The 144,179-nt window shown below is 42.7% G+C and overlaps 3 protein-coding genes across 7 annotated transcripts; 1 reads left to right on the top strand and 2 right to left on the bottom strand.

Annotated features, from left to right (window-relative positions):
* Positions 1–32,268: 32,268 nt before the first annotated feature.
* On the bottom strand, positions 32,269–73,505 carry LOC110527448 (gamma-aminobutyric acid receptor subunit gamma-3). The gene is made up of 9 exons (XM_021608723.3): positions 72,618–73,505; positions 71,877–72,028; positions 60,139–60,206; positions 54,543–54,763; positions 52,620–52,702; positions 43,089–43,226; positions 40,076–40,228; positions 36,447–36,655; positions 32,269–34,012 (listed from the first exon to the last, which is right to left on the bottom strand). The coding sequence occupies exons 1-9, from the start codon at positions 72,668–72,670 to the stop codon at positions 33,731–33,733; spliced, it is 1,359 nt and encodes a 452-aa protein (XP_021464398.2). The 5' UTR covers positions 72,671–73,505; the 3' UTR covers positions 32,269–33,730.
* Positions 73,506–76,277: 2,772 nt separating this feature from the next.
* Positions 76,278–109,393, bottom strand: LOC110527447 (gamma-aminobutyric acid receptor subunit alpha-5). Of its 2 annotated transcripts, XM_090240339.1 has the most exons (12): positions 108,000–108,868; positions 107,278–107,362; positions 106,969–107,093; positions 105,417–105,484; positions 101,813–102,033; positions 98,774–98,856; positions 97,912–97,913; positions 89,866–90,070; positions 87,796–87,939; positions 83,131–83,283; positions 79,492–79,703; positions 76,289–79,229 (listed from the first exon to the last, which is right to left on the bottom strand). In XM_090240339.1, the coding sequence occupies exons 1-12, from the start codon at positions 108,016–108,018 to the stop codon at positions 78,924–78,926; spliced, it is 1,623 nt and encodes a 540-aa protein (XP_090096465.1). In that variant the 5' UTR covers positions 108,019–108,868; the 3' UTR covers positions 76,289–78,923. The 2 variants fall into 2 exon arrangements, with proteins under 2 accessions (XP_021464396.2, XP_090096465.1); XM_021608721.3 differs by lacking the exons at positions 89,866–90,070; positions 97,912–97,913 and having other exon boundaries at positions 76,278–79,229; positions 108,000–109,393.
* Positions 83,862–142,042, top strand: LOC110527446 (gamma-aminobutyric acid receptor subunit beta-3). Of its 4 annotated transcripts, XM_021608717.3 has the most exons (11): positions 83,898–84,363; positions 109,697–109,744; positions 110,420–110,511; positions 110,650–110,717; positions 128,310–128,530; positions 130,405–130,487; positions 131,685–131,822; positions 134,388–134,540; positions 137,833–138,080; positions 138,227–138,310; positions 138,763–142,042. In XM_021608717.3, exons 1-11 carry the CDS (start codon positions 84,236–84,238, stop codon positions 139,117–139,119), a joined length of 1,620 nt encoding a protein of 539 aa, XP_021464392.3. In that variant the 5' UTR covers positions 83,898–84,235; the 3' UTR covers positions 139,120–142,042. The 4 variants fall into 4 exon arrangements, with proteins under 4 accessions (XP_090096463.1, XP_021464392.3, XP_021464394.1 ...); XM_090240337.1 differs by lacking the exon at positions 138,227–138,310 and having other exon boundaries at positions 83,862–84,363; XM_021608719.3 differs by lacking the exons at positions 83,898–84,363; positions 109,697–109,744 and adding an exon at positions 110,005–110,334.
* Positions 142,043–144,179: the final 2,137 nt, after the last annotated feature.

The following is a 144,179-nucleotide window of genomic DNA, read 5'->3' as shown; positions in this document are numbered from 1 at the left end:
CCACCAATACCTCCCCTGAAGGCTCCCCACTGTCCTCGTCACCCCAGGGTGACCCGAGGAGGGTAGAACGTGAGCCCACCGAATCAGTTTGTCCCGAACACCAAGCGGCACGTACCTTCGCCCCGCTGGACACTGAGAAGGCGCGGGTTCAGCCCGTAACGCCCGCTCGATGTCCGAGTCCACCTCCCATACCACTGGGGCTACCAGCTTCGATGCGGGAAGGATGGGAGTAGGTTCGGTGGACCCATCCTCCGTGTCATAAAGGCGGGACAGTGCGTCAGCCTTCACGTTCTGGGAGCCCGGTCTATAAGACAAAGTAAATCGGAACCGGGTGAAGAACATGGCCCACCTTGCCTGACGTGGGTTAAGTCTCCTAGCTGCCCGAATATACTCCAGATTCTGGTGGTCGGTCCAGATGAGAAAGGGGTGTTTAGCCCCCTCAAGCCAGTGTCTCCACACCTTCAGAGCTCTAACCACCGCTAGCAACTCCCGGTCCCCCACATCATAGTTACGCTCCGCTGGGCTGAGCTTCCTTGAGAAGAAAGCGCAGGGTCGGAGTTTTGGTGGCGTACCCGAGCGCTGTGATAGCACGGCACCCACCCCAGCCTCGGACGCGTCCACCTCCACTATGAATGCTAGAGAGGGGTCCGGATGCGCCAACACGGGCGCATCAGTAAACAGCGCCTTCAACTTGTTGAATGCTCCGTCCGCCTCTGCTGACCACTGCAAACGCACCGGGCCCCCCTTCAGCAGTGAGGTGATGGGAGCCGCTACCTGGCCAAAACCCCGGATAAACCTCCGGTAGTAGTTGGCAAAACCCAGAAAACGCTGCACCTCCTTTACCGTGGTCGGAGTCGGCCAATTACGCACGGCCCTAATGCGGTCACCCTCCATCACTACCCCCGAGGTGGAAATGCGATATCCCAGAAAAGAGACGGCTCGTTTAGAGAACACGCATTTCTCAGCCTTGACGTATAGGCCATGCTCCAGCAGTCTACCAAGCACCTTGCGCACCAGAGACACATGCGCGGTGTGAGTGGCCGAGTAGATCAGAATGTCATCGATATAAACCACCACTCCCTGCCCGCACAGGTCCCTGAGAATCTCGTCTACAAAGGATTGGAAAACGGCTGGAGCATTCTTTAACCCATACGGCATGACGAGGTACTCATAGTGGCCTGATGTAGTACTAAATGCGGTTTTCCACTCGTCTCCCTTCCGAATACGCACCAAACTATACGCGCTCCTGAGATCCAGTTTTGTGAAGAACTGCGCTCCGTGGAACGATTCCACCGCCGTAGCGATGAGAGGTAGAGGGTAACTATACCCCACTGTGATGGCGTTTAGACCTCTATAATCGATACACGGACGCAAGCCTCCCTCCTTTTTCCTCACAAAAAATAAACTTGAGGAGACGGGTGAAATGGAGGACCGAATGTACCCCTGTCCCAGCGCCTCCGTGACATATGTCTCCATTGCCAACGTCTCCTCCTGGGACAGCGGGTACACGTGACTCTTGGGAAGCGCAGCGTCTACCTGGAGATCTATCGTACAATCCCTTCCCGGTCGATAAGGTGGTAATTTAGTCGCTTTCACTTTACTGAAAGCGATTGCCAAATCGGCATACTCGGGGGGAATGCACACCGTGGAACCCTGGTCTGGACTCTCCACCGACGTGGCACCGATGGAAACTCCCAAACACCTTCCAGAACACTCCTCTGACCACCCCTGGAGAACCCCCTGTTTCCACGAAATTTTAGGATTGTGCCGGGCCAGCCAGGGAGTCCCCAGCACCACTGGAAACGCAGGCGAGTCAATAATAAAGAAACTGATACGCTCCCTATGATTCCCCTGCGTCACCATGTCCAGTGGGACCGTGGTCTCCCTGACCATCCCTGACCCTAATGGCCGGCTATCTAGGGAGTGCACGGGGAAAGGAGAATCTATCGGCACCAGCGGAACCCCTAACTTAAGGGCGAGTCCGCGATCCATAAAGTTCCCAGCTGCGCCTGAATCGACGAGCGCCCTATGCTGGGAAGAGGGAAAAAAGCGAAGGAAAAAAGTTAAGACAAACATGTGGCCAACAGGGGGTTCTGGGTGAGTTTGATGCTGACTCACCTGGGGTGACCGAGAAGCGTTCCGCCTGCCATCTCTACTCCCAGACGGACCCCCCCAGCACCGATCAGACGTGTGTCCTCTCCGACCACAGTTGGTGCAGGGAAGGCCTCCTCCTCCGGTACCCCTCGGCGCAGCCCCTCCCAACTCCATCGGAATGGGAGCGGAGGGGCTGGGTGGTGGAACGCACAGGACCCTCTCTGAACGCCCGCGGGCAGCCAGCAGATTATCCAGTCGAATGGACATGTCAATCAGCTGATCCAGTGACAGAGTGGTGTCCCGACACGCTAACTCCCGGCGGACATCCTCTCGGAGACTACACCTGTAGTGGTCCATGAGAGCCCTGTCGTTCCACCCAGATCCGGCTGCCAAGGTCCGGAACTCCAGCGCGTAATCCTGGGCGCTCCTCCTCTCCTGCCTGAGGTGAAATAGTTGTTCTCCCGCCGCTCGGCCGTCTAGAGGGTGATCAAACACGGCGCGGAAGCGACGGGAAAACTCTGGGTAGTGCTCCCGCGCTGAGTCTGGACCATTCCAGACCGCGTTCGCCCATTCCAGGGCACGACCCGTGAGGCAGGAGATGAGGACACTCACCCTCTCTTCTCCTGAGGGAGTGGGTCTGACGGTGGCCAGGTATAGCTCCAGCTGGAGCAGAAACCCCTGGCAACCCGCCGCCGCTCCATCATAAGCCCTCGGTAGCGTCAGACGGAGGGTGCTGGAGTCGGGAGATGGGGAGTCCGGAACCGTGGGTGCCGAAGGTGGAGAGAGGAGCCCACTCCTCTCCCATCTGTCCATTCTCTCCATCACTTGATCCATCGCGGATCCGATCCGATGAAGGACGGTGGTGTGGTGGAGAACCCGTTCCTCCATCGATGGGAGAGGGTTGGCTGCTGCTCCTGCTGACTCCATCAATTTGATGGGTGCGGGATTCTGTAATGCTCCGGGTGTCGTGGGTGTGGAGTCAAATGCAGGAGACAGAGAGTTCAATGCTGCGCGTCCTTTAATCGCACCAATGCACCACAGGGTGCTCACAAAAACGTTACGTTCCCAAAACACAGGGAATCAAAATGTACAAATGGGACACAACGTGCCTATACCACAGAGCCGAAGGTTTACAATGAAATAATCCCGCACAACAACCAGGCGGGCCGGCTGTCTAATAAAGACAAACTAATTACACATTCACAGGTGCTACCACTCAACATACAAGGAGGGGAAGGAAAAACAATCAGTGGCAGCTAATAGGCCGGTGACGACGACCGCCGAGCGCCACCTGCCCGGGAAAGGGAAACACCCTCGGTCGGACTCGTGACAGATAACCAGGTTGTTTAGACTGTTGACGAAACTGGAGAGATGAAGGAATCATTAAGTGATCATTGATTATGGATATATCTGGGTGGTTGAAACTCTGAATGCTGATTGGCTGACAGCCGTGGTATATCAGACCGTATACCACGGGTATGACAAAACATTTATTTTTACTGCTCTAATTACGTTAGTAAACAGTTTATAATAGCAATACGGCACCACAGGGGGGTTTGTGGTATATGGCCTATATACCATGGCTAAGGGCTGTATCCAGGCACTCCGCGTTGCATCACGCTTAAAAACAGCCCTTAGCCGTGGTATATTGGCCATTTACCACACCCCCTCGGGCCTTATTGGTTAAATATAAACCATGCCTGAGAAGAAACACCCTATAATGAGCCTTGTGTTAAGCTTCTCTCTCTCACGTAACCCTTAGCAGCAAATGGATCATTAGTGAGTGAAAAGCCCATATACATCCTAGTTGCAGGAATAATAGCAGTAATGTATTCACTCAATAACTTCAACCCCTCTCCAACCCCTGGTTGTGCAGGTTTTTGCCCCATCTTTGCTATAATACACCTGATTCAGCTAATCAATGTGCTGAGGAGCAGCCGATCAGTAGAATCAGGTGTGTTATAGTCGGGGTTGGACTAGCTCCAACAGGAGTGTACTGCTCCCTAGAAGGAAGATTAGCTACCTATGCCCTTTAATACGTTTCCACATCCGCATACTGTCCTCTTCTCTCTTCACCTACGTCTGTGTCTTACCTATTCACATTTTAACAGCACTGTGGTGGCAAAGCTTGCAATTCTCACCAGGCGGATTCCTTCACAACAGAAGAATTGAAATGCCTCCATTATACCGAACCGTGTGTATATGCCGGTGTCCTTGTGTCAGTGAAAGAGGATTTGCTCATTTATCTGCCGAACAGGAACGAGCGATAAGGTTTCCTGGAGACGGAAAAACCAGGGTCCTATTCATAAGGCACCAAATGAGAAGAAGAAAAATAAAAGAAACAGGGAAGGACTATCTGAAGTCGTCCAACAAGAAACACTTATTGTTTCCCATTGCAAAACGTTTTGCTACGGTGTGCATCAATGAACACGACACAGACCTGGTTGTCTGCCAAACACACCAAGCTTTTCGGCAACAGAGCAGTGTCACCCACAAAGCAGGCAATTAACACGAGCTTCTCACCCCTTAATTATTTCTAAGCTTTCTTCCATTTCCCAAAGATAGAAATGTAGAGTTGTGCACCACACACCCACTTGTTATCACAATGGCAAATTTCCAGCCTCTACTTCGAGATATTTAGCTGTAAAGAGTCGTAATTAGGATAATAGCGGGTATAGTAAATATGATCCCTTTGCATCGTTGTCTCTACTTTTTTGTATGTATTTTGTGTAACTCATGAAACCATTTCCCACTTACCCCAACTACCAGGATACGTATGTGGCCCAAGGTGATTTTGTTATGGAATTTCAAACCTTTGTGACTGCATATCAACCATTAAATCAAAGGAGAAGGGAAAGTGGTGACTTCTGATTTGTAACGGCCGTTGTTGGTGGAAGAAGAGGAGGACTAATGCGCAGCGTGGTAAGTGTCCATATTGACAATTTATTATCATGAACACAAGAGAACGAAACGAAACAGTCCTGAACGGTGAATACAAAAAACACTGAACAGAAAATAATCACCCACAACTCAAAGGTGAAACCAGGCTACCTAAGTATGGTTCTCAATCAGGGACAATGATTGACAGCTGCCTCTGATTGAGAACCATACCAGGCCAAACACAGACATCCCAAATTATAGAAAAAAGAACATAGACTGCCCACCCCAACTCACGCCCTGACCATACTAAAACAAAGACAAAACAAAGGAACTAAGGTCAGAACGTGACATGATTAGAGTTCACACTTAACTGTATTTGTTCTACTGCTCCTGATAGCGGAAGTAGTGAACATTTCCTACTGGAAATGTACAAATAAAACATGTTGAAAATCTATTTATTGTGGCGCAGCGGTCTAAGGCACTGCATCTCAGTGCAAGAGGCGTCATTACAGTCCCTGGTTCGTTTCCAGGCTGTATCACATCCAGCCGTGTTTGGGGTAGGCCGTCATTGTAAATAAGAATTTGGTCTTAACTGACTTGACAAGTTCAATTTAAAAAAATGTAATATATATTTTTTTACTCCTCTAGAGTCTCTTGACGCACCCTTGCATTGATCGAAGTAACATAATTAAAAAAATCCCTTTTCAAAATCCGTCAATTTAAACTAGAGATATCTGTCTAGATATAGGACATGCACTTCAAAACCTTATTTCTTATGATCTATTTTTCACCATTTATTAATTCAATATTTTCTCTCTTTTATTTAAAAATATCTAATGAAACAATATGAACCCTAATGGAACATTTTAACCTTGTGTGAAATGTTAGTAGGAAAACATAAAAAACCCTCTTAGCTATTCCAGCCTCCCATTAAAGCTCAGCACAATGCATTTACACACACACACACACACATACACACACACACATACACACACACACACACACACACACACACACACACACACACACACACACACACACGCAGAGAGAGAGAGAGACACACACAGACGGACATTAGGAACTGGTTTAGTGTGTGTTAACTACAACAGTAGTAATCTGATACAATTCCGCAGTCTGCACACAGACAGACAGACAGTCTCATGCGCCGTATACAGAGAGAGCTCCGTGGATTAGAGTGGGGTTACAGTAACAGGCTTGTATGCGTGTGTCTTTACCGGAGATTTCCCTGCATGTGCCTCCAGTGGAAAAGAACTATGGGATCTTGGAGAGAGAGTCCTGCACATGAAGTTTCCTTGTTGGGACAGAACTGCAGAAATGTTACTACTAAGGCAGAGGGAGCAGCCCGCCCTTGGAGCACTAAACCTTTCAAAAGGCTCATCACTTATTCAGACCGCTGAGCGTGTAGTTCATGAGGGACTACTGTCAAGTTTGGCGTGGTGAATCATTTGTTCTTGCCGTGTCGTGTATGCAATACAGTAGTACCTCACCCGAAATGTCTCTTTCTCTACACTGACATATTAACCTTCTATTTTGCTTCAAATCTTAATAGTAAACTCCCTGACGACGGTAATTTGGCGTTGAGGTCAGGGATGGGGGTCAATTCTTTATAAACAAGGAAGTGATTTTCAATTAGGAACGTTAACATTTTTGGGATTGTAATTTCAGTTTACTTCCTGAATTTACCAAACTGAAGTGGAATTGGCCCCAACCCTGAATAGGGTGGTCTGTGTGTTCTACACTGAGTGTTCAAAATATTAAGAACACCTTCTCTTTACATGGCATAGACTGACCAGGTGAATCCATCTAAAAGCTATGATCCCTTATTGATGTCACTTGTGAAATCCACTTCAATCAGTGTAAATCAAATCAAATCAAAATGTATTGGTCACATACATATATGTAGCAGATGTTATAATTGGTGTAGCAAAATGTGTGTGTAGATGAAGGGGTTGGAGACAGGTTAAATGATTTTCAAGTCTTGAGGCAATTGAGACATGGATGACATGTCTCAAAAGAGAAAAGATTGAAGTGCCTTTGAACGGGGTATGGTAGTAGGTGCCAAGCTCACCGGTTTGAATGTGTCAAGAACTGCAACGCTTCTGAGTTTTTCACTCTCAACAGTTTCCCAAGTGTTTCAAGAATGGTCCACCACGCAAAGGACATCCAGACAACTTGCCACAACTGTGGGAAGCATTGGAGTCGACATGGGCCAGCATCCCTGTGGAACGCTTTCAACACCTTGTATGATGAATTGAGGCTGTTCTAAAGGCAAAAGGGGGTGCAACTCAATATTAGGAAGGTGTTGCTAATGTTTTGTGCACAGTGTATATCTGACAATAGAAACTCCTCAGGTAGCGTACAGTACCTGTGGCAAACCACTTTGAATGCTAATCCAAAAACATACAGTACCCAACTGAGAGTTGAATTTGATTCAATCAGTTTGGATTCAATTTTCCCACATCAAGTATGATGCACATATTCAAACCAATTATAAACTAAGGAGGGAGTATTTTCGTCCTTGATTTGGTATTCATGAAAAAGAACACACCCAGTTCTCAATCAAACACTTCACTGTAGTTGCTCAGTGTCTATCATACGAGTTAATTCAAAGTAAATCGAGTTTAGTGGGCTTTACTTTCCCTGTTTGTTTCTAAGCGGAGTTCTACCAGTCTCTGTAGCCTTCTGTTCTCCATGCCGCCCCCCCATCTCTCCACATCCGCAGGTGGTGTCTGTAATTGTCAGTGCCGCTTGGCGATTGGCTAGTCTTCGCTCCACTTGCCAAGGGTGATTCAATCTTCACCTTCCGAAGCATAGCTGGTGGCATGTTAGACCAAACACTTGGTTTGAAGAAAGTACATTGCATTGCATTGGTTGTGGCTTTGTTTTTTTATGATAAGTAAGTCACTTAGTCAGTGGTGTATCAAAATCTGATTCCGCTAATTAGCACTTTTAAGTCCCTGAGTTTTTTCGTTTTAAAAGACCACTAATGATCTGCTAAATAATCACTTCACACAAGCATGCATGAATTACTACTATAGGTAAACAATACCTCTATGTAAACTATGTAGATGGTTAACTGGTGATTCAAATCTGCAGCACCACACTGCTGATTTTTTTCAAAGCAGTTTAGTCTCAAACATGCACTTTTTGTCCTTAAAAAAATCCCCCCTTTTTTTTTTTTATCTCAGTGGGACAAACTGGTAAAATGATAAAGGGGAAAACAAGGATAATCCTGAAATATTCTGATAGTGTTGTGTTAGATAATAATGTAGAATCACAATGTCACAATGACCTAAACCCTTGTCCTGCTAGCAGACTAGCCACACAGCGGTGGAGACAAGACACCTCTTGGTTCATGTTCTATTCTCTGCCCTACCACCACAGGGCATCTTTGGCTCCTCTCAGCTCCCATGGAAAAACATTACATAGCAGACCCAACATCTCCCAGACTAATGCATTTTTCATTTGTCATTAATATTCATTATTGTCAGCCGTACAGGAACAGGAAGCTCATCATATATCCTTCCCCTTTAATGCCCGGAGCCTGCTACCAACTGGTGTCATAGGTTATAACTGCATGTCTCAGTGTTCCGAATTAAATCTATCAAGGTTTTGGGGATATGTCAGGGATCGTTTTCCTTATGCATTATTCATGTCATAAAAACATTTTTAAGGAGTTGGAGATTAACAGAAATAACGGAAAAGGCATATTATTGACTTTGCCAATTACAAAAATCTGATACCTCTCCAATAAGCAAGCATTACCATCTATTGTTCCTATCTCCCATCTTCCTATGTGCCCACTTCAATTCTTTACCTTATGGACTCGTTGGTGAGAAAAACTCTTATTTTTGAGTGTTCTGTTTTGGTCAATGTTGATTGAATGATGTATACATTTACAGGGAGAGTGTAAACATTTGGAGCAATTTCCTCCCGTGTCATCCTTTCATTTCAATGTCATTTCCCATCGGCTGATTTATGCTGTTTGTAACTGAAACCGTCCCAGAGTCTCTGCTTGACGACTTTCTCACCGCTGCCTCCACCACCCTGCCTTGAATTATTGTGGAATTTATGAACAGGAGGTTATATTTTCATTCCAGATATCACTCTGCAATATAATTTGAGAGTTTTATCTGTAGGAGTGAAGTGGAGAGTATTGTACTGTATATATCAATGATGTCGCTCTTGTTGCTGGTGATTCTCTTATCCACCTCTACGCAGACGACACCATTCTGTATACTTCTGGCCCTTCTTTGGACACTGTGTTAACTAACCTCCAGACAAGCTTCAATGCCATACAACTCTCCTTCAGTGGCCTCCAACTGCTCTTAAATGCAAGTAAAACTAAATGCATGCTCTTCAACCGATCGCTGCCCGCACCTGCCCGCCCGTCCAGCATCACTACTCTGGACGGTTCTGACTTAGAATATGTGGACAACTACAAACACCTAGGTGTCTGGTTAGACTGTAAACTCTTCTTCCAGACTCACATTAAGCATCTCCAATCCAAAATTAAATATAGAATCGGCTTCCTATTTCAAAACAAAGCATCCTTCACTCATGTTGCCAAACATACCCTCGTAAAATGGACTATTCTACCGATCCTTGACTTCGGCGATGTCATTTACAAAATAGCCCCCAACACTTTACTCAGCAAATTGGATGCAGTTTATCACAGTGCCATCTGTTTTGTCACCAAAGCCCCATATACTACCCACCATTACGACCTGTATGCTCTCGTTGGCTGGCCCTCGATTCATATTCGCCGCAAAACCCACTGGCTCCAGGTCATCTATAAGTCTTTGCTAGGTAAAGCCCCGTCTTATCTCAGCTCACTGGTCACCATAGCAGCACCCTCCCATAGCAGCACCCTCCCATAGCACGCACTCCAGCAGGTATATTTCACTGGTCACCCCCAAAGCCAGTTCCTCCTTGGGCTGCCTTTCCTTCCAGTTCTCTGCTGCCAATGACAGGAACAAATTGCAAAAATCATTGAAGCTGGAGACTCATATCTCCCTCACTAACTTTAAGCATCAGCTGTCAGACCAGCTCACAGATCATTGCACCTGTACATAGCCCATCTGTAAATAGCCCATCCAACTACTTCATCCCCATATTGTTTCTGTTTTTTTGCTCCTTTGCACCCTCTTCTTGCACATTCATCATCAGCACATCTATCACTACAGTGTTTAATTGATCAATTGTAATTACTTCGCCACTACGGCCTATTTATTGCCTTATCTCCCTAATCTTACCCCATTTGCACACACTATACTGTATATAGATGTTTTCTATTGTGTTATTGACTGTTTGTTTATTCCATGTGTAACTCTGTGTTGTTATTTGTGTCGCACTGCTTTGCTTTATCTTGGCCAGGTCGCAGTTGTAAAGGAGAACTTGTTCTCAACTGGCCTACCTGGTTGAATAAAGGTGAAATAAAATATTGGGATGTCTTTGAGAATTGAGGGTGTTGAAAATATAGTGACCATAAGAGCATTCTGTGACTTTTCTTTATAATCGATCCATCACTCATAGTTCTGATCTCCCAAGACAACCCTCCAAGGCTGGACCTTCCGATGGTCCTTCAAGCTACAATACAAAACACTGTCTAGGAACTACTCTCATATCCAGTCTACCAAGTTAATTCCATACATATTTTCATAACTGCCAATTCAGTTACTGTTTTTCTCTTAATCTCTTGATTTACTCGTCCCAATCCCAGATGAAGATGCAGCCGTCAGTCAGTGCATAAATTATAATCACCATCAGTAATATAGAGCATCGCTCAGTAAAATGCAATGAATTGCAATTCTGCTGTCGCTTTTCCATGTGTGACTCTTTTTCTGAGATATTTAGTACAGTGTCCATTTTAGGACACCCTCAGCCTCAAGCCGAGTGAGGCAGAGGGTGTCCTAACATGGACACCATAAAGGAGCTCTACTGAGAAGAGAAGCGGCGCTATATGCATTTATCTTCTCTCAAACCAATCAATATGCCACTGTAACCCAAGGCCATGCTATCGGAAAATTGCCAACGCAGATCACAATACCAGGCAGCAGGAAACTCAACAGAAACTCACTTTATCGTATAGGCTGCAAAACAACAAATGACTTCTGTCTGTGCATGGTTTGGTCAACATGCCATCAATACCCTTGGGCTACAGACTGAGGTTTGAGGTATCTGAAATCCATCCCACTTTAGGCCTGGAATCCGTAGCAATCGACCCTTTGTGTAACCGCACCATCTTGCCTTGCTGTCGGCGACAGGTACGAGTTCCCATCTTATTTTAGTCTTATTATAGTGTCACTCTGGAATCTCACCAACCGAACGTTTGCCCAGGTATATCTAAAGGGCATGTCACATTTCTACACTGGAGGGATATTGCGGAATGTGCAAAGTCAGTATTTGTACTATAAAGTGGGGAACAAATAGCCTGGTCCCAGATTTGTTTGTATTGTACTCTTATAACAATTGCTTAACAAAAAATGTTTGGCATGACAATGACCAGGAGTTGGCAATACAGCACACACAGATCTGGGACCAGGCTAGGTAACAGATATGTAGTTATAAGGGCTCAGGGCCAGACCCAGATGCAGACACGGGAGGCAGATGGTTTGAGTGTTTGATATTTATTTGTTCCAAAAGGGGTAGGCAAGAGAATGGTTGTGGACAGGCAAAAGATCAAAACCAGATCAGAGTCCAGAAGGTACAGAGTGGCAGGCAAGCTCGAGGTCAGGGCAGGCAGGCGGGTTCAGAGTCCAGCAAAAGCAGGAGCACAGGAAAAACACGCTGGTTGACTTGAAACAGACAAAACGAACTGGCACAGAGAGACAGGAAACACAGGGATAAATACACTGGGGAAAATAAGCTACACCTGGAGGGGGTGAAGACAATCACAAGGACAGGTGGAACAAATCAGGGCGTGACAGTAGTAAGGGAATACCCCCCTGATTTGGACAAAAACAAATGGCGGAATATTGGCATTGGACAAACCATATACACGATGGCCAATACCACCCAATTTGGCGTTGATTCATGCAAAGTATATTGCAAATGCCATATGGCAATTGCCAATTGTAACACTTCAAAATTCCAATAGGGGGCGTGTGCGTTCCACCGGGGCTTTTCATATTGCAAATGGCACCCAAGTCAACATCCAAAAGCCAAAATTTGAAAAAAGAATAAAAAAAAAACAAACTTAAAACCCCTTAAAAAAGTGCTTTCTGGACCTTTTTTCGAAATTCTTTCGAGTTTTTTGTCAATTACACATGTGTAAGAACTGTATGAGTATACTTTTGTCATCATATATATATATTTTTTAAGTACATGCGCATAAGGCATATGTTTTGTCCATTTGCAATATGATTTCATAGGAAGTCAAAAGTCAAAAGTCAAAAATGTCAAAATTTGGTAAAAAACTTCACACATCCTTAAAAAAGTGCTTTCTGGACCGTTTTTCAAAATTCTTTAGATTTTTGTGTCAATAACACATGTATAAGAACTTTATCAACATACTTTAGTCATACTTTATTATCATATTTTTTTTACTTGTGCATAAGGCATATGTTTTCTCCATTTGCAATATGATGTCATAGGAAGTCAAAAGTCAAAGTCAAAAGTAACGATTTTCCTCCGTGCAACTGATGATCTAAAATGTGCAACAAAATTGTTTTGATTTTTTTTGTTTATGTTTCCTTACTTTTTCAAAGTCACTGTGCATTTGCAATATGTTTTAATGGGCAGGTACCATCACGAATTTGTCATGCTCAAAATTCAAACTTTACTTTGCTCAAACTATACCTTTGTCATCTTGTGATCTAAAATATGCAACTGGTTACCCAAAAAAATTGTTGATGATTTTTTTGTTTATGTTTCCTTACTTTTTCAAAGTCACTGTGCATTTGCAATATGTTTCAATGGGCAGGTACCATCACGAATTTGTCATGCTCAAAATTTTTTAGATGTATTTTTTTTTGTTTCTTACTTTTTCAAAGTCACTGTGCATTTGCAATATGTTTTAATGGGCAGGTACCATCACGAATTTGTCATGCTCAAAATTCAAGCTTTACTTTGCTCAAACTATACCTTTGTCATCTTGTGATCTAAAATATGCAACTGGTTACCCAAAAAAATTGTTGATGTTTTTTTGTTTATGTTTCCTTACTTTTTCAAAGTCACTGTGCATTTGCAATATGTTTCAATGGGCAGGTACCATCACGAATTTGTCATGCTCAAAATTTTTTAGATGTATTTTTTTTTGTTTCTTACTTTTTCAAAGTCACTGTGCATTTGCAATATGTTTTAATGGGCAGGTACCATCACGAATTTGTCATGCTCAAAATTCAAGCTTTACTTTGCTCAAACTATACCTTTGTCATCTTGTGATCTAAAATATGCAACTGGTTACCCAAAAAATTTGTTGATGTTTTTTTGTTTATGTTTCCTTACTTTTTCAAAGTCACTGTGCATTTGCAATATGTTTTAATGGGCAGGTACCATCACGAATTTGTCATGCTCAAAATTCAAGCTTTACTTTGCTCAAACTATACCTTTGTCATCTTGTGATCTAAAATATGCAACTGGTTACCCAAAAAATTTGTTGATGTTTTTTTGTTTATGTTTCCTTACTTTTTCAAAGTCACTGTGCATTTGCAATATGTTTCAATGGGCAGGTACCATCACGAATTTGTCATGCTCAAAATTTTTTAGATGTATTTTTTTTTGTTTCTTACTTTTTCAAAGTCACTGTGCATTTGCAATATGTTTTAATGGGCAGGTACCATCACGAATTTGTCATGCTCAAAATTCAAGCTTTACTTTGCTCAAACTATATCTTTGTCATCTTGTGATCTAAAATATGCAACTGGTTACCCCAAAAAATTTTGGGATGTTTTTTTGTTTATGTTTCCTTACTTTTTCAAAGTCACTGTGCATTTGCAATATGTTTCAATGGGCAGGTACCATCACGAATTTGTCATGCTCAAAATTTTTTAGATGTATTTTTTTTTGTTTCCTTACTTTTTCAAAGTCACTGTGCATTTGCAATATGTTTTAATGGGCAGGTACCATCACGAATTTGTCATGCTCAAAATTCAAGCTTGTGATCTAAAATATGCAACTGGTTACCCAAAATTTTTTTGGATGTTTTTTTGTTTATGTTTCCTTACTTTTTCAAAGTCACTGTGCATTTGCAATATGTTTTAATGGGCAGGTACCATCACGAATTTGTCATGCTATAAAAATCCTGCAGGAATGTGAAATTGACTGGCCCGATGAACTCGGGATGGCTTTGCAGTGATTCTGGGTCATCTCAATCGCTCGTTTGGGTTGATTTCAGAATGTCGCTTTTGGTGATGTTTTTTCACTATAGAATCATATTGCAAATGTACAAGAGTCAAGTGGACAAGAGTCCATCAGTCAATTAGATATCATTCTGACCACCAAACTGATACAAACTGACACCAAACCCACTTTTTCCAACTCGTTTAGTAGCCAACTATTACATACTTCAGAGCTGGCCCAAAATTCACAACGCCTTCGGTTCAAACCATAAAAAAACCATAAAACACGTAGTTACGTTCTAGCTGCGGGTCCATTTCTTATGTTATGTGTTGGCCTAGCTGAGGCGACCCCGAATCCCAAGTTTCGGCTCGATAGGTCATTTGGTGTCCGAGAAAAACCCTAATTGGTGCTGAAAATCCACTATTTTCCATGACTTGCTACGGGGTCCTTGAATGAGCTATCGGACAGAAACGTTGGGGTCTGTCTATATGGGCCGAGACGTTCGCAATGCACCTAGTCTTGCGACTCTGGGACATTTCTAAATGTCGTCATTTTCGTGATGCAAAAATGAATTGAAGTTATTGCAAATGTACGAGGCTGTTTCTCGGTCCGAGAACCTTCTAGAGCCACGTAACTCACCACGCACCATCGACGGGAGGTCTAGAACAGGTTTCTAAAGTTTCGGAACTCTAGGTCCGACGGTTATTTTTTAGCTCCAACAAAGCTAACTATTGCAGCCACTGTCTGTCTCTACGCACCCCAATACGTCCCTCCTTCCAAGTTGTGTTTTAGTGTGATTTTTTTTTCCTTTGAATTTTTTGGGGAAAAATGACTGATTTACAGTTCATGGGGGTTGCCTAATCACACATATGAAGTTTTGGAAAGATCAGACTTTTTTAACCCTTCGAAACAGCCCCTGAGACACCAATTATGGCACTTCTGGTTGGCACAGGAAGTTATAAATCAACACATATCCTCATTGGGGTATGCTGTTACAGAATCCTGAGTTTTAAGTCCTTACGTTAAGAATTGACTGATCTACACAGGGTTGAATGCACTATGTCTATCAAACTGCATGCAGTGTATGGGTAAACACTTTTAGGGGCATTTTAACCACTTCCGGTTGGTCCAGGAAGCTTAGAATCGACACAGGTAGACCTCATAGTGGCCTGATGGACTGGTACCGAAGACAGGTTCATACGGCATTCATAACCCACATAGGCCTCAGGTTGAAATTAGGGGTGCAGGCAATGTATTCCTATGGGGAGAGATGACACTGTAATCTGTGAGATCAAAAAAAGCTGTTTTACTGTTAAGGGTTAATGCCACACGGTCAAGGTTAGGCTTGTTCAGATCGGGAGGACCTTAGGAACATTCATGTGGTGGAATTTTTCTTCTCACTCTAACGGTTCTCTCACTCTCACCCAAAATCAAATGACATTGTGGGGCAGGCTTCATTTTGGGCCTACTATTCTAATGGTCGCTGCGCCTAGACCGAGCGAGCTACGGTCAAGCGGGATATCTCGTTGAACTCGGTACGGCCTAGGGATTATGGTAATGCCATTTCCTGCTCTCTGTGTCTTTAAGCACCGCACTTTATCACTCCATCCTTCCTGTGTGTGTGTGAGGGAGCTTTTCTTTGACATCTGTTGGGATTAATGACTGATTTACAGTTCAGAAGGGTTACCTAGTCACACATATGAAGTTTTGGAGAGATGTGACTTTTTTAACCCTTCGAAACAGAGAGTGTGACCCAATTAAAGGCACTTCCGGTTGGCACAGGAAGCTATAAGTAAACACATGTCTTGATTTACATAGCCACTTACAGAATCCCGAGTTTTAAGTCTTTACCTTAAGAATTGACTGATCTACACAGGGTTGAATGCACTATGTCTATCAAACTGCAGGCAGTGTATGGGTAAACACTTTTAGGGGCATTTTAACCACTTCCGGTTGCTCCAGGAAGCTTAGATTCGACACAGGTAGACCTCATAGTGGCCTGATGGACTGGTACCGAAGACAGGTTCATACGGCATTCATAACCCATATAGGCTTCAGGTTGAATTTTGTGGTGCAGGCTATGTATTCCTATGGGGAGAGATGTCACTGTAATCTGTGAGATCAAAAAACCCTGTTTTACTGTGAATGGTTAATGCCACACGGTCAAGGTTAGGCTTGTTGAGATCGGGAGGACCTTAGGAACATTCATGTGGTGGAATGTTTCTTCTCACCCTAACGGTTCTCTCACTGTCACTCAAAAGCAAATGACATTGTGGGGCAGGCTTCATTTTGGGCCTACTATTCTAATGGTCGCTGCGCCTAGACCGAGCGAGCTACGGTCAAGCGGGATATCTCATTGAACTCGGCACGGCCTAGGGATTATGGTAATGCATTGCATTGCCTGCTCTCTGTGTCTTTAAGCACCGCACTTTGTCACTCCATCCTTGCTGTGTGTGTGTGTGTGTGAGAGCTTTTCTTTGACATCTGTTGGGAGAAATGACTGACTTACAGTTTATGGGGGTTGCCTAATCACACATATGAAGTTTTGAAAAGATCTGACCTTTTTAACCCTTGGAAACAGCCACTATGACACCATTTAAGGCACTTCTGGTTGGCACAGGAAGCTATAAATAAACTCATATCCTGATTGGGGTATGCCTTTACATAATCATGAGTTTTAAGTCTTTACGTTAAGAACTGAGTTATTGTGTAATTTCAGAAAATCATAGAAAATCACAGAAATGTCGCAGAGCTCCGCAGCACACTTTAAAAAGATTCGTATGAACACCCTGCAACTGGATCTGTAACCGTTGAAAAAAAAAACGCCTATTTGTGACCATCACCAATTTGTCATTGTTCCGTTTCTCTTAAATGACGATAGATAAATGGCTGGTTCTTTTTTTATTGACACCGGAGGCTCCTTGGCTTTGACCTGAAGTGGAAAAATAATTTCTCTACTTCCATTTTAAGCCTTTAATCCCAGAAAAATGGCCGTAACTCAAAAACCGTCGAGGCCTAGACGCCATCCCGTTCGGGGCCAACTGCCCGTTACGCCAAACCTACGCTCGCCAAGTTTCGGCTTCGAAATATTTTCAGTTTTTGAGATAAGGCCCCGTCGTGATTCGTGATGTTTTGCCAAATTGCCATATGATTCCGTATGCCATCTGGTGGGAATGTCCGGGACGGCGGAAAAACGGTCCGAAACTTGTTTTTTTTTTTAAACGGAAACCGAACGTCCGACAAAGTTCATTCGATGACTTCCCGGTAGGTCCGGACCTACCGCACGGCCCGACGCCGACCGCGAATTTTACAAACGATTTCGGACGTCTGGTAAGGGACCGTACATTTGCAATATGGACTTTCTCACTGATCATACACGAAATGCCGAAATGTTCCCTTAAGGTATGTAAAATAACTGACCTATAATTTATGCAGTGAAAACCTCCTGTGTATCTCTTTTTACATAGTGTTGGCGCTGTAAACCACAGTATAAATTAGTGTTGTAGTGACTCAGACTCAAGTTAGGATTTTCATGACTCGACTTGGACTCAACCAGTGGTGACTCGGACTTGACCAGTTATCACTTTGTAGTCAGAAAATCTCTCCCTTTTGCATAACTCAACATACTAGTTACAGCAGCAAATGTTGGATAACTGTATTATCTGTTTAGCCTTACAAATGTGCCACACTGTAATGAAATGTAGCAACAACAAAAAATGGTTGGACAACAACTTTCAGCGCTACCAAGGGACATGTGACTTGAGTATAAAGGACAGAGACTTGGACTCTAACACTGGGGACTTGTGACTCGGGACTCGACTCGGACTCGAGGTTTAGTTACTTTATTACATCACTGATATAAATTGCTGCTGAAAATCAATCCAGTCCATTCAACATACTGTAGAACCAGCCAAGCTTGTCTTTTCATATGTGTCGAATGAGATTTTACACAGGTGACACTCGAAGCAGCTTGATTTGAAAAACGTTGATGAACGCATTTTACAGGGCAGTGACAAGCAGACAAGTCGATCCTTTATGTGTATAGCTAAATATCTATTTTCGCTGCTGATTCTCCTTTGAGCCCCGCCACCTGCGGCTGTTGTTTTCACGCAGGCGTCAGAGGCAGATCTCTTGTGGTTTCACAGCTTTGGTAGCATCAGCAGTGCCACTAGAAAAAGGGGAAAAGGAACAAATACATGGCTGATTGGGTTATAAATAGTCTTGACGGGGGTCTCTGCCTCATAATGGGCCTTTGAAGCACAGAGAAAAGCAGAGTAAAAGCAGCATGCATTCAAAGTCACACAGAAATATTTTATTCTACCTACCAGATATGCTGTAACATTCTTTTGAGTAAGAATACAGTTAGGTATTTTGTGATCTTGTCTCATTGCTACAACTCCCCAACGGGCTCGGAAGGCGAAGGTCGAGTCATGCATCCTCCGAAATATGACCCGGGATCAAACCCGGGTCTGTAGTGACGCCTCTAGCAATGCAGTGCCATAGACCTCTGTGCCACTCGGGAGGCCCGAAGTGATCTCACTTTTAAGCGAGATCAAGCATGAGAAGCAACATTCCATGAATGCATTCATTTTATTTTGAGTATGACTGTGTTCTGGGGAAAGGCTAGCACAGTGTATCTATTGACTTACCCATTTTAGATATCTAATTTGCAAACTGAGAGACGTGACCATATTATAAACTTGTGGTTCAAAGACACGTGACATGATGTGACACACATAAGCTGTGTGTGTGTTTAGCTATGATAATAAGCTGTGTGTGTGTTTAGCTATGATACATAAGCTGTGTGTGTGTTTAGCTATGATACATAAAATGTGTGTGTTTAGCTATGATAATAATCTGTGTGTGTTTAGCTATGATACATAAGCTGTGTGTGTTTAGCTTTGATAATAAGCTGTGTGTGTTTAGCTATGATACATAAGCTGTGTGTGTGTTTAGCTATGATACATAAGCTGTGTGTGTGTTTAGCTATGATACATAAGCTGTGTGTGTTTAGCTATGATACATTGTGTGTTTAGCTATGATAAGCTGTGTGTGTTTAGCTATGATACATAAGCTGTGTGTGTTTAGCTATGATACATAAGCTGTGTGCTATGATACATAAGCTGTGTGCTATGATACATAAGCTGTGTGTGTGTGTGTGTGTGTTTAGGTATGATAATAAGCTGTGTGTGTTTAACTATAATACATAAGCTGTGTGTGTTTAGCTATGATACATAAGCTGTGTGTGTGTGTGTTTAGCTATGATACATAAGCTGTTTGTGTTTAGCTATGATAATAAGTTGTGTGTGTTTAGCTATGATACATAAGCTGTGTGTGTGTTTAGCTATGATACATAAGCTGTGTGTGTTTAGCTATGATACATAAGCTGTGTGTGTTTAGCTATGATAATAAGTTGTGTGTTTAGCTATGATACATAAGCTGTGTGTGTTTAGCTATGATACATAAGCTGTGTGTGTTTAGCTATGAACATAAGCTGTGTGTGTGTGTGTGTGTGTGTGTGTGTGTGTGTGTGTGTGTAGATCTGATGAGAAATGTTTGGGAGGGAGGGGCTTTGGATCACTACTTTTGGAACAATACTGGCTGTATCCGAAGCTCAGCCAGTTGTTCACATAACATAATGCAGCACACGACTGAAGAGAGAAGAGACAACCAATTTGCTAGTTACAGCATCAGCGTGCGCTCTGGAAAGTCAGCTGGAGAGTGGAAAGACAGTTTGCCAGTTACAGCAGCGCGTACCCTGAATGATAAAGAAGTGGGTGAGAAGCTTGACCACGAAGACGGGGGTGAGAAGGTGATGAAGCGTACTTCATGAGCTGTAACCAAAAAACAACTGGCATTTGTAAAGTTTAAGGTGAGGGAGAAAGTGTAGTGAAACAAGTATTGTTAGCATTGTTAAGTACAGTATCTTGCTAGCTGGATCGAATTCTCTGTTAGCTAGCCAGATAAATGTTGAGCAACATTAGCCAACTTAACTGATCAACTAATGGAGTTTATGGTGTGAAAATCAATTGGCTAATACAGTCAGACAGCTAACATTATCTAACTAACGTTACAACATCAGATGAGCTGGGCCTGGCTTAAGCTGGATGCCGTTATAAGGGTGAAAGGAACACGACACTTTCCCTCACACTTTTTCAATACAGTGGATAAAAAGGGGTATGCCAGGTGTACTCTGCCTGAAAGAGATCAATTATGCCAACAACGGGTATCATGCTCTGCTGGCACATTGTAGAACCTACGTCCACAGGCAAAAAGTGTACAATGTAATAATGTGCAGTGTAGCCCAAAGATATTGCTTTTGTTGTGTTTAACTTGACAGTAACACTTGTGTGAGTGAGGTGGGGATCATTACAGTTTTTAACTCAGTGAACGTTATTTTGCACACATGTAGCCTTGTGCAGTTGATCGATGTCTACTATAGTGGCCACAATAGTAGAGCAAAAATAGAATGCCTGTTTGTTTCTACTTTAAGATGTTTTTCTTCTCCAAGTGCAATATTTAGATGTGTGTGGTCAGCATTCTATTATAAAGGCTGTCATGGCTAACAGCAATATTAGTGCATTGTTCTTTCTCAAGACTTGAGTGTAATTTGCAGTAAAGTCTATGCAACATATTACATTGGATTGCTTTCTTTACATGTTTAGCTGTGAGTTAGGTTCACATTAACCACATTTTATTTTACACAGAGACTGATCATGTAGATCATGTTTTTGGTTGTTTATTTAGTTAAAACCTGCATTTCCCCCTAGCAGGGATTGTTTTTGCATGTTTCAGTGCCAAAAAAAAAGTATTACATTTTTGGGCTCTCACCAGTTTGCATCCCTGATTTATCTATTTTGTTCTGGTTTTATAGATATCGCCTGTTGTTCTCCCCGTATCCTCTCTAGGAACCAGTATGCACACAACACACACACACTGTCACGATCGTTATAATAATTGGACCAAGGCGCAGCGTGCGTAGAATTCCACATGTTTAATAATTAATAAACTCACCAAACAAAACAGAAGAAAAACAAAAAAGTGACATTCTGGGCTGCTCACAGGCAGCTACACAAAAACAATAACGAGAAACAAACGAACGTACAGCCTTGTAGGGCTCAAAAACGAGGTCCCACAAACAGGTGGGAAAAGGTTACCTAAACATGATCCCCAATCAGAGACAACGATAGATTGGGAACCATACCAGGCCAACATAGAAATACAAAAACTAGACTACACATAGAAATAATAAACTAGAACACCCCCCAGTCACGCCCTGACCTACTCCACCATAGAAAGTAAATGCTTTCTATGGTCAGGACGTGACACACACATATTTGTTTGACTATCAAACAATTGATTCCCATTTCAATTATTTTTTCCCCCTAACCTTAACCCCAAACCCTTAACCCTAAATCCTACCCCTAAGCCTAATATCGCCTTTTTCCTTGTCGGAACTGGCAAAATGTTCCTACTTCTCCTTGTTTTACTATTCTTGTGAAGATTTCGGGTCCCCACAAGGATAGTAATGCCAAACACACACACTTGGAATGCCCAATTCCAGGAAAGGCTTTGAGGAAACAGCTAGTCCATGCGATGATATAGCCTCGGGTCTCATAACAGATTCCAGAAAATGAACAGTGTGATAACAGAAGCAGGGCTAATGGTTCATTCTTCATCAACACTTTCCCCATTATTGGCATATACAATTTAGAGATAATAATCATTATGGGCAGCTAATGTCTTTGGAGATATCAACATACTCCATTTGGCGAGGTTCTCACTAGTTTGGCGTTGGGAGAGGGACATCTGAATGTTTGCACTGATGCATGGTTTATGTATATGGACAGACTGGGGTGATGTGGGCATTGATACCACACAATTTTAGTGTAGTGTCAATTGAAGTGCTACCCACTTTACTGCCTTTATTGTCAGATCCTCACATTTGAGCAAGTTTAATTTCTTTGTCACGTTCTTCTCACATTCTTCAGATTTATTTTCATCGAACCTTAGTGTTGACAGTTTAGTCTCTTCGGTCGGTGAATGTCGATGAATGTAGTAGGTAAGCCTAAGATCAAGATTTGATATGCATTCGGTAACTAGTTGACCCACACTGGATATTGGGGAAATAAACAATGAAGCCTTCCCATCGGAGCATCAATAATGAATACTTTTTCCATGCGTGCATCTCAGTATTATGCCTGGGTCAGCTTTGGTCATTCATTTTAGACCTGTTGTTGAATTTCAGTGAATGGAAGCCCTACTGTAGGTCAAGAACTTGACCTTAAGTCGCATTTGTCAAGAAACAATTGGTCACAATGTTCATCAAGAAGACACATTTTAGAGAAGCCAGAAGGGCCAATGAGAGCCTGTGGAAAGGTTGACCCACACACTAAAGTCAATGACACTTTGACAAACGATGAGCCTCAGCCTGCACGTTTTTGTGACATGTACACAAGTAGACATTAAAGTTGGCCAAACAGGAGAGCAATTTGCAAAAGGCAGCAACTCCGACAAGTGAGGAGGAAAATATTGATATGGCCGTATGGTGCCACATTTGCACGTGTGTCTCTTGAGAGAGGACAAAGGAGAGAGGCTTCCAAGTCTGGGTTTGTTTCAGCTTGTTGTACCTACTGTGCTTCTACTCAACTTCTGCTTGTGTACACAATTTACAAAACGGCCCGACTGGTATGGCATTAATATAGATATGCCTTCGCTAATGAAGAGCTACAGTAGCAGAGTTATGGGGCAGATTCTAGGTGGTTGACAGGTGTGTAGCGTCTATTTTATGCAGCTTAATGTTATGTTGTAGACAGCCTTGGAGTTACACTAGTTGCTTGAATTTACATTTTTTGGTGCTGCAAGACCTCATTTAAATAAAAAAAAATCTCCCCAATTTTGTGGTATCCAATTGGTAGTTACTGTCTTGTCTCATCACTGCAACTCCCGTACGGACTCCGGAGAGGCAAAGGTCAAGAGCCATGCATCCTCCGAAACACGACCCTAACCAAGCTGCACTGCTTGACACAATGCCCGCGTAACCTGGAAGCCAGCCACACCAATGTGTCGGAGGAAACACCATACACCTGGCGACCGTGTCAGCGTGCATGCGCCCGGCCTGCCATAGGAGTTGCTAGAGTGCGATGGGACAAGGACATCCCTGCCGGCCAAACCCTCCCCTAAACCAGACGACGGTGAGCCAATTGTGCGCCGCCCCATGGGTCTCCCGGTCGCAGCTTGGACTCGAACCAGGATCTCTAGTGGCACAGCTAGCAACTGCGATGCAGTGCCTTAGATCACTGCACCACTCGGGAGGCCCAAGACATCTCATTTAAGTGTGGAATTGTGCGGAACTCAGTCCAGTTTTAAACTTACTTTTGAAAGTTGTAAAAGTAGAATGCACAAGGTGCAATTTCCAAATCGGGAAGTGCATCATCAGTTCCTTTTGTCATGTTAGTCATTGCATACCTTAGAGAGCTATTTATAACTTGTCAGAAATGTCCAGATCAACTAGCTGTCGTGACTTTACTATCATTAACTGAAGACTGATAATTTTTATCAAAGATTCTCTGTAATTAGTTAGTATGCGATCAACTGATTGATCACGTAACTAATTAACCAGAAAGTCGGGGCACCAAGGAAAAATATCCAGATTACAAAGTTATCATTTCCTAAAATAACTTTTCAGATATTTTATCTGATCAATTAGTCTTCAAATTAATTAATGATTTACTTTACCTCATGTTAGTCTCATTCCAAACGTCGTAAACAAACAAACAAAGGTAAATGTAATGATAGGAGGATGTGCCCTAGTGGGCCAAACCGGCATGGCAGCTTGTTAGACAAAGGAGAGGTGAGGGTCGACTAAGAAGTCACTACAGAGTTAATAATTATAACAATTGCAATGCTAATCCTTTACACATGAACTCTCACTCAATCGGGAACAATTGCAATCAATATATATATATTTACGCTCAGTGTGTCGTCTTGATCGCTGGTGAAAAGTCTTTCTTTTGTAGAATTGTCAGTCTCTCTCCCTCTCTCTCTCTCTCTGTCTTGGTTAGAGGGGATAGTTCAAAGTGACATTTGTTATAGAATGGATGTTTCGGCGGTTGTCGTTCTTTGCGTTCAATGATACTGAATTCCTAGTTGCAGACTAGTAATTAATATCAAAGACTTGTTCTCATTCTGTCGGTATCGATAGTCTTAAGAGTTTAACCACGTTGTATGGTTAAAAAATTCTGCAATGGTCTACAACCGTTGTTCCCCTCCTAATGGAGAAAAACATGGTCTGGTGATAATTTCTCAAAGTTGGGTTTTATTCGGAATGGCAGGAAAGGGCTATCCCAGGATGTCTGACCCTAACTGGGCTCAGGGGCGGTCCTCTGATTTAGTTAACTCCAATCCCCTTTTTGAGTTTTCCTTCATCAAACAGTCCAAAATCATATTGTAAAATTGTGTAAACAGTATCATACTCACTCATTCATCTTATACAACAATTATATGTAAACCTCATATCTGACATAGCCCATGTCAGCTAACATTTTTTTATTTAAAAAAAATGTTTTTAGCCTGGGGGGAGGGGGGCTCGGGATGTTCTCCAATGCTGGAAGGAGGCCCCCAGAGTAAAAAGGTTTGGGACCCGCTGCTGTAGTCGACAGTACAGGTGAGATCGACTCTATACTACAACATTTTGGATTTGAGCTCAAATGTTTAATATGAGGCAAATGTACAGAATGTCACCTTTTATTTTCATACATATCTGTTGAATGAAAAGCACTTAATGCAGGGGTAGGCATTCCTGGATACTGGAGTGTCACAGGCCCCTTTCTGTTTTTGACTTAACTGACCTGGAAGACCAGGTGTGTTGAATTTAGGCAGTCATTGAACTGATCAATTAGCTCATTTGGTCAGGTGTGGTGCCTAGTTGGAACGGTACTCCAGGAAAACCTGGTTGGCTACCACTGACTTAATGTATCTAGTCGCCCCCATGTGAAGAAGTCATAGGTATTTGGACAAATATACTGATGGTATCATTAAGTATGACTCAGGGCCACTTTTTCCCATCTAACATGGTCATGGATTCTCGTAATCCTTTTGGGAGACCAGTCAGGCATATGCACAGTTTTTTGTGTGCCCTTAATTTACTGCTAATTGTAATTACAAATCAGTTATATAGGCAAAACATGATAGACCAGAGTATTATTTTTTTATTGAGTGTGCCTTCAGCCCTGTTTCTGGTTTTCCAGGATGTAAATGATTTATGTTTTTCTTGCTTTCCATGGATTATGACTCATTACTTGGGAATAATACATGTTTGTGATCCATATGGGTATTTTCTACTGAATGTATTAAAGTCACATTGGACTGGAACAAAATTTGTATGCAATGACGTATAAACAATGATTCATATGTACAGTGCATTTGGAAACTATTCAGACCCTTTTACTTTTTCAAAAATAAATTATGTTACAGTCTTATTCTATACTCTCAAGTTCTGTCAGGTTGGATGGGGAACATCGCTGCACAGCTATTATCAGATCTCTCCAGAGAAGTTTGATCAGGTTCAAGTCTGGGCTCTGGCTGGACCACTCAAGGACGGTCAGAGACTTGTCCCGAAGCCACTCCTGCGTTGTCTTGACTGTGTGCTTAGGGTCATTGTCCTCTTGGAAGGTAGACCTTTGCCCCAGTCTGAGGTCCTGAGCACTCTGGAGCAGGTTTTCATCAAAGATCTCTCTGTACTTTGCTCCATTCATCTTTCCCTCGATCCTGACAAGTGTCCCAGTCCCTGCCGCTGAAAAAACATCCCCACAGCATGATGCTGTTACCACCATACTTCACCGTAGGGATGGTGCCAGGTTTCCTCCAGACGTGACTCTTGGCATTCAGGACAAAGAGTTCAATCTTGATTTCATCAGACAAGAGAATCATGTCTCATGGTCTGAGAGTCTTTAGGTACCAAACTCCAAGTGGGTTGTCATGTGCCTTTTACTGAGCAGTGGCTTCTGTCTGGCCACTCTACCATAAAGGCCTGATTGGTGGAGTGCTGCAGAGATGGTTGTCCTTCTGGAAGGTTCTCCCATCTCCACAGAGGAACACTAGAGCACTGTCAGAGTGGCCATCGGGTTCTTGTTCACCACCCAAACCAAGGCACTTCTCCCACGATTGCTCAGTTTGGGCAGGCGGCCAGCTCCAGGAAGAGACTTGGTGGTTCCAAACTTCTTCCATTTAAGAATGATGGAGGACACTGTGTTCCTTGGGACCTTCAATGCTGCAGACATTTTTTGGTACCCTTCCCCAGATCTGTGCTTCAACACAATCCTGTCTTGGATCTCTATGGACAATTCCTTCAACCTCATGGCTTGGTTTTTGCTCTGACATGCACTGTCAATTTTGGGACCTTATACAGGTGTGTGCCTTTCCAAATCATGTCCAATTGAAATTACCACAGGTGGACTCCAATAAAGTTGTAGAAAATCCTCAAGGATAATCAATGGAAACTGGATGCATCTGAGGTCAATTTCGAGTCTCATAGCAAAGGGTCTGAATACTTATGTAAATAAGGTATTTCTGTTTTTCATTTTTAACGCATTTGTAAAAATGTCTAAAAACCTGTTTTCGCTTTGTCATAGGATATTGTGTGTAGATTGCTGAGTATTTTTTAAAATCCATTTTAGAATAAGGCTGTAACGTAATAAAATGTGGCACTGTATCTGTACAGTTGATGTCGGAAGTTTACATACACATAGATTGGAGTCATTAAAACTAGTTTTTAAACCACTCCACAAATTTCTTGATAACAAATTATAGTTTTGGCCAGTCGGTTAGGACATCTACTTTGTGCATGACACCAGTAATTTTTCCAACAATTGCTTACAGACAGATTATTTCAGTTATAATTCACTGTATCACAATTCCAGTGGGTCAGAAGTTTACATACACTAAGTTGACTGTGCCTTTAAACAGCTTGGAAAATTCCAGAAAATTATGTCATGGCTTTAGAAGCTTCTGATAGGTTAATTGACATAATTTGAGTCAATTGGAGGTGTACCTGTGGATGTATTTCAAGGCCTACCTTCAAACTCAGTGCCTCTTCGCTTTAAATCATAGGAAAATCAAAATAAATCAGCAGAAATAAATTGATTCATCCTTGGGAGCAATTTCCAAACACATGAAGGTACCACGTTCATCTGTACAAACGATAGTACGCGAGTACAAACACCATGGGACCACACAGCCGTCATACCGCTCAGGAAGGGGACGCTTTCTGTCTCCTAGAGATGAACGTACTTTGGTGCAAAAAGTGCAAATCAATCCCAGAACAACAGCAAAGGACCTTGTGAAGATGCTGGAGGAAACAGGTACAAATGTATCTATATCCACAGTAAAACAAGTCCTATATCGACATAACCTGTAAGGTCACTCAGCAAGGAAGAAGCCACTGCTACAAAACCGCCATAAAAAAGCCAGACTACGGTTTGCAACTGCACATGGGGACAAAGATCGTACTTTTTGGAGAAATGTCCTCTGGTCTGATGAAACAAAAATAAAACTGTTTGGCCATAATGACCATCGTTATGTTTGGAGGAAAAAGGGGGAGGTTAGCAGGCTGAAGAACATCATCCCAAACGTGAAGCACGGGGGTGACAGCATCATGTTGTGGGCGTGCTTTGCTGCAGGAGGGACTGGTGCACTTCACAAAATAGATGGCATCATGAGGATGGACAATTAGGTGGAAATATTGAAGCAACATCTCAAGACATCAGTTAGGAAGTTAAAGCTTGGTCGCAAATGGGTCTTCCAAATGGACAATGACCCCAAGCATACTTCCCAAGTTGTGACAAAATGGCTGAAGGAGAACAAAGTCAAGGTATTGGAGTGATCATCACAAAGCCCTATCCTCAATCCTATAGAAAATTTGTGGGCAGAACTGAAAAAGCGTGTGCGAGCAAGGAGGCCTACAAACCTGACTCAGTTACACAAGCTCTGTCAGCAGTAATGGGCCAAAATTCACCCAACTTATTGTGGGAAGCTTGTGGAAGGCTACCTGAAACGTTAAACAATTTAAAAGCAATGCTACCAAATACTATTTGAGTGTATGTAAACCTCTGCCCCACTGGGAATACGATGAAAGAAATAAAAGCTGAAATAAATCTTTCTCTCAACTATTATTCTGACATTTCACATTCTTAAAATACAGTGGTAATACTAATTTACCTAAAACAGGGAATATTTACTAGGATTAAATGTCAGGAATTGTCAAACACTGAGTTTAAATGTATTTGGCTAAGGTAGGTCAGCAGTAGCATCTGTGAGAGCCTGCTGTTCCAGGAGAATCTCCCTATGTGGACGAGGAAATCCCCAGTTAGTCTCCAGATCCAGCTTTAAATGTCTAACACAGGCATTTTTATCTTAATAGCAAACCATTTCTGTGACAATTCAGTACCTTACTGTGATTCTTTTAAAATAAAATGCTCAAAAAGAAACAAAAATATATTCTTATCAAAGGGACTGTCTGTGTGGGGAGGGAAAAACTGATATTAGTTGTTATTGGCAGAGAGGTTTCAAACTATTTTTCTTATTGGTCTAATTTACCGCATAGTGATGTCACTATTGAAGGCCAAAACTCCATCCCAATAAAACAGCCAGAAATGTCAGGCAGTCTTTTCATCCAGCTTTAACACTAAAAGGGAATTATAATATTCACAATTTCCCATTATTATTCCAATCTCATAGTGTGGAAATATATATAGACGCAGGAAAATAACATTTTTGACTGCACTGGACCTTAAACACCCCCACAACCCTCATCATCTCATACCTTTACTTACACACACACACCCCTGGGATTTCCTGTCCAGGTGTCCTAACTCTCTGTCATGAATGCATGACTAAGTTCATTTGTTAAGTACTGTACAGTGGAATACGAAAGTCTTCACCCCCTTGGCATATTTCCTATTTTGTTGCCTTACAACCTGTAATTAAAATGGATTTTGGGGGGTTTATATCATTTGATACACAACATGCCTACCACTTTGAAGATGCAAAATATGTTTTATTGTGAAACAAACAAGAAATAGGACAAATAAACAGAACTTGAGCAGCAATTACAGTGCCTTACAAAAGTATTCATCCCCCTTGGCGTTTTTCCTCTTTTGTTGCATTACAACCTGTAATTTAAATTGATTTTAATTCGTATTTCATGTAATGGACATACACAAAATAGTCTAAATTGGTGAAGTGAAATGGAAAAAGTAACTTGTTTTAAAAAATTAAAAACAATTCTAAATGATAGTGGTGTATGCATATGTATTCACCCCCTTTGCTATGAAGCCCCTAAAATAAGATCTGGTGCAACCAATTACCTTCAGAAGTCACACAATTAGTTAAATAAAGTCCACCTGTGTACAATCTAAGTGTCACATGATCTGTCACATGATCTCAGTATATTTACACCAGTTCTGAAAGGCCCCAGAGTCTGCAACACTACTAAGCAAGGGGCACCACCAAGCAAGAAGACCAAGGAGCTCGCCAAACAGGTCAGGGACAAAGTAGTGGAGAAGTACAGATCAGGGTTGGGTTATAAAAAAATATCCAAAATGTTGAACATCCCACAAAGCACCATTAAATTCATTACTAAATTCACGCCGATGATGCGGGCGGCTATCACTTGCGGCCATCACTTGAACGACTGTATCTTTGTCAAATAAGCACCAATCGGGGTCAAACAAAGACAAAGCTAGATAGTATCCAGAAACCATGTATATGTCATAAAATGTAGCTACTAACCTTGTAAAACAGCATGCCTTTTCATTTTGGTCAAAAATTATAAGGATACTCAGAGTTATGAAGTTATGAAAACTGGTTGTTTTGTAAATGTTGAACTTATATGGCTACTAATACTTGGAAAGCTAAATCAAAGTCCAAGTAAACAGATTTGACGATATTCTTGCAGAAAAATGTAATATGAACGCAAATTTCTCCTTCACGATTTGCCCAAATGTTCCTGGGGACTTCACACTAAAAGTCTTGTAGTTCACTCATACTTAAAGTTATCCATCTGAAACTTTGCACATACACTGCTGCCATCTTGGGGACACTATCGGAATTACAACCAGAGTGATGGCTAGAACTATGACCTATCACTTGCATTTCAAAGATGGTGGTAGAAAAAAACATTTTTTAAATTAGTATTTTCTTCTACCAGATCTATTGTGTTATATTCTCTTACATTCAATTCACATTTCCACAAACTTCAAAGTGTTTCCTTTCAAATGGTATCACAAATATGCATATCCTTGCTTCAGGGCCTGAGCTACAGGCAGTTAGATTTGGGTTTGTCATTTAGGTCATTCCAAGACATTTAAATGTTTCCCCTTAAACCACTCGAGTGTTGCTTTAGCACTATGCTTAGTGTCATTGTCCTGCTGGAAGGTATTGTATTTAGCGTCATCCATCATTTTCCCTGTATTTAGCGCCATCCATCATTCCTTCAATTCTGACTAGTTTCCCAGTCCCTGCACTACCATGCTGATGGTAGTGGTATTCTCGGGGTGATGAAAGTGTAGCGTTTTCCTTGATGGCCAAAAAGCTACATTTTAGTCTCATCTGACCAGAGTACCTACTTCCATATGTTTGGGGTGTCTCCCACATGCCTTTTGGCGAACACCAATGTTTTTTTCTGGCCAATCTTCCGTAAAGCCCAGCTCTGTGGAATGTACGGCTTAAGTGATCCTATGGACAGATACTCCAATCTCCGCTGTGGAGCTTTGCAGCTCCTTCAGGGTTATCTTTGGTCTCTTTGTTGCCTCTCTGATTAATGCCCTCCTTGCCTGGTCTGTGAGTTTTGGTGGGCAGCCCTCTCTTGGCAGGTTTGTTCTGGTGCCATATTCCATTTTTTAATAATGGATTTAATGGTGTTCTGTGAGATGTTCAAAGTTTCAGATATTATTTTATAACCCAACCCTCATCTGTACTTCTCCACAACTTTGTCCCTGACCTGTTTGGAAAGCTCCTTGGTCTTCCTGGTGCCGCTTGCTTGGTGGTACCCCTTGCTTAGTGGTGTTGCAGACTCTGGGGCCTTTCAGAACAGGTGTAGATATATTGAGATCATGATCTACACTGACACTTAGATTGCACACAGCTGGACTTTTTTTGACTAATTATGTGACTTCTGAAGGTAATTGGTCGCACCAGATCTTATTTAGGCACTTCATAGCAAAGGGGGTGAATACATGTGCACGCACCACATTTCTGTTTTTTATTATTTCGAAAAGTTATTTTGTTCCATTTCACTTCACCAATTTGGACTATTTTGTGTATGTCCATTACATGAAATAAAAATCTATTGAAATTACAGGTTGTAATCCAACAAAATAGGAAAAACACTGAGGGGGTTGAATACTTTTGCAAGGCACTGTATGTTAGCATGTTTACACACACACCAGGGGTATCCATATTCCGTGGTGAGCTCCGGGACCGTATTCAAAAAGTATCTCAAAGTAGGTGCTGATCTAGGATCAGGTGTCCCCTGTGCATATGATCTCATATGATCTACACTGCTACTCTGAAATGTTGTGAATACAGGCCCTAAACAATAACATCTGGTTATTTCTATATGGGGACACTAATTGTATAACGATCTACTCTGCAATAGACATGAATCGTGTGTAGAGTTAATTTCCTTCTGTGGGAATAAAAGGGTCTGTTTTGGATTTCCTTAGCCTACTTCCTAATAGGTATGATTATTGTGCATAATGACTTTTCATTGACTTGCCTCCCTACCTCGAAACAACAGGATGCACAGTGTGAGGTTTAAAGTGGGCTATCGCAACCACATCAGAGACAAAACCATTCCTGCATTTTGAAATATATTTCTATCTAAATAACTACAGTGTGTGTGTGTAAGTAAGATCACAGTTTGCTAATGATTCAAATGACCTACATGTGAATGCAAGCACCTACACACACTTGTGCACACACACTCCAGACCTTGAGTAAAGATAATTTTATTAATTTAAGCAATACCACAGACTGGATTCTCTAAAAAGCATAGCTGTACCAAGACAGTGGTTCTCTCAGATCTGCTGTAACAAAAGGGTGCGTTCCATCAGACTTAGAAAATAGTGTTTGATTTATTGTAAATACATTATATCAAACTAAGACACTTATGAAGTGCAATATTTGTGTTGTTATACAGAGTTGAAAACCACTTTGTTGTTGGTCTAAAGTATGATCTACATTCAACTATGGAAATAGCATGAAAACATCTCTCACATACACGTTCTCTTAAAACATAGAATACAGGATACTACCATACTTCTAAGTCACACCACTGCAGAAACAACAGTGTTACTTACAGTAAATAAAACTATTTTTAACTCCAAAAACACACCTTTCACAATTCTTTGTGATGTTATTATCTGTTTTCGTACAACAGCTACTGTATGATATAACATGAGCTATACATGTTCTTACTCAATAAAATAGCAATAGTGTTGCTGGAGAGAAACCATAAAAAAAATGTATTATTACTGTACTGAATACTAGCACAATATATACAGTACTGTATTGACCCAAATGCTACCCTGGCCCTCAGCCTGTGATGTATTGTCGGCCTGCTGTATGGAGATAAATGTATGTCCACATTCTGTAAATTAATTAAACAACATCTCAATATTACTTTAGTTTGAAACCTTACCATTCCTTGTCCTCAGACAATGTATTTAATTATCAAATAGTCTATTGATACTCTCTGGAAAACTCTATGTTACTAAAGAAAACTTTATTAGATACATTATTTTACAAAAGTAGTATTTTCATCTTTCAATTATTATGTTATGGTGTGTTGTAGGTATACTATGCATGTTCTTGTTGTATATCACCCTTGGTAGGAAACATAATTCAAATGTTTATGATATAAATGTATATTAATCTAAACCAAATCAATGTTATCAATGACCTAATATTTAAGATCCTGTTGATGTCCAAAATAAATCATATTGAGGTTCTATATATTTCAAATGGCTTGCAATGACTATGCAACTAACTAAGAAATACAAAGCAACAATAGAATCATTTCATAGTGCAGTCCATCCTAACTATGGATTGTTTTTAATGAACAGTATAGCATGCGTTGAAATGGCGGATGTGGGATAACCTATGTAGGAAAAACTCCAACGCTTCTAGTCCCCTTATTGCACCTCTGTATAGGTGATGGCCCCTTCCTGAAGAAGGCACTATGGATGCTTCATTATCTCTTATCTGGCTAGCATCCTGGTGTTAGGGTCTCACAGCTGTCTATTGGTTGGCTACACTAACCCACCAACCAATCAAGTGTCAACGTGCACAAAGCTGCCACTGAGTGACATCTTATGTCTTGTGACATCTCCTCTTCCCACTTGAGTCTTTTCATACTTGTCCAAACAAATTCTATCAAGTTCAACTGAAACTGCTAAAGGTAGAGATAAGAGACCCAGTAGACGATGTTGAACAGGAGGAACGACGTAGGGAAGAAGACTCTCGAGTAAACGTCCAGCTCCTTAATGTCGACATGGATGCGGCCTTTCCTCCACCCTCCCCCCTTACACTCCTCGTAACAGCAGAAGAAGCTCTGGCAGTCCTTCCCGTCCAGACACTCGTACACGTCCTCATAGTCCTGCCAGTATGAGTAGTTGTTGTTCAACGGTACCACGGTGGTGGGGGACCTGGGCCCCATGTCTAGCATCGAGTAGGTCTGTGGGAGGGGACAGAGGAAGGCCATCTCCTTAGATGTGTAAGCGATAAAGGGAGAGAAAGAGAGGGAGTGTGAGAGAGAAGGTAGGGCAAGAAATGTGGGGAGGGGGCAGAGGAAGGAAGACCTCATACAGGGATGCAGCTTAAGCCCCACCCTCTTCAACATATATATCAACGAATTGGTGAGGGCACTAGAACAGTCTGCAGCACCCGGGCTCACCCTACTAGAATCTTAAGTCAAATGTCTACTGTTTGCTGATGATCTGGTGCTTCTGTCACCAACCAAGGAGAGCTTACAGCAGCACCTAGATCTTCTGCATATTCTGCCAGACCTGGGCCCTGACAGTAAATCTCAGTAAGACCAAAATAATCGTGTTCCAAAAACGGTCCAGTCGCCAGGACCACATATACAAATTCCATCTAGACACTGCTACCCCAGAGCACACAAAAAACTATACATACCTTGGCCTAAACATCAGGTAACTTCCACAAAGCTGTGAACAATCTGAGAGACAAGGCAAGAAGGGCATTCTATGCCATCAAATTCGACATACAAATTAGGATCTGGCTAAAAATACTTGAATCAGTTATAGAATCCATTGTCCTTCATGGTTGTGAACCAATAATTCACAAAATGGGACAAACACCAAATTGAGACTCTGCATGCAGAATTCGGCAAAAAATATCCTTGTAAAGCACCAAATAATGCATGCAGAGCAGAATTAGGCTGATACCCGCTAATTATCAAAATCCAGAAAAGAGCCGTTAAATTCTACAACCACCTAAAAGGAAGCGATTCCCAAACCTTCCATAACAAAGCCATCACCTACAGAGAGATGAACCTGGATAAGAGTCCCCTAAGCAAGCTGGTCCTGGGGCTCTGTTCACAAACCCAAACAGACCAAACAGAGCCCCAGGACAGCAACACAATTAGACCCAACCAAATCATGAGAAAACAAAAAGATAATTATTTCCAATGTGTCAAGTAATTAACAAAAACACAGAGCAAACTAGAACACTCTTTAGCCCGAAACAGAGAGTACACAGTGGCAGAATGCCTGTCCACTGTGACTGACCCAAACTTAAGGAAAGTTTTGATTATGTACAGACTCAGTAAGCATAGCATTACTATTGAGAGAGGCCGCTGTAGGCAGACCTGGCTCTCAAGAGAACACAGACTATGTGCACACTGCCCACAAAATGAGGTGGAAACTGAGCTGCACTTCCTAACCTACTGCCAAATGTATGACCATATTAGAGACACATATTTCCCTCAGATTACACAGATCCACAACAAATTCGAAAAACAAACCCAATTTTGATAAACTGCCATATCTATTGGGTGAAATACCACAGTGTGCCATCACAGCAGCAAGATTTGTGAACTGTTGCCACAAGAAAAGGGCAACCAGTGAACAACAAACACCATTGTAAATACGACCCATATTTATGTTTATTTATTTTCCCTTTTGTACTTCGTTACAAAACTGTATATATACATAATATGACATTAAAAATGTCTATTCTTTTGGAACTTCTGTGAGTGTAATGTTTACTGTTCATTTTTAATAGTTTATTTAACTTTTGTACATTATCTACTTCACTTGCTTTGGCAAAGTTAACATATGTTTCCCATGCCAATAAAGCCCCTTGAATTGAATTTAATTGAGAGAGGCAACAGGGAGGGGGCGGGGGGACAACAAAAGCCAGACAGGAGACAATAAATACATGTGGGCAAACAAGGGAGAAAGACAGATGGAAAGATGAAAAGAGACAGAGAGAAAGAGTTGAAGAGAGAAAGAGAGCTGATGCGTTGTGAGTGGAGCTGTGCTGTCATGCATTAAAGCTCCGCAGCGGGCCGTGTCCTCCCACACCCAGCAGGACGCTGTCATAGCCCAGGCAGGCAATGAGATAGAACCCCTCGGCTTAGTGCTCTACCTAAGCTGGGACTCACTCACTGGCTCGACAGCACTTACACGACATGACATGATGACATGACACGCCATTTACCAAGTACACTCTGTGACCGGTCGCTAGTGCAAGAGGATGGATATATGAAGGATGGGGGATAGACCAGACCTCAACCCTCACCGGGGGGCAACCTCCCAATTTGCCCCCATGCAGGCCAGAGACACTGACTGCAATACTATCACAGCCCGTGCACAGTGTGACTGATGCAAGAGGATGGAGATATGAAGGATGGACTAGACCTCCACCCACTGAGACCATAATCGCTACCATGGCTAGAGCTATTGACTGTGACAACACAAACAACCTCGGTCCATGTCTATAACAGCATTACACTGCATCGAGAAAAGTTACACCATTTCGTCATATGGAGGAAAGGTACACCATTACATCGTATGGAGGAAAGGTACATCATTACATCGTATGGAGGAAAGGTACATCATTACATGGTACGGAGGAAAGCTCACCAGTCTCTGTGTCTTGTTTGTCTTGTTGTAGCGGGGCTTCTGTGCCCTGTAGGCGTAGTAGTTTTGGATGGCGTACTCCATCATGGCCGCAAAAACAAACAAGAAGCACACAGTGACGAAGAGATCCATGGCCGTCACATAGGAGACTCTGGGTAGGGAGGTCCTGGCCACTGTACTAAGGGTGGTCATTGTCAACACAGTGGTGATACCTGAAAGGACAAAGTCAGCATCATAACACAGATTGTTCACCTAGTTTGCTTGGGGATTCGAACCAGCGACCTTTCGGTTACTGGCCCAACACTCTTAACTGCTAGGCTACCTGCCACCCTGTACTAGCTGTTTGATATCGCTCTTGGCAAAACGGCTGCAATATGTTTCTCTGGCAATAGTCTGAATATATTTTGCAAATACGTTTTTAAGATATTTTATCAATTACAGAGGGTTTTAGCTTTAGAAATAAATGGATGTTTACATCAATACATTGTCAGTGCTTAAATATACTGAACAAAAATATGAAGGCAACATGCAACAAGTTCAACGATTTTACTGAGTTACAGTTCATATGAGGGAATCAGTCAATTGAAATAAATTAATTTGGCCCTAATCTATGGATTTCACATGACTCGGCAGGGGTGCAGCCATAGGTGGGCCTGGGAAAACATAGGCCCACCCACAGTGGAGCCAGGCCCAGCCAATCAGAATGAGCTTTTCCCCACAAAAGGGCTTTATTACAGACAGAAATACTCCTCAGCACCACACCTCAGAGGATCCCGTATGTGAAGAAGTCGGACGTGGAGGTCCTGGGCTGGATTGTTACATGTTGGTCTGCGGTTGCGAGGCCGGTTGGACGTACTGCCAAATACTCTAAAACGACGTTGGAGGCAGATTATGGTAGAGAAATGAACATTAAATTATCTGGCAACAGCTCTGGTGTAAATTTCTGGAAAACTTGAGACATATATGCACATTTAAAAGTGGCCTTTTGTTCTCTCCAGCACAATGTGCACCTGTGTAATGATCATGCTGTTGAATCAACTTCTTGATATGCCACACTTGTCAGGTGGATGGATTATCTTGGCAACGGAGAAATGCTCACTAAACATTTGTGCACAACATTTGAGAGAAATAAGATTTTTGTGCTTGTAGAAAATTTCTGGGATATTTTATTTCAGCTCATGAAACATGGGACCATCCCTTTACATGTTGCATTTATATTTTTGTTGAGTATATATAGTGAAAAGTGAGCTAAATGTACCGGCTGAGATTTTGCATGTATAGAGCCTTTGATATAAAGTGATGGGTGTGACACGCACACACACTCATATGCACACACTCTATATACAGTACACACACACACACACACACTCTCTCTCGCTCTTTTATGCACATCACCAGGAACCTCTCATTTGATGACTGAATGTGGTGCTGTTTCCTAGCAGTTACCATGGAGACAAGAAGGCCCATCTATTTTGAGCTGATATTTCATACTCAATCCCCCCTTCCTTCAGACTCTGCTGGCCACGATGATTACCTTCACCTATTTCCCTTACCTTCTATACATACTTTGGCACTTAGTCAGCAGAGTTCCTTCTTAACTTTCAAACAGGCAAGGTGTAAGAGGAACTTTAACTGGTTCCTCCAAATAAAATGGCAAAAATTTAATAAATGACAAAAAGGTATCGTAAAAAATACAGAAAAGAACAGAAAATAATATAGATACAAAGAATGCATGTGGAAAGATGTGAGTACACCTACACTAAATTAGGGACACAAAGACCCATAGATGTCATATGAACAGATACAGCACATAGAAAATAAACAGTTAGAAAGAACATTATACAAAGATAGTCTACAGTGCTGTCGTGACACAGAGAGAGAAAGAAAGAGAGATTGAAAAGAAAGTGACAAAAAAGAGGGAGGGGTCACACTGTATGAGTCACTGAACTGAGCATCCCTATCCCTTACTCCCTGTCAGGTATAGCCTGATAGTCATTACCATCTGTGGTGGCCCTTACTCCCTGTCAGGTATAGCCTGATAGTCATGACCATCTGTGGTGGCCCTTACTCCCTGTCAGGTATAGCCTGATAGTCATTACCATCTGTGGTGGCCCTTACTCCCTGTCAGGTATAGCCTGATAGTCATTACCATCTGTGGTGGCCCTTACTCCCTGTCAGGTATAGCCTGATAGTCATTACCATCTGTGGTGGCCCTTACTCCCTGTCACGTATAGCCTGATAGTCATTACCATCTGTGGTGGCCCTTACTCCCTGTCAGGTATAGCCTGATAGTCATTACCATCTGTGGTGGCCCTTACTCCCTGTCAGGTATAGCCTGATAGTCATTACCATCTGTGGTGGCCCTTGTGAACCTGGCTCTTTGGGAATGTCACCCAGTACACCCCGTCACTGTCCCCAAACCACACTACACCCTCAGGGGGCACCTGCATGTCAGCACCTACCTCCTCCTTAGCCCCCTACCACCACCACCAGCCACTCTGACATATCTCCTGCTCTTTGCAGTCAGAGCCCATTTTCCTTATCACTCCTCTTTCTTTTCAACCCGCTATCGATCAGCGGGGAGGCCCGGAAAATCAACGCTGCGCTTTTGTGCCCCAGAATAGACACTAAATGACTTCTTTTGTCAACGAGAATGGGATATTTATCTTTACTCCTACAGTCAAATCAAATCAAATCAAATTTTATTTGTCACATACACATGGTTAGCAGATGTTAATGCGAGTGTAGCGAAATGCTTGTGCTTCTAGTTCCGACAATGCAGTAATAACAAGTAATCTAACTAACAGTCAGTCAGCATCCTTACCTGTTAGCAAGGGGAAAGACAAACATGTTTCCGGGCTTATCTTTGTACGGTGTCGTAACAGGTGTCAAGACTGCCGAGGGAGACTATTCAATGTGATTGTGGTGGTTCAAGGATGGTTTGGTGATGAAACGGACTCGTTAATACACTTTAAGCTTCGACTTGTTTAACCACCATTGCAAATGTGGTTGTGTTGTCACTTAGTTAAAGGTCATGTATAAGGCTAATACTGTAATTTGGACTAAATGTGATATATTTGACCTTGAAGACAAAAAATGACTTGGTCAAGGTCACCTACAAGAGCTGTCTGGAGGAATTGAATCGTACTTACCGCAAAGTTCAACTCAAACTCCAAATCACCTTCAACTACATAATCCAGACGAATGCACATGCACTAATGGAAAGCATGCATCGGGGGGGAAAAATCATGAATGAATTACAAGCGTAAACAAAAAAGGTGATTGTTAAGCCTTGATGAATTACAAGCACATCGCATATACAAAATAAAATGGTACAAGAATCTGAAAAGCAGAACATAACATTGCGTAATTGGTCTCTGGTCTAAACAATAAAATATCGATTTTTCATGCAATCTGCCATTGTGGTACCCTTCTTTTCAACCAACCAGCTAGACTCAGACGTATTTTTTCCCCTTTCAGAATAACACATGCAGAGGTAGTCATTTCTGAACACATACAGTGCACTACATAAACACTGGTGGAACAGGTTTGATTGAATCCTTGGGGTTCTTCATCTACGTATTATCACATCAGTGTGTATCCTGCCAAATGGTATTCTTCAGATCAGGTACCTAGTGCTGTTCTGGCAGGGGCGGCATCACTATTGATCCAGAAGGAGACCCAGGAGAGCACCACGGTGAGGATACAGGGGATGTAGGTCTGGATGGTGAAATAACCCATTCTCCTGCTCAGGTCAAAGTACACTGTCATGACCACATAATCACCTGGGAGAGGGGGGGCGAGAGGGGCGTAGAGGGGGAGGGAGAAAGTTAAGGAGGAAGAGAGTGGGGGGGGGGAGTGAGGAAGAAAAAAAGCGATTGAGGGAGAATCGGAGCGTCAGGTGGAACAAGAACGAGCCAGCATGGGGAGGGAGAGAGGGGTGGAGGGTGGGAGAAAAAAAGCGATTGAGGGAGAATCAGAGCGTCAGGTGGAACAAGAACGAGCCAGCATGGGGAGGGAGAGAGGGGTGGAGGGTGGGAGAAAGAGAGCGATTGAGGGAGAATCAGAGCGTCAGGTGGAACACGAACAAGCCAGCATGGGGAGGGAGAGAGGGGTGGAGGGTGGGAGAAAGAGAGAGAGAGAGAGAGAGAATCATGAGATATAGCATCAGGGGGAACCACAGAAGATGGCACCATACACAATGCTTCAGGGAGTCTACTTTGGTGGGTTTTGAAGAGGGGATGCTGTAACAATAGAAAGAAAGGAGGCAGATATAACAGCGGTAGAACCAGAAGTCCCTGAGGGCAAGGTGGCATGGGAACTGTCCACTCGCCATTTTCCTCATTACCACGCTACAGCACGATACCTATTCATTTCATGCTGGATGAAAAACAACAAGAAGAAATTTAACGCTTTGTTTTCCCGAGTTTGTCGAGATGTAAATTAATGACATGCTATTTTTAGCTGCAGGAGCAAGCTAGCTAATCATCATGCAGCATGATGCAAGCTGGGAGTCAAGAAAAAGTGAAAACAAGATGAGAAATGTCTAATTTCCTTGAACAGAACTGAGGGAAGATCTGTGGAAGAACTCTGGCTTTCATGAGTTCTCCACTCAGAACGTGGACTTGTGTCACAGTGCACCATACGCAGAATACATCATTTATTGGATCACCTGAGTTTTCAAGACAAGACTTCAAGACTTTCTTTTCAAAATGGATATGAAATCACCGTTCTCCAAAAGGAATAAAGTAGAGCATGAACAATGTCACCTATGAAATTTGAGAATAGGGTCAATATGGGTTAATTACAGCTTGAGGATTCATACACGAGATCAATTTATCAGCCCCTTAAAACGCTGCTACATTAATCTTCGATGCTGTCACGAATGCATTAAAAATGTATTGCAAAGTCATTCCAGCAAGCACCACTCATGAGTATAATTAGATACCTGTTTGTAAAACACGACCTTAGTCGCAAGGAATGATGGTTGGAAATAAATAGATGTAGAATTCAGTATTAAAACCAAACCACATCCTAGGCCTCTGAAAATCATTTAAGTGAATAATTAAATATTTTGAATCTTTAATCCTGATGGTTTGTATAAAAATATGTTTGCCTTTATACCGGATGGGACTACTGATAAGCTTCAAGCAGCCTACAGAGAAACAATATGTTAAATGTCACATTGAATTATGAAAACAGGTAAATGCACTTTCATTGTGCACTATTTTATTACACAGTGAATGATAAAGACAACGTCTACTCCCTGAGCACTACTCTTAAGTTCACTACCACCACAGTACTACTCCTACGTCTACTACCAAAGTACTACACCTAAGTCTACTACCACAGGACTACTCCTACATCTACTACCAAAGTACTACTCCTAAATCTACTACCAAAGTACTACTCCTAAATCTACTACCACAGTACTACTCCTAACACAGAACCCAAACCGGCTGCGCGCGTGCGCTATCGTGCATACATTTATTTTGTACCCCCACACCAAACGCAATCACGACACGCAGGTTAAAAATTCAAAACAAACTCTGAACCAATGACATTCATTTGGGGACAGGTCGAAAAGCATTAAACAAGTATGGCAATTTAGCTAGTTAGCTTGCACTTGCTAGCTAATTTGTCCTATTTAACTAGCTTGCTGTTGCTAGCTAATTTGTCCTGGGATATAAACATTGGGTTGTTATTTTACCTGAAATGCACAAGGTCCTCTACTCCGACAATTGATCCACACATAAAATGGCCAACCGAATCTTTTCTAGTCTTTTCTCCTCCCAGGCTTTTTCATCTTTGAACTTATATGGTGACCGCATCTAAAATTTCATAGTATTACTACGACGACTGGCAAAACAGTTTGTCTTTCAATCACCCACGTAGGCATAACCAATGAGGAGATGGCACATGGGTACCTGCTTCTATAAACCAATGAGAAGATGGGAGAGGCAGGACTTTCAGCGCGATCTGCGTCAGAAATAGAAAGGAGTTCTATTTTAGCCCTTGGCATCGCAGACGCTCGTGAGCAGTGGGTGCAATAATTGAATAACTTGGATTTCTACATCTATTTTGCGACGCTCGCGCACGGGACGTGTCCGGTCTGGTCAGCATGTTAGTCTACTACCAGAGTACAGCTCCTAAATCTACTACCAGAGTACTACTCCTAAGTGCAATTTCAACCTGTTTTCTGACCTGCCAAATGCTGTCTTTGTCATTTCCGTGATACAATAATACTACATATCTTGACTATCTTCCAAGAAAAGGTATGATAAACTGGCAAAGCAATTGTCTTTGCAATGCGATAGTTTACAAAGACTGGAAAAGCAATTGACTTAAGCCAGAGTGGTGGCACCAGACCTCAAGACACCAGCTGGTAATGCCTGCTGTCTCCCGCTGCTAACAGACAGGAGAATATGACAGATCATTTACAGTAAATGTAGATAATTTTATTAAAAAACAGCTAAAAATAGCACTTTGTCATTTTTCCTTGGAATCAGTATCTAATAATTCAGAGAGAAATGGGATGGAGAACACAGGAGCCAGTGAAGGGCTGTGATGAGGATTTATTTCATTGGTTGTGAAAAACAGGTCAGCTGTTTGGGTATTAAATGTACGATAACTAATTTACTGTACCTGCTGTTGTTTTTAGGACGTCTGTGGTATTCCGCAGCCCCATAAAGTCAAACTGGTAGAGGCGCCAGTACTTCTGGTCTGAGGTTTCAATGGAGTTCCTTTTCCATCTGTAAATCATTTCATCCTTGGGGTAACCATCTGTAAGTCAAGTAAACACACAGTGACCCTGTGACCCTATGGTAGCATTTAATTCTAATAAAATAAGATTTATGCTTCAATCTGACCCATACATGTTTCATTGTTTGATGGGTCTTACTGGACATATTCCTATGTATGTATTATATAACATACTAATTGCATACTGTTAAATACACTTAAATACGGGAACAGCACACGCACACGCCGGCACACACACACACACACGCACAGTATAGCACCACTAGACTTTTAAAAAGTAAAAAACAGTGCCATAGTAAAGTGCTGTAAGAGCAAATGAAAAGGGACAGAACCAAGTGTAATAGGATACTTTGAGTTACTGTGAGAGTGTTGTGTTGATGCTAGAGTTGACCTTCCCTTTTCACAGAAGTGTGTGTGTGCCTGTGAAATCTAATTTGAAAGCCATGCAACGGAAATGAATCACTTCATTGTGCTCTGATGATTTCAAGCAGGTGAACTGTATCCCATTGACATGTTATTATGAGGTGTGTATCTCACACACACGCACAAAGCGACAATGTTATTCACATTAGCGAAAGCTACAACAAAGGGAAGCTGGTGAGATGATGTGGAATGTCCTGAGTGCATGTCCATATCTTAGAAACTATTATGCCGTGAAAGTACAATACAATAACGAGGAGGCAGAAAGCTATGTTTAGGCTAGGGCTCAGCTGCAAGTTGGGTATCAGGGTTTGGCTCTGGAGTTGGCACTGCCTCCTAAAGGTGGGGTGTCCAGGTTATCCAGGCCAAGGAGAGAGGGGGCTGCAGCTTCATGGCCCTGCAGCTGATCCACATGGCTGCGGTGCACTTTACCGTCAGGCGTCCGAGTCCTGTAAGAGGCCGGTCCAGTGGCTTCTTCCACAACTGCAAGGACCTACATAGGGCCTCGAGAGTAGTTCCTCGTGTACACAGACTCGTCAGGTAGAAAACACCTTAAATGATCACGCCCCCTGTCTGCATCACCCTCCTGCCTTAGACGCATGTCACTTGCCATGTCCGGGTGCAGCCGATCTAAAGCAGTTGTCAATCGCCTGTTCGTTAACAGCTCGGCTGGAATCTTGCCAGTAGACGCCGTCGTAACATGTTGAGACAGCAGGAACCTTGACAGTCAGGCCTGCCAGTCACCCACCAAGATATAGATCATCCTTGGTTGTCTGAACCATATGTTCAGCTTGGCCATTGAGGGACGGATGATATGGGTTTGAGGTGAAATGTCTGATTCATTTACACCCAGCGAACTCCTTCAACTCAGTAGAAGTGAAGGCAGCTCCATTATCTGACACCAGGACGTCACACAACCGATGAATGGCAAACAGGAAATGGAGGGTTCTTATTACAGCACCACAGGGCATTAAGATAACCATGGCTACTTCCATGCACTTTGAATGGGAATCTACTATAATGAGAAAAGTATTTCATTTGAATTGCCCAGAAAAGTCCATATGAAGACAAGCATTTATTTGTGGTCCACTCCCATGGGTGCAAGGCAGCCTTGGGTGAGCAGGGTGACTCCTGACAGGGAACACAGCGGCGCACCACAGCCTAAATTTCCATGTGCATCCCGGGCCACCACACATATCTCTGTGCCAGTGCCTTCATCCTCACTATTCCAGGATGCATATCATGCATCATGGAAAAGACCCCCTCGCTCGCCATGCCAGGTACCACAACCCGACTGGCCCACAACACACAGTTCTTGTGAACCGACAGCTCGTTCAGACGATACCATTGAAACCCAAACGGTCTGCCAGGAACCTCAGAGGCCCATCCATGCAGAACCCAGCGAAGCACTCGGGACAGGACAGGATCCTTGAAGGTCAGTGCGGCTTTCCTAGAAGCATGGAGAAGGGCATCGGGCACCACCTTCTACAGCATCCCTTCCCAGGGAGGTGATGGCTCAGACAAAGGGGTAGTGAGTGACAGGCAAATCAGGGCATCTGCATTAGCCAACTGCTTCCTTGGATGATAGCAGAGCTCATAACTATGTCCCAGTACTCAGACTCCATCTGACCATGCAAGTGAAAATATTTTTGGGCATGGGCTTCATATGATGAAGCACGCCCAGCAAGGGCTTGTGGTTGGTGTAGACCACAAAAATGGCGACCTGACAAATACTGATTGAACTTCATGACAGCAAAAATGTTCGCCAGGGCCTATTTATCCGGCTGTGCATACTACTGTTCAGCGACAGTTAGGGTCCTAGATGCGTAGCACACAGGTGCTTCCCGACCATCATATTCCACATGACTAAACAAAGCCCATATGGAGATTCATCACAGACCAGTAACAGGGGTTTTCTATCATCATAGTGGGCTAGCAGCCCATCTGCTTGCAGCAGCTGCTTAGCCTCTTTATAGACTTCTTCATGAGCGGCCAGGTCCAGTAGGCGATGCCAGGGCTGTAGCTTTATCAAGCAGGAAGCAGTTGTAAAAATTGAGATGCTTCAGAAACGATGGAAGCTCAGACTTGTTCTGGGAAGAAGGTGCCTCCTTAATGGCCTTTACCTTATCCTGGGTTGGTCGCACGCCTTCCTTGTCAACGTGGAACCCCAGGAACTCAACACTGGGTGCAGCAAAAATTGACTTCTCTCTCTCAGGCTGTGGCCCCCCCATGGGTACTATAGACAACATACTTCTCAGGGTCTGGGTGACAGTTTACCAAGTGTGTCTGTTGTGTAGTCCTAGTGGGCATGAATGAACTGCCTGAGGCCTGGGACTGGGACCTTTGTCAAACAAAGTCGAGCTATATGTCCCCTCCTTTTACAGTAGTGACAGGTTGCAACCCGAAACCTACAGCTGTTGGAATTATGAGCACCTCCACATCTGAAACAGGCTTTGAAGTCATCTCTGGACTCTGACTCCGCCCCCTCCGTGCGCACCGGCCTACTACGTTCAGCGAGATGAATTACAGGAACAGTCGGAGGACCTGATCTTTCAGGGTGAAGCAGGCAGGCAATTATTTGCAGCAGTCTCAGCTGCCAAGGCTTTTACCTCAGCCACTCTAAATATCAGATTGGGCTCAGCCAATAGACTCATCTAACAATTCTGTCAAGCAGCATTGGCTCCAGTGCACCGAAAGCTTCGGCAGACCAGCAATGAAACTGGAGATCTAAGCCTGCGCAGACCAGCAATGAAACTGGACATATTCTGATTTGCCTTTTGTTTACAATTATGAAAATAAAATCTCTGCACAATTTCTGACGGATCTGGGCTGAAAGGCCACTTCAAACATGCCACTATGTGGGTAGAGAACCTAATGTACACTGAACAAAAATTATAAACGCAACAATTTCAAATACTGAGTTACAGTTCATATAAGGAAATGAGTCAACTGAAATAAATTAATTCGGCCCTAATCTTTGGATTTTACATGACTGGGAAAATTGATACAGATGCCTTAAAAAAAGGTAGGGGCGTGGGTCAGAAAACCAGTCAGTATCTGGTTTGACCACCACTTGCCTTATGCAGCGCAACACATCTCCTTTGCATAGAGCTGATCAGGCTGTTGATTGTGGCTTGTGGAATGGTGTCCCACACCTCTTCAATGGCTGTGTGAAGTTGCTGGATATTGGCAGGAACTGGAACACGCTGTCGTATAGATCAATCCAGAGCATCCCAAACATGCTCAATTGGTGAAATGTCTGGAGAGTATGCTGGCCATGGAAGAACTGAGACATGTTCAGCTTCCAGGAATTGTGTACAGATCATTGCAACATGGGACCATGCATTATCATGCTGAAACATGAGGTGATGGCGGCAGATGAATGGCATGACAATGGGCCTCAGGATTTAATCACAGTATTCAAATTGCATTCAAATTGCCACCAATAAAATACAATTGTGTTTGTTGTCCGTAGCTTATGCCTGCCCATGGGGCGCTCTGTTCACAATGTTGATGTCAACAAACTGCTCGCCCACACGACGGCATGGTTACACGTGGTCTGCGTTTGCGAGGCCGGTAGGATGTACTGACAATGAATGAATGGATTAGCTTGGCAAAGGGGAAATGCTCACTAACAGTAATATAAAGAAATGTGTGCACATTATTTTTGAGATATATGTTTTTTATGCATATGGAACATTTCTGAGATCTTTTATTTCAGCTCATGAAACATAAAACCAACACTTTACACGCTGTGTTTATACATTACATGAACAAAAGTATGTGGACACCTGCTCGTCAAACCTCTCATTCCAAAATCCTGGGCATTAATATGGAGTTGGTCCCCCCTTTGCTGTTATAACAGCCTCCACTCTTCTGGGAAGGCTTTCTACTAGATGTTGGAACATTGCTGCGGGGACTTGCTTCACTTCAGCCACAAGAGCATTAGTGAGGTGGAATTGTAATTATTTTGCCACTATGGCCTATTTATTGCCTTATCTCCCTAATCTTACTACATTTGCACACACTGTATATAGATTTTTCTATTGTGTTATTAATTGTACATTTGTTTATCCCATGTGTAACTCTGTGTTGTTGTTTGTGTCGCACTGCTTTGCTTTCTCTTGGCCAGGTCGCAGTTGTAAATGAGAACTTGTTCTCAACTGGCCTACCTGGGTAAATAAAGGTGAAATATATATATTTTTTAAATTAAATTGAAAAACAGCTCTTACAGTTGACCGGGGCAGTTCTAGCAGGGGAGACATTTGACGAACTGACTTGTTGGAAAGGTGGCATCCTATGACGTTGCCATGTTGAAAGTCACTGAGCTCTTCAGAACGGGCCATTCTCCTACTGCCAATGTTCGTCTAAGGAGAATGCATGGCTGTGAGCTCAATTATATACACCTGTAAACAACAGGTGTGCCTGAAATATATACTTTCGTACATACAGTTGAAGTCGGAAGTTTGCATACACCTTAGTCAAATACATTTAAACTTAGTTTCACAATTCCTGACATTTAATCCATGTAAAAAATATCCCTGTTTTAGGTCAGTTAGGATCACCACTTTATTTTAAGAGTGTGAAATGTCAGAATAATAGTAGAGAGAATGATTTATTTCAGCTGTTATTATAGCTTTCATCACATTCCCAGTGGGTCAGAAATGTACATGCACTCAATTAGTATTTGGTAGCATTGCCTTTAAATAGTTTAACTTGGGTCAAATGTTTCAGGTAGCCTTCCACAAGCTTCCCACAATAAGTTGGGTGAATTTTGGCCCATTCCTCCTGACAGAGCTGGCAGTTTTGTAGCAGTGGCTTCTTCCTTGCTGAGTGGCCTTTCAGGTTCTGTAGATATAGGATTAGTTTTACTGTGGATATAGATACTTTTGTACCTCCAGCATCTTCACAAGGTCCTTTGCTGTTGTTCTGGGATTGATTTGCACTTTTCGCACCTAAGTGCGTTCATCTCTAGGAGACAGAACACGTGTCCTTCCTGAGTGGTATGACGGCTGCGTGGTCCCATGGTTTTATTCTTGCGTGCTATTGTTTGTACAGATGAACGTGGTACCTTCAGGCATTTGGAAATTGCTCCCAAGGATAAACCAGACGTGTGGAGGTCTACAATTGTTTTTCTGGGGTCTTGGCTGATTTATTTTTATTTTCCCATGATGTCAAGCAGAGAAGCACTGACTTTGAATGTAGGCCTTTAAATTCAGCCACAGGTACACCTCCAATTGACTCAAATTATGTCAGTTAGCCTATTAGAAGCTTCTAAAGCCATGACATTATTTTCTGGATTTTCCAAGCTGTTCAAAGGCACAGTCAACTTAGTGCAAGTAAACCTCTGACCCACTGGAATTGTGATACAGTGAATTATAACTGAAATAATCTGTCTGTAAGCAATTGTTGGAAAAGTTACTTGTGTGATGCACACAGATGTCCTAACCGGCTTGCTAAAACTATAGTTCGTTAACAAGAAATTTGTGAAGTGGTTTAGAAACATGTTTTAATGACTCCAAACATAAGTGTATGTAAACTTCCGACTTCAACTGTGTGAGGTATTTTTGTTCAGTGTAGAATACGTCACCGTCCCGCACACACAGAGCAGCACAGTGCATTTACTTTCGTCATTTCCAATGTCATTAGCCACAAAAAAACATTCCAGCCTTTCAACATACTCCTCCCAAGACCTATGCTTTTCATCAACAAACTCCTTACTCTTCCCATAAAAAGCCATGATCACGTCAGAAAAGGAAAATCCACTTTCATTTATTTAACTAGGCAAGTCAGTTAAGAACAAATTCTTATTTATAATAACGGCCTGCCTCGGCCAAACTCTAACCCAGATGACGCTGGGCCAATTGTGCGCCAACCTTTGGGATTCCCAATCACGACAAGTTGTGAAACAGCCTGGAATCGAACCAGGGTCTGTAGTGACACCTCTAGCACTGACATGCAGTGTTGTAGACCACAGCGCCACTCAGGAGCCCCTTTTATGTTTACTCACAAATCCTCTTCAAACATTCTAGTCCAGAGTCGCCTCGTGTTCAGTACTATGTCCGTGACATAGTGAAAGTACAATCCAATACTGAGGAGGCAGAAAGGCAAGTTTAGGCTATTTACTCCATGGTGCAGGCAATAAACATGAACGCCATGTCGGCAGGTGACTGAACTTTTACACCCACTGTATGGGGCGGGCACGCTATATATGGGAGTGTCTGTGCGCGCTCCTTAACGTGCCCACAACAACATTACCCAATACATAACAGAAACCACATACTCTCCTGTCTCCATTAAGATGGGTGGAGTACAGTCAGTACACTGTAAGATTGTCTCTTCACTGGTAAAGGTCAGTTATTGACATATCCCACTCTGTACTGTAGGTTACACTGAAACGAGCCATGGTAGACAGCCCAGCCAACTTCCTCTCTCCTCTGCACAGATAATAGCTTGGGTCAAAGCAAAGAGAATGTATAAGGGACAGATGTCTATTAATCCTTGTATAGCAGCCTATATGCACTGTGCTCTGGGTTCGGTCGTATATAAACACTTCAATGGACAGAAATGACTCATCTCTTACCTGGGATTCTCTTTTTTTCATTAGATTGAGTCACGATGCGCTTCCTGCTTAAAGGGATAGTTCACCCAAATGACAAAATGACATTGGTATCCTTACCCTGTAAGCAGTATATGGACAAGGTATGACATCACTCCATGCTTTGGTTTAGTATCCCTGGCACTGTTTCCAAATGCTAAAGTTTTAGCATTTGTGGCACAAAGCCCATTCAAGTCATGGGCCCATTTTTCGCTAATAAGTGACTTTGCTGAGCTTCACAACTAATTTGAGATACTTTGGGATGATTTGAACGATGTGCAAACATTTGTAATGTCGGTCCCATGACACAAATGCAAAAACATGAGCATTTGAAACAGTGCCAGGAAAGGTAAACCAAAGGACGGATTGCTGTCATATCTAGGCTGCTTACAGGGTAAGGAAACCAAATATGTCATTTTGTAGTTTGGGTGACCTATCCCTTTAAAGATCTGAAAGATGAGAAGTCCACATTGATTTAATAACAAAATAAATGTTTTAGATAAATCAATGGAGGCTGCTGAGGGGAGGACTGCTCATAATAATGTCTGGAACGGAGTGAATGCAATGCCATCAAATATGTAGAGACCATGGGTTTGATGCCCTTCCATTTTTTCTGCTCCAGCCATTAACACGATCCTGTACTCCCCAATTAAGATGCCACCAAACTCCTGTGAAGTGTGTTATTTTACAGGGTCAGCCATAGCAGTACGGTGCCCTTGGAGCAAATTATGTGCCTTGCTCAAGGACACATCGGCAGATCGTTCACTTTGTCGGCTCGGGTATTCAAACCAGCCACTTTCGATTGCTGGCCCAACGCTCTAACTGCCAGGCTACCTGCCGCCATTGTCGCCATGGGAGCACAACACGCCACATGTCCAATGTTCTTTTCCCTGGGGTAAGTGAAAATATCAAACAGCGAGGATGTGTCTGTCGGCTCTGCCACGCCAGTGGGTGGGTGGTGTGGAGAAATGGATAGAGTTTTCCCCTGTTTCCAGGTCAGAGATTAAGCCTATTCTCTATTGAGCATGCTTTTTAAACCAGGACTACGCTCAATCTGTGTCTGGGCAATCAGACAAAGATGTTGATTTACAACAACAAAAAACATTCAAATCCAGAATAATATGATAGGGCTATTTTCTGAAGGTGACATTTTTGAGGATGACTTACTGTATGGATGTACATAGAGTACACAGGCTGTGGATGGTGAAGCAATGGTGGTTCATTGGAAGGGTGGGGAAATGGAGGGTGGGGGGGCGCGATTTATTGTAGACTTAATAGAAGTAAGATCAAGGTCTTTATCTGGGAAACAGCTGGAAATCCATTAGCTTCAGTGTGCATGGCCTTCACATCCTGTTCCCACCAATTCTTTAATTAGGGTAGAAATTCAATGTTCTACTTCACTTAATAATAACGTTCTATGTTCACTTCCCATTCTGCCTGAGCTGAATTTTGTCCCATTTTATTGCAGGTGACGTGCTGTTGTTGTGTTGTTAATGGACTGCCCAGAAAGCCTGGTCCTTTTCCATGTGGCTTTAAAGAATGGAAAAGAGGTACAGAGTAGGTTTGCATCAAGCTTTCACATTGGTGACTCACACATTCTCATGAAAGACTGCAGAAAATCGTTCAGGCTACAAACCTATATACCTTTCAGAGAATCTGCCCAACAAGCCTCCTACTCAAAACAGTTGTATGTGCATCGACCTCATACTGTGACAGAATAGAAACGGTATCATTTGGATCTAGTACATTGGACCTTGTAGTGACCAATGGCGTTTATTGCAGATACCTCCATCGTTTATATAAAAGTGAGTTGTAAGACTACAGTACGTGGGTGAGAAGAAAATGCCCGGGATAGTATGGTCTGACTTTTGGTGTCTATTGTGTATCATACTGTGATTGTCTTGTGCATAAATAAGGTGTTGATTGTTGTATATATTAGGGGTATGTGAGACAAGGGAGATGCACGTGTCCAGAGTTGATTATTAGGAAATGGAACTATACTAATTTGCTCAATTTATGAAACAAACAACAATTTGGTCTGTCATTGTTTGTTGCAAATACCATTGCTGCCTAACCTTGCTGCCCTTCCCTCTTCAAAAGGATCAGAATGGAACTAAGCTTTCAAGCTTTATTGTGTTACCCTAGAGGATTTTCTTAAATTGTATGTGGAGGCGTCAATTAATCAATCTATATGAAATATATTACCTATTCTCATGCATTTTTCATGTATCTATATGAAATATGTTTCCTGGTGTATTGTTCATATATTAAATATATTACTTTTCCCCATATATTGTTCATAAATGTACATGATTTCCCCATATATTTTTGTATATGTTTATACAAAATGTGACATATGAATGGGTGACATGATTGCCTGGCCGCACAATACTCACAGCTAGAGAAGACCAGGGGACAGGAGTGCTCATCCATGGGGAAGTTGTGGAGCTGCAGCTGGCACTCTGCATTGATGGTCAACCTACAGCACGAGTCAGAGAGAGGCCGTGAGTGAGCAGTGCCATCGTTTCTCACATACACCACTGGTGCTGTGAACGTGTCATTTATTGATGAAGACAGCATAGGGTGTGAAATAAGGGAAGGCTGGCTCTTGATGTTGTTCTTACATACTGCACATGCTGAGAAATAGACAGAGAGCCATAATGCTGAATTTCGCTGCTATGTTGTTTCCATTTTTTTTATTTGTGTGAAAAGAATGAGCGATTGCAGGGATAACAAACTGGCACCTTGTTGCATGCCTGTGAGAGACCTAATGGGCCACCTATTATCCTGACATGACTGCCAGTGCCAGGGGTCTGGAGATTGCCGGTCGGCCGGCCGGCTGGTCGCCTCCGAGTCTGGTGAGCCCTTCAAATTGTTATTTTCCTTGAGTAACAAACTCCGGCAGACTAGTTAAGAAAAATGACTGGATGAAGAAATGCTCTCGTCCCGGAGTTATGTAGGTCATCGGACCAAATTTCACCCTATTCGTCTTCTCTTTTTTTTTCTCCTTCTCCTCTTCCTCTGTCTCCCTGATAAAATGTCACTCTTGTTTACATTGGCTTGACTGAAGTTCACAGTGAAGAGGAATTAATGAGAGCTTAGATGGGAGCTTGATTCACTCCATTGTTTTAATCAGACCAGGATGCCACTCAAGACGATTTATAGATCTGCTAAATGATAATGCTGATGAATAATGCTAACTGAATGCTTACTGAAAATGCTCATTAATAATGCAAACTGATATTGCTCACTGACAACGCTCAATTATAATGCTCAACAATAATCATCACCAGTAAATCAAATCACATTGTATTGGTCACGTACACATATTTGGCAGATGTTGTTGTGGGTGTAGCGAAATTCTTATGTCCCTAACTTCAACAATGCAGTAATACCTAACAATACACACAAATCAAAAAAATTGAAAGAAAGGAATTAAGAAATATAGAACAATTATAACGAGCAATGTCAGTGTCCGGAATATAAATATATATGTATATGATGGTGTGTATAAACATTATGGGCATTATATGACGCTAAATAACAAATCTCAGTGATAATGCTCAATAATAATGTTCAGTGATAGTGCTCATACACTGTATAATGCTAAACGATCATTCTCAAAGATAATACGAACCGATAAAGCTCACTGAGAATGGCTGATAATGGCAGATCTTGTATGATTTCGCCTTGTGGAGCCAGCAAGGTCAGTGCTGACAATAATTAACCTGCCCACACATTATTTTCCTTTGTCCTGTGCTTTGCCTGTTGCCAAGGGAATGCCTCAGTCAGTGACGCAAACGGCAGGGTGATGTCTCTTTTCTCAATGGAGGTGAGTCCACGGTTGAAAACGTTGCAAAAAAGGACTGAATGGATGACATTTATGCCCTAAAAAGCATGACCTCCCTAAGACAGTGTACTTCAGTGTGTAAAGCGAGTGTACCAAGTATGCTAACCCACATAATGGAGCAATGATGAAAGAGACAAAACAATGTCTGTCTTATCATAGAGTAGACAGATGTTAATTTCTGTGTAATGGCGTAGCAACAGTATGTGGCACAGACGTCAGTGTGTTTGCGCCACCTTCTTATACTGTGTTGAACTCTACCTGAGTTCTGAGGACGTTAGAATATTCTAGATCTTCAGTACAAAGACAGGTAGTAATGACACTATTTTAATTTATATTGTCTTTTTCTTTCCTTTCAAGGGAAACCCCAATGTTTGCTACACTGTAAATTCTGAACTAAGATGGAACGATAGTTGGCTGTTCAAAACAACAATGTCTGTGACATCTGATAAAGAAAAGCCATTTATTTTACCTCAGCGTGTATAATATCTTCCCATCGTTCCAGATACGCAGAAGCTGATTGGGCATCGTAATCCAATGAGAGTCTGCGTTCTTGGAGTTTCTGAAGATGGTGTCAGGGACCCAGATCATTCCCACCATGTTGCTGTTGAGAGTCAGGATCTTCATAGTGCTGTTGTATTGCAGACGGCTGTCGATCCACGTCTGTGCAAAAATGATGTCAATTTCGTATTCCTGTAACAAAACAGAACAAAATGACCTTTAACCTACATCTATTATTACATATTTTATGATACATTTTGGTCCCAACTCTGGAGAATACATATATTTTTTTTCAATGAGAGAAGCTGCACATCGCTGTGTTGATGGTTTACCCGAACATAGAGACAGGACGAGACAAGACCTTTTGTTCTCTTAGACAAAACATACCATAAATGATTCTATGATAAGACAAGTTTAAATTGCCTTAACATTTAAAAGTGCTAAAAAATAGAAGTATTTCTCTTTTCCTAATCCTTTATGTTGACGTCCCCCGGAAACCACATCTGGATTCTGACGGGTGACCTTTTGGAAACTTTTACAGGCACATGGGACCTGACTTTAATGCAGCACTAATTAGAGTGTGATGGGTGCAGCGCGACTGTAGCTGTTACCATGACCTTAAGGAGTAAAAGGACAGTCGATCACACAATACGTCAGTCTAAAGAGTATATTACTCAAGCCTCCCAGACAATAGCCACAGTCATTTATAATATCTGGTTTGGCTCAGTTGGTAGAGCGTAGCGCATAGCACAGGTTTAATGGGTTTGATTCCCGCTGGGGCAACCCTAAGAAAAATGTATGCATGCATGACTGCAAGTTGCTTTGGATAACAGCATCTGCTAAATGGCATACATTAATGTATGAGAAATAAAGTGAAACGGGCTTGATCAGACAAACTAGTATCACAGATAAGATACATCATTTACCTACATGACTACATTTGAATTAATAATGCTGATCTAACATTTTACAATGTTATTCCACCCATGAGTTTCTCACTAGCTAAGTTCGGAAGATAAATGTGATATGAAATCAGTGATTAATCGCTAAGGAAATCTGAAAAACCCAAAATACCAGGTATGCATTTATTCCGCTCTCTCCCCCTCTAACAGCTTCTGTGTAGTCCTGTAATACCCTTGAAATGTAAGATGAAGGTCAATAAACTGTTTGTATAAATATGAATAGATATTTTCCTCAGAGGCATCGCAATTAGTTTCACTTCAGTAACTTAATTACAACCTTAAGACTGCAATGACATTTCATAGTCTTGAAAAAATGGCTAAAACAAAGAAGATGACTTGCTTCCTAAACCACTGCTAGACCCGGCTTCCTTACATCATAAGGGTGTGTACAGTAAACTACTATGTCATCGGACAGTAACTCAGGGTAGCTTTTATTTATTTAACCTTTATGGACACAGCGAAGTCACACTGAGATCCAGGTCTCTTTTACAAGGGTCAGTGCTATCCGGAATCCTTGGCACGTCCCTACCCTAAACCCTAACCTTTAACCCCTAGCATTACCCTAACCCTTGGATGTCCCAAGGATCCCAGTACAAAATGCTCACATTAGGAAAGAGCTAATCAATCCCGGCGTGTGCACTCATCACTAATCATGAGTAGCCTAGGTCTCTAATTAAGGTCTTAACATGCCTGTAGGGGACTACATTTTCCAAATTCAGTCTACCCTGGAGTCTTTTCCATCTCTACACTAAATGTAAGGAATTTAGAAAAAGCCTTATTATCTACCTCAGATGAGGGCCATAAGCAGCTGGATATGATTGCTACTGTTAAAATCATCACTCTGGCGATAATATTTGGTTATAAAATACACGCTGTGCTCAAACAGCTTATCAGTGTAGAGATGGAAAAACCACATCCTCTTTCCTCGTTCTGTGTCATTAACGATTATGGAAATCATTATGAAAGCTCATACCCAGGCTTTTAATGACTGATGCTACAAGACGTGAAAAAGGCAAAGCAACAGTCTTACCACGATGAACGCGAGTTCAAATTAAACATGTAAAAAAAGAGGTAACTTATGAATGTACCTTAGCCTCTCTGTCGGTCGTTACAAGGCTAAGAATTACTCCCAGAGCGCAACTTCCAGGCCAACACTAAGCACCCCTCATGAATTTAAAGTCCAACAGCAGGCACTAAAATGAGCATGTCAATTGTGACATTATGAAAGGTCAAGTGAGAAAAAATTATGTTCAGAGGAATTACAGCATTACAGTACAATGCCACGATCTGTAAATCCACAATATCAACCCATTAGAAGTACTCACAGTCTTGTGTATGATTCAGTACACTTGCTTCCACACACATTTCTGTTCTACATTGTTTATTTAGCCTGGTCCCAGATCTGTTTGTGATCTTGCCAACTCCATTGCTGTCATTGTCAAGCCAAACTTTTTTTTTGCAAATGATATATATATATTTTTTAGAAAGGCTTACAGTGAGGAACCAAAAGGTCAGTCTTGTGTAAAAGGTTGGCCAACAATGGGCAGCTTGCTTGTAGAGAGCTTTGAACTTTTGCATGTTGTGTATGGCTGGCTGTGGCTTCTGCTACGGGTAGCCCCGTTGCCTTGGACACAGAGTGAGCCTCCCAGATATAGCCTAAAAATAGCAATTCCTTTTGCGGAAAATTGTGAAGATGTCCCTTCAAACAAAATGTGTCAATAATTCAGTGAGTACATCAAGTAACCAGTGTCATTAAACGATGGTCATTGTGGTTGAAATCTACAATCCAGAAACTCAATGTGTGGGATACTTGGGAGAATCTGTGAAAACAATTGTTGAAAACAAGACAATGAAAACATTTTGAAATGTCTCACATTTTTATTTTCTGATATATACTGCACTAAAGTAATGGTATTGGATTAGCCCAAGGGAACCACTGCATTCCTCTGTTGGCTAACAAAAATATATATATATATTTTTAACACTAATTGTCACTGTAAATCCTAGCTGACAGCTGTCAAACTATATGAGTATGGATATTGGATAGCAAAGCTAATGGAATCCAACAGACAAAGTATTTCCTATGCTCATTGCTCTATGACGACAGAGGTATGATGACACCAATTATTAGAAAGGGGAGATACGATCTGGGCCTGTAGCCTTCATATAGTCCCATATAATCCTATAGCGATCTACTGGAATATGGAGGAGGGTAGAAAAAGTCTAAAGTTCATACTAGCACACCACATAGAATACACACCAAATTATGAATATGAGTTGTTTAAAGCATTGGGCCAATGACTGAAAGGTTGCTGGTTTGAATCCCGAAGCCGACTACGTGAAAAAACTGTTGCTGTGCCCTTGAGCAAGGCACTTAAACCCTTATGCTACTGTAAATCCCTCTGGAGAAGAGCATCTGCTAAATGACTAAAATGTACATGTAAGTGGTATAGTATGGATATTGAGACAGATGTCCTGATGCAATCCTTTAGAGATCTATCAGAAACTGAAGGTTAAACAGACTGCATAATAGGATGAGTTCTCTGTTGGTCGAGTAAACACTACCCACTGATCTACTGTTGTTCCCCTGAGACCTGGTGTCACATCTTAGATGCACTCCATTTTAAACATGGCGTCGTCAAATATCCCTCTTCCTCTCTGTGGGGTGGCTCCTCACTAGTTAACATTATGTAAGCCATTGTTATCTAGGTTAGACATTTTGGCAGACTCTTATCAATCTATTTTCATTCTGAGGAGAGCAAACAATCAGACAGGTTCTGAAGAACTTATTTTTGTCTTTATTGGCGCTAATCCTGTGGAACATAAAAATAACCATGCCCTGGAGAAGAATATTGATTCCTCATATTAACACAATCTTTTTTCACTCAGCAAAAATGCACCAAATAACATCATAGATCCCTCATTTTTCAATGGCACCACATGAAGCACTGTAGCGTTACGAGATCTCATGGAGAGAGAGTCATTATCTTTAACTGATGGACTGTAGGCCGAGATTACTGTGGCATAGTGTCCTCTTTTGGTCGGCTAATTCGACGCGCTATCTTTCCTGAATAGCACCAGCAACTATGACCACTGCGCTCTGAGATAATGGTACTTAATCAGACATGCTCCCATCACACTCTGTCCTAGATTAATATCTGCTTCAGTGACGTTGACTCATCCGAGGACTCAGTCCCGTCGGTGTAAATAAACCCTAACCATTCCCCGATGGCAAAAAAAGACTCTCCTCTTTGGATCGCTAACAATGCCGATGGAACATCAGGTCTGGGTGACTACATACTAGGCGTATACTGTAGATATGGCTTAAACAGAAACAATTATAGTAGAGTACATACCATGAACATAGAACATCATGTCTGAGTGAGTAGCCTTTGTTGACTATACAAACCCAATATATATTATTGCACATTATCAATATGGATGGGTATTACACAGTTCCAAATTATATCAAATTTATATCAAATACTATGTCCATAGAACATCATACCTGGGTGAGTCTATTGACTGCCAACCCTACTGTATATGAACATGTAACAATTACGGTTGATGATCGATATGGATGCCTTGTTCCATACAACCCATCGACTTGACCTGCTGCTTTGTCTTCCAGAAACAGAGTTCTGATGATCTAAATGCGTTAAATGGACATTCGAGGCATGGGAGGTCACTCCACAGTTCACAGGGTGACGCTCGGGGTGCACTGAAGTGTGACGGGGGTTTGCAGCTAAGCCGAGCTGAAGAAATCGGTTGTTTTTCTTTTCTTCCTGGCTTTTGTAATGTTGCCAGGACAAACAGTTACAGGGGCGGGGCTAAGGGAGGGTGTTGGGTGCTCCTATAGGCTATCGTAGTCTAGCCAAAGTCACATCGCGGTGGAGATCTGTGCGACTCACCAATCACTGTGTATCTGAAATAATCAGGTAAAAATCCAAGGTGGGGTGAACATCATTCAGTTATGTGATAGTCTGGTGACTCACTAGTAGGTGTAGCTGTTGATTCCAAACAAAAATGGCTATATGGCCTGAATGAACTTCACAACAATAAAAAATAACAGCACACTACACTACCCAAGATCACAAACCATAGGGATATTACATATAGGATCAATTGAAGTAAATAAGCAACAAGGCTTAAGCACTCTGATGTATATCATGAATAACACACTAAGGGTTGTTCTTACTACAATGGGAGCTAGAGTTGTATTACACCCTCACACAGTGTGCATTCAATATCCATTGCGCTATCACTGCTAAGCATTTGAGCCATGTACATTTGAGCGATTTTACATTTGAGTCATTTACATACAGAGCATACCGATACAGTTACTACGGGTATAACAGTTGTCTGAGCACTGTGACCACAGGCTGTATTTCTCATTCCATCACCCACACATCCCACTTCACCACCAGATACAACTGCTTTCCTGTGCAGCCCAGCTCACAGGGGATATGAAGGACGATGGAAAGTGCATCTTGCCTTTACTCTCTTGGCCCACAGTTGACCTTTTTTTTCAAGCGGCACAGAAAACCAAAGTAATCCAATTATGTTCATGATAAGCAGGAGAGAGAGAGATAAATATTCACTTACCATGTCTATTGATGATACAGGTCCGATGCTATTGACGTATATGTCGACGTCGATAAGCGTTGGTTTAACTGTAAAAGACAGAAGGAGAAATCACTGTAAAAGCACATTTTAACCACAACCAAGTGTAATAGCACTGCCAAGCCTAGGGTGCCATGTCGAGAGTGTTTGAAAGGACATGCCTACATATCTGTCGTTGACTCTGGTTGACTTTCAACCGTGTCTGAGGGAGGAAAACACCTGACACATATTGATTTTGGGGGTGAACTATCACTTATCATAAGTGATGCTTATACGAGAAGTGGTTCACCGGTTCACCAGTTTCATTCCAGGCAGTCACCTTTCACTTGAGACATAGGAAACTGTTTTCCGCACGGCTCAAATCTATTGAAATAACATGCCATACACGATTCCAACCCTACATTTCACAATTCAATTTAAAGCCTGTTCTCTATACCTAATCTTACAAGGCGTCGCTGTAATGAGCAGTTCACGCTTGCGTGGCTAAGTGCACCTCTGTCATTGCACATTAGCCTCTTTCATAGGCTTTGGCAACTTCGGCAATTAACTGTTGAGGTGGTGCAGTACACACATCAGACTATGACAGAAAAATACGCACAAAGACCTATTTTAATTGCGACAGGGTGTAATGGAGGAATAGATATTTGAGAGTTTTGCAGAATTCAGACCCAAGAAAATAGCAGAGTACATCTTGTCTTTTTTTGAATGTGTCTTTTTATGTATTTATTGTTTACTTCAGTTTATTTAGTAAATACTTTTTTTTTTTTTACATTTCACTGTAAGGTCTACCTACACCTGTTGTATTTGGCACATGTGACGAACACAATTTGATTTGACAAGACATGATCATGTTCCACTTTAGCCACTATCATCAAATAACACAATGTACATGTATGGCAGCAACTTTTTTGAAGTCACTGGGTAAAGTACTTTCCTGGGGTTCCTGGGCACCCCTGGGTGCACATTTAGTTTTTTTGCCCTAGCACTATACAGCTGATTCAAAGAACCAACTAATCACCAAGCTTTAAATCAATTGTGCAGTGATAGGGCAAAAACCAAAACATGTCCCCAGGAGGGGTCCCAGGACTGAGTTTAGGAGACCCTGCTTTAAATGAAGTAAAATGGCGCTATTGGAGTATTATTCAAAATAGTAGTACAGTAGTTTTACTGTCAAATTCAATATAATCATGACATATGGGAAGGTGAATCATGACATATGGGAAGGTGAATGCCCATACGAATCCTCTGTAGAGTTTCCCCATATGTTTAATCTACGCTGCTTTGACTTGAGTTTGTTCACTTACTGTTATCTGTGATTTATTCGCGCCAAGGCCGGCCCTCCCTCCCTCCCCTTCCTGATCAAGCAAGCATGATTACAACTCCCCATCTGCAGAGTAAAATGCCCCCATGAGGGTTTTAATGGAGGAGCAGCTTTTACACCCAGTTAGCCTGTCAATGTGATGAGAAATACATTTGCCCTAGTCAGCCCCGCCGGTCTCATTCACCATGACCGCTCAATTCTCCTAGTTTAATTCCCCATACATTGTATTAAAATGTTTTCTGTTGCCTTGGCATTGCTGTTGTCTGGTCTGATCTTTACTGAGCTGGTGTCATATGTATCAAGTGTCTCAGGTAGGAGTTCTGATTTAGGATCAGTGTTGATTGTTAGATTACATTGAATATGATTCCATGGACAGTGGGATCCTGATCCTAGATCAGCACCCTTATTTTGAGATGGTACTAAGCTATATGACAGGCTCTCCAGTGTCTTTGATTCATTAACTGTTCAGTGGCGCCGTTTGGTAGACAATTCGAGAGGGTGGTCACGTGTGCTAACAAAGCAGATGTCCTGGGTTTGAGCCTTGGTGAGCCGCGTGACAGACATTATGCCTTGTCCAAGGTCTGCGTCTCTAGCCCAGTAAATGAGCACAATACCCTCAGTAAAGCCTCTCTCGTCAGCCTCCAGTCGCTTTCTTCCCCTCTATCTCCTGTCAGCCAGAATTGTGACAAGCTAATTTCATCTTTCACAACAACAATCCAAACACAAACATCTTCAGATGAGATCAATGGGCGCCGGGTGATATCTGTCATCTGTCTTAGGAGTTGTGTTAACTGTGTCTGCATCCCAAATGGCACCCTATTCCCCATATAGGGCTCTGGTTAAAAGTAGTGCACTATAAAGGGAACAGGGTGCCATATGGGATGCAGTGAGGGTTAGATCGAGCCTTGCTGCACTCTGTCTTCTACTTCACTCTGCCAGACAGACAGAGGTCATTAAAAGCGAGGTGGTAGACAGACATGACCTACTGTGTTCTGGGAGTTTGGGGACAGACTATATTAAAACAGGAAGTGAGACATCTCAGATGGCTGTGTCCCTGGTCTCAGCTGCATCCTGAAACTAATATCCTCTAATTGTCCTGATCAAGAGAGAGACTAGGGGACGAAAGCCAGAGAGAGCTGTAGTTGATAACCACAAAGCATTTATTGGTGACAGTACTGCTGTACAATTAAAAAAGTACATTTGAAAATGTTAATGAGACCCAATTCGATCAATCACATAATGGAAAATAAATTCTATGGGTATAAACATAATGTAACTACAGAAAGGACAGGTGTAGTTTTTGTGTTGATTTGCTGAGAAATACATATAGAATCCATACAGGATCTCTAAGACTTGATTTGTGGTGTGTTGGTTTTGTCACAATTAACACTGGCTGCATTTATTCAGGCAGGCCCATTATCGTTGTTTTTCCACAAATTGGTCTTTTGGCCAATCACATCAGATCTTTTTCAGAGCTGATTTGATTGGTCTGTTTTGGCTGCCTGTCAAATACGCAGCCTCTGACTAACATTTTGAGTGAACCTGCATTGTTTTCTCCTTTATCTGCAATTGATTGAATTAGGGACCCAAGTCCACATCATCTCAACATAATTTCATGTTGCCTCTAACCATTGAATTGATTTTCATCTTCTCCCCATGTCTTGTTAGGGTCCCTAACAAGACTTATTAGGCCATTTTCTTGAAAAGTAGACATAGACTGGGGACACCATGTTTTGGGACACCATGTTTTGGGACATGTATTTCGATCTAATCTCACCAATTACGCACCAAATAGCATGAGTATATGGGGCTGCTTTGGGAGGAGAAAACCACAGCAAATTAATCTGTTGCTGGGTTCCAGTGTTTGTGAATGCCCCGGCTAAATATCTGAGAGTCCCTTTAACGATAGCACAGGGAATGGGTTAATAGCCTATTAATCAACCAGGCCCTGCTTTACTGGAGTTGAGACCTGTGAGACCCACACTAACAGTATTAAGATCAGCAGAATGGGAGGGGGCATATGGCTATAGTTCATTATATGAGAGAGACTTTGAACATGCATTGTGCACCTCTGGCGATCCTATCTTCATTAGGATGTGTGGTTCTGTTTCAGGTCCTGCCATTGTGGCTCCTGCTAACCTGATCACTGTAGAGCCGGAGGAGACGGCTGAACTTTATCAGATGGGAAACAGGTGACATTAGGTTGAGTGATCGCTGTTATTTTCTGATGGAGGGGTATCCAAGTTGGATGCTCAGTTGCCTGATATGACCAGTGAGGTTGTTTCCTCGATGTGTCTGTGGGTAATTTATAGCATCAATCTTGTACGGTCCAGAAGTGGGACAAGTTGGTTGATATACAGTACCAGTCAAAAATTTGGACACAGGTACTCATTCAAGAGTTTTTCTACATTGTAGAATAATAGTGAAAACATCAGAACTATGAAATAACACATGGAATCATGTAGTAACCAAAATTCCTAATATATTTTATATTCTTCAAAGTAGCCACCCTTTGCCTTGATGACAGTTTTGCACACTCTTTCTTAACCAGCTTCTTAACCAGCTTCATGAGGTAGTCACCTGGAATGCATTTCAAATAACAGGTGTGTCTTGTTAAAAGTTAATTTATGGAATTTCTTTCCTTCTCAATGCGTTTGAGCCAATCAGGTGTGTTGTGACATGGTAGGGTTGGTATACAGAAGATAGAGCTATTCCTACCAAATAGGGCTATTCTTGCCATTTATGGCAAGAATAGCTCAAATAAGCAAAGAGAAATGACAGCCCATCATTACTTTAAGACATGAAGGTCAGTCAATCCAGAAAATGTCAAGAACTTTGAAAGTACTGTATTAAAGATGTTTCGTCTTACACATTCTAAAAGGGCAGATGGAGAATGTAAAGAGTATGCAGACAGACAGACAGACAGACAGACAGACAGACAGAGAGGACCCCCACACCCCACCACCCACCCTGAAGCATATTCAGTTCTATATTACATCCCCTCTTTCATTTAAAAAAAAAAACAGAATAAAGATTAGTTGTGCATTAAAATCGTCAGAAACTGTTGCTTCCATTAGTATTATACTGTATATTTCACAGTAGATTCTGACAAAGTCTGGGGATTACACTGAGCTGGTTCCAAAGCCCTTTGCATTTGAACTGTGGAAATAATCATGTGTATTCCCCCCTTAAACACCCTAGTAATCCTTAACAATGGAAGGGTGGAAGACACTTAAGAAGTTGAACATCCATAAGGATAACCTCTACTCACACCCTTGCACCTCAGCAGTGCCCGTATCAAACCAATCAAAGTATTGCATGATTCTCTGGGCAACTGCTAGATTCAGGAAGTGGGCATGGCCATGGTGGAACTAAATGAGGAGTCAGAGATGAGTGCTCCCCTGATCAGATGTGGGTTCCATTTAATTGAGTGTCTGTCTGTCTGGGAATCTCGGCTCTACTCTCCGGTGGGTGATCTAATCTAATTACATTTTCAGGGGGCTTAAAATAGAGAAAGGGGTATCAGGCATTCCCTGTCTGCTGAAAGGTTGCGTCAATGTGTCACGGTGGAGAAGCTTGAGAGGACTGCGTTTTCCCAGATTAGCCAAGCTAAGCCTATAGTATTCTAAAAGTCTACTAATCTACGGCCATTATCCATCTACTACACCTGAAGTAGATACAATGACAAGACCAATTTTGTAGGCCCCTGCTCTGAAATCAATTTAAATAGCGAACTGGATTTTGCGAGAGTACTGAGACTATCCAGTGCAGTCAAGCTAAGCATTTAAGATTCTACAAGTTTACCGCCCTCTGACCGTTGTCCATCTACTAAACCCGAGTAGATGAAATGTCCAGACCAATTCTGTGGCCCTCTATTCAAAAAAACATTTTGACAGAAAACTGTGTCCTGTGTCTCTGATGACATCACTTAAAACCGGGGATAACGGCTCGGGAAGAACACATAGCTATCGTCAAGGATATTAACGCAGCACAAACAGCACAAGAAACTCAATGGCAATACCGTCCAATAGCATACAGTCACTAACAGTCTACACAATCCAGGTAAAGTTGCACCGCTTTCTCCAGCCAACCTTGCCGAAATATCTAAAAACCGATTCCATCTGATTGTGATCCAGCCAATGCAGCTTTAGCGCTGGAATCTCCATCCTGAAGAGATTGCCTGAAGACATTTGCTGAGGGCAAATGTGGAGGCTGTGCAGTCACATCTGACCCAGTGGAAATGGGTCAGTGGAAATGGGTAGTGGGTGTGCTGTTCTGTGCTGTACAGCCAGTCGAGCATTGTGTCTGGGTGAGCAAGGTTCATCTCCCTGAATAAGTGCCATCCAGAGTCAGAAAGGAAAATGAGTGTTGGCCTTGGATTGCCTTCATTGTGAATCTGGATGGTGTGATTTTGAAAATGGTTCAAACTCAACGTGGGGCCAAGCTTTGCATTGTGCTAAACTACAGCTTGTGCTAAACTACAGCAGTGCTACCCCCTCCAGAGTTATTGTCATAGGTGAAAATGTATAACTAATGTTTAAAATGCATCTTTGGGAGGGGATAAGCATTTCCCTTGAACAAATCGGCCACCATGAACAGGGATGTTCAGAGAAGAGCAGCCACATTCATTCTAAATCCATTCGTGTCTGAGGGCAATTTATATTTAACAGTGATGCACCTGCGTTTTGTCAGAAATCAAAGTCCCTCTTCAATCATTTCCAACAGCAGCCTGACTAATGCCGGGGTTGTTAATTCACACTTCAAAAAGATAGACTGGAGTGAGGATCTCCTCTTACCCACCCACACACTCTATGCAAACACACTCACACACACCTTCACATGCCATGCTCAAACACACACAGGCAAGCACACTCTCTCTCTCTCTCACACACTAAAACACACACACATATACATATATATATATATAAGCCATGTTTTAGTTACTTGTCAGAACTTTTTGGGAAGTAAATATGTATTCCCATTAGAAATCCTAACCCTAACCCTAACCTTAACCCTAAACCTAACCCTTAAACCTAAAATAGCATTATAACTTTTCAGGACACGCAAAATGTCCTGACTTTTCAGAATTGTTCTTGTCTTCCTGTCTTGTCAGGACATTCTGGTCCAGACAAATAGGAAAACAAGTCCACACACACACAAACAGACTGGTGTAGGTACGTGTCTGATGAACGTGACACTTTCCCATGTGCTACAACAGCTGGCAGCGGGTGGCCATGCCACTCAGACAATTAGCAACATCAAGTGTTACTCACACTCTCACACCCTTCAACCTGGAAATAAACCCGTGACTTACATCTTTCAAGCGGACATGCCCTGTCAGCCATCAAACATAGTCCAACACATCCAGCCTAGCCCCATAGAGATCTAAAGGAGCAACCTTGCTAGAGAAGCAGCCAAGGTTCAACTCTGTTCTCTGTGAATGAATCCCTCTGAACTCTCCACTGTGCCCGTGCCTGCACTGGAGGAGTGCCACGTGAGGAATGCTACTTCCTGAGTTTGATGCTGATGTACCGTGGTGTGATTCCCAAACTGGGTGGTGCATCATCTTGGCATGCTGAGGAATAATATTCTGACCCACTTTGCCTAGGATCCCCTGACAACCCAAAAGGAAGCTGACATAATAAGGACACAAAAGCAGCCACTTCAACCCATGTGAGCTGAACCGGGAGATGCATCAATATCCATAATCTGTGAGGTTGGAGCTCTGAACTCGGGGATTACAATGTTCCAAGGTGCAAAGCATTGTAGTATACGGCTTGTATAACAGGCATGTAATATATTCATACATGTTTATGAATATACAATGCATATTATGGCATTGTACAGCATTCAAAAGGAGCATATGTCTACAGTAAATATGTGGTTTACATTGTACACATGAATAAGAGACAATAATACATAATACAACTAAAATAAAGAGTACATTTGGCCCTATTTCTAATACATTACATCTGACCTTCAGACATTACTGTAAAACCCCTACATGCAAAAGGGGCGGACTGGGACAAAAATTTGGCCCTGGTATTTTATCCACACCAGCCCACATCACTTGCCACATCCTCATGATGATGGTGGCAAATTACGATTTGCTTTTTGAAAGTTCTATACCTTGAAAACGTGATTGCTGACATGCAAAACATTATGGGACTGTATCAACAGTGTACCTATACATTTAAAAAAAAAATATATATATATATATATATATATATATATATATATATATATATATATATATATATATATATATATATATACAATTTTAAGGTGATTATTCCTTTAAGCTTTATACGTTATAAAAGCCAAGCTAATGACTTAGGATATATTGCAAATTAGAGCCTGTCATGTGTGTTCCCCTGAATCAACACATACCCTAAGTATCAATAACTAATTACTAACATTATCCCAAGGTGTAACTGGTGCCACTACCTTTTACAGTTGGTGGCACCAGCCCCGGATTTGGTCGGACCCAAATCATGAGCAATCATCTAATGAAGTCATTCATAGTGATTCATTAAGAAGTGTTATAAATAGACTGCTGAGGTAATCAAGTAATATGTTGTTTCATCCAACACATCATCCAATCAGATGTGATTCAATATATTTTGATGTGCAACCTGATACAGTGATTGTCATGTACTTTGGTATGACATTTAGACTATAGTTTCTATATTCTACTGTCAACATAGGACTCCAGAATTTCTCCGTTTTTTATGTGCACCAATATCATAGGCTGATTACTTTGGGGTTCAACACCCGAGGAAGTATAAACTCAAAGCTTATGAACTAGATAGCTAACTCTAAATATAATGCCCACTGCTAGTAGCCATGTATTCATCCAACAGTACATTGAGTGTCACAACAAAAAAAACGTTGCAGTTATAGGCCCTCGCAATGGCCGGTGTGCATTTCACACACACCGCTCCACATGTCAGAGCCATATCAAATACCTTGGTTGTAAAATAGCTGCTATTGAGGTGAATATTGAGAGTTGAGAAATAACAATTACACCTACAGAAAGCTGAGGCTCTCCTCGACAGGGACAATGGGACGAAGCTTTCAAAGCAGTGTTTTTCCCGCAATTTCATTTTGAAATGTTATACAATCAGAACATATTTTTTCTCTCGAGCGCATGGTGGGAGAGGAGAGTGGCTTGGTCATCACAACAGCAGGCCCCAGTGAAACATGGGCAGGGCAGACACTTTCATTACAGGAATCATGAGGATGATCAAATCAAATCAAATTTTATTTGTCACATACACATGGTTAGCAGATGTTAATGCGAGTGTAGCGAAATGCTTGTGCTTCTAGTTCCGACAATGCAGTAACAGCCAACGAGTAATCTAACCTATCAATTCCAAAACTACTACCTTATACACACAAGTGTACAGGGATAAAGAATATGTACATAAAGATATATGAATGAGTGATGGTACAGAACGGCATAGGCAAGATGCAGTAGATGGTATCGAGTACAGTATATACATATGAGATGAGTAATGTAGGGTATGTAAACAAAGTGGCATAGTTTAAAGTGGCTAGTGATACATGTATTACATAAAGATGCAGTCGATGATATAGAGTACAGTATATACATATACATATGAGATGAGTAATGTAGGGTATGTAAACATTATATTAAGTAGAATTGTTTAAAGTGGCTAGTGATATATTTTTACATCAATTTCCATCAATTTCCATTATTAAAGTGGCTGGAGTTGAGTCAGTGTGTTGGCAGCAGCCACTCAATGTTAGTGGTGGCTGTTTAACAGTCTGATGGCCTTGAGATAGAAGCTGTTTTTCAGTCTCTCGGTCCCTGCTTTGATGCACCTGTACTGACCTCGCCTTCTGGATGATAGCGGGGTGAACAGGCAGTGGCTCGGGTGGTTGTTGTCCTTGATGATCTTTATGGTATTCCTGTGACACCGAGTGGTGTAGATGTCCTGGAGGGCAGGTAGTTTGCCCTCGGTGATGCGTTGTGCAGACCTCACTACCCTCTGAAGAGCCTTACGGTTGTGGGCGGAGCAGTTGCCGTACCAGGCGGTGATACAGCCCGACAGGATGCTCTCGATTGTGCATCTGTAGAAGTTTGTGAGTGCTTTTGGTGACAAGCCAAATTTCTTCAGCCTCCTGAGGTTGGGGGGGGGGGGGGGGGGGGGGGTTGGCTGTTGCCCACTGATCAGCCAAAGGCTCATTACAAATTAGTGTAACAGAGAAATTAAAAAGTGTTAACAGGCCCATGGGCCGCCGGCCATGTCACTTTTTTCATATTTTTTTATTATTTTGTTAATGGTGTGTGTCAATTTTGACCAGCACACCCATCTACAAAATGATCCAGCCCATCTGGCATCTGCTAGAATTGCCAGATGACCAATCTGCCCCTGACATCATCATGCAATGTATATTTGTCTTTGTATTTATTTTATTTCACCTTTATTTAACCAGGTAGGCTAGTTGAGAACAAGTTCTCATTTACAATTGCGACCTGGCCAAGATAAAGCAAAGCAGTTCGACACATACAACAACACAGAGTTACACATGGAGTAAAACAAACATACAGTCAATAATACAGTATAAACAAGTCTATATACGATGTGAGCAAATGAGATGAGATAAGGGAGGTAAAGGCAAAAAAAAAAAAGGCCATGGTGGCAAAGTAAATACAATATAGCAAGTAAAACACTGGAATGGTAGATTTGCAGTGGAAGAATGTGCAAAGAAGAAATAAAAATAATGGGGTGCAAAGGAGCAAAATAAATAAATAAATAAAATTTAAAAAATACAGTAGGGAAAGAGGTAGTTGTTTGGGCTAAATTATAGGTGGGCTATGTACAGGTGCAGTAATCTGTGAGCTGCTCTGACAGTTGGTGCTTAAAGCTAGTGAGGGAGATAAGTGTTTCCAGTTTCAGAGATTTTTGTAGTTTGTTCCAGTCATTGGCAGCAGAGAACTGGAAGGAGAGGCGGCCAAAGAAAGAATTGGTTTTGGGGGTGACCAGAGAGATATACCTGCTGGAGCGCGTGCTACAGGTGGGTGATGCTATGGTGACCAGCGAGCTGAGATAAAGGGGGACCTATACCTAGCAGGGTCTTGTTGATGACATGGAGCCAGTGGGTTTGGCGACGAGTATGAAGCGAGGGCCAGCCAACGAGAGCGTACAGGTCGCAATGGTGGGTAGTATATGGGGCTTTGGTGACAAAACGGATGGCACTGTGATAGACTGAATCCAATTTGTTGAATAGGGTATAGGCTATAATATAGGTTGGAGGCTATTTTGTAAATGACATCGCCGAAGTCGAGGATTGATAGGATGGTCAGTTTTACAAGGGTATGTTTGGCAGCATGAGTGAAGGATGCTTTGTTGCGAAATAGGAAGCCAATTCTAGATTTAACTTTGTATTGGAGATGTTTGATGTGGGTCTGGAAGGAGAGTTTACAGTCTAACCAGACACCTAGGTATTTGTAGTTGTCCAATGGTGGTGGTGGGGTTACGGTGTGGGCAGGCGTAAGGGAACACAATTGCATTTTATCGATGGCAATTTGAACGCACAAAAATACCGTGATGAGATCCTGAGGCCCATTGTGAGGCCTATTTTGTGACCAACCGATGCATATCTGTCTTCCCAGTCATGTGAAATCCATAGATTAGGGCCTAATTAATTGAATGAATTGACTGATTTCCTCATATGAACTGTAACTCAGTAAAATCAATAAATTGTTGCGTTTATATTTTTGTTCAGTATAGTTCTATCCTTTAGTTGTCAGACTTAGGAAGCTAAGAGAAACAGTATGTGTGTACTGTATGAAGACAACCTTGTGGGAATAACTCAGTTTACTCCTGAGATAATTAACATAAATATCATGAATCTGTCTTTGGCTGAATGCTATCCTCAAGTGCAAATGTTAATATTTTATGACCAGCATTCAGTTTCTGACAACTGCCTTTAATCTAGATTCCATTTGTAATCAACAAGGGACATAAGGGAGAGGGTTGTGTCACGGAAACTAACCTAGGCCTACTGTACAATACAGTGTCCCACTCATCGTTAATGGGCTACTATGATTCCTGTAATCTGGGTTGGCCATGTACCAGTAAACAAATAGGCTACCAAAATGTGTATCTGTTTATCTGGAATGATTTCCTACTCCTGCTTGGTTGATTAGGTTGTCAGGTGAAGCTCTGAGCGTGTTGATGGAGAAAAAAAAACACACACACAAAACCACCAGTGAGCGAGCACCGCGCCCGAGGAGGCCCTTTCAACACTATGGACAGCGCGCTTCGCCATACCCATTGAAGGTGCGCGTATCACCAAAGCAATTTAGACACTCCATTGAAAGTTTTTATAATATCCGCAGTAAAAAAAATAGACAAATGTAACTCACCTCCAATATCAGGGCGTAGTGTCTTGTCGTAGTCCTTAAGTAAGTTATTTAATATGAGCGTTGCCTCGGCCTGGTGGTTTTTGGGAGCCAGCATCTGACTGACAGTAGTGTCCTCATAGTCCCCATCGTAGTCCCTTGGGTCTGGGTCGGAACTAAACATCATAGAAAAAATAAGTTAGTTTTATTAATCAAAAGCAAAATCCTTAATATCACAGACATTAGATGATAATTAATGCATTAAAAATCGATCAGTCTTAATAGTCTTACAGGCCTCGGTTTTTGAATTCAGTGCATAACAAGTGCAGATGAAACCAAACTTTAAAGTGAAATCGTACAATAAGTAATTTATATATAAATATATAATCCAAAATCAAACACATCTCCTCAACACAAAACCATTTACAGCGGACGTTCCCGGTCTTACACACAGTAATTAAACTAGGCTAACTACAGAATTTAACTACTTAGGTTATCTATTTATTATGTGATAGAATATACCATTAATATGAAAACACGTTCGACAATGAATAACACAAATGGTAAGTATAAATAGCTATTTGGCCAAACATTGAATCTGAAGTTCAATTAATTATCTGCAAGCGCGACGGTGTTGTTGCGTATCAAAGGCGCGCGACATACACAGCACATAATAGGCTCTAATTGATTTAATTCATTTTACCACAATTCACATTTCGACTATGTAAAAACAACACATATTATCATAACAGCCAAGAGACTTACCGCACCCGTTGGACTGACAGAAGTAAGAAAGACACCAGCAACTTGGTTGTCATTGTTCATGAAAATGACTTATGATGAAGACGGTGGAGACTTCTGCGTTGTTAGAGCGATGAGTATAGGGAGCCAGGGAGAAGGAGCGGTATATATAAACTGGAACTAGGCACCCCGAATATAGTTTCTTATAGGAAATCCATCAAATCTCCTGATAGTCGACCATGGATTAGGTTGAATTCATCCGCGTTCGGAAATCGCCGAGATTGTTTGAGTCGCTCGGGTCCTTCTTTGCAACGTCAATGATCAACGTCTTAAACAGCAGCACCCCACCTCCTTCCGTTCCATTCAATTACAGTAACCAGTTTATGCACCGACATGATGACGTTATTGTTCACAAGGTACAGTAGGGCGTCTACCTACAGAACGAGACTCGTAAAAAGCCTTAAACATTAAAGTATGCAAGCAACATCTTAACTTTGACTAGCCTATTCACTTTCACACGTTTTTCATTGCAAATTGTAGCTCCCTGGATTACATATCATTATCAATATTGCTATAAAACGCTTTTACTTTAAGATAAATTATCACTTGATACATTTCAAGCAGAAAGCCATGGAAATGGCACCATATCCTCTCAAAGTTGCTCCCTTTCTGAGAAAAGGCTGGTTGCCTACAATGCTTTCCCAACCAAAGTCGTGCTCTCTCTGTTTTTAGGATACATGAAAATGTACAGTAAACTATCGCAGGCTAAACCCTGACACATAATGCTATTGGCCACTTCGTGTTGGTAGCGTTCGTTTTTAGTATCCTTTACTTTCGATTAAACCTATAAAATAATCAACAAAACGTGAGGAAGTTTGCACTGAGAAGCCAGACCACTTCCATTCGGCTGGTGGCAGTACTGCAATTTAGGGCTACTATATCTGTCTGTCCAACCTGGTCTCAGAGCATTTCACATTATTCTGTACGTAAATCTGATATATACCGTTTTTAGTATGATATGTTTGTTTCATATGGTATGTATTAATTAGTGAATGTCCACCACCCATTTCGTACGATATCCTACAAATTACAATTCTTATTATATGTTACGAATTTACAAAACATACAAAATGTTACGATTTTTCAAATGTACAATAGGTTACGGATTTGTACAACGTTCGATATGTTACGAATTCTTGCTAGGTAGCTAGGTGGATAACGTTAGCTAGCTGGCTAATGTTAGCTAGGCTAGGGGGTTAGGGTTAGCTAAAAGGGTTAAGTTTAGCTAACATGCTAAGTAGCTGCAAAGTAGATGAAAAGTAGTAAGTAGTTGGAAAATAGCTAACTAGCTAAAATTGTCCGTGATGAGATTCAAACTCACAACCTTTAGGTTGCTAGACATTCTCGTTATACAGTGCCTTGCGAAAGTATTCGGCCCCCTTGAACTTTGCGACCTTTTGCCACATTTCAGGCTTCAAACATAAAGATATAAAACTGTATTTTTTTGTGAAGAATCAACAACAAGTGGGACACAATCATGAAGTGGAACAACATTTATTGGATATTTCAAACTTTTTTAACAAATCAAAAACTGAAAAATTGGGCGTGCAAAATTATTCAGCCCCCTTAAGTTAATACTTTGTAGCGCCACCTTTTGCTGCGATTACAGCTTTAAGTCGCTTGGGGTATGTCTCTATCAGTTTTGCACATCGAGAGACTGACATTTTTTCCCATTCCTCCTTGCAAAACAGCTCGAGCTCAGTGAGGTTGGATGGAGAGCATTTGTGAACAGCAGTTTTCAGTTCTTTCCACAGATTCTCGATTGGATTCAGGTCTGGACTTTGACTTGGCCATTCTAACACCTGGATATGTTTATTTTTTTAACCATTCCATTGTAGATTTTGCTTTATGTTTTGGATCATTGTCTTGTTGGAAGACAAATCTCCGTCCCAGTCTCAGGTTTTTTGCAGACTCCATCAGGTTTTCTTCCAGAATGGTCCTGTATTTGGCTCCATCCATCTTCCCATCAATTTTAACCATCTTCCCTGTCCCTGCTGAAGAAAAGCAGGCCCAAACCATGATGCTGCCACCACCATGTTTGACAGTGGGGATGGTGTGTTCAGCTGTGTTGCTTTTACGCCAAACATAACGTTTTGCATTGTTGCCAAAAAGTTCAATTTTGGTTTCATCTGACCAGAGCACCTTCTTCCACATGTTTGGTGTGTCTCCCAGGTGGCTTGTGGCAAACTTTAAACAACACTTTTTATGGATATCTTTAAGAAATGGCTTTCTTCTTGCCACTCTTCCATAAAGGCCAGATTTGTGCAATATACGACTGATTGTTGTCCTATGGACAGAGTCTCCCACCTCAGCTGTAGATCTCTGCAGTTCATCCAGAGTGATCATGGGCCTCTTGGCTGCATCTCTGATCAGTCTTCTCCTTGTATGAGCTGAAAGTTTAGAGGGACGGCCAGGTCTTGGTAGATTTGCAGTGGTCTGATACTCCTTCCATTTCAATATTATCGCTTGCACAGTGCTCCTTGGGATGTTTAAAGCTTGGGAAATCTTTTTGTATCCAAATCCGGCTTTAAACTTCTTCACAACAGTATCTCGGACCTGCCTGGTGTTCCTTGTTCTTCATGATGCTCTCTGCGCTTTCAACAGACCTCTGAGACTATCACAGTGCAGGTGTATTTATACGGAGACTTGATTACACACAGGTGGATTGTATTTATCATCATTAGTCATTTAGGCCAACATTGGATCATTCAGAGATCCTCACTGAACTTCTGGAGAGAGTTTGCTGCACTGAAAGTAAAGGGGCTGAATAATTTTGCACGCCCAATTTTTCAGTTTTTGATTTGTTAAAAAAGTTTGAAACATCCAATAAATGTCGTTCCACTTCATGATTGTGTCCCACTTGTTGTTGATTCTTCACAAAAAAATACAGTTTTATCTCTTCATGTTTGAAGCCTGAAATGTGGCAAAAGGTCGCAAAGTTCAAGGGGGCCGAATACTTTCGCAAGGCACTGTACACCTACTCACCCCCCCACCAACCACCTTACTTTTGGTTTTGCTTTAAGTAACCATCTGTCTTATACCAAACATATCATACTAATTTGAGTGTCCCAGGTTTTCATTGACTATGTTACATCTTGTTTATGAGACCAGGCTGGTCTGTATGCCAGTGGAATAATACTGTACAGCGGATTTACCTTTTGATGTCTCAGACCCAAGATATAATCTGCCCTAGTAGGAAATAGCAGTTTCCCATGTATGGAGCAGGAACGCAGCCACAGGAGAGGGAGAGAGAGGCTTATTTTTCCCTGGATGCATATTATAATCCCACACCAATTAGAAAGCAAGCACCCATCTCTCCCATTTTGTCAAGCTAATGCATTTTGAAAGATGTTCATGACATATAAATACATCTGAATCAGGAAGTATTCTTCCAAATTATCCAACCAGTAGACCAATACCCCTGCTTTCTCACAGGTTTGATTCAAATAGATGGAGTATGTGGCTTTACTGTGTAATACAAGTAGCCTGATATAGGCTACTGTATAGCCTATCTACATGCAACATGCATACAGAGGATATAGGCTACTGTGACTGAAAACCATCCATTCTGTTTGATAATTTCTCCCTCCTGAAAACAGAATATAATAATGTGGTAAAAAGTGATTTCAGTATACTAATTTAATCAAATAATGTACATACATTTATTGACACTTTTTAGTCACATAATCCATTGATGCATCAGACACACACATGGGTGGTAGTGTATGCACTATGCTAAGCTACACCCTCATATCGATGAGCTATCATGTGTCTTTTTCTCAGCGTAGCATTGAAATTGTACATTTCTCCCTGCCTGCTAACACGCACCGCAGCTGTCCACTCCATAGGAGCACCACCATTTGTCATCAGTTAGGGCTTAAATTGGTGGGAAGCACACAGGGCTCCTGAATGGAAAAGCAACTTAAGCGGAACTAAATCCTTGACAAACAGATGTATGGCAGATGTGGCTGCCACAGTGACTGGTGGGATGGAATCAGTCCTCTCTCTCCCTACACAACAGGACCTCCTGGGCCAGTATTTCTGTAATCCATCGAGTCATCAGTGCAGTCCCCTCCTCTCCCATCCTTTGCTAGTTGCTATTAGTGACAAGGGATAGCTCATACATGACACCTCCATGGGGTCATGTTCCATTTGTCCCCTTTAAGATGTACTCTAAGTCTGATTGGTGGATTTTCTTTCAGAGGGATGCTTCATTGTCAAGTGCTTAACAAAATAAAAACATTTGACTGCAACCTCAAATTATGTACACATTTACACCAGTACAAGGAGAATAGTACACATAACTAATTAATATACTGTATCTGAAATTACAATAAATAGGTTTGATTTGTTTTGGAATAACAGCATGTAATGGTGTGGCTAGTGGCAATTTACTTTGTGAAAGTCCTTTATCTTGAAAACATGATTGCTGATATGCAAAACAATTTTGGGACTGTGTCAATAGTGGACTAATGAAAAAAATACATACACGTTTTTTTTTTTGTGGATTATTCCTTTAACACAAGATGTCACATAGAGACATACAAATAAAGAAGTATTTTAGTCACTGTCTCTATATACACGAAGAATGTCTTTGTTGCCTAGGAGATTTGAATATAAAATAATAATAATAATACATGTAGTTATTGAATTATCTACAACATGATACTTTAATGAGAACTGTAACGTCAGTGACATTTAAATTATCCATCCGTCACCAATATCATATCCATAATTATCCATCTATTCTCTCTCTGTACATGCTGTGTCGACGAGTTTACATGATTCTAAGCAACAGCTTGTTACATATAGGCTGTATCTCCATCTTTTACTGAAGTAGGGATTATTTTTTCTTCCCAGTATGGAGACCTTGAAGCACAAACTTATTCTTTCTTGTTTCATACATTATTCTTCTTTCTCTCTTTAAAAAAAAAAGATACCGTCTCTCAGTCTCTTGAGTCTGTAACAAGAAAGTAGGTGTTACCACAGAGGCACCGTGCCCCAGAGCCATACCCACATGCTCTCCTTCCCGTACCCTGAACAAAGCGCTCTGGGCCTGGGGTGAGGGTGGGTGGTCGTCCCCATGTGGTTGGTTCTCTCTCCAGGGGCCATATCAGATAGTGTTTAACAGGTACAAGCTCATTATCCCAGGCTAATTAGATCCTAGCGGACTTCAGGGACTGGGGCCAATCTGGTCATGACACAATGAGGATAGGACAGCAGTGTAGGAGGGCTGTGTTCCGTAGGGCAAATGGTAGCAAAATGTTTTGAAACGGTAAAGGAAAATAAGTGTTTCTTACTGGACAAATCCAGGAAGTCCCTTCCTGTTTCAGTCCGTTTTAATGCCTAAGGAAAACGTATCCTGTTACAGTACATGAGTTCAACCTTTCACACCAAAGGGCAGCTCAATACTTCAAAGTAGGCACCCTCTCCCTCTAGCTTAGGGAAAACACTTTCATTGCAATTGAAAAAGTCAGACCTAATCAACCAACCATTTTATAACTTGGTAATGATTAGAATGTTCCGACTGTGCACTTTCACCTAGGTTGATTAGACTGTATCATCAATTACATCACAGCGTTGTATCTTGCTAGCTTATTTGGGCTCTGTCTCCACAGTTAGACCCACGTTTGTCAAAAATTATTAATCTGTACATTATATAGATAGAGGTAAGAAATAGTAACATTTTAAATTGTACAAACAGTACATGTGAGATGGGCAAAAATGACAAAAGTATAACAACGTATGTATCCAATAGAGATAAGAGAGGTTTGTCCGCAGCATTATACAAACTTCACAAATTGACTGGAAATGACACTGAAAATCATTATTCACCACTTTCCGTAACATCCTAGCTTCCGCTATCTTACTTCATACTACGAACACAGCATGTGTTTCTCAGTCTCCTATTCTTCAAGATGACAGGGTTATAAACAACAACATAAATGCCATGACCGTTTTCAATTCATTTGAGGCCAGGACAAATGTCCACACTGCAGCATTTCAAAAGGTCCTTGTCGAGTTTCACTTTCAAAATGCCATTGATTTTCACTTTCAAAATGTCATTGTTGAATTAAAGCAATGTACAGTAGGTATAAAGAGGGAATATCAAGGCAAACATGGGTAGAGTATCTCTCTAAAAAGCTTCATGCAAATGACAGTATGAGAAAGACAGAACCCATCTCCCATCCTTTGTGACACAGTATCATTTTCTTCAGCAGCTTGTAGGCCAATACGGTTGAAGGTAGGGTCGTGTGTTTGACAAAGACACTATGTTGGAGCCAATATGTTGACTCCTTTGATGACCGGTTCTCTGTTGAGGTAGGTAGCCCAGTACACTAGGTTAAAGGTTCCAAATAGGACAGGGAAAACTATCCGGGACATTTTGTCGATTTTGCTCACGCTGTTGTAGGTTTTCTTGGGGTCCAGGACTTCTGTTTCAGACGATCTTAGTTGTATGGAGGTGCTGTTGGAGATGGTGGAGATAGAGATATCCTTAGTGATGTTGGGGGTGTAGTTCACTCCTGCTGTACAGACGTTGTTGGGCTTCTTAGAAAGCACCATAGGGTCCCTTTTCTGTTGAGATAAAACATTTAAAATGTATCATTTAATATTTAATACGGTACTATTTGTGTTGGATGGATACAAATAGTCTGTGTTACATGTCGACCCACACAAACCGGGGCTAAACGGTTTTTATTTTAACTTAACGATTTCTGTCAGTAATTATTATGCATGTACAGCATCAACGTTTCCATCACGTCATCCCAAAAATACGACCATAGCTCTCTATCACTTTCAATGGTGGGATACGTGCTGGGACCCTCCATGGACTCACCTTTGGGTGCTGAGCCTCCATGGCCTTCTTGCCATCCCACGCCCAGCTCCTCTTGGTGAAATAGTTGACGGTGGCAAACTCGATAAGCGCGGAGAAGACGAACGCATAGCACACAGCGATGAACCAATCCATGGCTGTGGCGTAGGCCACCTTAGGCAGCGAGTTGCGAGCGCTGATACTGAGAGTAGTCATAGTCAGCACTGTAGTGACACCTGATAGAAAAGCAGAGACGTCATGTTCATTAGGGCACACAGTGGAAAAGGTTTTCAAATGTTTTGCAATGAAAAAAATCAAATAAGAGTTACTAATTGGACAAGGCCATGTAGTCCCTCCTTGTTTCAGTCCGTTTTCTTCCATTCTCTGCCTAATGAACCCTACCCATGTATGATGAGTGAGCAACAGGTTGTAATATATTATTTAGTGTTTGGGAATCGAGTGGTTGACATAATCTGTAGTGACGTGTGGAAGCTGTAGACATTTTGGGATCATCAACTAGATTCAGCCGCGGGCACATTTGTTCTTGAGCGGGTGGTCAGGGGGCCGGAACATAATTACAAATCATTTGTAGACTGCAAATAGACCGCAAGAAGACCAAACAAGTATAATATTTCACAAAAACATAATAATTTCAAACATTGCTACATTTGTATTCAATAACATACAGTATACAGTATATACAACAGTTTGTGGACACACATTCAAATTAGTGGATTCTGCTATTTCAGCCAAACCCAATTGCAGACAGGAGTATTACATCGAGCACACCGCCATGCAATATCCATAGACAAACATTGCCAATAGAATGGCCTTACTGAAAAGGTCAGTGACTTTCAATGTGGAACCGTCATACAACAGCTCAGCCGCGAAGTGGTAGGCCGCACAAGCTCACAGAACGGGACCGCCGAGTTCCGAAGTGCGTAGCGTGTAAAAATCATCTGTCTTAGGTTGCAACACTCAATACCGAGTTCCAAACTGCCTCTGGAAACAACGTCAGCACAAGAACTGTTCATCGGAGCTTCATGAAATGGGTTTCCATGGCCGAGCACACAAGCCTCAGATCACCATGCGCAATGCCAAGCGTCAGCTGGAGTGGTGTAAAGCTTGCCGCCATTGGACTGGAGACGCGAATGCATAGTGCCAACTGTAAAGTTTGGTGGAGGAGGAATAATGGTTTGGGGCTGTTTTTCATGGTTCGGGCTAGGCCCCTTAGTTCAAGTGAAGGGAAATCTTAACGTTACAGCATACAATTACATTCTACACAATTCTGTGCTTCCAACTTTGTGGCAACAGTCCTGTTTCAGTCCCGTTCCAGCATGACAATGCCCCCGTGCATAAAGAGAGGTCCATACAGAAATGGTTTGTCAAAATTGGTGTGGAAGAACTTGAGTGGCCTGCACAATGCCCTGACCTCATCCCCATTGAACACCTTTGGGATGAACTGGAACGCCGACTGTGAGTCAGGCCTAATCGCCCAACATCAGTGGCCGACCTCACTAATGCTCTTGTGGCTGAATGGAAGCAAGTCCCCGCAGCAATGTTCCCAGAAGAGTGGAGGCTGTTATAGCAGCATAGGAGGGACCAACTCCATATTAATGCCCATGATTTTGGAATGGGATATTCGATGAGGTGTCCACATACTTTTTTGGTCACTAATAATAGCTCTCTCTATTATGGGTGGGAATGATTTGCTGGTGTTTTTACAGTCTTATTTCCAACAATAAAAAATTAAAGTATAAAAAAAAAACAATGCATTTATTTTTGCTCAGAAAACAAATCAAATCACCCGCCAGTTGGTGAACCCTGAAAACATTCAGGTTTTTTTAGGGACAAGAGAAAGGTGTTCATCACCTGTGAAGTCTATAATTGCCTGAAAATCTATTTCAAATTGGCCTCATCATGGATGATACAGATAATTGTAGTTTAACCAGGTCGTTATTGTGAAAGGTAATGTGTTCTCAATGACTTATTGGGCTAACTAAAGGTTTAAATAAAAAATCTAACACGATTCATGAAAATTGTGATGAGTGTACAGTGGGGCAAAAAAGTATTTAGTCAGCCACCAATTGTGCAAGTTCTTCCACTTAAAAAGATGAGAGAGGCCTGTCATTTTCATCATAGGTACACTTCAACTATGACAGACAAAATGAGAAATCACATTGTAGGATTTTTAATTAATTTATTTGCAAATTATGGTGGAAAATAAGTATTTGGTCACCTACAAACAAGCTAGATTTCTGGCTCTCACAGACCTGTAACTTCTTCTTTAAGAGGCTCCTCTGTCCTCCACTTGTTACCTGTATTAATGGCACCTGTTTGAACTTGTTATCAGTATAAAAGACACCTGTCCACAACCTCAAACAGTCACACTCCAAACTCCACTATGGCCAAGACCAAAGAGCTGTCAAAGGACACCAGAAACAAAATTGTAGACCTGCATCAGGCTGAGAAGACTGAATCTGCAATAGGTAAGCAGCTTGGTTTGAAGAAATCAACTGTGGGAGCAATTATTAGGAAATGGAAGACATACAAGACCACTGATAATCTCCCTCGATCTGGGGCTCCACGCAAGATCTCACCCCGTGGGGTCAAAATGATCACAAGAACAGTGAGCAAAAATCCCAGAACCACACGGGGGGACCTAGTGAATGACCTGCAGAGAGCTGGGACCAAAGTAACAAACCCTACCATCAGTAACACACTACGCCGCCAGGGACTCAAATCCTGCAGTGCCAGACGTGTCCCCCTGCTTAAGCCAGTACATGTCCAGGCCCGTCTGACATTTGCTAGAGAGCATTTGGATGATCCAGAAGAAGATTGGGAGAATGTCATATGGTCAGATGAAACCAAAATATAACTTTTTGGTAAAAACTCAACTCGTCGTGTTTGGAGGACAAAGAATGCTGAGTTGTATCCAAAGAACACCATACCTACTGTGAAGCATGGGGGTGGAAACATCATGCTTTGGGGCTGGTTTTCTGCAAAGGGACCAGGACGACTGATCCGTGTAAAGGAAAGAATGAATGGGGCCATGTATCGTGAGATTTTGAGTGAAAAACTCCTTCCATCAACAAGGGCATTGAAGATTAAACGTGGCTGGGTCTTTCAGCATGACAATGATCCCAAACACACCGCCCAGGCAACGAAGGAGTGGCTTCATAAGAAGCATTTCAAGGTCCTGGAGTGGCCTAGCCAGTCTCCAGATCTCAACCCCATAGAAAATCTTTGGAGGAGTTGAAAGTCCGTGTTGCCCAGCAACAGCCCCAAAACATCACTGCTCTAGAGGAGATCTGCATGGAGGAATGGGCCAAAATACCAGCAACAGTGTGTGAAAACCTTGTGAAGACTTACAGAAAACGTTTGACCTCTGTCATTGCCAACAAAGGGTATATAACAAAGTATTGAGATAAACTTTTGTTATTGACCAAATACTTATTTTCCACCATCATTTGCAAATAAATTCATTAAAATTCCTACAATGTGATTTTCTGGATTTTCTTTTCTCATTTTGTCTGTCATAGTCATACTTTTTTACCCCACTGTATGTGTTGGGTGATGGGGCAACACATAGTGTCCATTTTGAGTTGAAAGTACACTTTTCGCTGGAGTTGATCCAAGTGGTTGTGTTGAGGTCATACTAACCAAAAACGGTCCTGGCTGGTACAGATTCACGGTTGAGCCAGAAGGACACCTGGGACAGGATCACGGTCATGAAGCATGGCATGTAGGTTTGAATGACAAAGTAACCAATCTTCCTCTTCAGGTAGAAGTGACACATCATGACTGTGTACTGTCCTGTTGGTTTAGAGGACGGTGGGACAAAGAAATTAATTATTGCGGTGGTAACAACGATGGAGATATACAGTAGAAGAACATAGTGAATCGCTAAGTCATTCTGCATTTTTATATAATTGTATTATACATTTGATAATTGTATCGAACTTTATAATATGCTCTTTTGTTTAAGCGTTATATAAATAAAAAAAACACATGACAAGGATGCAACAATCGGCAACAAATATAATTATCTAAGAAAAGAACTATGCAGATGAATAAAATATGATAGAAAATGGTGTCGCTACAATATGTATGTTTTACACTCAATAATGTGACAGTTGCTGTGTGAGGTAAATGTTTAGAGGTAAAAAAAGGGGAGAGGAAAAAAACCAAACATATCCTGTTAACCAACTGAAGATTGCATTTGAAGCTTTAAAAAAAATCCTTTCCAGCTTCCCACAGCCGGTGCCTGATAAACTATAGAAAATCCACTGATGACTGCTGCGTTCTCCAGGCAAAATCCGATTTCTGTATCTCACTAATCCCCTGTCACAATCTGCATCCTGCCATCAGGGAAAACGCTAGCTCAGTCCTGCCCACTCACTCAGCTCGGCTCTGCTCTGCTCTGCTGTGCTCTGGCCTTGCGCACTCGACAAGGACGCGACGCTACCAAATCTCCAGCGACTGACGGACAGATATCTGCACACCTTAGCTCCTAGTTAATCACAATTCTCCCAGGGGTGTGATGGAGGGGGGTTGACCTGGTGCCCCATGGGAAGTTTGTGTTTCTGTGAGCCAAAAGGACGCAGGGCCAACGCAGGCACCATCATGTCTCCAGCCCCAGAAGCCCCAGCTAGCCGGCGTCTTCTCGGCCCACCGGGGAGACACCCATGACTCCCAGCCTCTCTCCGCCTCGAGCGAGCGACCGACCGGGGACCGATCTTCCATCCGGACTGTTTGCTATTGATGCATGGAGCCCGATGAGACTCATAGAAGAATGAACATGTACCTTTGGTGGATTTTACTGCAAGGATTCTGGAGCGTTTATGGGGAACTTCCATTCATTGCAGACAATAATGCAGCCATGTTGGTCAACTGGTGAGTACTAAGGCAACGGTGGTCCCAGAATGTTCTTGAAATACTTTACTTCCATGTAAATATGCAAATATAAATAAGAAAACAACTGGAATAGGCTGGGTTTTGGGATTATGTCCAAAGGAGACATTGCATAAAGGCACACTGTTCTAAACCCAACTAAGGGACTCCATTTTGCAGGATAAACTATATTTCCCTCTTTCACCAAACAGTGTACTATATAATTTTAGGGGAGTACGGTACTTATTTTGTAAATGTACTGTGAGGGGGTATAGGATGTCATGTCTCTAAACGAAGCCGTTTGATAATCTCGTCTTGATTTAGCCATAGAGGGATTGTACCTAAAATTAGGCACATGCTAATTCAAGAACCACAACAGAACTGACCCACTGGATTCCCATCGGGGACAGTGAACTCTAAAGACTTGGCCCTGGGCCAGACAGACGGCCTACAGCCACCGCCTGACCTCCGCAGCTCCCATTTGTTACTTGCTGGCAAGCAGAGAGGAGCAGGTGGAGGAAAGGAGATGCGCAGAAACACACTTTTAGCTCACGGGCCTACTGAAGTTTGGGGTCAGTCCACAAATGGACTATAGTTGACACTTTACAGTGGCCCCGCAGGGAAGCTTATAGGATCCCGTTGCCTACTTAACAGGCAGGAAGGGTTTTTAGTTCTTATCCATGATCAAGGGAGATTGCCATGGAGGGACTGTCCTGCCTCTCCTCTCCTTTCATGACCAAAGAGTTAAACGGCTGTGATGATGACTCTGACTGGGCTGGATGGTTTCTGCTATTCTACGCACAATACTAGGGAAATCCACACTTTTTAATAGCCATTCTGCAGACAGCAGCTGATGTGTATTACAGTTCCACTTTACATAAGGGAATTAAGCCTTTCAGTCCCACGTGTCCCTGCCCGGGAGCCTGGGATGTCCAATCCCTTGGGGGGCTGTGATGTCGTCCTCTTATACAAAAGCCTGATGGGGCAGTCAACATGGGATTAACCCTTGACTCAGGACAGGAATAAGTGAGTCCACGTGTAGCCTAAGTGACAGCTGGCTACTTCCCTTCCTGCTCTTGCTCCTTCTCCAAACTATTTCCTTCCCCCCCTCTAGCCTATAGTGAAGTACAGTGGAGTTCGGAGAAGTCAAATTAAAAAAATATAAATTCCCTAACTTAATCGCCAAGAGTCTACTGACACACTTGTGCGTCAATCTAAGTAACATAATAACAGAATCCCCATGAAAATCGGTCAGTTTAAGATGGAGATATTTGCATGGGCTATGTCTTAATCCACCTCATCCGCCTATGTCAGCGTTCCGCACCTGCGGTGGAAGGTGGCCGAGCTACATCGGTGTTTGTCAGACCATGAGACATCCCGGGCTTTGGTCTTCTCACGAAAACGTCTGTAGCGTCCGAACGGTTTGGCCTACCAACTAAGATGACCACTCTATGGAAAGGCTTTCGTTTTGCTCTACGACCCCCAGAAGTGTCACAGGACTCGTCTGAAGGTAACCCATACAAATGAACGGAAGAATGGAGGTAGTTTTGTGGCAACAAAAATGATGGGTTAAATGTGTCCAAAAAAAACACATATTTCCTGAGCTTTCTTATGCCTCCTAGATATAGGACAGACATTTCAAAACCTTATTTTTAATCAATTTTGAATGTGTTACTCAATGCGTTTCTATGGGCTATAGTAGTAAAGGCCAAAATACAATATTTGATCAAACATTTTTTTTCATATATTCTTTGATACCTAAAGGGGTCCTACAAATCTAAATCAAAATGTCTCAATCTACATTCCATTCCAACATCCATATGTGCATAGCAATTATAATGCATACCGTAATACATTGCTTAATTCTAGGGTATGCAAGTGTGGATATCGGAAGATACCTGGGACAGGTTGAGTGTATATACAGTTGAAGTCGGAAGTTTACATACACCTTAGCCAAACACTTTAAACTTTTTCACAATTTCTGACATTTAATCCTAGTAACAATTCCCTGTCTTTGGTTAGTTAGGGTCACCACTTTATTTTAAGTGTAATATCAGAATAATAGTAGAAATAAATCATTATTATATTTCTTTCATCACATTCCTAGTGGGTCAGAAGTTTACACACACTCAATTAGTATTTGGTAGCATTGCCTTTAAATGGCTTAAAAGCTTCCCACAGTAAGTTTGGTGAATTTTGGCCCATTCCTCCTGACAGAACTGGTGTAAACTGAGTCAGGTTTGTAGGCCTTCTTGCTCGAACATGCTTTTACAGTTCTGCCCACAAATGTTCTATAGGATTGAGGTCAGGGCTTTGTGATGGCCACTCCAATACCTTGACTTTGTTGTCCTTAAGCCATTTTGCCACAACTTTGGAAGTATGCTTAGAGTCATTGTCCACTTGGAAGACCCATTTGTGACCAAGCTTTAACTTCCTGACTGATGTCTTGAGATGTTCAATATATCCACATAATTTTCAGTTAGCCATGCTAGCTAATAAGTTAGCCAGTGTACTCGGCAAGTAGCCAATACTATGACCTTCCTCATGATGCCATCTATTTTGTGAAGTGCACCAGTCCCTCCTGCAGCAAAGCACCACCACAACATGATGCTGTCACCTCCGTGCTTCACGGCCGGGATGGTGTTCTTCGGCTTGCAAGCCTCCCACTTTTTCCTCCAAACATAACGATGGTCATTATGGCCAAACAGTTGTATTTCTGTTTCATCAGACCAGAGGACATTTCTCCAAAAAGTACGATCTTTGTCCCCATGTGCAGTTGCAAACCGTAGTCTGGCTTTTTTATGGCGGTTTTGGAGCAGTGGCTTCTTCCTTGCTGAGCGGCCTTTCAGGTTATGTCGATATAGGACTCGTTTTACTGTGGATATATACTTTTGTACCTGTTACCTCCAGCATCTTCACAAGGTTGATTTGCACTTTTCGCACCAAAGTACGTTCAGGCATTTGGAAATTGCTCTCAAGGATGAACCAGACTTGTGGAGGTCTACAATTTTTTTTCTGAGGTCTTGGCTGATTTCTTTAGATTGTCCCATGACGTCAAGCAAAGAGGCACTGAGTATGAAGGTAGGCCTTGAAATACATCCACAGGTACACCTCCAATTGACTCAAATGATGTCAATTAGCCTATCAGAAGCTTCTAAAGCCATGACATTATTTTCTGGAATTTTCCAAGCTGTAAAAAGGCACAGTCAACTTAGTGTCTGTAAACGTCTGTCCCACTGGAATTGTGATTCAGTGAAATAACCTGTCTGTAAACAATTGTTGGAAAAATTACTTGTGCCATGCACAATGTAGATGTCCTAACCGACTTGCCAAAACTATAGTTTGTTAACAAGAAATTTGTGGAGTGGTTGAAAAACGAGTTTTAATGACTTCAACCTAAGTGTATGTAAACCTCCAACTTTAACTGTACCTCACCTCGACTGGTGTAGATGTCCTCAGAGCCTGCGGTCTGGCCAATCAGGTGGTACTGGTTGAGACGGGATCCATCTTCTGCCACCACTACAGACTTGGCAGCACCGGTTTGCCAGAGGTACACCACCTCAGAGACTGGATAGGCATCTGAAAGAGAGAAACAGGACACTGTGAGGATGCTAATGAGATATTATACAGGCCAGGGCACATATCAGGAACTAGCATGTCTCAGATCGAAATTATAGTTGAAACTCAGATCTTGAGTCAAGCGACACTAGGATGAAGCTATTTCTAGGGCTAAACGTTCTTCTGGCAACACAATCGGAGGCCTATATCGTGTAAGCATGACATGCATGCTGGGGAAGGAACATAACAGTTTGTTACTTATGTCCAGGTCACAAGGTTCCTCATGTTCTACTCTAAGTGAAACTAAGTAGTGGTTTGGTGTTCAAGTTGATTTATTTAGCAAATGCAAAGTCCCGGTGCCAAAAAGTTGCTTCTGATCCTGCTGTGTTGAGTACAGCTAGGCACCCATTGCGTTTGTGGATTTGTCACTTATGTGGTGAATGGTTCTCTCTAAGAACAGATCTTAAGAGACAAACTCTTTTCCTTTACCATAGTAAGGAAATCGACCGGAAGCTGTACAGTATGGACTAGAATAAGGGACTCTGCCAACTTTGGCCCTCTGGGGGCTTCAGGCTTGGATTGAACTGTGGTTGAGCGCATGTTTGCAAGTTTGCAACGCAACACAGCTTGTTAATCACATAGCCACAGTGGCTGATTGGAGCTGACAGTGTCGGCTAACGCTGACCCCCAAGGTCTGGTCCAAATTACGCCTCTGCCACAGCAGAGAGGGTCATCAGGCATCGTGACATACAGAAGGACACAGATGCATACGTAGACAGACAGACAAATGGTTAGACGGACAGACAGGCAGGCAGGCAGACACACACACACACCCACCAACTTCAGATTGTAGCCTACTAGTTTTTTTGCTCAAGTCAGTGATCTGTAATCAAATTATTTCCCAATGAATCTAAAAGGGAAATTATTTATCTTGTCAGCTCTCTGTGTGGATTACAGGAGGGTCCAGTGTGGAGGTCACTCTAAAGCTGGGGCAAAGCCCTGAAGACTCATGACATCCACAAGGAGTTGCATTGCCTCCTCTCCTGAAAAACTGACCCAAGATAGAACACAAAGGCCTGCCAACCATTAGGATCTCTTAATAGGCTGTATCAATAGAACAGTCTGGATCGAGGAGTAATACAAAGTTCAGGTCAGGTTAACTACAGTTTACAGTAGCCAGGTAGGGCATGTCAAATATGAAGATTTTGGAGATCTGTTACAACCAGAAACACACTTTTTACACTACTCATAACAGACAGTTATCATTTGAAGTACAAATATATCTATTTTTGCTTTTTAAAATTAATTAACAAAAGTATTGTTACTCTCAATTCATGAGATATATACTATGTACATTCTACACTGAACAAAAATATAAATGCAACATGTAAAGTGTAGGTCCCAAGTTTCATGTGCTGAAATGAAAGATCCCAGAATTATTCTAAACACATAAAAAGAGCAATTTTTTTTCTCACAAATTTGTTTACATCCGTTAGTGAGCATTTCTTATTTGCCAAAATAATCCATCCACCTGACAGGTGTGGCATTTCAAGAAGCTGATTAAACAGCATGGTCATTACACAGGTGCACCTTGCGCTGGGGAAAAGGTTGAGGACAGGTAGAAGTTTGTAAACCAGGTCAGAGTCAGATGGGTACAGGACGGCAGGCAGGCTCGAGGTCAGGTTAGGCAGAATGGTATGGCAGACAGGGTCAGGGCAGGCAGAAAAGGTTGGAACCGGGAGGACTAGAAAAACAACAGGAGTACAGAAAAATACGCTGGTAGGCTTGACGAGACAAGACGAACTGGCAACAGACAAACAGAAACCACCGGTATAAATACACAGGGGATAATGGGAACAAGACGAGCACCAAACAAGTGAAACAGATCAGGGTGTGACAGTACCCCCCCTCTAGGGGCACCACCTGGCGTCCTACTCGGGCGCATACCTGGTTGACCGGGATGCCGGCGGTGAAAGTCAGCGATGAGGGCCGGGTCCAGGATGTCCTTAGCGGGGACCCAGCACCTCTCCTCCAGGCCATAACCCTCCCAGTCAACCAGGTACTGGAAACCCCTGCCCTGAGGTTGAACACTCACGATGCGTCTCACCGTGTATGCCGGATGGCCATCAATGAGACGGGGAGGGGGGTGGGCCTGGAAACAGGAAACAAAGGGCTGTGAGACAAAGGTTTAATCTTAGACACATGAACCATGAGATGTATACGGAGGGAAGCAACAGAAGACAAACAGCAGTGGGACTAAGGATTTTAGAGATCGGACAGGGGCCGATAAAGCGGGGGGGAGTTAAACGGGATTCCACCCTGTGGGGCAGATCCCGAGTGGAGAACCATACCCTCTGCCCGAGACGATAACGGGAGGAGTTCTTAAGAAGAGCGGACCGGGATCTCTTCCAGGTACACCGACAGCGACAGACTAACATCTGGGCTGAGGGTATGCTGACCTCTTCCTCTTGCTCTGGGAAGAGCGGAGGCTGGTAACCCAGGGAACACTCGCAAGGTGAGAGCCCAGTGGCCGAGCAGGGAAGGGCGTTCCGGGCGTACTCCACTCACACGAGTTACTGGCTCCAGGTGGTGGGATTGGCCGAGACGAGGCACGGAGTGTCACCTCCGGGTCCTGATTGGCACGCTCCAACTGGCCGTTGGACTGAGAATGAATCCCGGAGGACAGGCTAGCCGACAACCCAATGAGGGTACAGGTAACTTGCAGGTAACTTGAAGGTAACTTGGGGAGGGGAATGAAATGGTTGCCTTTAGAAAACCTATTCACCACTGTAAGGATGGTGGTGTTGCTATCAGACAGAGGGAGACCAGTGACCGGGATATATGCAACCAGGGGTGATGAGGCACCAGGGAGTGATTGAAAGAGGCCAGCCGGAGCTTGCCGCTGAGTCTTGTTCTGAGCGTACACAGTGTGGAGACATCAGAAAACATAGTGGGCCACCAAAAACTTTGTCGGATGAAAGCCAGGGTCCGGTAGGAGCCGGGATGATAGGTAAGCGTCGGGGAATGTTCCCATTCCAGGACTTGGGGAACGGGTCTGAATCAGGGCCTCCTGGGGTCCGGCTGGGAATGCTGCACGTTGTGGACCAGGCTCTTGATTCCCCAGACAAGTGTAGTAGCGCGACAGGAGGTAGGGGAGGATGGTCTCTGGGTCTGCTGGTGTAGCCGCAGAACTATACAGGCGAGAGAGAGCATCAGGCTTAACATTATTGGGCCCAGGGCGGTATGTGATGGTAAAGTTAAATCGAGTGAATAACAGAGCCCAACAAGCTTGTTTAGAGTTGAGGAGTTTAGCGGTGCGAAGATATTCAAGTTTCTTAAGGTCGGCCCAAACTAAGAATGGGTGTTCTGCCCTTTCAAGCCAGTGCCTCCACTCCTCCAGTGCCAACTTGACCACAAGAAGCTCTCGATTACCAATGTCATAGTCCCTCTTTCCTTTCAGGCGATGAGAAAGGAAAGTGCAGGGGTGCAACTTTTGGTCCTGGGCCGAACGTTGGGACAAAGCGGCCCACCACGAACTGACAGGATGCCCTGTCGGCAGCTTAAGACCATGGGAACCTTAGGAGAAGTGAGTGCAGAGAGGGAAGAAGCCAGGGTGCTGTGGCTCCGAATGAAGCAGCAGTACAAAACATTGCAGCTGCACTCTTGAGGTGGGTTGGGGCCAATCCATCACCACTCTCACCTTGTCAGGCTCCATCTGAACGTCCCCTTCAGCGATGACGTATCCCAGAAAATAGATAGTGGAGCGATGGAATTCACACCCTTCAGCTTTCACAAACAACTGGTTCTCCAGGAGGCACTGGAGGACATGTCGGACATGCTCTTGAGCAGAACGGGAGCAAACAAGGATGTTGAAGGCGTTCTTCCACTCATCTCTCAGCAGCCAGAGAGGGAATATAGCCGCCCACGAGGCAGTGTGGTGGAGGAAGTCATTGGTGCAATCATGGGGGAATGTGGAGGAAGGGAGGTGAGGGGGGTTGCTGAAAACCTCCAGGAGGTCCTGGTCCTCCGCGGGAACGGCGGAGAAATCCAAGTCTTTTCCAGAGCCCGCAGGAAGACATCCTGGGGCAGACTGCGCCACTTTAAGGAAATGTGAGTGGCAGAACAGACTCCAACCCAGGATAGAACCAGTCAATCAGGGGGTTGTGCCTCTGGAGCCATGAAAATCCCAAAACAACAGGAACATGGGGAGATTCAATATGTAGAAGCTGTATGGACTCAATGTGATTGCCCGACACTCACAGGTTAATGGAAACTGTACTGTGAGTGACCCTGCCAATGGAGCGTCCGTCCAGTGCTCTGGCGTCCATGGGAATGGAGAAGAGTTGTGTGGAGATGCTCAGATACTAGAGTAGCGTACACAAAACTCTCGTCAGCCCCAGAGTCAATGATCACCCGGAGAGATTTAGACCAATCACCCCACAACAGGATAACATGGATAGGGGTACGAGTAATAGGAGTTAGAAGACTCCCAGTATGGCCCACCACTGTACTCGTATCTACTGATGAGCCTGGTCTTTTACTGGACAGGTGGATATGTAATGCCCTGTAGCACCACAATACAGGCAACTGTTGGAGCTCAGCCTGCATAATTGTTCCTTAGGCGTCAATCTAGCCCTGCCCAGTTGCATAGGCTCTGGAGTAAACGAGTCGCCCGTCCCTGATGATTCCAGAGGGGGCTCGGGTGACTCGGATCCTCTCGAGAATGCAGGCATCAGGGAATTCCTGGGTTCTTCGGAGGCGAGAAAGCAGTCATGGACAAGTGTGGCCGAGAACAGATCTCTCTCTCCTGCGTTCCCGTAGGCGCCCATCGATCCTTATGGTTAAGGCTATGATGGAGTTGTGTCTAAGGGTAACTCCCGAGCTGCGAGTTCGTCTTTAATCTTCGCTAATATTCCATGAAGGAAGATGTCAAACAGGGATTCCAGGTTCCAGGCACTCTCGGCGGCCAACGTGCGAAAGTCTACCACGTAGTCTGCCACACTACGGTATTCTTGACGTAGTAGAAGTAGCTTTCGGGCCTCCTCTCTCCCAGACACCATTGAATCGAACACCTTACTCACCTCCGCCACAAAATCCTCCAGACGAAGGCAAGTGGCAGATTGTTGCTCCCAAACCCCCGTAGCCCAGGTGAGAGCCCTTACAGACATCAGCGTTATGAGATACGCTATCTTCGAACGATCCGAAGGAAACAAAGAGGGTTGCAGCTCAAAAAACGAGGGAGCAATGGGAAAGAAACGCCCGGCAGGTTCCAGGATCCCCAGCATAGCGCTCAGGAGGAGGTAAGTGGGGTTCTCAGGAAGCCGGGGTAGGCTGGACAAAATCACCATTGGTAGCACGATTACTGAGCAGCTGAGAGGTCTCCGTTGTGGCATGTTGCCTGATCGATAGTCCATGGAATTTCTCCAGTAATGATTTGAAACACTGGACATGGCGTTCCGTATGTCCTTCTGTAAGGTAGCTCCTAATTATTCCAATGGTGCCTCAATGCAGGGAGAGTGCTAGGTCAGTCATGGCCAGTTCATACTATAACGACACAGGACAAGACCCAAATGCAGATACAGGAGGCAGATGGTCTAATATTTATTAATAGACAAGGGGCAGGCAAGAGGCAGGTCGAGGACAGGCAGAAGTTCGTAAACCAGGTCAGAGTCAGATGGGTACAGGACGGCAGGCAGGCTCGAGGTCAGGGCAGGCAGAATGGTATGGCAGGCGGGCTCAGAGTCAGGGCAGGCAGAAAAGGTCAGTACCGGGAAGAATAGAAAACAGGGATTAGAAAAACAGCAGTACGGAAAAACGCAGACGACGAACTGGCAACAGATAGACGAACTGGCAACAGAAAAACGGAACCACCGGTATAAATACACAGGGGATAATGGGAACAAATGGGAGACACCTGGTGGGGGAGTGGAGACAAGCACAAGACAGGTGAAACAGATCAGGGTGTGACAGCCACAGATGTCTCGAGATTTGAGGGAGCGTGCAATTGGCATGCTGACAGCAGGAATGTCCACCAGAGCTGTTGCCAGATAATTTTGTTAATTTCTCTACCATAAGCCGCCTCCAACGTTGTTTTAGATGTCCACTCGATGTCCACTCGGTCTCACAATGGCGTCATGTGAGCAAGCGATTTGCTGATGTCAATGTTGTGAACAGAGTGCCCCATGATGGCTATGGGGTAATGGTATGGGCAGGCATAAGCTAAGGACAATAAACACAATTGCATTATATCGATGGCAATCTGAATGCAGAGATACCGTGAAGAGATCCTGAGTATATTTGTCATGCCATTCATCCGCTGCCATCAGCTCATGTTTCAGCATGGTAATGCACAGATTAGTAGGGCCTAATGAATTTATTGCAATTGACTGATTTCATGATATGAACTGTAACTCAGTAAAATCTTTGAAATTGTTGCACGCTGCGTTTTATATTGTATGTAAAGTATAAGGGTGCAACCTTTAGGGTAGTCAGAAACCTAGTCTCGGGATTCAGGAAAGCACTGGCTAGGACATTACCTGCAGTCCAACAAAGAGAATTCAATCAAGTGCAGATGAAGGATTTACGCTTTATCAGAGGTGTTAACCTCATTTAAACTGAAACAACTAGCAAGCTGTTCCTCTCTTGAACACTGTCACTGTAGAAACAGTGTTGGATATTGACGTGAAACCACACCTGTCCTAAAAATACAGCGCCAACATTCTGAGAGAAACCTCAGAAACAGCACCTATCCTATCTGCTATCAATTTGAGGCCTAGGTCTCTTTAAGCATGCAGGGAGATGCAGAGGAAAGTGGATAGTGAGGAATAATGGGCCAGTCAGAACCATGGGAAATAAGTGGAGGTACAGATATAGGATCTTAATTTGAGAGAGTTTGCTATAGCAGGGAAATAATCCTACAGGAACAGGAAATTTGAATTGTTATTTCGATTGTAATTGACGGACATTTTTCATAAGTTAGAATCCAGTCTGAAATGAATTTCAAGATGGAAATTACAAACTTGAGAAGGATTTTAAATCCTCAAATACACTACATGTACATGTTCTGCATTGAAGAAAAGTTATCCTGCAACAGGTTGATCAAATTAATATCCTGCATCTGTAGAGTCCTCAGCATTTGTAGATGGTTTGTATATAAAATTGAAAAACACAAAGGCCTAGAGAACCAGGTTAAGAAAGGGATGAACCACAGGAACCTGGAAGAAAGAAAATGAGACAGAGAGAGAGAACACTGAGAGAGAGAGGAAGAAAATGTGAGGGTGAGTCATGTTCTTCAAGGCTATACACTGTACCGGTCTACTTCATTTCAACTTCATTTCCATGTTCCATGTAATTTTTGTAAATATTTTTTTTTTTTTTTAATTAAGGATGAAAAGAATGACTGTAGTTTAATCCCCGGATGACAAAGTGTCTTTCTGGATTAAAGAAAATAATAAAAATGAGGTACACTGTGAATGTTCCTAGGGACTAAACAAGCATTTCTCCCTCGTTGTAGGAGGAAAATGCATGTGTGTGCGCGTGCGTGTGTGTGTGTGTGTGTGTGTGTGTGTGCGCGCGCGTGTGCGTGTGTTGGGTGGGAAGAACAAAGAAAAAGAAAGTGATGGATCAATGTAAAGTGCAGTAACTAAGCAACCAAGCTCAATAGCATGTCATAGCACTTTGCTGTAGTACTGGTACTACTTGCCATGCCTAGTGGATTGCTATTTACAGTCAGACTTCTTGGATGGCTTTAGCCCGAAAGCCAGGGCCAAAATGTAAAGTTGGGTGGGTTTAGAAGCATTAAGGATAATGACGCGGGAGATACCACGATTTAGTAGTAGAGCTAAAGGATTTGGCAGGCGGTGCCTGTCACCTATGCCAACTTAACGGCAACCTCTCCCCGACTGAGATTGCACGGTACAAACCCATCTATTACATAACATGAACATTAGGAGTTGCGATAGATGAATGAGTAACTGAATGAACGAATGGATGAATGAGTGAATAAACAAATGAATAAACAAACAAACAAATACATGGACAATGAACAAGTGAACAAATGAAAGGATGGATAGATTTGATATCATCTTTGTTTACATACTGTCCACGCACCAATACATCTTAATCTGAAAACCTGAGCCATCTACTGTACCTGTGAGGAGACTGTGCTAGTACCTAATGGTAATAGGATGGTTTTACAGCGTCTAAAACCCTCCTGTGATTTTAATTGACCATGGGAATAGAAAAGAGCTACACCGTGCATACAGCAATGCACTGATTGAGCCTTGCCTGTAATACGCAACCCATTTAAATCAGCCTCGTATATCAAAAGAGGCTGTGCCTAGGTCCCAAATGGCACCCTGTTCCCTATATAGTGCACTACTTTTGACCTGAGTCAAAAGTAGTGCACAAAATAGGGAATAGGGTGCCATTTGGGGCGCATGCGGTCCTTTGTACTCTCCATACAGATAACCTTGTGTTAGAAATGCATGGACGACAATAGAGAACCCAGCCCCGAAAAGCACTTCAGTTCACCACAGCTCTGATCGGTTGAAGACTGAGAGAGACTTGAGTGCCATCATTCCATAGACTTCAATGACTGTTTATTACAGCACTCTTGTAGATTATTTCTGTATCATGATATAGTTTTTTACACCAATTTAACCAGTTTATAAATTTAGATGTGGAATAGTGTCAAAAGTGCCCATTTTTGACCTGTGATGTATTTTTGCTGGTAATTTCAACATTTTACTGTTCCTTGTAGTACAGTGCACTAGTTATGAGTTAATCTTCAAAAAAAGAGTGCCTGCTAAAAAATACAATATGCAATAGTGTGTCAAAAAAGCAAAACAAGGTGATCCCACATCTCAAGTATGACGTTGCATTGACCCCCGAATGACGTCTTAGCAGCAGCAGCATGGTCAAGTCAGACATTTTCCATGCTAATCCACAGACCTATACAAATGTAGGCTCTTTATTTGTTCCAGTTTGTTATAGCAGGAAAATAATCAGGAAACAGGAAATAATGAATGGACATTTTTGTAGAGGTTGATACATTTTTCGTTAGGGCAAATCAAGTCTAAAATTTCAAAGTGGAAATGACAAACTTCAGAAGCATTTTTAACTCTCAAATAGACTACACATTTGAAATGTCCTGCAACAGTTCTCCTGCAACAGGGTTATCAAATTACAATCCCACATCTGTACAAACATACACATACTCCCTCCTCCTCCCCACACACTAGCACGTCCATTGTATTTATCATGGACATTATTTGATAAGACTTAGTTTTTCTGTGCCGCTTTAAAAAAAGGTCAACTGTGGAGAGTTAAGGCAAGATGCACTTTCCATCATCCTTCATATCCCCTGTGAGCTGGGCTGCACAGGAAAGCAGTTGTATCTGGTGGTGAAGTGGGATGTGTGGGTGATGGAATGAGAAATACAGCCTGTGGTCACAGTGCTCAGACAACTGTTATACCCGTAGTAACTGTATCGGTATGCTCTGTATGTAAATGACTCAAATGCAAATGTTTTCTGAGTGTCTGGCCTTTTTTTGTTAGGGCAAATCTAGTCTGAAATTTCAAAGTGGAAATTCTAAACTTTAGAAGCCTTTTTAAAACTCAAATACACTACAAGTTTGCGTTTCCTGCTTAGCAGAAAAATTATCAGCAACAAAACAGTGATCAAATTAAGATCCTACATCTGTAGGGGCAGTCCAATCAGCTAGGTAATCTGGCTATATACGTCCTATGGTGTGACAAAGCGCAGGGTTTACTATAGTGTGACATGCCCAGGGCATTCCTATTAGCTTCCCTGGGACTATCCATCTGTGGTGACCCCGTCTAAAAGGTCAAGGTACGGCTGAGCTATTTCAGGCCAGCACTTAAACCAGGCAGGCAACACCCATACCAACCCCGCCTTGCCCCAACCCACAACACTTCAGGAGAATGTTAACATAACAGGATGAGATGCTTCGCCGCAGATGCTGGTGTGACACCTGGATAAAACAGTACAAGCAGTTTCCAGTTCTGGAAATCCTCTGGGTTTAGGAACGTATGGTTTTCAACTTGAGAGGGGGGTCGACGGGGGGGCAAAACGTGTAGAATTGCAGAAAACATGCTTTAAATTGCAAAAAAAAAATCTATGCCCATGGCAAAATGTGTGGAATTGCAGGAAATGTACTTTAACTTTTTCTCTCGGCCCTCAAGAGGGGGGGCTACTAAAATGTTTTGCCAGCGAGGTGTGGGGTCCCCCAACCAAATCTCGCTGAGGGTGCACACAAAGGCTAGGGCCAGCCCTGCCTGACCATAGTCTGCTTTTAGGTCTAATTGGTAAATGGTAATACAACCCTGGGAGCCCTGGTGAGGTGGTACAGTAGGATAGCCCAGGTTCTGAGGACACAGGCCACGTGCCAGGTTATCAGAGGTAATTAAGGGCCTGGTTACCTGAGGTAATTAAGGGCCAGGTTACCTGAGGTAATTAAGGACAAGCAATTTGATTAAAGGATGGATAAACCTTTTGACCCTCCACCTAGTTTAACTGAACCAGGTTTAGCTCCTCCGGCTTCAGGTCCTTCCTTATTGCGGCGCCGTCGTTGTGGCTGGATCCTGTGTTCTTTCCTTGTTCCATAGGTACCATCCTATACTGTGCAAGCTCAATTGTCTCTTTAGAGGAATTGATTTGGTAGTTTGCTGAGTTGGAGGTTTACCGAGGTATAAATAATGCTGTCATTGACTCATACTCCGATCATAAGAAGTCTGGGCCTAGTAATGTTTATACGTATGGGATCTGTGCCGTTGTATTATTGGGGTGGCAAAGCGTAATACACTAAATATCAACACATGGCATTGTACTCACAGCTTCCAAACTTCAAAGGGCAAGCATGAGCATCCATTGGGAAGTCCTCCAACTGCATGGGACACTCTGCCGATATGGTTAACCTAGAGAAAGACCCAAAAGATCAAGACAATAAACCCAAATCTCCTGCAGATATACTGTGATAATCCTGTTCATTACAAATCCAGTGCTGCCGTCATCATTGACATCTTCGTCTCCAGCGCTAATGTTAGTTGCATAGATAGCACAATGCCTGTACGATTACATCACATGGTTTATTTTTTTATATTTATTTATTTTTTCTCCCCTTGTAGGCCTCATCATTTCTAGACAGAAACACCAAGAATTCACCCTGATCCAAGCACATGGCATTACATAGATTATACTGCCATCTTGTGGTGGTTGTATTATTTGTGAATTCCCGGCTGTGGTTCACGTCAAATCCCCCATGTGCTGTATGTCAAGAGTGTATTCACAGAGAACTTCTCCACAAAGTAACCACACATAGTAACACATTGATAAAACAATGAAATGAGGCCACCTCTAGTCCTTGAGGACCATACGGACTCAGGTTGTGTTCACTTCACTGCATCATTATTCAATGTTATTACTTTGCTTCTGTGTCAAAAACAGCTGACATGTTTCAAGATCTTATTGGATCATATGAAGCCCAATTCTCATTGGTCTGCATTATGAACAGGAAAGGCTGCCATCATGTGGTTATAAGAGAAACTGCAGGACTGGAAATTGAATAACCTGATTTTTCTGTCTCACAAGGAAAGTATATTGGTATACAGGTATGATAAGCTATATCCTAATGTAGGTCCATGCATAGAGAGCTGCCTTGTTCCCTTACAAAATTAGGGCTACAAATCCCCCCTCGAGTAACATGTAACAGGTGTCATCTATTCTAAAACATCCCATGTAATCCATTTTTTTTGCATTCACAATAATGAACCTGCATTTGTTGTGTGATTAACATTTACGTGTTATGTGCGGATGTCACCAGTGCACGTCAAAGTAATGGACATGCCAAAAAGACTGCACTAGTTCCTTAATATGCATATTTCATGCATCAGAGGTACAGTTTGCTATGGAAATGAGAATACTACATGATGCTCTGGTGCATTAACCTCTTCTGCATCATAATATAATGGGGTGCAGCCTGTTCTCGTTAAGCACATACATTATGATGGAAATGGATTAGAACACTGTATGAATTATTTGTGGCGACAAATGTATGACTTGCTCTGAAAACTCTGTTGCTCTCGGGCTAATGTTTCGGGAATTCGGGGGGGGGGGGGGGTGAGAATGCAATCACATTTAGTCATTATCTCCACTGGAGAGAAGGAGCTTTCCCCTGATGTCGGTGGATTCTGAAAGGCTGGACCATGCAATAAATCTAGGTAGCGCGCTAATCTCCTTCCTGGTAATGGAAATACATTAGGAGACAGGAGTAAAACCGGACCGATTAAAAGCAGAAACGTCCTGATGTTTCATTTCCTGAGTTGTTGGGAAATCTGTTATCTTTTTAAATGATGGGCCTGATATCCGCTTCTTCTTCTTCTTCTTCTTTCACTCATCAGACTTTGATTCCAGCGACGACGATGCCTGATCTTGCCAAATAGTGCCAGGTCACATGGCCGTAAGGGGTTAATATGGTTTATCTATTTCTCTTGCATCTGTTTATCTGGCATTAAGATGATCTTAGTGGGTGGTAATAAATTATACCTCCTAAAATGATACCAGGAAGTCCTGATCTATTCGTATGATTGCTATTGGTTGTCATCACTTCCTGTTCCTGTCTATTATGAATTCAAGGGTGAATATTTCATCTAATCTGACACATATTGGTCAGTGTTCCATAACATACATAATACAGCATCACAAAGAACAAAAGAACAGAAAGTTGTCTGAGCCTACGTTACCAAGAGCTGGGCTGAGTAGAACAGCTGTGCAGAGGCTTTTGTTACCTCCTACACACAGACAACAACAATAACCAAACCAGTTCAGGGCCATATGTGAATCGTGGCTGGCTGTATTTCAGTGAGCGTAACGTTTGTTTTTCAGACACAAAGCTCAGATATTATTCTCTACAAGTCTAAGCCTTTCGGGTGGGGAAGGGGAGGTTCAGCTAACATATGGAATTGTTTTATGATGGTCATACCATGGATCATTTAGCTATTTGATTTGGAATTGTAGGACCCCTGTAGGTATTCCACAAAAATATTTAATTTGGTCTTTACTACTATAGCCCATAGAAATGCATTGAATAACACATTCATAAATGGCCAAACAGATTTTGAAGTGTCTTTCCTATATATAAGAGATATAAGAAAGCTAAGTAAATATTATTGTTTTTTGGATACATATTTAACCCCCTTTTTTTCCCATTCATTTATTTTTTAACAGTTACCTTCAGACGAGTGACACTTGTGGAGATCATAAATCCAAAACGGAGAACACCATCATATTTGTGAGAATCTCTCCTTTCCATAGTAGGGTCATATTAGTTTGTAGCCCAAACGGTTCAGACGCTACAGAGGTTTTCGTGAGAAGATCGATTTTGGGGATGTCTCATGGTCTGAAAAGCACTGCTGCAGCTCGGCCTCCTTCCACCGTAGATGAGGAATTCTGACATAGGCAGATGCGGTGGATTGAGACGCAGCCCAATCAAAGAAACGGACATCTCCAGCTTAAACTGACAGATTTTGATGGAGATATTTTTACTATGTTACTTAGTTTGACGCATGGGTGCGTAAATAGACTCTTAAGGATTATGGTTCAGGGTCAGAGTTTCTCTTGGTCAGTCCACATGGTCAGAGTCCAAATTCAAGGATGTATTCAGTGAGGTGAAACATATAGAACGTTGCAGATAGAAATGTGATGAATGATTACTGATTTAGAATGACAGACAATCCTATCTCTGTTCTACACCATACCTTTCTATCAGATAGAAATGCGATGAACCGACCTGACACGATTCCCCATACTACATTACTCCTATCTATGTGATACATTTCTAACTGAAATAGCACTGAACGGTCCCGTGGTTGGTACCTCATAGTGTAGAGCAGCGTCCCGTCATCCTTCAGTCTCAGTAGCTTGTTCGGTGTCGTCATGTTGTGGGCGATAGACTTTTTCCCGTTGAGGAAGAATGTGTCTGGGGTCCAGATGTTACTGGCCAGGAGGTTGTTCAGAGGCAGCATCTCCATGGGCCCTTTGAAACACAGGCGCTCATCTTTCCAGCTTTGTCGGAAAAACACATCGATGGTGTATTCCTAAGGTGGAGAGAAACATGGTGTTGATACATGGTGAAAACACTCAGAGTCAAAGCCCAAACAAACAACAACACTTAAGCTTCTACTTCCAGCTTCTACATGCTATCTTCAGGAAAGTATTGACTTTTTCAACATTTTGTTACATTACAGCAGTTTTCTAAAATGGATTGAAGAATGAATAATCCTACACAATCTACACCCAACACCCCATAATTACAAAGCAAAAACAGGTTGACATTTTTGCCAGTATTCAGACCATTTGCTTTGAGACTCAAAATTGACCTCATGGGCACATCCTGTTTCCATTGATCATCCTTGATGTTTCTACAACTTGATTGGAGTCCACCTGTGGTACATTCAATTGATTGGACATGATTTGGAAAGGCACACAACTGTCTATATAAAGTCCCACAGTTGACAGTGCATGTCAGAGCAAAAACCAAACCCTGAGGTTGAAGGAATTGTCCGTAGAGCTCCGAGACAGGATTGTGTCAAGGCACAGATCTGGGGAAGGGTTCCAAAAATTTTCTGCAGCATTGGAGTCCCTAAGAACACAGTGGTCACCATCATTCTTCAATGGAAGAAGTTTGGAACCACCAAGACTCTTCCGGTCGAGAAGAGTTGGTCAGGGAGGTGACCAAGAACACAATGGTCACTCTGACAGAGCTCTAGAGTTCCTCTGTGGAGAAAGGAGAATCTTCCAGAAGGACAACCATCTCTGCAGCACTCCACCAATCAGGCCTTTATGGAAGAGTGACCAGACGGAAGCCATTCCTCAGTAAAAGGCACATGACAGCCCACTTGGAGTTTGCCAAAAGGCACCTAAAGACTCTCAGACCATGAGAAACAAGATTCTCTGGTTTGATGAAACCAAGATTGAACACTTTGGCCTGAATGCCAAGCATCATGTCTGGAGGAAACCTGGAGAGACCTGAAAACAACTGTGCTGCAACGCTCCCCATCCAACCTGACAGAGCTTGAGAGGATCTGCACAGAAGAATGGGAGAAACTCCCCAAATACAGGTGTGCCAAGCATGTAGCTTTATACCCAAGAAGTCTCGAAGCTGTAATCGCTACCAAAGGTGTTTCAACAAAGTCCTGAGTAAAGGGACTAAGGCTGTAACCTAACAAATGTGGAAAAAGTCAAGGGGTCTGAATACCTTCTGAAGGCATTGTACTTTTTAGACACAATATATTTTGCAATAGTTATCTTTTATTTGTTTTCACTCCTATCCTTCCACTACCCTCAACCCCTTCCGCCTATTTCTGAAGATTTCACTTTTAATTCCCTGTATCACAATTCCAGTGGGTCAGAAGTTTACATACACTAAGTTGACTGTGCCTTTAAACAGCTTGGAAAATTCCAGAAAATAATGGCATGGTTTTAGAAGCTTCTGATAGGTTAATTGACATCATTTGAGTCAATTGGAGGTGTACCTGTGGATGTATTTCAAGGCCTACCTTCAAAGTCAGTGCCTCTTTGCTTGACATCATGGGAAAATCTAAAGAAATCAGCCAAGACCTCAGAAAAACAATTATAGACCTCCACAAGTCTGGTTCACACCTTGGGAGCAAATTCCAAATGCCTGAAGGTTCCAACTTCATCTGTACAAACAATAGTACACAAGTATAAACACAATGGGATCACGCAGCCGTCATACCACTCAGGAAGGAGACGCGTTCTGTCTGCTAGAGATGAACGTAATTTGGAGCGAATAGTGCCAATCAATCACAGAACAACAGCAAAGGACCTTGTGAAGATGCTGGAGGAAACAGGTACAAATGTATCTATATCCAAAGTAAAACGAGTCCTATATCGACATAACCTGAAAGGCCGCTCAGCAAGGAAGAAGCCACTGTTCCAAAACCACCATAAAAAAGCCAAACTACGGTTTGCAACTGCACATGGGGACAAAGATCATACTTTTTGGAGAAATGTCCTCTGGTCTAATTAAACAAAAATATAACTGTTTGGCCATAATTACCATCATTACGTTTGGAGGAAAAAGGGGGTGGCTTGAAAGACGAAGAACACCATCCCAACCGTGAAGCACGGGGGTGACAGCCTCATGTTGTGGGGGTGCTTTGGGAGAGACTGGTGCATTTCACATAATAGATGGCATCACGAGGAAGGAAAATTATGTGGATATATTAAAGCAACATCTCAAGACATCAGTCAGGAAGTTAAATCTTGGTCACATAAGGGTCTTCCAAATGGACAATGACCTCAAGCATACTTCCAAAGTTGTGGCACAATGGCTTAAGGACAACAAAGTTAAGGTATTGGAGTGGCCATCACAAAGCCCTGACCTCAATCCTATGGAAAATTTGTGGGCAGAACTAAAAAAAAAGTGTGTGCGAGCAAGGAAGCCTACAAACCTGACTCAGTTACTCCCGCTCTGTCAGGAGGAATGGGCCAAAATTCACCCAACTTTTTGTGGGAAGCTTGTGGAAGGCAACCCAAAATGTTTGACCCAAGTTAAACATTTTAAAGGCAATGCTACCAAATACTAATTGAGTGTATGTAAATGTCTGACCCACTGGGAATGTGATGAAAGAAATAAAAGCTGAAATAGATCATTCTCTCTTCTATTATTCTGACATTTCACATTCTTAAAATAAAGTGGTGATCCTAACTGACCTTGTGAAAAACTGAGGTTAAATGTATTTGGCTAAGGTGTATGTAAACGTCCGACTTCGACAGTATCTCTTAACACCATCCATGTTGGATTTCCACTTGCCATATATATTTCAACTGTGCTGTGATGTTTCACAAAAGTTCTGAACCTTTCTATTGTCATAGTTTCTACAGAATGGGTGATTTGCAAAGTCATACTCAATCGATCAGTAATATAATCATATTTTTGGCAAAAAAAAATCTTTGCTTTACAATCTGTATAAACTATGAGAATAAAAAGCTTTTTAAAGTTTGCAATTCCCACCTTAAAATGTCAGACTTGATTTGCCCTAATGAAAAGTGTATCAACGCCCACAAAAATATCCATGAATTATAATCCACATAATAATTCACATTTCCTGTTGCTGCAGGATTCTTTTCCTGCTGTGAGAAACTGGTCAAATTAAGATAATAAACTGTAACAAAAAAATACTAAAAACAGATTCTCCTTTGAAATAACGTTTCAGTCCAGGACTGTGCTTAATCTGCATCCTGGAAAACAGGCCCATCATGTATTTCTTTATAAAAATATTGATGTATTACTTAACAAAAAACTATGAATACATGTCATTTATATGCATCTAGGATAATTGTTGTGTGTTCGTAACATCTACAGGAGGGTTTGGTGTTGCTCCTATCGCAAATAATTACATTAATGGACGTCATTGAAACCGTGCATTATAAAATGGGCTGTAAATTGACTCACCATTTCAGTATCTGAAACTGGGCCAAAGCTTGTGACAAATATATTGGTTTTGATCTCCGTGACCTTTTCTGTGGATAGAATGGGATTTGGAATATGACCGTGAACATGAAGAGACAAGGGACAGGGACAAATTCAATTTATGAGTAATCATCATTGAGATTTCCATTTCAAATCTTTTCAGCCTTCTATGACAGATATCATTCTAAGGAAGTGAGTGCAGCTCTGTTCTCCAACCCCATTTTGGCAAATCCATGTTGGATGTATCCGTGTTACATTAGCGACATTTATAAAACAAGATTTAGAACGGGGGGAAAAATGGATAAAAAAAATCACTAAGAACAAATCGGTGGATGAACATTTTCTTTTCTCTAAGAGATGCAGGATATTTCTATCTTCCGGTGAACACTCTTCGACTCCCTCTCTCTCTCGTCTGAATAGAGGTCTGGATCTCAAGGTTACTTTTTGCAGATGGAGGTGGTGGTCATGAGGGGGGCTGTGTGATATATATGGCGTCTTGGCAGTGCAGTTCCTTCTCACTTAGGATTGATCTATTACTGTGATTGCTTTGCTCTTGGAATGTATTCCAGTCAATGCAATTCTGTATATTAGAACAGTCTCTTCTATTTTTCTCACTGAATCCAAGAAGTCTATCGAGTGTGATTTTACAGAGGGGGAAAATGCTATGCTGGATCACAAATTATGTATGAGGCTAAGCATTGGCATACTGCAGTTTCACGAGCCCCCCCCCCCGCAAGGTCCGAGCAAGTTTAATAGCTTATCTCATGCTATTCTAAACATTTTGCCATGAAACTGAGAGAAAATGTTGCGTTTTTAAAGTTAATTTGCTAATCATTTTGCCATGGCTTATGATGTGTTCATATGCTATCTGGGGGAGAGGTGACCTCCAGGGGGCCCCCAACCAAAAAGAAAACGCCCCAGAGCTTGCCCCCCCCAACGTGGGGCCACACAGCACCTCTCGGTATGGAGCGCAGTTCACTATGCATTTATCATCTCATCAGCTGGTAACTTTTCTTCTTGTGACAGGTCAATTTGCTGCAGCATAACCTGCATAGTCTTTAGGCTACAGTAATAGAATTGCTTTAAATCAGTGCACACGCAGGCACACTCTCTTAGTGTTTCTCTTTCCCATCAAATCCCTTCAAGTTGCAAAAGAACCAAAATACATTTCAGTATAAATTATAACAAAGACAAACTGTACGTTGAAACAGAAACATCCACATTTCACACTGTATTTTGGTTCTATAAATCTCCTGCATCAACATGCTACAATGATTCTGCTGCACCTGGCTTGAGTGTACTCTGAGGAAATCTAACGTCAAATAAGGGATTTTCCGGAACACAAGAGTATTAGCGAATGACATTTGCCCCAATAAAATGAATACTGATATAATACTGCATTGTACTGTACTGTATTGCATTGCATCGTACTGTACTGCATTGTACTGTATTGTATTGCATTGTACTGCGTTGTACTGTAACCTCTAGTGATATGAGTTTGGATCAGAGTGGTCTGTAAGTCGGTATACATTACCTCCAAGTCCTGGTCTGAGTCTGTTGTCGTAGCCGTCCAGCAGTCCGTCCAGTATCCGTGTGAAGATGGTGATGTTGTCATTAGCCTCTGCCTCTTTCAATGCCTCTGCTGTGGTCTGGCCAAGACTGGGAAAGACAGAACATCAATCAGGCTGGTTAGTTCCACATACTGTAACATGGAGACTGCTTGACAAGGCTAGTGTCGATGGAAATAAAGCGCATCATAGTTGGGCATGTACAGTATATCTACTGTTCAAATGAGGATGTAATGCAGTGTATAGTCAGATTGGATTGTAAACGTTCCACTTACCCCACGTGACATGTAATACACACCAGCAAGACAGAGATCCACACGTGTTTCATTGTAGAAAAGCTGGGCATTTTGTCCTCTATGTCTGGAATAACAACATATAATCCACAATCAGTACTTTCAGTAGTATGTATTGTCATCATACTTCTACTCCTACTTATCCTTCTACACTATACTCCTACATTATACTCCTACCAGACAATTATTACTACAGTACTACTAACACTATATAGTACGCTAATGATACTGTAGGTACGTTGGTGTTATACTGTACCCCACCCTTCCCCAATACACACACCTGACCACACACACTTTCAACTAGCAGCCCTATAATGGACCTACAAGAGTAATCAGTAGGCTAACCTTGATACAATAACTGTTTGAAACTGTGAATATACCAATCATGTCTTTCTACATTCCTGGCTGACGTCCTTGTGTGCATTCATTTTGCCCAATGCCAAACACCTTGTTGCAGCAGTATTATAACATCTCCCCATTTTGCTGCAACTGTTCGTGTTCGCAGTAGCACTGTATTGGTGGTCCTCACTGCGTATGAATTCGCAGGCAGTGCAATAGGTTTTCAATGTAGGCTAATGATGTACCCTCGCTGCCCCCCCCCCCCCCCCCCCCCCCACTCATACCCCCCTAACAAAAGAGGGAAGGAGGGTGAGGGTGCTTCTGATGCCATCCTCATGCATAAAAGAGGGTTGAAAATCAATTACCTGTAGAGAGAGCCATCATCTTGATTTAAATCCAGGTTAGAAAACGATACAAAACCCGCAGCAATGAAAGTCAAGGGTATGCTGCTGCTCCTTCAGAGGGATATAGATATTCTCCGTTTATATTTGCCACCGCAGGCAGTCTCGATCGTGTATTGTTCTCTCCTGATTTGCTTGACTGACTTCCTACTCATGTCAAGCAGATGTTTGCGTCTTGTGCTGCCACCTCCTTCCCGCCTTTTGGAGATGAGAGGTTTTAATGCCGAGCCCTCATCTTTGGTCGTGACAACAACGTTTTTCGTGTCACATACCCTTGGTCTCAAGTAATTTGTCCACTCAGAGCGGACTAGCGGCCCGGCGCCCCATCTAAATCAGAAATCACACTCACCTCCAGTTGCCGCTCACATGCACACACTGCAACGATTTGCTAACCGGTGCGTTATCATAGGTGCGACAGTGAAAACGATCCTCCAGGAACTCCAAGCGTCACTTAACTTTCCCCTGTTATCTTACTTGCCACTGTAGGCTACTCTAGCCTATGCACATTCCTGTGATTAGTTGAAACGTAATCCTCTCCCGCAAGCTAATATACTGTCTAGTCGAAATCAATTTAATGAATGAGGGGCAGTGGGTTGATCCATCCAGAAGAAGAAAAAAATAAGGCTATATCCCAAGGACCCAATAAAACGGTTTACCTATTCAGCTACATGTTCAATTTTGGTCCTCTCTGTTTACCTAGCTTTTTCTCTCATTCAGTGGGAAATGCGTCAGCTTTGTTGAGAAGAAAATGACCGCTTATTATAGCTTTAATGCACATGGTACTGCTGCCTCCAGAGTACTGCCTATGATTTCGATCCGACCTATTATGCCACGATGAGTCACCAGCCTAAGGTCCATCATTGAGAATTATAACGGTAATGACTAGAGGAAATCGAGATATCAAATATTAAAAGAAGGATCGCAATAAATCAATGTCTATCAAAAAGTGTGATTACACAATCTTTCCTGAAAAAACAACAACTTTTTATTTTTATTTTTTACAGTTATCCTACATCAAACAAAGTCGTTATACCAATTGCCATGAGAGGGTACTCTAACTCCATATCTTTTGACAGAACATTATGCTGACTAATCATATTTCACTCTACTGTAGCACGGTATTCATTACAATCAATAGTTGACAGTTCAGTTTGACATATCTATAATGCGTGAATTATTTGCACCAAGTAGACACATGTTGCACTGTCTTGTAAATTGCTAGGTATGTCTGAGTTATTTAAGTGGTGCTAAAGTGTTTCAGCTCCAAGTTTGAGCTGTACAGCTCCGTCCCTATAGCGCGTTCTGACCCTACCGTAATTCCATCGGGTGGTGCTGAAACTAACTTGTGCATGGAAAACACTCATTCCTAAAGTACAATGCTTATCATATAAAGCACTTCCAGTGTTTGGGAAAGAAAGTATGCCAAGTGTGTCCTATTATAAGAACATCACATGGTCCAGAAACAATTAACCCACTGCATACCTACTATAGCGACGCCTACAACTAAATTGACTCAATTACAGACTTTACACTGTGCTGTATGTTACCAGGTGTGCGTTATCACCGTATATATAAATCATAATCACCTTGTGTGATTGTACAGGTGTAAATGAAAGTGTTGTACTGAGTCATATTTCCTCTTGTCGTTCCTCTTGCCCCAGGAATGCAGTCGATGGAAACAAGAAGTTGTTTGCAATCTATGATACCAGGTAAGTACATCAGTCAGTTAGACTGACAGTCCCCACGGGCTCGAATTGTCGATTTTGATTATTGAATGGGGCTTGGAGGAAGGGAGATAGACCCCTTATGACACTTTGCATCAGGTATAGTAATTCAGTCTAGGCCTACATCTATTTGGCCCATTATGTGAAATCTTATAGGGATTAGAACATATTCAGGTTTAGAGTCAATTAGATGAATATCTGGAGTGAGCGGGGTTGGCTCCAATCCAAGCCATTACCTTTACTGCCTCCACCGGTGGCGTCTTTGCCAGTAGCCTACATACATTTCAGTGAGGAGTATAGTTCTTTCATGTCTCCCGGTTGCATAGAGAGAGAGGAGAGAAATCCGAAATACGAGGGATGTCAAACCGAACAGATCTGAAGGGTGTGAAAAGCCAACGACTTCCTCCACGAGAACTTGCCAATGGAATAATCTGATTTGTAAACATATTGTACCGTTTTTGCGTTGCACTTTTTTTCCCACCTAAACAGTAAGGAATGTGGGCTTTTCTGAGTGGAAAATTATTTAGTGTTCTTTCAGCACCAGTGATTGTAGCTGTCGTTTGTTGCGCACAAAGGTGAGTGATTTCTCTAGTAAAAGTGTGACGGGAAAACGAACGTGCAATTTTGTAGTAAACAAGATCTTTTTTGTTGTTGTTTCAGCGTGAATGAACCAGGGAACATGTCTTTTGTGAAAGAGACGGTGGACAAACTACTAAAGGGATATGATATTCGTCTTCGACCAGACTTTGGAGGTACGTTTTCAAAAGTGGGGCAACCATGTTGCAGCGTGTCCATGTTTACTATGCAGATTCGCACATCTTGGGCTCATATTGCAGCCATTTTTCGAATTCATTGTCATTGTAAATTATACCATTGCATTTGCATTACAGGGGCCCCTGTTGCAGTTGGCATGAGTATAGATGTGGCGAGCATAGACATGGTATCCGAAGTCAACATGGTGAGTGAACCCCCCCATACTGTAAACATTGGGACTCACACAATTGTTATTTTTGCTTTGCCCACTTTCATATAGTAGTTGAATATGTTTCTCCTGGGACTCACGAACTGCGTAAACTTTCATTCAAAGTCATACAATAATGTCCTACAATTAGAGTTATTGTGTGCCTAACTATGTTTCACAATGTTTGTATTCAGCCAATATCACGTTAGATACCAGCCGCTGTCCATCAGACTAGTGCTGAAAACATGGTCTACATGTAGGATGCAGAGTGGTACTCTGCTCTGCACTCTTTTGTCAGTTGTCTTGTGTTTGTATGTGTGTTTTTACTCTAACTCAACTCAACATTTCTGAGTCATTCTCCCCTTGATCTTGTTCTTCATTTGTGCTAACTGTATTGGTATGTGGCATTGGAAAGTGAAAAGTACAGTATGTTCAGCAACTCCAGCACTTCAAAGAGGAGTATTAGAAGCTTAGACATGGGCATTCTCTCTCTCTCGCTATCTCTCTCTCTCTCTCTCTCTCTCTCTCTCTCTCTCTCTCTCTCTCTCTCTCTCTCTCTCTCTCTCTCTCTCTCTCTCTCTCTCACACAATTCAATTAAATTAAATTCAATTAAATTTGCCTTATTGACCTGAAGTAACAATGTACATATTGCCAAAGCTTACTTTGGAGATTTACAATATTAACATCATTAAAATAATAATAATCTATTGTCAACAGGACAACAGCAACAACGATAATCATGGGTCAAAATAACCATACATTGAACAATGGCATAGAGGACATGTGCAGGTTGGTTGGTCTGACAGACACTGTACCTCATCTTATGGCAGGCAGCAATGAAGTGCCCTGCCAACGCAGAGCTCTCTGCGTCCTCCCCCAACAGGCCGGGTAGTTTGTTCTCATCAGAGAGGTCTTTGAAACCTTGAATACGTTTTTTTTTTACTCTCTCTCTCTCTCCCAGCTCTTTCTCTCTCTCTCTCTCTCGCTCTCTCTCTCTCTTTCACTCTCAAGCTCTCTCTCTCTCACGAACGCACGTGCACGCACACACACACACGTACCTCTACACCCCCCACTCCGCACACACCTTTACCCCTCCTGCATCTGTGGCTTGTCTTTGAATACACCTGCCTGGGCTCAACTTTTTACAACTGTGCATGTGCAGTGTGTATCCTGGAAAGTGGTGCAGCATGTGCACAGCAGCTGTTCGCGTATCTATCAGAAATAATGATCTCTGGGCTGCTCCCCTATCTGGGACTGGCATTTCAGGTGAGAAGCCATTTAATTCGCCATGTGCGCAGGATACAACAGTACAGTGGAATTCTTACCTTGAGAATGCAGTGTTAATAATAATTAATAATAATAATAATAATAATATAGATAACAAAAAAATATTTAAATAATAACTACGATGTGAGATAAAAAAAAACATATCACATTTACATAAATATTCTGACCCTTTACTCAGTACTTTGTTGAAGCACCTCTTGCAGCGATTATAGCATCAAGTCTTTTTGGGTATGACACTACAAGCTTGGCACACCTGTATTTGGGAAATATGGGGAGTTTCTTCCATTCTTCTCTGCAGATCCTCTCAAGCTCTGTCAGGTTCGATCGGGAGCGTTGCTGCACAGCTATTTTCAGGTCTCTCCTGAGATGTTAGATCGGGTTCAAGTCCGGGCTCTGGCTGGGCCACTCAAGAACATTCAGAGACTTGACCCGACGCCACTCCTGCATTGTCTTGGCAGTGTGCTTAGGGTTGTCCTGTTGGAAGGTGAACCTTCGCCCCAGTTTGAGGTCCTGAGCGCTCTGGAGCAGATTTTCATTAAGGATCACTTTGTACTTTTCTCCGTTCATCTTCTCCTCGATCCTGACTAGTCTCCCTGTCCCTGCCACTGAAAAACATCCCCACAGCATGATGCTGCCACCACCATGTTTCACCGTAGGGATGGTGCAAGGTTTCCTCCAGACATGATGGGTTCAATCTTGGTTTCATCAGACCAGAGAATCTTGGTTCTCATGGTCTGAGAGTCTTTAGGTGCCTTTTGGCAAACTCCAAGCGGGCTGTCATGTCCCTTTTACCGAGGAGTGGCTTCAGTCTGGCCACTCTACCATAAAGGCCTGATTGGTGGAGTGCTGCAGAGATGGTTGTCCTTCTGGAAGTTTCTCCCATCGCCACAGAGGAACTCTAGAGCTCTGTCAGAGTGACCATTGTGTTCTTGGTCACCTCCTTGACAAAGGCCCTTCTCCCCCGATTGCTCAGTTTGGCCGAGTGGCCAGCTCTAGGAAGAGTCTTGGTGGTTCCAAACTTCTTCCATTTAAGATTTTTTTTTTAAAGTGGGTTTGGCAACGCATATTTAGTGAGGACCAGCCAACGGGAGCATACAGGTCGTAATGGTGGGTCGTATATGGGGCTTGGGTGACAAAACGGATGGCACTGTAATGGACTGCATCCAGTTTGCTGAGTAGAGTATTGGGAGCTATTTTGTAAATGACATCGCCAAAGTCATGGAACGGCAGGATATTCAGTTTTACGAGGGGATGTTTGGCAGCATGAGTGAAGGAGGCTTTGTTGCGAAATAGGAAGACGATTCTAGATTTCATTTTGGATTGGAGATGCTTAATATGAGTCTGGAAGGAGAGTTTACTGTCTAGCCAGACACCTAGGTATTTATAGTTGTCCACATATTCTAAGTCAGAACCGTCCAGAGTAGTGATGCTAGGCGGGCGGGCGTGTGCAGGCAGCGATTGGTTGACGAGCATGCATTTAGTTTTACTAGCATTTAAGAGCAGTTGGAGGCCAGTTGAAGGAGTGTTTTATGGCATCTAAGCTCCTTTGGAGGTTAGTTAACACAGTGTCCAAAGAAGGGCCAGATGTATACAAATGGTGTCGTCTGCGTAGAGGTGGATCAAAGAATAACCCGCAGCAAGAGCGACATCATTGATATACAGTGGGGCAAAAAAGTATTTAGTCAGCCACCAATTGTGCAAGTTCTCCCACTTAAAAAGATGAGAGAGGCCTGTAATTAAAATATCCAGAAAATCACATTGTAGGGTTTTTTATGAATTTATTTGCAAATTATGGTGTAAAATAAGTATTTGGTCACCTCCAAACAAGCAAGATTTCTGGCTCTCACAGACCTGTAACTTCTTCTTTAAGAAGCTCCTCTGTCCTCCACTCGTTACCTGTATTAATGGCACCTGTTTGAACTTGTTATCAGTATAAAATACACCTGTCCACAACCTCAAACAGTCACACTCCAAACTCCACTATGGCCAAGACCAAAGAGCTGTCAAAGGACACCAGAAACAAAATTGTAGACCTGCACCAGGCTGGGAAGACTGACTCTGCAATAGGTAAGCAGCTTGGTTTGAAGAAATCAACTGTGGGAGCAATTATTAGGAAATGGAAGACATACAAGACCACTGATAATCTCCCTCGATCTGGGGCTCCATGCAAGATCTCACCCCGTGGGGTCAAAATGATCACAAGAATCCCAGAACCACCTAGTGAATGACCTGCAGAGAGCTGGGACCAAAGTAACAAACCCTACCATCAGTAACACACTACGCCGCCAGGGACTCAAATCCTGCAGTGCCAGACGTGTCCACCTGCTTAAGCCAGTACATGTCCAGGCCCATCTGAAGTTTGCTAGAGAGCATTTGGATGATCCAGAAGAAGATTGGGAGAATGTCATATGGTCAGATGAAACCAAAATATAACTTTTTGGTAAAAACTCAACTCGTTGTGTTTGGAGGACAAAGAATGCTGAGTCGCATCCAAAGAACACCATACCTACTGTGAAGCATGGGGGTGGAAACATCATGCTTTGGGGCTGTTTTTCTGCAAAGGGACCAGGACGACTGATCCGTGTAAAGGAAAGAATGAATGGGGCCATGTATCGTGAGATTTTGAGTGAAAACCTCCTTCCATCAGTAAGGGCATTGAAGATGAAACGTGGCTGGGTCTTTCAGCATGACAATGATCCCAAACACACCGCCCGGGCAACGAAGGAGTGGCTTCGTAAGAAGCATTTCAAGGTCCTGGAGTGGCCTAGCCAGTCACCAGATCTCAACCCCATAGAAAATCTTTGGAAGGAGTTGAAAGTCCGTGTTGCCCAGCAGCAGCCCCAAAACATCACTGCTCTAGAGGAGATCTGCATGGAGGAATGGGCCAAAATACCAGCAGCAGTGTGTGAAAACATTGTGAAGACTTACAGAAAACGTTTGACCTCTGTCATTGCCAACAAAGGGTATATAACAAAGTATTGAGATAAACTTTAGTTATTGACCAAATACTTATTTTCCACCATCATTTGCAAATAAATTCATTAAAAATCCTACAATGAGATTTTCTGGATTTTTTTCTCTCATTTTGTCTGTCATAGTTGAAGTGTACCTATGATGAAAATTGCAGGCCTCTCTCATCTTTTTAAGTGGTAGAACTTGCACAATTGGTGGCTGACTAAATACTTTTTTGCCCTACTGTATATAGAGAAAAGAGTCATCTCGAGAACTGAACCCTGTGGCACCCCCATAGACAGCCAGAGTTCCAGACACCAGGCCCTCCGATTTGACACACTAAACTCTATCTGAGAAGTAGTTAGTGAACCAGTCGAGGCAGTCATTAGAGAAATCAAATTAAATCAAATGAAATGTTATTTGTCACATACACATGGTTAGCAGATGTTAATGCGAGTGTAGCGAAATGCTTGTGCTTCTCGTTCCGACCATGCAGTAATATCTAACAAGTAATCTAACAATTTCACAAGAACTACCTTAAATACAGAAGTGTAAAGGAATGAATAAGAATATGTACATAAAAATATATGGATGAGCGATAGCCGAACGGCATAGGCAAGATGCAGTAGATGGTATAGAGTACAGTATATACATATGGGATGAGTAATGTAGGGTATGCAAACATTATATAAAGTGGCATTGTTTAAAGTGGCTTGAGATACATTCATTACATCCAATTTTTAATTATTAATGTGGCTAGAGATTTGAGTCAGTATGTTGGCAGCAGCCACTCAATGTTAGTGATGGCTGTTTAACAGTCTGATGGTCTTGAGATAGAAGCTGTTTTTCAGTCTCTCAGTCCCAGCTTTGATGCACCTGTACTGACCTCGCCTACTGGATGATAGCGGGGTGAACATGCAGTGGCTTGGGTGGTTGTTGTCCTTGAGGATCTTTTTGGCCTTCCTGTGACATCGGGTGGTGTAGGTGTCCCCTCGTGATGCGTTGTGCAGACCTCACTACCCTCTGGAGAGCCTTGCAGTTGTGGGCAGAGCAGTTGCCGTACCAGGTGATACAGTCCGAGTTCCCCATGCTGTCTGTGTGGATGGACCAATTCAGTTTGTCCGAGATGTGTACGCCGAGGAACTTAACATGTTCCACCTTCTCCACTACTGCCCCGTTGATGTGGATAGAGGGCTGCTCCCTCTGCTGTTTCCTGAAGTCCACGATCATCTCCTTTGTTTTGTTGATATTGAGTGTGAGGTTATTTTCCTGACACCACACTCCGAGGGCCCTCACCTCCTCCCTGTAGACTGTCTCGTCATTTTTGGTAATCAAGCCTACCACTGTAGTGTCGTCTGCAAACTTGATGATTGAGTTGGAGGCATGCATGGCCACGCAGTCATGAGTGAACAGGGAGTACAGGAGAGAGCTGAGAACACACCGTTGTGGGGCCCCAGTGTTGAGGATCAGCGGGGTGGGGATGTTGTTTCCTACCCTCACCACCTGGGGGCGTCCCGTCAGGAAGTCCAGGACCCAGTTGCACAGGGCGGGGTCGAGACCCAGGGTCTCGAGCTTAATGGCGAGTTTGGAGGGTACTATGGTGTTAAATGATGAGCTGTAGTCTTACATAGGTATTCCTCTTGTCCAGATGGGTTAGGGCAGTGTGCAGTGTGATTGCGTCGTCTGTGGACCTATTGGGGCGGTAAGCAAATTGGAGTAGGTCTAGGGTGTCAGGTAGGGTGGATGTGATACGGTCCTTGACTAGTCTATCAAAGTACTTCATGATGACGGAAGTGAGTGCTACGGGGCAATAGTCATTTAGCTCAGTTGCCTTAGCTTCCTTGGGAACAGGAATAATGGTGGCCCTCTTGAAGCATGTGGGAACAGCAGACTGGGATAAGGATTGATTGAATATGTCCGTAAACACACCAGCCAGCTGGTCTGCGCATGCTCTGAGGACGTGGCTAGGGATGCTGTCTGGGCCGGCAGCCTTGCGTGGGTTAACATGTTTAAATGTTTTACTCACGTTGGCTGCAGTGAAGGAGAGCTCACAGGTTTTGGTAGTGGGCCGTGTCCGTGACACTGTATTGTCCTCAAAGTGAGCAAAGAAGTTGTTTAGTTTGTCTGGTTTTCTTTTTATAGTCCGTGATTGACTGTAGACCCTGCCACATACCTCTCATGTCTGAGCCAAAGAATTGCGACTCTACTTTGTCTCTATACTGACGCTTAGCTTGTTTGATTGCCTTGTGGAGGGAATAGCTACACTACTTGTCATGTTTCCGGTCGCCTTGCCCTGTTTAAAAGCAGTGGTTTGCGCTTTCAGTTTTGCGTGAATGCTGCCATCAATCCAGTTGCTGCGGAGGGATGCAGAGCTGTTGGCCGGGGTTGGGGTAGACAGGTGGAAAGTGTGGCCAGCCGTAGAGAAATGCTTATTGAAATTCTCAATTATTGTGGATTTATCGGTGGTGACAGTGTTTCCTAGCCTCAGCTCAGTGGGCAGCTGAGAGGAGGTGCTCTTATTCTCCATGGACTTTACAGTGTCACAAAACGTTTTGGAATTAGTGCTGCAGGATGCAAATTTCTGTTTGAAAAAGCTAGCCTTTGCTTTCCTAACTGACTGTGTACATTTTTTCTTGACTTCTGAAAAGTTACATATCGCGGGGACTATTCGAAGCTAGTGAAGTGCGCCACAGGATGTTTTTTGTGCTGGTCAAGGGCAGTCAAGTCTGGAGTGAACCAAGGGCTATATCTGTTCTTAGTTGGGTGAAAGAGCATGCTTATTTAAGATGGTGAGAAAGGCACTTTTGAAGAACAACCAGGCATCCTCTACTGATGGGATGAGGTCAATATCCTTCCAAGATACCTGGGCCAGGTCGATCAGAAAGGCCTGCTCGCAGAAGTGTTTTTTAGGGAGCGTTTGACAGTGATGAGGGGCGGTCGTTGACCGCTGACCCATAAAGGACACAGGCAATGAGGCAGTGATTGATGAGATCCTGCTTGAAAACAGCGGAGGTGTATTTAGAGGGCAAGTTGGTCAGGATGATATCTATGAGGGTGCCCATGTTTACGGATTTTTGTACCTGGTACAATGTTTACGGATTTTTGTACCGGGTTGTACCTGTTAGGTTCCTTGATAATTTGTGTGAGATTGAGGGCATCTAGCTTAGATTGTAGGATGGTTAAGCATATCCCAGTTTAGGTCACCTAACATTACGAACTCTAATGATAGATGGGGGCAATCAATTCACATATGGTGTCCAGGGCACAGCTGGGAGCTGAGGGGGTCTATAACCAGCGGCAACAGTGAGAGACCTATTTCTGGAGAGATGGATTTTTAAAAGTAGTAGCTCGAGCTGTTTGGGAATAGACCTGGATAGTAGGACAGAACTCTGCAGGCTATCTCTACAGTAGATTGCAACTCTGCCCCCTTTAGCAGTTCTATCTTGATGGAAAATGTTGTAAATGGGGATGGAAATCTCAGAATTTTCTAAACCTCTCAGAATTTTCTAAGCCTTCCTAAACCAGGATTCAGACACAGCTACGACATCAGGGTTGGCGGAGTGTGCTAAAGCAGTGAATAATGCAAACATAGGTAGGAGGCTTCTGATGTTAACATGCATGAACCCAAGGCTTTTCCGGTTACAGAAGTCAACAAATGAGAGCGCCTGGGGACACACAGGGCCTGGATTAACCTCTACATCACCAGAGGAACAGAGGAGGAGTAGGATAAGGGTACGGCTAAAGGCTATAAGAACTGGTTGTCTAGTGCTTTCGGAACAGAGAGTAAAAGGAGCAGAACGCTGGGCATGGTAAGATAGATTCAGAGCATAATGCACAGACAAGGGCATGGTAGGGTGCGAGTACAGTGTAGGTAAACCTAGGCATTGAGTGACAATGAGAGAGGCTGCATCTCTGGAAGCGCCAGTTAAGCTAGGTGCGATCTCCGCATGTGTGGGGGGCTGGGGCAGCTGAGGCATGTAAGCGGGACTAGGGGCTTCGCAGTAAAACAAAACAATGAGAGCTACCCTTAACAACAGTATACAAGGCATATTGACATTAGAGGGAGGCATAAAGCAATCACTGGTGTTGATTGGGAGGGCTAAGACAACAACGGATAAACAGCTAAGACAACAACAACAACAACGGGTAAATGGAGATGAATGGGTGGTCAGTTAGCTACACACAGGGCCTGAGTTTGAGGCTGGGGCCGACAGATAAACAAAATGAAGTACCGTGTTAATGAACAGTCCAGTAGAGTCAGCTGTGTGGCCAAGTGATCATAGAGTCCAATAAGCAGCAATGGACGAAACAGGGAGCTGCTCGGCAGTCGTCACTACGCTAGGCGAGCAGGAGACACGGCGCTCAGAGAGTTAGCGGGCTGGGGCTAGTAGCTGGGTCCTCACCGACATCAACGACGCAGAGGCTGGTTGAGAGCACATCGGCCGAAATACGTCAGCAGATCAGTCGTGATGGATCGGCGGGGCTTGGTGTCGACAAAGGGTCCAGGCCAATTGGCAAGAGAGGGATTGTAGTTGGTGTATTTTGTTTGCTAGCCGGGGGAATGGGCGTAGCTCGAGGCTAATTGGTGCTTTCATCTGGACAAAGGCGTTAGCAACAATAGCCACTCGGTAGCAGCTAGCTAGCTGCGATGATCCGGTGTAATGGTCCAGAGCATGCGGCAGGAATCCAGTGATGTAGTGGGGGAAAAAAGCAGTTAGATATGTTCAGGGCTGATATCACGCCGTGCAGACTGGCAGATATTATCTGGGCTATCCAGGCTAAAGCGGCTGGTGTCTGTGCTAAAGGTAAAGACTGCTAGCAGTGACTAACAATGACTAAATAGCTAGTAGCTAATTAGATGGCTAGCTTCTGAAGGATAGCTTCTGATGCAGGTACCAGTTATAAGGTCTAAAAAAATAGCAGATCCGTACCACGTTGGGTGAGGCGGGTTGCAGGAAGGTATACTTAATTTGAAAATGGAAAAAGAGATTGAAATGTATACAGAACATTTTTAAAAGCTGAATATTTACACGGGACAAAAACAAACACGTCTTGCTGCTACGCCATCTTGGTTGAGGCCACTGTGTTCTTGGGAACCTTCAATGCTGCAGAAATTTTGGGGGACCCTTACCCAGATCTGTACCTTGAGACAATCCTGTCTCTGAGCTCTACGGACAATTCCTTCGACCTCATGGCTTGGTTTTTGCTCTGACAATTTAACAGTGTAATAGTAACCAGTAGCAGAATAAATAGATACATACTAATGGTAATGGCAATCAATAATCAATGGATTCCAACAGGCCCCTCAGGCGCGACGCTGCTGAAGGCCCATTCTGCTAACCTGCTAGCTACCTAGAGCTACTTGGAACCCTACTAATTCCACGACTGGTCTATCAGCGTCACCCAACGAAGAGGCAAAAACAGACTTACCCCCATCGCGACGTCCGCCAAAGGCTAACTTGATAGCCCCGGTCTACTAACTGCTAGCCCCTGCTAACTGCTTGCTTGCCTGCCCCGGTCTGCTAACTGCTAGCCCCTGCTAACTGCTTGCTTGCTAACCTGGTCTGCTAACTGCTAGCTTGTTTAGCCCCGGCCTACTAACTGTTAGCGTGTTAGCATCGGCCTGCTAACTGTCTGAATCGCCGTGTTCCCAGTCAGCCCAACCACTCACTGGACTCATATGTTCACCTGGCTATGCATGCCTCTCTCTAATATAAATATGCCTCGTCCATTACTGTCCTGTTTAGTGATTGCTGTCTTATTTCACTGTAGAGCCTCTAGCCCTGCTCAATATGCCTTAACCAACCATGTTGTTCCACCTCCTACATATGCGATGATATCACCTGGTTTAAACGTCTCTAGAGACTATATCTCTATCATCATTACTCAATGCCTAGGTTTACCTCCAATGTACTCACATCCTACCGTACCTTTGTCTGTACACTATACCTTTAATCCATGCTATCGTGCACAGAAACCTGCACCTTTTACTCTCTGTTCCGAATGTGCTAAACGGCCAGTTCGTATAGCATTTAGCCGTACCCTTATCTTACTTCTCCTCTGTTCTTCTGGTGATGTAGAGGTTAATCCAGGTTAATCCAGATTGCTCCCCCTATCTTCTGAGCTCGTGCTACTAGGTGACCTAAACTGGGACATGCTCAACACCTTGGCCATCCTACAATCCAAGCTTGATGCCCTTAATCTCATACAAATTATCAATGAACCTACCAGGTACAACTCCAAATCCGTAAACACGGGCACCCTCATAGATGTCATCCTAACTAACTCACCCTCCAAATACACCTCTGCTGTTTTCAATCAAGATCTCAGCGACCAATGACTCATTGCCTGCATTCGAAATGGGTCAGCGGTCAAACGGCCTCCACTCATCACTCAAACGCTCCTTAAAACACTTCTGCGAGCAGGCCTTTCTAATTGACCTGGCTGGGTATCCTGGGAATGACATTGACCTCATCCTGTCAGTAGATGATGCCTGGCTATTCTTTAAAAGTGCCTTCCTCACCATCTTAAATAAGCATGCCCCATTATTTTTTTTAAAACTAGGAATAGATATAGTCCTTGGTTCACTCCAGACCTGTCTGCCCTTGACCAGCACAAAAACATCCTGTGGCGTTCTGCATGAGCATCGAATAGCCCCCGTGAAATGCAACTTTTCAGGGAAGCAAGGAACAAATATACACAGGCAGTTAGGAAAGCTAAGGCTAGCTTTTTCAAACAGAAATTTGCATCCTGTAGTACTAACTCAAAATAGTTCTGGGACACTGTAAAGTCCATGGAGAATAAGAGCACCTCCTCCCAGCTACCCACTGCTCTGAGGCTAGGAAACACTGTCACCACTGATAAATCCATGATAATTGAGAATTTCAATAAGCATTTCTCTACGGCTGGCCATGCTTTCCACCTGGCTACCCCTACCTCGGTCAACTGCCCGGTACCCTCCAAAGCCCCCACCATTTCTCCTTTACCCAAATCTAGATAGCTGATGTTCTGAAAGAGCTGCAAAATCTGGACCCCTACAAATCAGCCGGGCTAGACAATCTGGACCCTCTCTTTCTAAAATTATCTGCCGAAATTGTTGCAACCCTTATTACTAGCCTGTTCAACCTCTCTTTTGTATCGTCTGAGATTCCCAAAGATTTGAAAGCTGCCGCGGTCATCCCCCTCTTCAAATGGGGTGACACTCTAGACACAAACTGCTACAGACCTATATCTATCCTACCCTGTCTTTCTAAGGTCTTCGAAAGCCAAGTTAACAAACAGATTACTGACCATTTCGAATCCCACCGTACCTTCTCCGCTATGCAATCTGGTTTCAGAGCTAGTCATGGGTGCACCTCAGCCACTCTCAAGGTCCTAAACGACATCATAACCGCCATCGATAAGAGACATTACTGTGCAGCCGTATTCATCGACCTGGCCAAGGCTTTCGACTCTGTCAATCACCACATTCTTATTGGCAGATTCAACAGCCTTGGTTTCTCAAATGATTGCCTCGCCTGGTTTACCAACTACTTCTCTGATAGAGTTCAGTGTGTCAAATCGGAGGGCCTGTCCAAAATTAAATCTAGAATTGGCTTCCTATATCTCAACAAAGCATCCTTCACTCATGCTGCCAAACATACCCTCGTAAAACTGACCATCCTACCGATCCTCGACTTCGGTGATGTCATCTATAAAATAGCCTCCAATACTCTACTCAACAAACTGGATGCAGTCTATCACAGTGCCATCCGTTTTGTCACCAAAGCCCCATACACTACCCACCATTGCGACCTGTACGCTCTCGTTGGTTGGCCCACGCTTCATACGCTTCGCCAAACTCACTGGCTACAGGTCGTCTACAAGTCTCTAGGTAAAGCCCCGCCTTATCTCAGCTCACTGGTCACCATAGCAGCACCCACTCGTAGCACGCGCTCCAGCAGGTATATCTCTCTGGTCACCCCCAAAGCCAATTCCTCCTTTGGTCGTCTTTCCTTTCAGTTCTCTGCTGCCAATGACTGGAACGAACTGCAAAAATCTCTGAAGCTGGAGACTGATATCTCCCTCACTAGCTGTAAGCACCAGGTGTCAGAGCAGATCACTGCACCTGTACATAGCCCATCTGTAAACAGCCCATCTATCTACCTACCTCATCCCCATACAGTATTTATTTATTTATCTTGCTCCTTTGCTCCCCAGTATCTTTACTTGCACATCTACCATTCCAGTGTTTAATTGCTATATTGTAATTACTTCGCCACCATGGCCTATTTATTGCCTTAACTCCCTTATCTTACCTCATTTGCACTCACTGTATATAGACGTTTTGTTTTGTTCTATTGTATTGTTGACTATGTTTTGTTTATTCCATGTGTAACTCTGTGTTGTTGTATGTGTCTAATTGCTTTGCTTTATCTTGGCCAGGTCGCAGTTGTAAATGAGAACTTGTTCTCAACTAGCCTACCTGGTTAAATAAAGGTGAAATAAAAAATCAAAAATCAAAAAAACAGACAGCAGTGTGAAAAATGTGGCAATTTTTCATACACATGACATTCTCAAGAACAAGGCGCAAAATTGAATATACAGAGAGCCAAAATAGAAGAAAGAGATGAACTAATTAATTCACTGATTACATAATGAATGTTCTGGGTGATGTTCAATTAAGACAACAAGTTTTGCATTATGTAATATTCATCCTGGAGGATGTTCACGCGTCTCAGGATGCTGATCGAGGATCTGTTTTGCCCTTTAGATCATAATAAATTGAGGTTACGTTGACACGGAGGACCTAAACCTGGATCAGCACTCCTCCTTTTGTGACACTTGACACATACGGACCCTGGTCTTGTAGTGATTGCGATCATTCTAGTAAGCACTGTAACCCGACCAAGTAAACCATTAATATGCTTTGATCTTCCTGAAACCAGGGACAGTTGTTTACGTTGGAACAGGAGGCTCTTTTGCGCCGCGACAATGGAAGTAGCCTGTAGGAAATGTGTAAATGAGATGCTCCTCTTTTCCCTTTGATAGAAGAATCTCTTTGAAGATAATATGTAGTCCCGTGGGGACTCTATATCTTTGAAATGGCAGAATTAGCTCTAAAACACTGGCTGGTCCTACATAGTGTAGGTAAATACTGCTTTGTGTATAGTCAGTGATCTTGGGTTAATAAGCTGTTCTCTCTCTCTCTCTCTGTGAGAACCTCAGTGATGGCTACATTTGCAGTTTGTCTTCCAAAGGGATGTTTTCTCTCTACTCTTAACACTGCATGGAGGAGGCAGGGGAGAGACTGTCATAGCCGTAGCCATCAGTTACCATGGGAACTAGGGTAATTACTAACACATACTGTATGACTGTGTATTGACTGCACCCAGGTGATGGTAGAACTTGAAAAACAGTATTGACCAAAGAAAATTGATGACCCATCTGAATGGACACTGTGCACTTCCTTTGTTATATTTCCCCAGTTTATTGAACAATAGATTTTTACTTAAATGACTGTCCATTTCAGGTTAGTTGAATCTCAAGCAACTGGAGTAAAAAGAGAAGAAATGTTGTAGGGTAGCTTCAGTCAAATTGTTGTTGTATGTAGAAGATATGAACCCATAAGGGACTGCAGAAATGGATATCGATTTGAATTCGATATGAGATAGCCCGAGTAACCAGCCATCAGTCCCTCTGCAGAGTGGGTGTGTGGGTGCAGAAAATCTGTCATATGGAGTGGATATTTTTTCTCTCTCTAACTGTTCCTGTCATTAATGTTAGCTTTTCTCTGTGTCTATCTGAAGAAATCCTGCCCCATCTACAGCCCATAGACCATACTGACCGTGGAATTTACATAAAGGTTCATTTTAACTTTCCTTCAGGAACTATGTGCAACCAGATGTCGAAGGGCACCATTATCACCATAACCCCTATGAATATTGGCAGGTCTACTAGGGGTTGTGAGGCAATTGGTCTCCTGAAGTTACGGCCGTAATTCCCAGAGTGCTGTAGGAGAGTTATAAGAGGTGGAACGGGGTTATGCTTAAACGCTGACCCCCACTTTATCATTTTTGATTGCTATCGGACATGATTCTATCGATCCAAGAAACCAGCTCTCTGCAGTAGCATGATCCCGCTACAAAGTCTATATAGCGAGTGTGAGCGTGTGTGTGTGTGTGTGTGCGTGTGCATGTGCGTGCGCGAGTGCCTCCTTTTGTGCATGGCAAAGCTGAAGATGTGTGCCCACATTTCCGGTGCAATGCTTTGGCCCAGCATCATAGCATGTTATTTGTGTCGGTGTACACAGGCAGCTATTTATCCCTTCAGTCTTCTGTGTAATTCTTGGTCGATTCCTGCCCCTGGGGAATCACTTGTAAAATCCTGTATGAATCCTTTTATCACAGTTTTAATTCATCTATCAAACCCCACTAATGCACGTACAGAGAGATTCATTGTTATCGCAGCCAAAGCTCTGTGTGTTTAGAAGCCATTATTATCCATTACATCTCTATATACGGCTCTGGGTCTCCCCTCTCATAGTGTATGTAAGATCATTTCTGGGGTAATCAGCTCCTACCACTAAAGGCCCTTAGAGTAGATCAGAGACCATGCATGCTATTTTTAATATGCTGTTGAGGTTCACCACAGAAGTGGGGAGAGAGGGTGATTACCCGCAGTGAAAAATGGGCTTCCAAAGAAGAAATCTCTTGGGGAAGCCTGTGCAATTGCTTTGAAAATTACCGACTGCGTCAAATGATTCTTTACTGATTTTGGATTGACAATAATGTATAACCGAATTAGCGAGATTGATTTGCTTTTATGACTGTTTGCAATTTGAGGGTCACTGTTAGTGTAGTTTATCGCTGTTTGGCTTAGTATGTTGTTATTGATGGTTACTAAGATGTTAGCTGACTATTGTAACTGCACTATGAATATCTCCTGTTTTAACATTTTATTTAACTAGGCAAGTCAATTAAGAACAAAATCTTACAATGACAGACTAGGAACAGTGGGTTAACTGCCTTGTTCAGGGGCAGAACAACAGACCTTGTCAGCTCGGGGATTCGATCAAGCAACCTTTTGGTTACTGGCTCAACACTCTAACCACTAGGCTACCTGATTTACATCAATCTGTTTGATAATATATAGCTAAGCACCTTATAGAGGTTGTGTTTGTGCCTACAGTACATGATGGCATGTGGGCACCGCATGCAAATAAGCCGTACATAGCTACTCACAATGTCAGTTTGAATTGTATTGGCTAATGACCTTGGGGTCTACGCATAACTTCATCTTTCTACGAATGCGTGATGTCACAAGGAGACCATTTTGTAAATGCGCTAAACATACACAGATTTACGGCAAGGGGTGAGATCAAAGTATTACGGATGTTGTTGGTGGGATAGGGCCCGGTTCATAAAGAGTGGTTTTGTGTGAAAGCATGATCATGATAAGCTAGTTGTTTGATAATGAGGAGCATCTGTTGGAGACAGGGAGCAGATGCAATGACAAATGAATAGTAGGCTACTGCGTCGGTCAGTGTACAGGGGATCATCACACACGGTAGGTTGATCATCACACAGGGGATCATCACACACGGTAGGTTGATCATCACACAGGGGATCATCACACACGGTAGGTTGAGCATCACACAGGGGATCATCACACACGGTAGGTTGAGCATCACACAGGGGATCATCACACACGGTAGGTTGATCATCACACAGGGGATCATCACACACGGTAGGTTGAGCATCACACAGGGGATCATCACACACGGTAGGTTGATCATCACACAGGGGATCATCACACACGGTAGGTTGATCATCACACAGGGGATCATCACACACTGTAGGTTGATTTAAATGACCCCACCAAACAAGAGCAGGTTCAACTCCCTCAAAGCCTGTGTCCCAAATGGCACCCTATTCCCTATGCAGTGCACTACTTTTGCCCAGGGTCCACTGTGTAAGGGTGCCATTTGGGATGCCGCCCAGTGTCATCAGTAACATTAGGTCACTAAATGAATTACAGAAGGACAAAAAAAAACGCTCTCTTGGAGAATGTAGTAGCAGTAAAATTGCAGTAATATGGATGACCATGACTGACCATTCCTTACAGGGTGCGTTATTGAATGAAAATAAATCAAAGGCTATACACAAGCATACACACACACACACACACGCACAGAGCTAAACAGTGCGCATTAAACATGCAAAGAGCCTTCCCCTCAGTCCTTCCAGGTTGATTCCAGGTTGATTCCTCCTTCGAGGAGATCACCACAATTGCCACTGTAGCATGACAGCATCAGTGTGATAAACTGTCTGATTCAGAGTCAGACTTCACAAGGGGAGCAACTACTCCTTTATTTGAAATGCTCTGTGATTGTCCCCGTGCAAGATTTATAAGAATTCCAAGGCAGCTGCGGCTTTGAATGCAGGACCCGTCTAGAGTGGTTATTTAAATCATTCATGCTCTTTCATGTAAAGACTTATCTAAAACTACATCGCTGACTGGTTCACACTTCTCACCCCTGGAACACTCCCATCTTGAAATACCTGAAATAATCTCCGGGGACATCATTGAACAGTTGGTTGGAGGTGTACGGAGTCATACATTTAGTGTACATTTTGTATCTCTTTATCCTAAAAACTGATCAAATGGAGGGAGTACGTGCCCCCTCACTTTCAATTGGCATGATGTCTTGCCTCTGGCTCTCCTCCATAGCAAGCTGCAAAGACTGAGTAGGCTGCACTGAAATATTGGACCCAATACTACACAATGTAATTGGCTTTAGTCAGAGACCATGTGGTTGGCTCCACTCATAACAGTGCTGCTGGCGTAGAGAGAGAAACACATTGCTGTCGGGTATTTTGGAGTGTGTGGCGGAGCCACTTGGACAGACTCCTGGTACAGCCTGGCCCTGCCTACAGTATGGCTGTTGTGTAATCGCCATTAGGACTGTGGCTGAATCACACAGCCATGCCACACTGTTCCTCCTGCTACCTGGTGGGAAGCCTTCTACTGCGGCGGCCATTTTGACACAGAGGGTCGGTATTGAGGAGAAGTGGAGTGGGTTGAGTGGGTCTGAGGGGAAATTTGGAAAATCAGTTTGGTTGGCAGGAGGATGTGTCAGAGTAGCACACTGTGTGCCATCACGTTGCAACCTTTCCCCTCACCATTCAGACAGCTTGTGACTGTAAACTCCACATCTCTCCTCCCAAAATAGGCTTATCCACAATCATTCTCAGGACTATGGGGTGCAGACTCAAGAAACACACACACATGCACTGTATGTCAATAAAAAATAAGGAAGTGTATATACTACAGTATACTAACATCACCATGTGTTAATCTCCTTCCAGGACTACACTTTAACCATGTACTTCCAGCAGTACTGGAGGGACAAGAGGCTGGCGTACTTAGGGATCCCACTGAACCTCACTCTGGATAACCGGGTAGCAGATTCACTCTGGGTCCCTGACACCTACTTCCTGAATGACAAGAAGTCCTTCGTCCACGGTGTGACGGTCAAGAACCGCATGATCCGCCTCCACCCGGATGGAACAGTGCTCTACGGCCTGAGGTGGGTTCCAAAGCAGTGGAACCAATGGGTTCTAGATGAATGCATCCAAGACTGATTCATTTGAAGGGATATCACAATATTTTATTATTTTATAGTAATAAATGCTGTATGAGCTGCTAGTTTTTTTAAATATGTTTTTAAAGAAGTGGGACATTCCCACTCCTCTCTTTTTGTCTGTTTATTGGATAGCATAGACGGAGAGGAATAATAGAGGAGAGAGCCCAAAAATAGCAGTGGACCAGATTCTCAACCATGCTGCAGTGATCTTTGTGTTCCGGAGGCAGTGGCTTAGACCACTGGTCCACCTCTAGGCCACCAGCTGCTATGTTTTTGGCTAGTAAATATAATCCCTTCCTATAGGCTCAATTTCGACATATTGGTGCAGTAGCGTGTACATTGTCAAGCTTTGTTGAAATGTGTATTTTTAAAACATATGGTAAGATCAGAAGAAAACAACATAAGAAAAAGATAATGTATAGATGATGATGCAGGCTCAGCTGTTGCTTTGTTATGATTGCCTGTTTCAATATTCATAGCCATTGGTCTTTGTTGTTTGACAAGTCCTGAATTGTTCATCAGGATAATAAATATGTATGATGCATGGTTTTCTTCCAAATTGAGCCATCCAGCATGGAAATTCAATGATTTTTGCATATGATTCACTCACACTGGACTTGTTTTGAATTATACGTAGTTGGATTCAATACAATGCATTGATTCTGTTCTTTTAACATCCTGTAAATCTGTTTCATGTACCCCCTCTAAAGAGTGTGTGTGTGTGTGTGTGTGTGTGTGTGTGTGTGTGCGTGTGTGCGTGCGCGCACGTGTGTAGGTGGAATCATCCATCTTGTCTAATAGCTTCTGACGAACACACTCGTCTGGATGTAATGCATTTCTGAGATGACAGTATAGCTATGTGACCTGGCATTCTTATCCATAAAGACATATATAACGTATGTGTTTTAGATTGTGGAGCTTAAACTGTCTAGTGGTCACAGCTTCACTAACGGAGTCCAGGAATTCAGCAACTTGTGCAAACGTGATTAGATTCTGACTTCTTCAAGCCAAGGGTACTTGGGGAAGATCAATCGTTGTTGTACCGAAAATATTCAACCTCACGATCTGACCAAAAGGACAAAACCCCTAGGGTTCATAGCTATACCGTTTAGCAGACACTTTCATACAAAGCAACTTACAGTCACGAGTGCGTATATTTTACGTATGGGTGGCCCTGGGAACAAACCCATTATCCCGGCACTGCAACACCCTGCTCTACCAACTGAGCCATACAGGACCACAGTCCACTCGTCATTATCCCAACTCAATCAATCACTCACCCTGAAACCCACGGTCCAACTGTAAGTGATAATGTATGGAATGGAATCCCAGAGTAGGATTTCCAGACATTACTATGTGGAATGTTCAGATGTTACATTACCTGTCCAGTAAAGTAACCGAGACGTGAGTGTACTGTAATGATGAGTTCTGGTTCTGAAGGCTTATTTCGTCATATCTGGTCTACCTGGCTGAACCTGATACCAACTGAAACACTATGAGTGAAGATCAATGCACATATATAGTTTCTCTAATACAATTATAGTCTATACTGGTATGTATTCAGTTGAAGCTCTTCTTGCTTACAAGTGGGACCAGAGAGATATCCTTTCTCTCTGTGGAGTTGACTGTGGTTGTTCAGGAGATCATAACGTGATGGGTGAATAACATCATAATGTAATAATATGGTTTCATGCACAGGTGAGAAGATTAGGTGGATCCACAGCAGACAGTATGGATGGAGAACGTGTGTGTGGGCTCCGGTAAAGCTTACGTTAACGTGATCCTCTTTCCCCCTTGTGTGTGTGTGTTGACCTCAGGATCACAACGACGGCAGCCTGTATGATGGACCTGAGGAGGTACCCTCTGGACGAGCAGAACTGCACTCTGGAGATCGAGAGCTGTGAGTGACCTCAATACCATCAACCTCTGAAATGACTATTTCTCTATTAGATTTCATGTGTATACCATTTTACTATTTCAGTATAAATAATATTTTAGTAAAAGATATACAACCACAATGGAGATTATGGTGAGACTGGATGTTAAATGTCCAATGCAGCCGTTTTTATCTCAATATCAAATCACTTCTGGGTAACAATTAAGCACCTTAATAAGCATCTTATTTTTCAGTTCAAATGTTAAACGAGAAACAAAAATGGACTCTTTGGGAGTGGTCGGAATGGGGAGGGGAAAACGGAAAACTAGCTGTTATTGGCAGAGATGTTTGGAACTCTCTTTCTTATTCGTCTATTATACTAATTTACCACATGGTTATGTCACCAGGAAGGCCAAAACTCCATCCCACCAAAACACGCTGAAATGTCAGGTGGTCTTTTCATAGCTCTTACTCTAAAAGGGCATTATCATCATTTTCACAATTTCACAGTACTATTGCAACCTCTGAGTGTGGAAATATACACTGAGTACACCAAACATTAGGAACACCTTCCTAATATTGAGTTGCAAGGACTCTACAAGGCATCGAAAGCGTTCCACAGGTATGCTGGCCTGTGTTTTAACTACATTGGCAGCACGTTTCCTCCATGTGCTGCCAATGCTTCCCACCGTTGTGTCAAGTTGGCTGGATGTCCTTCGGGTGGCGGAGCATTCTTGATACACACGGGAAACTGTTGAGTGTGAACAACCCAGCAGCATTGTAGCTCTTGACACAAACAGGTGTGCCTGCCACCTACTAGCATACCCCGTTCAAAGGCACTTACATTTTTTGTCTTGCTCATTCACCCTCTGAATTCACCCTCAAGGCTTAAAAATCCTTCTTTAACCTGTCTCCTCCCCTTCATCTACACTGATTGAAATGGATTTAACAAGTGTTAGAGTTGCGTCAATGAGATCAACAAGGGATCACAGCTTTCACCTGGATTTACCTGGTCAGTCTATGTCATAGAAAGAGCAGGTGTTCTTAATGTTTTGTTTACTTGTATACAGAACTCAGAAAAATCATGTTTTTAATTGCCCTGGGGCTTTTTATTGGTTAAATTGAGAGAGTGGAGTTTTAATGATCTGTGACTTAGTTTCTTCACATGGTATCCCACTCCAGGAGGTTCATTCTAACCCTGTCTTTCTTTCTGTGGTTCAGATGGATACACGACAGATGACATTGAGTTCTACTGGAAGGGAGGAGACAATGCGGTGACGGGGGTGACACGCATTGAGCTGCCACAGTTCTCCATAGTGGACTACAAGCTGGTGTCCAGAAATGTTGTCTTTTCCACAGGTAAAAAACACTTTCTCAGAAAATATACAGCCCGACCATGTTATTTTACAGCTAGCTTTTTACCCAACCAGTGCTCTACTATGAAACTCTTCACTGCTACTTCAGTTTTCTAGTGGCTGTATCTTCCAGTTCGGAAGAAATGTTATTGGTATCATTGACATCGTTTGGTGCGTGGGTGCTTGCATGTTCATGTATGTCAGGGTGTGAGAGTTTGTATGTATATGCACTTGCTTGTATGGGAGAATTCCTCGTCTACCTTTATTTGAGAACCCGACGGCAGCCATTACATTTGAGCGTCCAGTGTGGCCCCTCTATACTCTTTCCTCTCTCCCTGGCTCCTCTGTGGCCCCCTGTCTCCCTTCTCCCTGGCTCCTCAGTGTGGGCCCCCCCTCTTCCCTCTCCCTGGGTCCTTGGTGTGACCCCCTGTCTCCCTTCTCCCTGGAGGGCCCCCTCTCTACTCTCTCCCTGGCTCCTCTGAGGACCCCTGCATCATACTTCAAAGGCCTGTCTCCCTCCCCGAGCCTGGCTAAAGACCAACTTTCTTCCATGTGCTACTGTTGCTGGCTTCACTCACAGAGACTCACACAGGAGCAGTGAATGATGGTAGGATGGCAATTACCCAGCTGTTTTCTTCAGCTCTTTAAAAGAGGGAAGCCACAGAGAAGCAGCCTGGGAAACAGGGCATCAGAAATTCATGTGGAAAATAAGGCCCAGAGCATCAATTATTCCCCTCCAAGCTCACAAGGAAACATTGCCATAAGGATTTGAAGTTTTAATGTCATGTACACGAGTACAGTGAAATGCCTTTTTCTTGAACCCAACAATGCAGTAATCAATCAACAATATAGTGCTAAAAATAACATGATGTAGAACAAAAACACACAGGAAACAGAAATAAGAAGTACACAAGAAAGTAAGTAAGCATACTATATACAGGGTTAGTCAGTTCCAGTACCATATTTACAATGTGCAGTGATACTGTAGCGGTAGAGGTAGATATGTGTAGGGGTAAGGTGACTAGGCATATATAATAAACAGAGTAGTAGCAGCGTATATGATGATTGTATGTGAGTCGTTGTGCGGGTGTGTAGTCAGTATAAATGTATGTGCATAATATTATGTGTGTGTGAGCAAATTATGAATTGAGTGTTTGTGTGTTGGAGTGTCTGTGTGCGTGAGTGTGCAGGGCCCTGTGAGTGTGCATAGAGAAAGTACAATGTAAATAAATGAAATACAAAGGTCAACTCCGATTGGTTGTTTCAGATTGGTTGTTTTCCCATGCTCCCCCCCCTCACTTTAGTAGTGCATAAAGGGGATCTGTGTTGAACTGGTGAACGTTGTCAGAACGTTGTCGGACATCGCACCCTTGCATTACGAGAGTTTTCGCGGTCGTGGTCGTCAAGGGTGTTGTCATGGTTACCGTATCACCATCATCGCCATCCTCCTATTCCTTCCTCTCCTCCTTCTCATCCCCCTCTTCCTCCTCCTCATAACATATGGTGTACTCTCCCACTCGCTGACGTACGTCCAGAGACACAGCTAGTGTGAACGCTTAGTTGCACACCTACATCCTCTGTATCACCAATCTTCTTTCAACACCTACTTTCGCCTCCCACTATCTCTTGCATAATGTTACCTTTCTTAAAGGGACAGTTCCCTCCCTTGACGAATGTACCACATCTCACGTATACAGTACACGGACAGCAATCCGTGGATCCAGATAGTTTGTGATTTGAGAGTTAGATTATTATTTTTTTGAATGTTTGTGTGCAAATCAGTGGGAGTGGTATGATCCATGTTAGCGTGACTCAAACCCCGTGCTTAAATAAATAGCCACGGTAATGTGTAGTATTGGAGGACATTTTTTAGGTAAACTTTTCTTAGTAGCAGTGAAAGGACTTGTTCCTATCGCTTAGAGGTGTACAACTGACACCCTTGAGTTCTGCATTCCTTCTGGTACTCGTTTTGCCCTTGGCGCTTAATGGATCAATAAGTGTCATTGATTGGCTGAGGAGTCCACACACTTGGATACCCAGATGTTAATTTGTCTCTGATTAACAAGGCAAGGCATGGACGAAAACCAGCAGACGCTACGACCCTTGAGGACCAGAGTCATGCATCACTGGTGTAATGCTATACAGAGAGGAATGTGCAACTCAAATGGACATTTACGATGACAGATATGTGATAAAGTGTGTTTTTCATAAGTCAGGTCAGAGAAGAAATACGTACATTACCAAATGCCTAACATATCAAGCTCCAAGACTTTTATACATGCATAAATTATGAAATAGTTTAAAATAAATAATATATGTCGATTGAAAGTGCAACATTTTCTATCATCACAGTTAGTATTGAAATATTTTATTATTTGCCTCGCATTCAGCCACTGTTTGTCAAATTGTTGTGAAGTATGGTTCAAGGATGCTTGTTTCCATAGTGATAAATTCAACCCATGCTGCCATTGCCATAGAAACAAAAACAAAAACACGAGGTGTTCCAGTATGCTCCTCGAACCAAGAAGTCGTTCATTCTATTCAACCGCTCAACATCTCGTTTTCATAGGTGCCTACCCACGACTGTCTTTGAGCTTCAAGCTAAAGAGGAACATCGGCTACTTTATCCTGCAGACCTACATGCCCTCCATCCTGATCACCATCTTGTCCTGGGTCTCCTTCTGGATCAATTACGATGCCTCGGCTGCAAGAGTGGCATTAGGTTGGTGTACAGCCCCATATGTTACACATTGTACAATATTAACAGGCCTCTGAATCCCGTTTCCCTATCATGTGTGACTGATCACAACATCCCACTAATTATACACTCTTAGAAAAAAAGGTGCTATCTAGAACTCAAAAGGGTTATTCGGCTGTGTCCCCATAGGAGAATCCTTTGAATAACCATTTTTGGTTCCAGGTAGAACCATTTTGCGTTCCATGTAGAACCCTTTCCACAGGTGCTTCTACATGGAACCCGAAAGGGTTCTGCCCGGAACCAAAAAGGGTTCTCCGAAGGGGACAGGCGAAGAACCCTTTTGGAACACTTTTGTAGGGTCACACACACGGTCTAGTCCGTGAGATAATTATATTCTAATTTTATTTTGATGGTCTACTCTGTATTGCTGAGTGGACAGATTCCCCTGCACTCTCTCATGAACATAAAGCAGAGAATTGGGAGGTCTTTGCAAAGGCCTGCAATATCCGGTGGCTTGCTAATAAGGAGTCCACCAGAGAAAAACATTAACTCCCTCAGTGATGGATCGTTATGGGATTTCCGTGGCCACCCAGAAGGGTGCTTTGTGGAGGCTGCATCCCGGTAAGAGCAGCAATCAAGATATCAATGCAGTGGGGAAACAATTGAATTGTTTGAAGGTAAAATTGATTAGGGAGCAGTGTTACAGTGAATTCCAAATCCAGACGACCCACTTGGCCCTAATCTTGTTCCAGCACATTTTCTTCACTCTCTCGTGGTGTACCTTTACTCAATAACTCTGAGCAAAAAGAAATAAAACTCCCCATTGAGTTACAGTACGTACATTTTAGCAGACTCTCTTATCCAGAGCAATCCTTTTTTTTTCATACTGGGTCCCACGTGGGAATTGAACCCACAACTCTGACCATGCTCTAACAACTGAGCCACGCAGGACCTACAGCGCAGTCAGTGTAGCTCACCAACTCCATGCATTCTGTGATATACAGGATGCATGGTGCGAGTAAAGCAGGGTACAATAACCTGGAACTGTACGTGCAGTGTTCAGCAATGTAACACTCCGAATGTTTGTTCAAAGTACCAGTGCTGTTAAATGTCCTCCTAGAGTTGCTAAGGCTGATGTGATCATACGTCCTCAATTTTAGACTAGGGTATCTTCTGACACTTGAGTGTGGACCAAATCTCATTTCTTGATAACCTCGCACCCAATTTCAGAGAACAGACGATAGGAATAAGGTATCGATAATGCCGTTAGCAAGCAGAGTGCTACAGGATCTGAAGTCATTTGCACAATGCTTTAGTGGCGTCTTCATAATGATTATGCAGCAGAAATAGAGTAGGGAGGCTGTCTGAAACATACAATTAGAGAGACATTAAAGGGGCAGTCTGGGATTGGTGGATCCATTTTTTAAAACTTTTAAATGAATGAAATATACTGTATATACAGTGGGGCAAAAAAGTATTTAGTCAGCCACCAATTGTGCAAGTTCTCCCACTTAAAAAGATGAGAGAGGCCTGAAAAAAAATCCAGAAAATCACATTGTAGGATTTTTTATGAATTTATTTGCAAATTATGGTGGAAAATAAGTATTTGTTCACCTACAAACAAGCAAGATTTCGGTCTCTCACAGACCTGTAACTTCTTCTTTAAGAGGCTCCTCTGCCCTCCACTCGGTACCTGTATTAATGGCACCTGTTTGAAATTGTTATCAGTATAAAAGACACCTGTCCACAACCTCAAACAGTCACACTCCAAACTCCACTATGGCCAAGACCAAAGAGCTATCAAAGGACACAAGAAACAAAATTGTAGACCTGCACCAGGCTGGGAAGACTGAATCTGCAATAGGTAAGCAGCTTGGTTTGAAGAAATCAACTGTGGGAGCAATTATTATACATCTAGTTTATTGTTCAGTAGCAGACCAGTATGTTAGCAGATGTGGAGTACTTACCACTTTCTCACTTTTGGGAGGTACTATTTAAATGCATAATACCTACACATCTGACATTTTTCCTTTGAAAGTGGCTAGAGAGAGAGAGAGAGAGAGAGGCAGTGAGAGTGAGAGAAGCTCCATAAAAATATATTTATCCCCAGAGAGTCCGGTCTCCTGATGAAAAAGGAGGGAGGCCCACGGGCACATGGCCCTGTGATTAAATTGTCAGGTCGGTGGGTGCAGTGAAGGACAGAGAGTAATAGAACCACAGAGGGAACACCGATAAAGAAGATGGCTGCCGTTCAGCAAAACCCCAGAGATCGCTGCAATGAATAAAAGCAAAAGGGGGAGAACGCTGCTGTTCCTCAGAGCGAGAAAAACACACACACACACACTGACACAGCAAACCGGTAATACTTAAAACTGTCCCCTTTAATGTACCAATAAATCAAGGAAAGGGCCAGATTGATCCTATACTCTAACTACTTCCAGTGTTGCTTTATGACAGTACTAGCTACTGGTGCACATGGTTTATATTTCTTGTAAAGGAAAATACATTTCTGCATGGACAACAGATTAAGCATGTGCAAAGAAAGCATTGTCTCCATAAAGAGACCTTTCTTTAGGACATAACGTATAGTATATTTAACATGAGACATTCAATTCAACTTCTTCCACTGTTAAAATGTCACTCACAGCTGGAGGCTGAATGTACACAATTATTCAATGAGTTGTTTGGGGTCGGTGGTGTCCGAGGGGCAAGTAGAGGACACATTTTTGAATTTCTACCAGGGGAAGTTATTTTGGCTCAGAGCACAACAAGACTAGCCAAGTCCCATTCGTTATATACTGTAGCCAACTCTTCTACCATTGTCACACCATGCGTGTTTCGGAGGAGGAGTTAATTGGCCAAAGCACAAACAGACTGGAGCACCAAGCTACAACGACGCAATCCAAAATTCGATCAAATAATTTTCTGCTCTGTCCTGGGAGGTGGTTTGGCCAGAACGCAATTACAAATAATTAGTAGACTGAAAATTGACCACAAGAATCCCAAACAGACATAATGTTTGACCAAAACATAATTATTTAAAAGCTTGCTTACATTTGAATATGATCACGTGTCTCTCCATTAAACGTGCCCACGTTTAATGGAGAGACGTGATCATATTCAAACGTAAGCAAGCTTTTAAATAATTGTTTTAGTTCCCATACTTGGGAACATATTTATTTAATTAAAATCACTTGGAGCTGATTTCCTGGCTTTTTTTTACAGTCTTTATGTCCAACAATGAAAATTAGAAATATTCTCAGAACTTGTGGGGCCAGTTGGGGAACCCTGCCTTAATCTGTCTGTTGTAATCCAGGGATCACCACTGTGCTCACCATGACCACCATCAACACCCATCTGAGAGAGACGCTCCCCAAGATCCCCTACGTCAAGGCCATCGACATGTACCTGATGGGCTGCTTCGTCATGGTCTTCCTGGCCCTGCTGGAGTACGCCTTCGTCAACTACATCTTCTTCGGCCGAGGACCACAAATGCAGAAGAAGCTGGCAGAGAAAGCCGAGAGGGCCAACAATGAGAGGGCGGCCAAATATGACACCAACCGGGTAAGTCTTCATGAAGATCTCTGTCGAGATGCTCTAACTTCTTCAAAGTTCTTCCAAGTTGTCGGGCGTTATCTTTGCGGTCCGCACACTCTTATGACGGCAGATCAGAAACTCTATAAATATGGTGTTGTGTTTCTTGTGGTTAGTCTCCTCAGGAAGGAGGTAAAACGTCATCTCTTAAGCTGACTAAGCAGCCTAATAGAGCAAAAACGCTCCGTGTCTCACAGTCGGTGAGTCTTGACCAGCGGACACGTATTTTTTCACGATCTGTCTGACTTGTCTGTCACCATTGACTGACATTACATGTTTCATGTCCGCATGAGAATTTAATGAGTCTGTACGTGTCGCTTGTTACCCAAGTTGTCATTGTCCTTTGTTCAACTTCTGGTTTGACGTTTGCACGTCCAATGCAAGTCTGCAAGCCCGCTAATGTGTATGTTCCATAGTGTCGCTACAAAAAAAGATATTGTGCTGTGTTGTCCATTCGAACGTTCATTCAAAGTGCCTTGTTCTCATTCCTGCATAGTCTCATATATTGATTCTCCAATGTATGTCATTAGTCTAAATGGGCTTATCGTGGACATAGTTCTGGTTCTCATCTCACCCTTGAACCCGTCCAGAGCAGGACCATCATGTTGTCGTAGCTCCAGATAATACATCAATGTTCTACTTCCGTCTCCAGGCGGAGTCCCACGGTAATATCCTGCTGACCACCCTGGAGATCCATAACGAGGTGGCAGGAAATGAGGTCACCACCAGCCTGGCGGACAGCAGGAACTCCTCCGTCATGGGATTTGACAACACCAGCACAGGTACCGGCGTCCAGTGCAGGAAGGCGAGCCGGTCCTCGGGTCCTCGCCACAGCCTCGACAGGCACGCCCAGCTCAAGAGGCACAAATTGCGGCGGCGCTCGTCGCAGCTCAAAATCAAAATCCCTGACCTGACGGACGTAAACGCCATCGACAGGTGGTCGCGGATTATCTTCCCCTCCGTTTTCTCCCTCTTTAATCTAATCTACTGGATGTATTATGTCAACTGATTGACTGATTTTAGGGTTAGGTGGTGTTAAGAGTATTTTAAAAAATGTTCCCTTCGTCATTGTTTTGTCTTTTTTACGCGACAGGAAATGTTTTGCTATCGAAAAACAAAGGACTGCCTCTATATGGCACAGACAAAATGATTTGACTTCTTTGTTAAAGTTTTTATATTTGCAGTCATACTCAAATTATGGATTGCGGTGGATTGCTAATTCTTAAAATGGTGTACAGAACTATGTGCATAAATACCCATACCGTAGGACTGGTACTGTCTATTTCCCAGTAGTCTTGCCCCTCTGTAGTTTGATAATGGAGATCTTTATACCCAATTCAATATTTGCAAGAAAGAAAAGGTCATTCTTACATTGTTTTTTTTTGTTTTTTTTAACAAACCCAAATAAAATAAAAATGTTATGTAATGTATTACACTTGAAAATTATATTATCTGACCATTATCTGTGCAATGAATTGTAATGAATACTTTATCATTATTTACATATTATTTGTAATTTATGCGAATCAATGCAAAAAATATATACGCATGTTTGTGATGCTTTATCACGTGTGTGTATATATATTTTTTGTCTTGGTCAGATAATATAATTTTCAAGTGCACATACAGTATTTGCAAATTTTACAGTGAAGTGGTCCTGTTAATGTATGTCTATGTACAGTGTATTATTATTAGTAGTGGTGTTGCTATTATTGCATAGGTGCAAATTAATGTCTACTGTTGAGGGTTTAATATCTCAGGTTCTACATTTTGCTAATTGGCAACCATTACGTTTTCAAAATCCTGTCAAACAGTCTTGAAATTGGAATATTGATTGGTAATCTAAACATACCCACCACTGCACTCAATGAATCTGTCACGGTTCACATCTTTTCTACCTGATATTGTGAATGCATGACAGGGTTTCACTCAGTAAATTGACGGCATTCCTTTAAATCAGCTCCATCTTTGATAGCTGTCGAACTCTCCTGCCAACGGCCTAGTGCTATATACTGTATCACATGTCTTTGTGAAATGTTCTGATATTTTTGTAAGGTGTAACGTTGACTAAAGCTACAGTATGTTAACTCTCTCTCTTGCGCGCTAGCATTGTAGAAAATAGATTCCCTTGGTTCACAGCATTCCATGGAAGTGGCAGGGTTGAGGGTTTGTTTGGTTTTTAGCATTTGACTGATATTTACTGCTGAAATGACCTCCAACTGTAAATATAATGTATATAACAGATTTGATGTAAGTGTGCATTTTTTTTTATTTGGGGTTGTCTAATTAGTTGTCGGTTTTTATAAGACAATGTGAAATACCGATGACATTTCTGTCCTCTTTAAATGCTTGAAAATCTATTGAATGAACATGTGGGGTTGATCCTATTTTTTTTTTATTCCTTTCTTCAGGTTTAGTAGCGATGAATGCCATGAGACTATCTGTCAAATGCACCGACAATATAAATAATACAACGAAACACATTGTAAATCAAGGGCATTGCGAACCACTGATATACACAGTACATCATCTATTTCTATCATCTATTCTGCACAGCTATCATAGAAGCACATACGATGTGTCAGTCTCTCAGTTTTACAACTGATGCATGAATTCTGTTCTACAGGGCAAGGACAACGAGCCATGGTCATTAGATTGTAACCAAACATCTAACGCATCCCATTAGGAAATGTAATCAACGGCATGGAAGTAGCTAACATTTGGTGAAACATTGCCGTTGTTCATCTCATGCTGCTCTAGGCGAGAGACGATGCCTAGATGGCACTGTCTCTTGTTTCTCTATGCATGTTAAATTGCATGAGTAATGTCGATTAAAAACAAAAACTTAACCCTACCATCTTAAACCTGTAGCGCAGGTTACAAGTACAGTTCCAAGAGATTGTGATAAACTGCCATTCACTGGTTGGTTACAGAGCAACCAATCATATCCTGGGGTCAATGGCTGGGATTCACAACGACAGTCTTCAAATATATAACACATTTATATACGCATAAAGAATAAATCGCGTGCCCATGTATTTTACCATTACCAACTTGCAGCCAATTGCTTATAGTAGTGACATGTATCTCTGGTATGTAAATATGCTTTGCTACTTGATCATTAAGCTTGTTGTGTGTTTTGGGTTTGAGTGATATAATGGTAATGTGTGTGTGGTTGCACACGCTGGCCTATAACAGTTCCAGACCCCGGGGTTTCCCTTCTCTACTGTGTAGATGAGGCCGTGTTGGCTGGGTCTTGGTGTAAGATGACTAATATCTCTTGGTCTTGGTGTAAGATGAGTCATTTATCTTGTTCTTGGTGCAAGATGAATCAAATATCTTGTTCTTGGTGTAAGATGAGTAATCTTTCCCGAGACGTAAAGACTTGAGTTAGCCCTTCAGAGCTAATGCCTAGTCTTTAGATCAGAGGGCTGACGGTCTTGTGGCATGCAGGAGACCTGGGTTTGAATCCCAGTCAGTCACATTGGCACCTTCAATCTGACACTGTTTCATGCATTAAGTGCACTCATCTTTGCTGGCTTCTAATGTTGTCTGGCCCATTATGGAATGTCAACATGTTCTGTTCTGCCATAAATGTATATTTAGGTATAGATATCTGTGTTTATATTTCTCTCCCTTATTTCTTTAGGTTATAATGTTGCTCTATTAATGAAATAATATCAATTGTATGACAGTAATATCGGGTTTTGCATCCATTCAAATCCATGTTTTCTGTAACACTTCTGTTATAAGCTATAGCAACAGGATGAACAATGGACAGACTTCAAAGACAACATTTCTTGTTCCTAATGCATTTCTGTTGAATGATTGAATCTAGACAAAGCCCAATAGTTTATGTTTTATATGTCAGGTGAAGATAAACAAATGATTACCAGTATTCCTGGATTGTGATTAAAACTGTATTTATCAATTCATGTGTGTGTGTGTGTGTGTGTGTGTGTGTGTGTGTGTGTTGCATGTTCTGATATGCCTTCCGTGACTGTAAATACACAAAATAGGTGTTCATAGCCATGTACACTGAATATAATTAATGCATTTTTATCTCTCACAGTGTACATATTAACTCTTAAGGAAGTGTTTTTTTCATTACTCAAAGGGTTTAATTTAACACTGGATTAGTGGGATTCATGTGTACACTGAAAGTGTTACATTTAACACTGTCCCAGTTTAATTTGCTACAATTATGATCTTCGACAGCAATCATGGACTGTAGGTCTGTGCCTCCTACAAATTGGGTATTCATACTCTAGTACACGTCCAAAAAATGCTTCACACTCTGCCTCTCCACCATCCAGCCATCTAGCTTAATTAAAGCAAGGGCCCTGGGCCGTGACCTACAGTATAAGTCGTCCATTACTCTGAAGTTGGACCCGCTAGACATACGATCATTTTATCTGAGTAAGGAACCATCTACACTTTAGGTCAACCTGTCTGGGGCACAGAACCAACAACACACTTAACCCGCACGGTCCGAGGGATTACACTATGTCATAAAGTGCCCCAAAACACAACCCTTTCCCTTCAAAGTTATGGCATCAATGAATCATGCGACTCCAAGTCCTGAATTTATCATACTGTTTATTTTTATTTAACTAGGCAAGTCAGTTAAGAACAAATTCTTATTTACAATGACGGCCTAGGAACAGTGGGTTAACTGCCTTGTTCAGGGGCAGAACGACAGATTTTGTTTTACCTTGTCAGCTCAGGAATTTGATCTAGCAGTCTTTCGGTTACTGGCCCAACGCTCTAACCACTAGGCTTGCTGCCACCCCTGTTACTAGTAAGCCCAACAGGGTTTTGTATGCCAAAGTGCAGCCTACTCATCGTGGTTGCCGCCAACAAAACAACACATCTAAGGAGACGTTGAGATGGAGCCAATAAAACGCACTTATACACTATAGGCAATATAACACGATAGAGACATAAGTGTTATGACTCTGTTACCAGTAACCTTATGGGGCAAGTGGTGTGATTGTGGGGGTCGCCATAGAATACACCTATTTTGTGTAGGAGGTGTGGTTGATAAATTGGTTGTAATAACAGGCTGAGGGAAAATGATTCTGTATTTCCTAGAGGGGATCTCAACCCAGCATTAGAGTGTACAGCTGCCAGAAAGGTGACAGAGGCAACTGTGGAATAATTGTCACACCCTGATCTGTTTCACATGTCTTTGTGATTGTCTCCACCCCCCGCCTGGTGTCACCCATCTTCCCCATTATCCCCTGTGTATTTATATCTGTGTTCTCTGTATGTCTGTTGCCAGTTTGTCTTGTTTGTCAATCAACCAGTGGTTTTGTCTCAGCTCATCTCTCTTTTTCTCACCTTCCTGGTTTTGACCCTTGCCTGTCCTGACTCTGAGCCCACCTGCCTGACTACTCTGTCTGCCCCTGAGCCTGCCTGCCGTCCTGTACCTTTGCCCCACCTCTGTTTTACTGACCCCTGGCCGCCTTGACCTGTCTATTGCCTGCCATTGTTGGATTATTAAACCATTGTTAATTCGACATTGTCTGCATCTGGGTCTTACCTTCATTCCTGATAATAATGGTGATATTCAGGCTTTGACTGACCAGTAGGCACCATTGAACTAATTCTCACTTTTATTACACCAATGATCAACCTCATTTGACCCATTACTATTATGATTCTACAGATATGAAGGCACAAACCCCATGACAAAATACAGCCAATCACAAGCACTCTACGTTGTGATTAAACTTTACGTAGTATCGGTATAAAATACCTAATATGCAGTGGTTTCAAGAGTTAATCATATACAGTATGCAATATTTATCCACCCTAAGGTACCATGGGGATCTGGCGACTACATATAGATGGTGGAAATGAATTTCTTTGCAGCCTACCAGTTCTCTGAGGTAAAAAACAATAGTGTATATGAATAATTGCAGGGGAAACTGCTGCGGTAGGCAGTTCAAACCCCAGGCACCCCCAGCTTCAATAGGGTTGCTCATGATAGATTTGTATACTTTCTTACTTAAAACTTGGGCTCCATGGATCTCGATCCCAAAGTTGCATTACATAACATACCAT

This window comes from Oncorhynchus mykiss, chromosome 7 (genome assembly GCF_057628025.1).
Source record: "Oncorhynchus mykiss isolate SJ-2025 chromosome 7, ASM5762802v1, whole genome shotgun sequence".
NCBI lineage: Eukaryota > Metazoa > Chordata > Actinopteri > Salmoniformes > Salmonidae > Oncorhynchus > Oncorhynchus mykiss.
Note: the sequence above shows the minus strand (reverse complement) of the source record. Positions and strands in the feature narration are given on the sequence as shown.

Excerpts from the sequence above, each read along its gene's own strand:
- LOC110527448 (XM_021608723.3), bottom strand. The coding sequence starts at position 72,670 with ATGACAACCAAGTTGCTGGTGTCTTTCTTACTTCTGTCAGTCCAACGG. Across the intron at positions 43,227-52,619 it reads TCCCCTGGTCTTCTCTAGCT|ATGGTTACCCCAAGGATGAA; the intron begins GTGAGTATTGTG and ends CTTGACTTACAG. Across the intron at positions 36,656-40,075 it reads CCCTGCCAGAACAGCACTAG|GTATCACCACTGTGTTGACA; the intron begins GTACCTGATCTG and ends TTGTCCTTTCAG.
- LOC110527446 (XM_021608717.3), top strand. The coding sequence starts at position 84,236 with ATGGAGCCCGATGAGACTCATAGAAGAATGAACATGTACCTTTGGTGG. Across the intron at positions 110,718-128,309 it reads TGGTATCCGAAGTCAACATG|GACTACACTTTAACCATGTA; the intron begins GTGAGTGAACCC and ends ATCTCCTTCCAG. Across the intron at positions 138,311-138,762 it reads CGCTCCGTGTCTCACAGTCG|GCGGAGTCCCACGGTAATAT; the intron begins GTGAGTCTTGAC and ends TTCCGTCTCCAG.
- LOC110527447 (XM_090240339.1), bottom strand. Across the intron at positions 98,857-101,812 it reads ACGCTGCTCTACACTATGAG|GTTAACCATATCGGCAGAGT; the intron begins GTACCAACCACG and ends GTCTTTCTCTAG. Across the intron at positions 79,704-83,130 it reads ACCAGCCAGGACCGTTTTTG|GTGTCACTACAGTGCTGACT; the intron begins GTTAGTATGACC and ends CTTTTCTATCAG.